This window comes from Megascapheus bottae, chromosome 18 (genome assembly GCF_031878675.1).
Source record: "Megascapheus bottae isolate mThoBot1 chromosome 18, mThoBot2.hap1, whole genome shotgun sequence".
NCBI classification, from domain to species: domain Eukaryota; kingdom Metazoa; phylum Chordata; class Mammalia; order Rodentia; family Geomyidae; genus Megascapheus; species Megascapheus bottae.
Window position 1 is genome coordinate 26,013,352 of NC_143526.1, and position 142,264 is coordinate 26,155,615.

General features: G+C 45.8%; 2 protein-coding genes across 5 annotated transcripts; one reads left to right on the forward strand and one right to left on the reverse strand.

Annotated features, from left to right (window-relative positions):
* Positions 1-32,494: 32,494 nt before the first annotated feature.
* Adra1d (adrenoceptor alpha 1D) lies at positions 32,495-51,687 on the forward strand. Its single transcript, XM_090352040.1, has 2 exons — positions 32,495-33,728; positions 51,068-51,687. Exons 1-2 carry the CDS (start codon positions 32,612-32,614, stop codon positions 51,685-51,687), a joined length of 1,737 nt encoding a protein of 578 aa, XP_090208166.1. The 5' UTR covers positions 32,495-32,611.
* A 19,677-nt stretch (positions 51,688-71,364) lies between these two features.
* On the reverse strand, positions 71,365-110,149 carry Smox (spermine oxidase). Of its 4 annotated transcripts, none has more exons than XM_090352041.1 (8): positions 110,011-110,149; positions 83,788-84,021; positions 81,883-82,109; positions 77,020-77,193; positions 76,074-76,860; positions 73,867-74,027; positions 72,159-72,248; positions 71,365-71,833 (listed from the first exon to the last, which is right to left on the reverse strand). In XM_090352041.1, the coding sequence occupies exons 2-8, from the start codon at positions 83,993-83,995 to the stop codon at positions 71,696-71,698; spliced, it is 1,785 nt and encodes a 594-aa protein (XP_090208167.1). In that variant the 5' UTR covers positions 83,996-84,021; positions 110,011-110,149; the 3' UTR covers positions 71,365-71,695. The 4 variants fall into 4 exon arrangements, with proteins under 4 accessions (XP_090208167.1, XP_090208168.1, XP_090208169.1 ...); XM_090352042.1 differs by lacking the exon at positions 110,011-110,149 and adding an exon at positions 101,735-101,944; XM_090352043.1 differs by lacking the exon at positions 110,011-110,149 and adding an exon at positions 85,376-85,461.
* Positions 110,150-142,264: the final 32,115 nt, after the last annotated feature.

The window sequence follows — 142,264 nt, forward strand, 5'->3', positions numbered from 1 at the left end:
ATTCCTCGGTACCACATACATAGAAAAAAGCCAGAAATGGTGCTGAGGCTCAAGTGGTAGAGCTCTAGCCTTGAGAAAGTCCAAGGACAGTGCTCAGGCCCTGAGCTCAAGCCCAGGACTGGCAAAAAAAAAAAAAAAGATTGTCTTCCTATCTTGCTGGCAAATCAAGCAATGTCTTGGGTCTAAATGCTTCTTCATTCAAGAAGGACGAGGCAGAAAGAAGAATTCAGAAGTCATTGCCAAGAGGGGAGACCAGAAATCAAACAGTGAGGCCCTGATGGTCGTTTCAGGCTAGACCCTGCCTGGTCTCTATCACCAACATCACCAACAGGAAATGCTTGCCTCAGCCCCATTGCCACTGCCCTGCGGAGTGGGCCTCCCTGGCATCGTTACCATTATCTGAGAGTTTCCTCATCTTCCTCCTTATTCCGTTCAACATCCTCAATAACGGTGGAAATGGCCTCACTCATCCCAGTCAGGGTCAGAGTTTAGCCGAGTGTTACCTCTACTGGTACACTTACCAGACCCTCTATTCACATACATTTGGTGACTCCAAAATGGCATACCTTATTATAAGGACACCTGCTCAGCTATGTTCATCTCTGCACTATTCACAATTGCCAGGCAATGGAAGCAATCCAGATGCCCTACTGCAGATGAATGGATACAGAAAATGTGGTATATATACACAATGGAATTCTACATAGCCAACAGACAAGATAAAATAATGGCATTCACAGGGAAGTGGATGAATCTAGAGCGAGTCATGTTGAGTGAGACAAGTCAAGACCAAAGGAACAAAAGGCACATGGTATCCTTAATATGTGGCTATTAGATCCAAAGAGTACAAGAGCAAGGACTCAATAACTGCATACCCAATGCTATGGACATGGTAATGGAAATACAAACATAACTATGTAGACAAAATGGCATACCTGGGTGGGGAGGAGGTATTCGTAAGTTTGTGTTCCCTACAAGGCACTGTCCTTGAGCTTTCTAAAGGATAGCACTCTATCACTTGAGCCACAGCACCACTTCTGGTTTTTTCTGTATGTGTGGTACCGAGGAATCGAACCCAGGGCTTCATGCATGCTAGGCAAGCACTCTACCACTAAGCCACACTACTGGCCCTAATCTTTACCTCCCTAATTTCCAGAAATATAAAGTAGTCAGACTTCAATATTCACTTGTAGACTTGAAGAGTAAATGAGAAGACACGGAAATCATATGGACCTTAATTTTGACTTCTATTTGCTCTGTTCACACGCTATAAACAAACCCATCCCATTTCCCCCACAAGCACTACTGTAGCTGTGATTCTCAGACCAGCCATACTGTGCCTTTGTTCTTTTCCCAAGGTAGTCCAGGCTCCGAGGAAGTGGTCAGTTCAAGGTAATGTCTGTATGGATTATTGGAAGAGAAAATACATCTATTGGGGTTACTTGAGGGGGGAAAGAAACACCAACAAGGCCGGAGATCAGACTAGATGCTAAAAATGAAGATGAGGAAGGGAGCCAGTTGACCAGAGGCAGCCACTGCTATAGACAGTGGGAGAGTCAAGAGAAGATCTGGGAACTGGGTGTGGTTACGCTCCTGTGATCCCAGTACTCAGGAGGCTGAGATAGGACTCTGAGCTTAACGCTATTCTGGGCTCTGGGAAGGAAGGAAGGAAGGAAGGAAGGAAGGAAGGAAGGAAGGAAGGGAGGGAGGGAGGGAGGGAGGGAGGGAGGGAGGGAGGGAAGGAGGGAGGGAGGGAGGGGGGAGGGAGAGAGGGAGGGAGGGAGGGAGGGATAAGAGGACAAGATAGGGGAAGACAGTGTTCAGTTTAGAAGGTCAGCAGTGTTCAGGAAGAAAATCCCAACAGATCAGCAGAAACACATGAACCTGTGAACAGTGAAATGCCCAGAACCAGACACATTGACTTGGATATATCAACTGCATTGAGATAAAAATTAAAGACATAAAATACTATCTATAGAAAATTTGGGAGCAATTATAAGGAGAAGGCAGACAAAAGAGAGTGGCTGGCCTACGGCTAGGCTGTGGGAACATTGTTTCCTATTGAGGAATGGGCCTGCAGGTGACAACTCCAGGAATAATAAGCCAGTATAGAAATACCATAGGAAAGCCTGAAGCCAGAGGAAAAGCAATCAGTAATATTGATCCTTTTTTATTTAAAATGTTTATATTTTATTCATCAAGGATTTGCGTATAAGTTTCCATCATTTTAAATTTCATGGAAGTGTTATTTATCTGGCGATACAGTATTGGATATGACTATGGGTTGTCTTCTAACTTCCTGGCAAAGCCTCAGGGTTTATCCTACAGAGGTGATTCCTAAACCTGTGTCCCCAGCCTCATGCTCATGACAGAGGGAACAGGAAAGACAGCCAGGAGCAAAAGAGAGCAAGATAGTACAAGAAGAAACCTTACTATTCACCACACAGACCAATGACTATAACCACAGTAATGGCACACTGTGTCATCCATATTTTCTACATTGCCCTTCATTTTCTCCCAACTCTTTCTTTTCAGTAGCTCCACCGCCTGTTGTTCCCTGGTGGAAAATGTCCATGTTTGGTGTCTGCCCAAAGGAGAATCTCTATGGAAAGTTTGAGAAAGATTCCCTTTGGCTGGGAATGTGAAAAAAAATCTGTGCCTTTCCCATTTGGAGGGGAAAAAAAAAAGAAGGAAAGAACATACTTGAGCTGTGGTTATTTTGGTCTCACATTCAGAAGGAAGGAGTGGCTTGGGACATTGCTCATTTGGTCTGGGTTCCTATCACTTGTTTGTAAAGGCAAATGGAAGGCACTAGGCAGAGGTAACACCCAGCCCCAGAACTTGCCAGTCTCTTCTCCACAATTTTCTCTTCTCTTTCTATTCTTTGATGCAGATATAGCTTACAACAATAAATGCAAAACTCAAGAATCTTATGATTTCTTCTTCAGTATATAACCATGTGACAGCTGCCCAAATCTAGATATGAACAAAATACGTACCCCGTCTAGCTAGCATTCACCCCTATATGCTAACAAAGTTCATTTGGCAGTCACGGTATGGGCATTCACCTTTGGCTCCTTTCATAGCATGTCTTTGGGATTCAACCATGCTACCATATATTACCTTCAGTCGGTGGACTGAAGCCACTTTTCTCACAAGTTGAAGGGTGAGAAATCTCAAAGAAAATGTCAAGATTGATCAAGGGTTGATTCTGCTAAGGACTCTCTCCTCACAAGAATGCTTTCTATGTCTTTACTTTGGGGTGTGTGTGTGTGTGTGTGTGTGTGTGTGTGTCTGTGTCTGTGTCTGTGTCTGTGTCTGTGTCTGTGTCTGTGTTTCCTTATTTCTATTCCTCTAAGGACACCAGTTATATTTTTAGGTTCTACTGTGAATATTTGGTTACCTCTTTCAAGACCTTATCTCTAAATGCAGTCATGTTTAGGACAGGTGTCGTGGCTTGTGTGACAGAATGCTTATTCTGTGTTCATTACCTAGTACAGCTAAATTTAAAAAGTCAGACTCTGAAGGACTATAGGTTAGGACTCTGATGTATGAATTTGAGAGGACACAACTGAGTATAATACATATAATTCCTATTCATTCTTTTTTAGTGCTGAATTGTATTCCACTGTATGACTCTAGCAAAAATCTATATGTTATGTTTCTTATGGATAGGTATTTGGATTATTTCCAATTTGGGACTATTACAAATATCATTGCTATCAACATCTACTCTGTGTTGATTTTATTTTTGTATTTTTACTTTTGTTAATATTGCTTGTTTGGGTTTGGCTTTTTTGTTGTTTTGTTTTGTTTCTGTTGGTTTGCTTTTGAGACAATCTTTCTAGATGGCACAAGCTGTCCTCAGACTTTCAGTCCTTCTGCCTCTGCTCCCTGAGTGCTGGGATTACACTTCACACCACCACACTCTCTGCAGTTCCTGTCGTCTAGTGCACACAAGTACCATGTTCACCCAGGAGTACAATTACTGTGCCACAAGCTGTGGGTGGGTTCTGCCAAATAGTCTTCCAGTGCAGCTGCACAGCACAGCTGTATGCTCCCACAAGCAAGAAACGAGAGCACTGATTTCTTAGTGCCCTTGCTAGCCATGGCTTTATCACTCTCTTTTATCTTATTTCATCTCAACAAATCTGAAAGTCAGACTGCAACAAGCCCGTCTGCAAAACCTACACTCCTAGGAACTGTGAAGAATATTTGAATATAAGCCCACAGGTGACCCTAATTTCCTTTGTGCTCAGAGCTCTGGCATCTTTGTCCACCCTCTTGCTTATTAGGGAGGAGAATCCTTACCCTGGGGTCTTCAAAGGAAGGTTCCAGAGGGGGAAGAGAGCAAAAGCAGGATGTTATTAGCCCCCTAGGGAATGATGACTACAAGTGTCTTCTGTCATAGAGAGCTTAGAAGAAACCTTGGAAGATTGTCCAATGTTTCCTGGATCACAGTCTGGCCAGCCTTTGGTGGGAGAGAATGAATGAGCCTTGGTATATACAAAAATCCTGGACCTCAGTATCATATATATATAGAAAAGCCAAAAATGGTGCTGTGGCTCAAGTGGTAGAGCACTAGCCTAGAAGAAAGCTCAAGGACAGTGCTCAGGCCCTGAGTTCAGGCCCAGGACTGGCTGAAAGAAAGAAAGAAAGAAAAAAGGGAAAAGAAAAGATCCTGTAGGCATAAAGGAATGTTTTATCTACAAATTATCACACACCTGAGTATAAAATGATGCTTAATTGCCTCAACAATAAACGAAGTTTAAATTGCCTCAGATAACAAGAAGGTAGCAAAGTTAGTAAGGACCTGTCTTTCTGGTCATTCCTTCTTGGACTATCATTTCTGGTTACAAGACATCTGCCTCTGCTCTGGGTGCCACATGCACATTCAAAGCAAGAAGAAAATGGAATGTGTAATACCAATAAACACACATCTCCTACATGTGTCTTTTATTTCATTGGTCAGAACTGTGTCACATGGTGCCAGTCCCCACCCAGTTACAAGGGTTTCTGGGAAATTCAGAATTGGCAAGAAGGGAAAAGATTTACTGATTACCGGGTGGTGCCTGTCTTAGCCAATGATTTGTCTTCAGAGGTTGGGCACATTGCCACCCTAAACGAGGTCCTCAATTGGGATTATGAGAGCTTACCCATGTTTTCTAAGAATAACAGTATATTAATGTAAGTCTAATTCTAAAAATAGTTTAGATGAGTAGATGAATGAACCATCAAACAGCCTAGAGGTATGGCCATCTGGTTGGCTTTATTGAGAGCCAAATATAGAAAGTAACTTGTTAGTGACCCCAGCTAGGAGAATTTAAAAGATTAGTTATAATAAAGGGTAGAATAACAATTCTCAAAATGGCACAGGGTCTCCTTTACCCTTCTAGATCATTCACAGAAGACTATCGACAAGGACCTAGAATTAAGCAACAATATAATCTTTCCTTCAAGGACTAGGAACTCAAGCTAGACCCAAATAGCTCTGTTGAGCACCTGTAGTGCTGACAGGCTCAGGTCTCCTGAGCCTCTTCAGGTTCTATTCAGTCCAGTCTAGTGACTGCCATTCACTATAAGAGAAAGAAGTGCTCTCATCAAATGCCCTAGAACAGGACATGATCTAAACTCTTGTTGGGGTCATACAATCTAACAAATCTCTTTACCTCAATGGGGCGGTGTGTAGTTTGGGTCTTAAATGCCTCTCAAGAGCCATGTGTTACAGGCTTGGCGCTCAGACTATGGCATTAATGGTAGGTGGACGCACCTTTATGTGGTGGGGAGAGAAGTGACACTGTGGCTCAAAGTGGTATAGCACTAGCCTTGAGCTGAAGAGCTCAAGGACAGTGACCAGGCCCAGGGTTCAAGCCCCACAACTCACAAAAAAAAAAAAAAAAGAAAGAAAAGAAAGGTGAGGAAAAAGAGTATTAGTGGGATTAGAGAACAAGTTCAAATGGTAGAGCTTTTGCTTAGGAAACTCAAGGCCCTAAGTTCAAACCCCAGTACTGATGGAAGGAAAGAAAAAAAAGGAGATAGCCTGGTGAAAGGTCATAAGCCACTGGGGACATTCTCTCAAGGGAGACTATGGTACATCCATATCTTCCTCTCCTCTCTCTTTTTTGCTTCTGGATATGAAGTGAGGGCTTTGCCAGATGCTTCATATCTTGTCACAGATCCAGACACAGTGGGCTAAACAACCACAGACTGAAACTTAACTGTGAATCCAAATGAACCATTTCTCTTTTCAAGTTGATTTTCTCGGGTATTTTATCATAGTACTGGGAAGTTGCATAATACAAGGGCTCTCACTTCCACTATTTGTAAGAATTGAATAAGTGGATCCACAGACTCAAAGGTCTTCCATCTCAACTCCAAACAAATGTCTTTCAGCACTACAGCATCTGTGGGATTCACTTTCAGAGATTCTGCTAAGAAGTGTTTTTGCTATATGGGGTCGAACAAATTATTTAACCCCTTTGTGTTCACTCAGTCATTTAGGAAACAGAAATAATAATACTTTTCAGAAGAGGAAGAGGTCACCTGGTTTCTACTCCTATGTGAAGTCCCAAGTAATCATAGTCTATTGTGAAAACTCATGGGGACTCCTTTGTCCTGCTTGCTCTACAGCTCCTGGCAGTGGCCCTTAGAGCCTTGGCTTCTTTCTGAAGCTCCTCCTTTCCTTTCTTCCACTCCACCTCTTTCCCAATCCCTGCTTCTCATCCTGACTTAAGGAATTTTCTTCTGCAGTGGCTCTTCAAATACCAATGCTGCTAAGCATCTAAAACCATACTCAATCTCACTCAAAGGGAGAGTACTGTAAATTTAAGCAAGGATAAATCATTTTTCACTCATGAGATTAGCAAAATATGAAGTGTTTGGCAAGTCTCTGGTCATTGATGTAGAAACAGGCACTCCCAGATGGGCACCGTGGGAGTAGAATTGGCCAGTTGTTCCCTTTGGGAGGATTCATGTAGGACAATTTGGTACAACCAAAAGTTTAAATGTCTGAGAAGATTCGATACAGCAGTTTAATTTACAAGATTTTGTTCTAGAGATAAAATTGATCTGACATCTGCCTAATGTCCATTCTTTCCCTTTCAACCAAGCCTGCTTTTGATAGAAGCAATGAGCCAAACTAAAAATCAGTTGATGTGGCTGCTGGATCTGGTGCAGCTATCTTGTGGCCATAAGAAAAGGGCATGTATCACTGAGTCACTAAACCAGTGCCAGTATTTGACTATCCCAGATTTCTAATTATATGAGAGAAAAATCTGTATTTTATTAAATCCTTATTATTTGAATTCTCTGATACATTCAGCCAAATTAATGCCTAAATAATGTTTGCATGTACAATTTTTTTTTCTTCTGACATATTGTTTACATGGGAAAAGCCTGTAATTCCAGTACTGGTGAGGATGAGGCAAGAGAAAGTTGAATTCAACATCAGTCTAGGCTACATAATGGAACCCTAACTCAAAAAAACCCAAAAAGGCAGAAAGAAAAGCCATAGAAATGTATTATATTCCTACTTATAGGGAACTAGTCTATAAAATTATAGATTATGCACATGATGGAATAGTATGCAATTATATAAAGGAGGTAGATGTTTTTCACACTAATATGAAGTGGCATCCCAGATGTCCCAGATGTTCAGTTACATTTTAAAAGACAGATGAAGAAAAGTAAACACTGTGTCCTAACATTTCCATAAAGTAGGATTTTTGTTGGGGGGGGTATTGTTTTTTGGTGGTGATGATGCTTGAATTCAAGGTCTGGGTGCTGTCTCTGAGTTCTTTCACTTGAGGCTAGCACTCAAACACTTTGAGCCACAGCTCCATTCCCTGTGTAAAGCTGTTTAGTAGATGCAGAATGTCTCCAGCAGTGGGTAGGGTTATCAGGATCAGAGGCGAGGGGAAACTGAGCTAATCAGTTTATACCATTGTGTTATTCAAATGCTAATCCTATGTGCCCTTTATCTCCCCCCCCCCCCAACCAAGGGTTTCTTGATTAGATTTGTGTACTGCATTATGAGGCAGACAGACAGACAGACAAGATTAGGACTCATTCCCCATTTTGAATGACTCCACTCCATTCCTAAGGATTAAAGGAACCAAACCAAACCTGAACGTACAGCCACGCACCCTCCAAAGAACATCTGACCATCCACTGACATAAGTACACTGAAGTCCCCCAGTCACCCAACTCAGTATGCCAACATGGCCAAGTCACAGCCTACTTCCTCCACCCCCATGTCCCTCCTCCATGTGCCAGCCGTCAGCCAGCGGTGCCCACTCAGTGGCCCGGCCATCTGTGAAAGGAGGAATTACTCCAAGTCCTGCTTTCTTCTTCCTGTCTCAAACTTTCCCCCACCTCCCATCTGGTATTCTCCATCTCCCTAGAGAGCCCACACTAGTCAGAATCTTCCAGAAGTCTAGGCAGATACTGTATCTGCAGTCCCCTGCCTTGCCCCTCTGTAGCTTGAGCCATGCTTGCCACCCACACTCACCTTCTTCCCTTCTAGGCCTAGAGTAGCTGCCATGCAAAACTCTTCCTACCCAAAGCAGGGTCACACAGTGATTGCCTAAGGAAAGGATCTCAGCTCAGCCCCCTGCCGTCTCCTAACCATGTCCTCATCTCCCCACACCCACCCTCCGGTCAACTTCCAGACCTTTGTCTTTCTCTGGCTTTTTGTTGTTGTTTTATTTGTTTTTGTACCAGTCCTGGGGCTTAATCTCAAGGCCTGGGTGCTGTCCCTTAGCTTTTTTTCTCAAAGCTAGCCCTCTACCTCTTAAGCCACAGCATCACATTCAACTTATTGATGAGTAAGAGTCTCACAGACTTCAGTGCCCAGGCTGGCTTTGAACCGTGATCCTCAGATCTCAGCCTCCTGAGTAGCTAGGATTACAGGTGTGAACCACCAACACCAAGCAGCAGCATTCTTGTTCCTAATGATAGCCACACCCCCAACTACTTTCTCTCAACTCAATATGGCCTCACAACACCAATGTCAGAGAATACTGAAATATGATCTTGTCATTTCATCTACCAAACAAAGAGGGAAAGAGGAATGGTGGGAGGAAGGGAACAAGGGAGAGGGAAAGGAGAGAGACAGAGGGAGAGAAGAGAGAAAGAAGGAGAGAGAGGAGAAGGAAGGAGGGACAAAAGGAATGGGGCAGAGGGGCAAGAGAGGAAGAAAGAGGAGAGAGAAAGAAAGAGAAAGGGAGAGAGACAGAGAAATAATGCAAAGCCTTCCTGGGAGATTATGTGCTTTGCTGCCTCTGGGCCTCTCTAAATCGGGTCCTGTTCCAACCTCATACCTCTGAGTCTTGGCTTTGGCTTCAGCCATATGAAGCCATGTATATTTTCTCGTAAGTGCCATTGCTTCCAATCTCTATGCCTGAACATACAAGCTAGTTTATGTGAAACACTACTTCCCACCTCGGGCTGTCACTCTCAGGCATACTGTTCAAACACAACTCAGGGAAATCTCCCTTCAAGAAGAACTAGTGACTCCCCAGCCTGACAGGGGCCTTACCCGTGGGTACCACCCTCCAGACTGTTAAAGTTCTTAGAAAAAAAGGATATATCCTTTGACGTGTATTCCTATAGCCTAGAAAAGTGCCTAATAGATGGGAAAGGCTTATTAATTTAACTTTTATTAACTCTCATAAGTATTTGTGGTTTTATTTTCCTTTTGAGGAAAAATTGATTTTAGAGAAAGTCTCGTGGACTTTTCTTCTTGGGCTGGCTTTGAACCATGATCCTCAGATCTCAGCCTTCTGAGTAACTAGGATTACAGATATGAGCCACCAGCACCAGGAAAAGTGTGGATTTTAATGAGAAGATCATATTGTGCAGACTGGCCTTCAACTTGGGATTCTTTTACCTCAATCTCTGGGATTGCATGCATGCAAGTGCCATCATTTCAGTTCGCAGTAAACGTTTAATGAGCAAATGAGTGACTAAAGGGGGCCAGGTAGAATAAAAGGAGATGTGTAAATTACCCAACACCGTGCAGGCACATGGTTGTTTGATCCATTCACGTTTTCTTTTCTTCTCTGCTCCTGTGACCCATTTCCCTAAGTCTTTCTGGCTCCTGGGTCCAGCAGGGTACCCCTGAGAGTAAAGCTGCAGGTGTTGTGGGCATTTTGTCTTAGCTGCCCACAGGGATCCCTTTCAGAGGGTACCCAAAAGGTCATAAAAACGACCCCATCTGCTCCCTCTACCACATAGCATCTGGCCCAACCCTGACTAACTCCACCTCCAGGAAGCAAAAAGTCACTCTGTTCAAGTCCATTTCTCCCTGCGGGGCCCTGACCACACAAAGCTGGAAGCTGGATCCTTGATCCTTACAGCCTCCAAGAGCTCAGAGCACTCATAGTTAACTCCCACCGCTGCTTCTCTCTAAATCCAAACTGTGACCAACGGAAAGAAAACAGGATTGCGGAGCACGAGGGCCTGCAAGCCATAGGAACAGGATGTCCTTTCCGCTGCTCTCCAACTCCACCGGGGGCTCGGCCCCAAAGAGGCTTTAATTGGTCAAACTATGTGGTTTTGAAAGAAAATGCCATAAAGTGAAATACGATTCACACTTGGCACAGCCGGGTGGGAGAAGGGGTTTTGTGAGGCCCCACAAAGAAGAAGTGGATCAAAGTGGGTTGAAGGTGGCAGGCAGAACTCCCATGGTCGTCGGGGGCACAAGGATAAACCTGGGGAACCCTGGACCCCTGCATCAGACTACAATGGCCAGTGCCACTTCACCCCAGTTTCACAGCTGGGTATCCAGTGATGAGCTCATACCAGCCTCTTGCACCCCGAAAGTGAGGAAAGGAAAGGAGGCCCAGGAGCTGGAGACCATGGCAGAGAAGGCCACGAGAGGAATCTGTGCCCACACAGAGGCGCCCAGACAAGAGCTACCCTGGCCTCATTGCTGACCTCTGTGCCATCTCTCCACCCCAGCACAGCATCCCAGCAGAGAGCACTGACAAACATCACCCAAAGGAAGATGGTAACTCCTCCTCTAGAGACAAGAGCTGCAGAGTTTGACCTGCTCCCCTCTGGTTCCTTTCAGAAGCTCCCTGGTAGACTCCTACCTTACCCACCTGGATCCTCCTCACCATCGCTGCTCGTTTGATCTGCCTCCTCACCTAGATGACCCAGAGGAGGGACACGACCATTTCCAGGGCTTGGGGGGGGGGTTGATAACAGAGGGAGGGTGGGAGGAGGAGGAGGGCAGGAAAGTGGGTAGCAGAGAGGTGGAGGAAGGGGGAGCTCCAAAGAAGCAGAAAGGAGCTAAATGAGGTGGAGGCCATATGTTCTTGATGGCAGTAATCTCTACATCTGCCTGGTTTTCTCCAACAGCCTAGCAATAGCGCGTGGGTGCAGAGGTGGGTGGCTGCATTGATTCAAGGCCAAACAATTTTTTAGGATGATCTGGGTAGAGGGGCAAAGAGGAGAAGGATTTTGTAGGCCCCTAACAGGGACTGAGACAGAAATATGTCTTTCCAGTGACTAAGGAAGGTAAGCAGAGGTATATTATCTCAAAGAAGGAGGTATTCCTTTACAAAGACATAAAGGTGAAATCCAGAGGGATGCGACATAGCTTTGTTTTTGGTGAAAAGAGACATATTACTCAAGGTGGAAAAGAAAGAGAGGAACGAATGTCCTTGGAAGAGCCTGATGTTATAAGAATGTGTGTTTGCAGAGGAATGGCACTCAGAAAGCGAGAGTGAGCATAGAAAGACCTGAGGGTAGACAGGTGGGTAGGAGGTGAGGGAAACAGGTCAGAGAGTCCCCAGAAAAGCTTTGCCCTTGGACACAGTCCACTTGAAGTTGAATGGACCAACATTCAGGACAAACAGCTTACAAGAATTCATAATGATCATCTTTGCAATTATTCTTGGGAGAAATGATCATTTGTCGCTTGAGTAAGTATGATCCCCTCTCATTAAGTAGAAATATGCAGGCTTCTTACTGGAAGATAGTGAAGAATTTCACATTTGTTACAGAGGAAGGGCTGCAGAGAGGGAGAGAAAGGCATTCAAGCATGGTGTTCTCTTTATCACAAGCCATAAATGCAAACTAGCATTATAAAAAGGAAGAGGAGGGAAAAAGGAGGAGGAGAAGAGGAGGAAGTCTAGAAACTGAAGGAAGATGAGAAAAAGAGGAAAGGGACAAAAGAGAAGGAGAGATGAATAGTAAGTGGAGAAAGAGGAAAAGCGAAAGACCACAACCTAATCAATCTACCTTTCTTGTACATCACAAAAACTCAAGATTCGCGGGATGAGAACAATTCAGAAAGGCTTCATGGAGGAGGCAGGATTTGACCAAGAAAGGTCCTCAGGAAGCATGTGTCTTGGACCAACAGCTTGGGCCAAGCTGAGGGAGCAGCTGTCCCTAGGAGGTTCCTGTAAAAACAACGTGCTTTACCTGAGGAATTGTTCTGTGATAGCAGTTTCTTCCATCTAGGAGCAAAGAGAACTGCATCCCAGGAAGAGGATGAAGGGCATAGATGCCCCTGAGGATGACACCGATAGAAATGGTGGATCAAGAACCCTAGATGCACCAATGTGTTTGGGATTAATGGAAGCTGTGAGTAAGGTTGGCAAGGCTAAGAGGGAACACTGAAGATCAAGTATGTCCACTTCACAGCCATGCCTTGGCACTGCCCCCAGGAGAGGAGGAAGCAAGTCTGTTAGCATATGGTCTCCCTGAATGTCCTAGGGCTGGCTCACATCTCATCAGGGTCTTAGTCTCAGGTTGAGGTCCAATGCCCTGGTGTTTGTTTTCCTCTTTGGAACCCTGTTCTCAACTAAGGCCCATTCACCCAAGCAAATGGGAACGGACTAATCCTGCTCCTCCTCCTCCCCCCCCCCTCCTCCTCCTCCTCCTCCTGGTCATAGACATGTCTCTCTGTCTCTGACTCTCTCATATTCCCTCTCCTCTCCTCTCCTCTGCTCTGCTCTGCTCTCCTCTCCTCCTCAGTGTAGGAAGAATCCTGGATGAAATGTCCAGGTCTGATCAGGACAAGCGAACATTCATCTCTAGGCCTCCACTGTTCTCCATCAGAACACTGGAAGCCATGATGCCAGTCTTGTCTTTCCTGGGGCGTGTTCGGATGAAACAAGGTAAACTTACGGGAAAGCTCTTTGGAAACTTTCAAATGTTGTGAAGGTTTATTTTCATTATTATTCATGTCTGATTTCGCCGCCTCTGTGGAGCCCCAGCTCCAGTTAATGCCTACACGATGCCAAAACAACCAGTCAAATCCATCAAAAAGTCACTCAATTGAATGGGAAAAAATGCAGGCAGCTCTGTTGCACATTGTCAAATAATAAAGCCATGGACAGATTACTGGTGTTTGTGAGAATATGCAGTGGGTTGTTCTAGGCACTGATTTGAGTTTTTTCCCTCTGTCTTTCACCTCCCATGAACCAGAATGGGGGGGAAAGGACAGTGGAAAAGTCAAGGCCTTCAATTTTTTCCCAGGCATGAACCTGGCCTCGAGATGACAGGCTTGAGGACAGGACGGAAAAACAGAAAATCTTGAAAGGGAAGGCCTATGTCTCTCTTGCCCCCTCTCTTGCCAGTAACTTGTCTTCTTTTGCTGAGGTCAACTTTTCCAGCTAAGATGCAACCTGAGAAGGTCCCCCCATGAGCTAGAGGGAAAGAAAGAATTACCTGGACAGACTATCAAGCCAGCAAATACAGCAAGACTCCCATCTTTGACCACTGATCCTGTAATCCAGAAGATGGGGACCAAAGCAGGAAGGGTTGACATCAGGGGACAGGGAAGATGCTGAGATAAGTATATGTTTGTAAAATATAAATGTCCCCAGAGGCTTCAGTGACAGGAGAGAAACTCAAGCCAGTTTGTCTTGATCCATGTGGGCAGTTCTGCTAAGCATTTGGCTGGAGGAAAAGATAGAATCTAATTTTTAAGAAGGTTGGCATCCATCCATGACTTTTATTTATGCAGGCCTCCCTAACACACCATTCTCATCAGGAGGTTTCTGGCTCTCATATGCAATTTCTGGATGCAAATGGGAATATATATGAGTGAAAAGCCACGTTGCAGCTTGACTTTGATTCTATCAGCTACCCAGTCCATCCTCAGCGTTTGTGCATTCTGAATCCCCTGCCTTCAGCAGGGGAGGTGAGGGGAAGGAGACAAAAAGAGCTTGTCAGGAAGGATAAGACCAACAAGTACTAGAAGGGCCAAACCAGGCCATGCTGTGGGTCAAAGGCCTTCAGAGTTGTATGCAGGCTCGAGCTATTTATTCCTGTGGGTGAGGTAGATCCTGAGATACCATTTAGAAACGAGACTTGGATAAACACCAAAGACTCTCTATCCAAATATGTGTTGTGATGATGGTTAGTGCCATGTTTGGTTTCGAAGGATGATTAATGTAGAAGAGATGGTCAGTGTTTCTCTTGTGACTTGCCCCGCCCCTGCCCCAGAACCAACCAATTCCATGCTTCTAACTGCTTGCACCTGTCACTCAAGCAGTCTTGATGATCTGATCTTTTTTTTTTCCCCTAGAACTTTATGTCTATCCTATTCTCTTAGAACCCCTGCCATGGAGCTCCCCGTCAGGGTGCTGTGGCCTTCTGTCTATGAGTAGAGGATAGGTTAGTACATAGAGGATAAAAGGTATGCTGATTTGCTCTAGCAGCAATGCAAATGGAATGGCTGTTTAGAAATCCCCAACTCCAACTCTCTCCCCCCCACCCCCTCCACCCCCGGGTAGAGTAACTATCTCCTGAGCTGTGCATGGATTAAATTTCAGTTGATACAGATAGAAGTAACTGACATGAACACACACTTTGATGGCCTAGCTGTCCTTCCCTGCCTCACTTCTCCACACTCACGCAATATTTCCAGGAATCCTATCTCAAATAAATGACTTGTGCTTGAACCTTGAATCTCAGGACAATTTGAGATAATACAGACATTTTACTATCCTTATGCATTTTTTTTTGCCAGTCCTGGGCTTGAGCTCACTGATCACTGTCCTTGGGCTTTCCTCAAGGCTAGTATTCTACCCTGAGCCACTGCACCACATCTGGCTTTTTCTATGTATGTGGTACCAAGGAATTGAACTGGGGTCTTCGTGCATGCTAGGCACGCACTCTTACCACTAGGACAAACTCCCAGCTATCCCTATGCATTTAATTCACTACTTTTTCCTAACAATTTCAACCTCCATGTGCACAGACACACACATACACATACACATTCATTTATAGAGCTAGTTCTTTATACTTATGTATTTAGTGACAAGGGCATATTTAGTGACAAACTTCTATATTGTTGGGAATAGTAACATTGCTGAAAAATAAGAACCTTCTCAACTTCTTCAAGCCTAAGGTTGCCCAAGAATGACAGAAACATATATAAACAACTGACAGTGCAACTTAAAACAGTTCCTGAGATCGGGTGCAGTGGTTCACACCTGTAATCCTAGCTACTCAGGAGGCTGAGATCTGAGGATTGGGGTTCAAAGCCAGCCCAGGCACTACAAAGCTCCTGAGACTCTTATCTCCAATGAACCCTAAAAAATCTGCAGTGGCACTGTAACTCAAGGGTAGGGTGATAACCTTGGGCTGAAGAGCTCAGGGACAGAGCCCAGGCACAGAGTCCAAGCTCTATGACCAAAGAAAGGGGAAAAAGGTTTCTAAGTTATTTGTCACAGCAATCAAAACTAACACTAGTTCTTGAAACACCAGATCTGTTTGAGTTTCTCTTCTCTTCTCCTTTAGCTAACAATGCTCCCAAGGTCATATTTCATACACTGGCATCTGGCAAATAACCTCAGATTATTACTACCTATTTTAAAGTTATCTCATTTTGATAGGTGTCACGAAAAGTCCACATGCCCATTTACTCTCTAATGTAGCAATCTCATATCTAGGAATCATTCCCAGTGCTGTACTAGAAAAAATAGAAGCCAGGACTGGGAGTTCAGCCTAGTGGTAGAGTGCTTGCCTAGCATGCATGAAGACCCAGGTTCGATTCCTCAGTACCACATATGCTGTGCTGTGGGGCTCAAGAGGTAGAGTGTTAGCTTTGAGAAAGTCCAAGGACAGTGCTCAGGCCCAGAGTTCAAGCCCCAGAACTGGCACCCCCCCACACAAAAAAAATAGAAGAAGCCAGATAAGGTCATACCATCACTGCAGAGGCTGAGGCAGGAGGAACACAAGTTTAAGACCTTATTGAACGACATAGCAAGGCCTAATTACAAACACACACACACACACACACACACACACACACACACACACACACACGTGTAAGAATAAAGCTACCTCATGAGAACATTATTTGCTATTTGTAACAGGGAAAGCAGACTGGAAGCATATGAAATACTCATCATACAGAATTATTAAACTAGTTACTATTGACAGTACTGTTAGTATGTGTGTGTACATTATTTTAAAATTTTTTCCAAAATATTTTTTATGTCAATTCTGGGGCTTGGCCTCAGGACTTGGGCACTGTCCTAGGGCTTTCTCAAAGCTAGCACTCTACCACTGAGCTGCAGCACCACTTCCAGATTTTTCTATCTATGTGGTACCAAGGAATTAAGCCCCAGGCTTCATGCATGCTAGGCAAGCACTAGACCACTAGGCCACAATCCCAACCCCCAAAATATGTTTTAAAAAGTAAGGCAGGGGAGGGAAATGGGGACCAAGACATGTGAAAGGGTATCAATGTATGGGAATTCATGCACCATCTATCTGGCAAGTATCATGTAACCCTTCTATTAATTACAATAAAAATATATGAAAAAAGTAAGGTATTAGACAATCTATATGGCAAACTACACACAGCAAAGGGAGATGAGTTTAAACAGTGATTTTTAAAATGGTTAACAATAAGAAAAAGAGAATGTGGGAAATGGAATGGAATTTTGGACTCATGTAAGAGTTCTATGTAATTAGGGACAACAAGAGAGATTTCTATATACAATTAAAAACCATTCAATGTTTAAAAAGCAAGATGTAAGATAATGTGTATGGAAAACTACACACAGTCAAAGAAGATGAGTCAAAACAGTTTTTTAATGGTTGACAATAAGAGAAAGGAGAGAATACAGGGGATGGAATGGAATTATGGGATTGTGTGTGTGTTCCATGTAATTTGAGGGTGGAAAGTGCTAGATACTAAACCCCGATCTTATATGCTCTCCCACTTAATCTACTTATACACTCAGCTCTTCTATGTAATTTTCAAAAAAATGAATAAGTTAATCCCAAAAGAAAGTAAGCACTATCTAAAAATAAAAAATAAAAAAAATCAGCTGAAATACATGACCCTATTGCGTGTCGAATTGGTGGAATAACCACAAAATGATAGTTGTTCTGAATGACTTGGTAACACATGTGTCTCTGACCAGTTAGGTCCTCAAGGACTAAGAAGAAATCTTAAACTGTACACAGTAGTCTTATTGTTGGCAACAATTTGTTTTGATTTCCTCTTGATTCCGTGACAAATTACTAACAACACAAATCTATCATCTTACAGTCCTAGAGGTCAGATGTTTGAAATGGGCCCCAGCAGGTAGAAATTAAGGTGTTAGTATAGTTCTGAGGCTCTGTGAGAGAATCCTGCCCCACCTCACCTCCGTGCACATCCCTTAACATGTTTTCTCTTTCATTTTTAAAGCCAGCAATGGGCAGCACAGATTCCCTACTGCCACCATCTCCCTCATTCTGACTCTTCAGCCTCTGGCTCAGTTTGTAGGTCTGGGATTATACTGGGTCTGTTTAGATTATCCTGGGCACTCTCCGAGTCTTAGGTCAACTGATTAGCAAACTTTCTTTTGTCTTCAATCTTAATTCCTCCTTGCTATTTTTTATTTCCAGTACTGGAGATGGAACCCAGGCCCTGGTACATGATAAGCAAGCACTCTATCCCTTCAGCTGTGCCCTAACTCTTTTTTGAAAAAATTGTTTTTGTATTTGAATTGTGAGATAATGTCTCATTAACTTTGCTAAAGCTAACCTCAAACTTGTGATCTTTCTGCCTTGCCTCCCAAGGCAATGCCTCTAGCATTTAACAAAATATAGTCACAGACCTTGGGGATAATTACATTTTTGAGTGAGCTCTTATTCTACCCACCATGGTTGGCATTATTACTGTCAGACAGACACAAACACACACACACACACACACACACACACACACACACACACACACAAATATACACATACATTAGAATAAAGCTAACAAGTAATTATATTAATGTTATAAAAGATAAACCTGATTTTAGCCTAATGATTATAGAGTCAAAGCTTTAAAATACTTTACTTGACTTGGAAATGCCACATTAAATGTATTAAATGTATTTATTTCTGTTCCAAATTGTACATATGTGATTTTTAACCCTCCTCTGCTGAAAAGATGTCTAGTAGGGTTGAATGTGTCATAGGTGTTTGAAAATACCTTTGTCAAGATTTAGTCTCCTTCCTCTGAACCTGAGAGGAGCCTCACTGCCTCTGTGAATAGTAAAGTGGGATATGGTAGAAGTTCTGCTTCATAACTTCTAAGACTAAGGTAAAAAATGTCATATAGATTCTCCCCGTTTCTCCTGAGACATGCACTCCAGATCCTTTAGTTGCCATATTAAGAAGTTCAGGAGTTCTGAGGGTGCCAGGGGAAAGAGCATGGAGGAGCCAGGAAGACAGCGATTAGATGCCCAAGGAACTTCCACCATTCCAACCCTCAGAAGCCTGAGCCATTCTAATCTATGCACTGAGCATATAGGTGAGAAAGCCCTTAAGAAGACCCCAGACCCAGCCACTAACTGTAACCCCCACAAGCCAGGGGGAAGTCCACACCAACTCCCAAATCATTAAGACATAATAATTATAACAAATAATAATAATGGTAATAACATGTTATTTTAAGCTTCAACCTTGGGGTAGTTTATTACCTAGCGATGGATAATCAAAACAGGCAATTTGCACTTGTATTATACCTTTTTTATAAAGCTAATCAAGACACTTTGGAGAAATATCTCAGTCCTGTCCTAAAGCAATATACATACATGCTGGTCCAAGGTCATTTTGTGTATGAGAACTTCAAGGTAAGAGATTACATAGGTATTACTTTAAAGAATTTTTATTATTAGGCAAAAAAGGCAATGATTTTAATGACTGTCATACCTAAACCATAGAAATCTATGAATATGTCAGAGGTTTTTTTAGGACTAATGGAATTAGATAAGGTAAAACCTTTATTCTGAAAACTGACACTGGAGAAAAAAAAAACCCTTGCATAAAGCTAGACCAATAAACCAGTGGGAAAGAATAGAGAGAAATAAGCCTTCACATATATGGTCAAATGATCTTTGATCAGAACCTGATACATGAAAACAAGCAGAAGTCCCATCCATGAAAGAGCAGAAAGAAAAATGTGGTGTACGCACTCAGTGGAATATTATTCAGCCTTTCGAAAGGAAGAAAACTTTGTCACATGCTACAACATGTCTGACCCTTGAAGACACTGTGCTAAATGAAACAAACCAATCAAAAAAGACAAAATCTGAAAGATTCTAGTCATCTGAAGTGTCTAATTCACAGAAATAGAAAGCCCAGTGGCAGCTACCAAAGGCAGGGACTAAGCAGAGATGAGAATGATTTTAGAAATGACGAAAACTTTCTGTAGGTGTGAGTGCACTTAAAACTACCAAACTATACACTAGAAATACTGATGACATTGTCCTCTGAATATGAAAATCTAAGTCTCCAACTAGTGGCACTATTTTGGGAGATTCTGTAACCTTTGGAGGTGAGGTCTAGCTAGAAAAGTATGTCACTTAGGGTAGGTTTTAAAGGATATCTTGCCCTTAGCTTCTTTTCTCCCTCTCCTCTCTTCCTCCTCCTTCTTCCTTTCTCTCTCCTTCTCTCTCCTTCATCTCCTTCTCCTTTCCTTCTCTTTTCTTCTCCCTTGCATTTTGTCTAAAATACAATGAAGAAACCCCTTCCTACCACACATTTCAGCCACCATGATGACCTTGAGGCCAAGTATTCATCAGCTGAACCCTCAAAAACCATGAGCCAAGATAAATGTGTCCTCCTTTAAAGTTTGTTCCAAAATAAGAGAAAGTCTGGATAAGTGGGACTGCATTAAACTGCAGAGCTTTTGTATGGCAAAGGACATAGCTAGTAAATTAATTAGGAAGCCTACAGAGGGAGAGAAGATCTTCACCAACCAAACAACAGACAAAGGCCTCATATCTAAAATATATCAACAGCTCAAAAAATTGAATCACTCCAAAACTAATCTCCAAAGAAACAACCATCCCATTAAAAAATGGGCCAAAGACTTAAAGAGAGTCTTCTCTGAAGAAGAAACAAAAATGGCCTATAGACACATGAAGAAATGCTCAACATCTCTGGTCATAAAAGAAATGCAAATCAAAACAACTCTAAGATTCCACCTCACTCCAGTTAGAATGGCCAGGATCAGGAAAACGAATAATAACAGATGCTGGAGAGGATGTGGCCAGGAGGGATCACTACTACACTGTTGGTGGGAGTGCAAACTCGTTCAACCACTATGGAAAGATGTATGGCAGTGCCTCAAAAGGCTAAACAAGAGCTCCCCTATGACCCAGCAATTCCACTACTTGGCATTTACCCAACCATCCAGAATCTAGGGCATACTAAATCCACTAGCACAACAATGTTCATTGCAGCATTATTCACCATAGCAAAGATATGGAACCAACCTAGATGTCCCTCAGTTGATGAGTGGATCGACAAGTTGTGGTATTTGTACACAATGGAATTCTATGCTGCTGTCAGAAAAAAACAACATCTCCCCGTTTGTTAGGAAATGGAAAGTCTTAGAAAAAATCATATTAAGTGAAGTAAGCCAGACTCAAAGGAACTTAGGCTCAATGGTTTCCCTCATTTGTCATAATCAGTAGAAACCTTGAGCTCTACTAGCAGAGATTTGCAATAGAGCAAAATCTTGATACATAAGGCCATATAGTATGAAGCTAATTGAAAAGACCTCCAGGATATTGAAACAAAAGCCATATAACAAATGACTGTTGTCCTTAATGTACTAGGTTATCTCTCATCTCTTTTGCTGTCCCTTGGTTATCTCATATTGTTACAGTATCTCACTTTGTTATCTGATATATTGGATTTATTTGTATTTGGTTATTTGAAATTGGATAGGGAAGGGGGGAAAACCAAGACGGGTGGGGGGGTGGAGGGGAAGGTAATGAGGACCAAGACATGTGAAAGGGTATCAATATATATGAATTAATGCACCTTCTATCTGGCAAATATCATGTAACCCTTTTATTAATTACAATAAAAAATATAAAAAATTCAAAAAAAATAAAGTTTGTTCCATTGGGTATTTGGCCACAGCAACAATAAAAGAAATAATACAGATGTTAACTTCCATGTTATATGATGTTACCACAACAAAAAGGAAAAAAAGCTTCTACTGTTCTTTTACTATATTATTTAGAATGATCAATGGCTCACTCCTATAATCCTAGCTACTCAAGACACTGAGATCTATAGATATGGTTCAAAGCCAGCCTGGGCAGGAAAGCCCATGAGACTCTATCTTCAATTAACCATTCAAAAACCAGAAATGGAGCTATGGCTCAACGTGATAGAATTCTAGCCTTGAGCAAAAAGAGCTCAGAAACAATACCTGGCTCTGATTTCAAGCCCCACAACTGAAAAAAAAAAATGATGTGGGAAATTTTTCTTCATAGAGCAATCACAGCTAATAGCTACACAAGAAGTAATAGATTTAGAAAATTAGAATTTGATATCCCATTATGTAAATATTTGTAATAAAAAGCCACTCTCACCATTCAGTGAAAGTTGTTGTGAAACTTTGTAATATATTGACCAGACTGGCAAATTCCTAAATCTACAACTTATTCTAGCATACAAAAAATTAGGACTAACAAAAGTCCTTATGTAAACATAAGAACTCCAGAGCCAATTTATGAAGTGTACTTGCTGAGGAAAAACAGAAAGGAAAGGGGGAAAAAAAGATGAGTCAAGAAATTCAAAAGGCTATGTCAACAGATCAAACAGTCTCCTGGGACTGAGACTACAGCTCCCTGGTGGTACACTTACCTAGTGTGCACAGGGCCTTAAGTTCAATTCTCCACAGCACAAACATGAAGTAGCATGCTGATGAGTGATGACAACAAAAAGTGTAAAGGGCGGACCTCTAAAATCTTCTGCATAAAAGTATGAGAAAGGTGCCAGGCATGAGTGGTTCATGTCTGTAATCCTAACAATACATCATGCCTTCTCAACATATTCTCCTTGAATCTCGGTGGATCAAGTTTATTATATCCCAAACATAACTCTTAATTTCCTACTGAAGCCTTTCATTCTCCCTGTCATTCTTTTTGTCAGTGAACAGCAGTCCCCACTATGCAGTCATTTCAGACCAAGAGCAGAAATCCAGGCCTTATCTTCGACATCTTTCTTCCCCTCAAACTCCTTCCACATCTAACCCTTGTCAGGTAATCTCCAAAAGACATCGCAAACCTGTCTACTTCTCTCCCGATCCAAGCCCTATCAGCTCCTGCCTAGATACACAAAAGCTCTACCTGCTCTTCAGTGATACCCCATCCCATCTAGAATTAAAGCCCAGGCTCTTGACCATGACCCACCCACCCTTCATGGTTTGGCCATTGTCCACTTCTTGGGTGCCTACATGAGCTCCTGTCTCACAGCCTGTATGTCCTCTCTTGGCTCTGTCTTGTCACTCCTATCTCAGCACAAACATCAACCCCAACCTCCAGACATTTCCTCTACACTCAATCAGAAGCTGCCTTCATATTGTACAATCCTGTTGGGTTTTCATCTCCCAGCTGAATCCATCTTGGTATTTCTGCATGAATACAAGAACTTCTCTGCTTCATTCACCACATCCCCCCTCTGCTGAGAAGATAGATGAGCAGTCATTGAGATAGGGATTATAAATGGCAGTTAGTCCTGCAGTCAAGCTTTCAAAGAGAAGGAAGTATATTAAATATCACAATAAAAAAAAACAAAGCCCCTAACTTTCTCTCATCTCCTCACACAACCATCAACCTGGGAGGCAGGCAACATCAGGGCATCTGGATTTCTGATACAATGGCAGAGGGCAGTTTGGCCTGTCAAAGGAGGCGATACTCCAAGCACCTTCCTGAGCAGGTGGCAGGATGAATGCTTTTATCACACAGCAGGGAGAGACTGCAGGCTATAATTTTACCCTGGGCCCCTGTTGTTGAAGACATGTCATTTCCTCTCAGCCTTAAAATATACCAAAAAGTACTCCCACAAGGGACCAAGTGCCTCTGAAGGAGGACCTTTAGTGACAAAGGAGATGTTCAGAAATTAGGAAGATTGTGTGACCTTAGATCAGAGCTGGTCAGATGGGGCTCATTGGATCAAAGGTACTGATCAGCTGTATTTTGGCAACTCAGAAAGAGACTTCTGGTCAATCCCCTTTCTCTGCTCTGCTCATTCACTTGCCCATGACCCAGCCTCTCTCATCTATGTACAACCCATATCTTATACTCCCAATTCACTCTCACCCTTACCTGAGCTTGGCCTTTTTTCTGGCATCAGATGAATTACTAATCCCAGCACACACAGTCTTGGTCTTGAATGTACATCTTATTTCCTTACCCAGATTGTGAGTTTTCTGGGGGCAAGATACCCGTGTCTCCTCAGAGACATTCAAATGGACAATGACCAGATTATAGGTGACCATAGAAATCTGGCCAACAGTCTGTAGTAACCAGCTCACAAATTCAAACCCCTAAGTAATCAACCCCAAATGATGAGGAATTGGTCAGTGATTTCCAGCTATCTGATTGTTGCTTTCTTTTAAATCAACTTGCAACTCAGATCCAACCAGAAAAGCCTAAATACACTCTCCACATCAGTCACTTGGGATGCTGCTTTTCTGATTAGCCCACCTACAGGATCTGCATGCCAGACAGAATCAGGCCTCCTTACCCCAACTCACTTGAAGCCTTCCCTTTTTAATTTTAGTATAGACAACCTTATAATTGAAAGGCAACCAATAATTTTTGCAATTTCCAGCCAATGTCAACAAGGCCTTAAGACTTCTTTCTCCTTGTACCACTGTTATTGTTATATAATAATATAATAGATACCATGAAATCTCAAGAGCCTGACACTATAAACAAGTCCAGTTTTCATTCATGTGTCTGCTGGTGGGTTGAGGTAGCTTTTTTCCATCTGTCTCATTCTGAGTTCTATGACAAAGATGGTAGGCTGGGATGTGATGTTTTCATGGTGATGACAGGAGTATAAGAGCACACACCTAACCACAAGCACATAAAAGTTCTACTTGCATCCCTTTGCAAGCATTCCATAGCCAAAGCCAATTGTATGGTCAAGTCCAATGTCAAGGGGCAGAGTTCATTCTTCCCACGATGAGGACATCAAAAGAACGTGGATGTATATAACTACTACAGAAGAATGAAATTTGGTGGCTAATAACTCAATCTTCATTCTCCATAGAAAGATCTTTGCCCAGACCACAACTGTTTACGGAAAATGTACAGACATAATATGCTACTATGTCCTCTTTGAGGCAAAAATGAAGCTTTCTAGAATCCAACTTCTCTGCTGAATCCCAGGCCCCTGATGAGGTCTGAATGGGATTAATTGAGCTCCAGGATTCAGGTTCTCTACCGAAAGGGCTTTCCAGAAAAGTCTGATGGCATACAGAGCTGAAAAGTTCTGGGCAAACCATTCCCATACAAGGGGTAGGGAGTGAACAACTCTGCTCCAGTTCCCTATGGTGACTTAGGAAAACTTGTACTAAGAGAATGATGTCAACTCCTGCCCTAGAGAGTCCAGTCACCCTGCAGAAAGGCTGGTACCCTAGGACGTCAGAGAAACACTTTAACAGCCAGAGACACGCAGAAGCAAACAGTCCTTCAAGAATCCATTTGTTGATTCACACTTCCACTATTGACTCAGCAAACATTCACTGAGCAATAACAGACCAGCACTACACTGTCTACCTACTGTGATCACACAATAACAAAAAAACACACGAAGTTTACTATCTCCAAGTATAATGGGTAAACAAACCAGAAGGCATTTTTCTACTGATGAATAAATCAAAGCCAATGGAAACCCAAAGGAGAGAAATGAGATTTTTGTCCCCACATGATGTGGGACTGGATTATTATCACCATTTAACAAATGGGAAAATGGGAGATTTTAGGGATTACATGATAAATTCACAGAGAACAGAGGAAAGGAGAATTGTGAGAACCCAAGGAATAACACATGGAGAACACTGAGGGAGGGAAAATTAGTTTCATTTCCTATTTTACTCTCCCCTGAGATCACTGGGATTTTTTTTTGTTTCCCTCATCCTACTATATCTCTAGGGAATTATTAACAAGGAAAGTCCTTCTTCCTTCACTGTCTTCTCCAGAGATTGAATCTTAGCTGAGGGGAGAAAGGAAATGGAAAATGGCTTCACGCCATCTTCCTGAACTAAAAGGTTGACATCCCAGCAGGAGCTGTCTCAGCCTCCCTAATTGGGAGTGGACTTGTGCAACCCAGCCTGTCCTCTTAAATGGATGGCCTATGCTGTTTTGTTAGGAAATCTTAATTAGCATTTGCTGTGTCATTTGGGGGTCAAAGTTAGCAAAGTGTACCCCTGGAACTTTCCTTTCTTTACCACAAAACATTCTTATGGAATATCTTCCTCATGTCTCCCAATTCCCCACTGCATAGCAAACAGACAGATCTCAGAAGAGATAGTCACTTTGTTTGTCACTTCTGTTAGAAGGGACAAGGGGATCTGGACAATAATCAGAAATACAATGATATATAAAATCAACAGACTCAGAGTATAGGAGTGAAATTTCCAGCACTAATAGAAGGTGAGACCCTCCTGTTGGTATAGAATGTATCCCATAGAAATTTCTTACTCTGGGGCCAGGAGCATGGCCTAATGGTAGAGTACTTACCTAGCATGCTCAAAGCCCTGGGTTCGATTTTTTGGTACCACATACACAGAAAGAAGCTGAAAATGGTGCTGTGGCTCAAGTGGTAGTGCTAGCCTTGAGAAAGCCCAAGGACAGTGCCAGGCCCTGAGTTCAAGCCCCAGGAATGGCAAAAATTTAAAAGAAGAAAGATATTTCTTACTCTGCATGAAGACTTTTTAAAATGCTAGCCACCCCCCACTGTCCCTGCCAAAGCCCTCTTTCATTCTACTGTATATTCCCAGAGTTGAGTGATCCAAGCCTGTTGCTGTCCCCAGCACATTCCCAATTTTATCCCTTTTGTATCAAAGTAGAGCTGGAATATATACACATTGGGCCCATACTAGAAGATATAGCCATATGAAGAGTCACAAAAGTATCCATTTGGCCTGAGTAGTGTGTTGGCTTGGGACTGAGAGTAATCAAACCATTCACATCCTATATCCATCAGGCATGGCCTAGGAACACATCCCCAAATCACGTTTTCCTGGGACTGGACTCTTGCTGTCCTGCTGCATAGACAGACTAGACTGTCACCAAATCCATTTTTCATTCCCAGGCACTTGATTAAAACACATTTCCCCCTTGCATCTAGGAGGAGACATGAGATTTAGTAGGGCTGGACAACTGTATGCTTCACCCTTAAAATATCCATATAGCCCTCGTCACTCTCCCTTTTTTCTGCAGGCACTGAGGTATATAATCCATAAGGGGTTCCCAAGGTTCTAGGGGATTCTAAGTCTCTAGGAAGTACTGAAGCCATACATTGAAAGAAAGAAACTGGATCCCTGAAGAGATTTGTTAGCAGAGCTAGTTCGGTCACATCCAATTTTGATTGAATGAGAAACTTTTATTGTGCCAATACCTCTGGATTTTAGGAGTTGCTTATTACATGTTTTAATATACCCCAACTAATCCCTGTCCTCAGAGTTTCCCACTCCAATGAGCCTTTCCAACATTGGCAATATTCTGCTCCCAATTTGATTTCTTCTGCTGAAGAAAACAAAAAGAAATAAAAGAATACATCTTTGGGAGCAGAAAACAGAGCTGTCACACAATGCAAGCTTCCCCCCTACAAGGGTTTCCAGATTTTGTTGAATAGAGATAGAATTCCACAGCCATCCTCTATCATTTCCACCTATAAGAGATATAGCCACTAATTTCCAACTCCATGAAGTTTAGGCAAATCAGTATAAGCAACAAATCACAGTTGGCCTCCTGTTTCTTTCAGTCTCTGTTGACATGGGGATGGAGCTAGGGACTCGGTACTGAGGGACTACTCAGCTTCTTCCTCCTGGAGAGGTAATATTCTTTCTCTAGATGCTCCATAGCTTAGGAATACTGGTAGAGAACTAGCACTAAACACCAAACTATGCTTTCCTGAGGGGGAGAGAAGTGGCACTAAACCCTTACCCCTTCACCCAGTGCCCTGTGAACCATAGTGGGGAAGAATGACATAATAAAGGGGACCAGAAAAGCTCAGGTCATAAGTCAGTCAAAGTTATGATCAGGGCAAAACCAGTGTGAGGGTCAGGCCATCGTAAAGCCAGGGTTAGCAATTCGTTTGCTGCTGAAGAGAATGTCCATGTTCTTCACAGGGCCTGATCCCAGGCAGTGGCAGCTTTCCAAGGATTTGTAATGACATGCGCAAAGCTGCACACTTCCAGCTCAGTGTTCAGCTTCCAGGGTGAAGAGGTCCTGAAAGAATTCCCCAAGAACTGGATTTTCTTTGAAGATTTCATGGAATGGAATCTCTAGAACACAGATGGCAATCTCAGAGAAACTGGTTCATCACAGTGAGGCAAACTTCTTAGTAGCATTTTCTGTTATTTACATGTGAATCCCCCAAAATGGCAAGGATTTGCTTTGTTCCATAATATCTTCCCAGTTCCCAGAACAGTCCCTGGCAAATGGCTGGTTCTGTATTACTCCCTATGAGTGAGTAATTCAGACTTTCCAGGATGGCTGATATTTTACTGGGGCCTTGACCTTGACCAATGAAATAAATCCCATTAATGGTATATGTCTGTCACAATGGCTTTCTCCATTAACCATGTCTTCCCACTCAGCATCCTGACTCTCAGGGCAAAGCAATCTGTACCATCTTTACAAGGGACTGGCATAGAATACCTCAATCCCTTCACCACTTCTTGTAGTGTTCTTTCAAGTCTGCTCTTTAGCAATCAGAGCCCAAGTATTTTAGTCTACATGTTAATGTATCAGTTGTGAATAAACAATTCTTTTTCTTTACTATCAATCTGAAAATGTCTCATAAGGGAGAAAAATAAATACATGTGCTTTATCCTCCATCTTAAACTGGGAGCCATGCCACAGGATCACAAGAACCCAAAAGCCAGAAGGGTTCCCAGAGGTCTTAGTCCAGCAGTTTGCCCACAGTGGTCTTGGATCTCAAGTGCCACGAGGGCCAAAAGGAGTCTGAGAGGGACAACCTCAAACTTTGTCCCCATGCTTCAATCTCTGTTCAGGTCCAATACTATTGGGCCCAGAGACTTGCATACAGTGAAGAACTGCAAAGCATAAACACCTGCTTCCTACCAAGAATACTGACCGTGTATTTGCTGTGTTTAGAAGTTACTTTGCCATTTGTGTCTCCACATGCACAGTTTTTATTGGTACCAAGGATTAAACTAAGGACTCAGCAATAATAGAGTTCAGTGGATCATGTTTGTTGGGATGGCACATCCCACCACTTGCTGAGGCCACAACTGGTTTTACCCACTCTTTATCCTCTATCTGTGATAAATAATTTAGCCAAGTTTATAAATCCAAGTGTAAGCATGCTTCACCTGAAGACACTGATGGATCATATAGTTGGCACTTTCAGAAAGCCCTCCAACATGTCTGCTAAGAAAGATGATCATCCTTTCACAGGCCAGGTCAAGTAAGGAATGATGGAGAATGGAAGACAATTCTTTTTTTTTTTTTTTTTTGGCCAGTCCAGGGCTTGAGCTCAGGGCCTGAGCACTGTCCTTGGACTTTCTCAAAGCTAACACTCTACCACTTGAGCCCCACAGCACCACTTCCGGCTTTTTTCTATGTATGTGGTACCTCAGAATCGAACCTGAGTCTTCATGCATGCTAGGCAAGCACTTTAACCACTAGGCCAAACTCCCGGCCCCTGGAAGACAATTCTTGATGAGAAGTGAATTAACTATACATATATATATATATATATATATATATATATATATAGTTTTGTTTGCTTGTGGTACTGGGAACCAAATGTAGGACCTTGCACATACTAAGAGAGCACTCTACTACAGAGCTACATTCTCTCATCCTTAAGTGCATTTTTACTTTTCCTGAAATCTACTTCCTCTCAGGAGCTTTTGATGATGACTAGAGGGGGACAAATTGGTGGGGGACAGATGGAAATGCATTGGGCATGTGAATCAGAGAGGAAAACTTCTAGCCATTTGGAGGGAGCATGTCCTTCTCCACAGTGTGCGCATATGAGAGTCTAGCACACAACCTCCTGAGAGCGTCATTTCAGGTGCTAAAGCCTCTGACTCATCCTCACTCATTTGTAGTCCAAATAAATCCCATGGTCACATGTAGTGCAGTCTCAGAGCAGTGATCACTTTAAAGGAACAACCACCTCATGATGCTTTCTGGAATCACCTCCCAAACTAGTTACCAACTACCGCCACCCCAATAATAGAGAAGAAAAAGAAGCCTCCATCCCCACAGGGACAAACATGCTAGAAAGTTAAAGAACCAGAAAGCCACTGGGTCTTAGTGCATGCTAGGCAAGCACTCTACCACTAGGCCAAACTCCTGGCCTTGACTTTAGACCCGGGTTCGATTCCTCAGTACCACATACATAGAAAAGGCTGGAAGTGGTCTATGGCTCAAGTGGTAGAGCTCTAACCTTGAGGAAAGCTCAAGGACAGTGCTCAGCCTGAGTTCAAGCCCCAGGACTGGCAAAAATAAAAATAAAAAAGAACCAGAGAGCCATCCAAGAAATAGTTTTGAAAGAGCCAATGATCACATTTAGAAAGACCCACTTGACAGACTTGAATGATCCAGACATGACCTCAGGTACATATTACAGACAGAAGAAATGGACTCACAATGGCAGGTAGGCAAAAGCAAGCAATAGACGAGAAACAGACTAGATCTGGGGAAGAGTTGATTTAAAGAAAGAATTTGGATTTCCACCTGTAGTGACCACCTGGATGAAAGTTCTGTTTTCACCAGGGAATAGAGAATGTAAAGGACTTGAATGTACAAGAAGAAGACTTTAATTTAGAACTTTAGGGCTTTCGTTTACAGCTCTAGAACTTCAAGGTTTCTCTGGCAGACCTGAGAACCATCTAGACTTGAAATTGTCCTCTTCCAAGCACCACATCTGCTGACTCTGTAGACAGAGGCAGGCACACATCTCTAGGTTACATCAGCCAAGCAGTCCCCACGCATTCCAGCGCTAGGTTGGTTTAACTATGATACTTATTCCTAGTCTTCAATGAGAACTGACCACACCCAGAACCAGATGAACTCCAGGGAATACCCCTCATCTCAACATTCTAAGAGGGAAGCTACTCATGGAAACTGGACCTGGCATCGGAACATCCCCAAATGGCAAGTTCCCTGGCAGCCCACTTTAGTGCCCTTCGTCCTGTCTGCTCAGAAAAGATGCCCAACCGTAGGATTCTGATTTGTTCCTGCAAATCTTTACAAACCATATTAAAGTCACGTCCATTCATTAAATTCATAGAGACAGGTAATAAGTCTATGGAAGATTTTGTAGGGAAGTTGCCGCCACTGAAAAGCTAATTCTATGCCCTCGTTCTAACAGCCACGAAAGAGAAAGGTTCAACACGATATACATTTTTCTCCTTTTTCTCAGGAGCAGCTTCTCATTTAGAACATCAAACATCCCGCCCCTGGGCCATCCACAGCCAGTAGACACAGCAACCAGGGCCTCCCCCCTCCTCCCACACTGGGTTATAAGCAGGACTTCAGCTCCCTGCTGTGACTCATCCTGCACCTTAGCAGTAGCTCTGTGCTCCCTGCAGTCCCTCATTCTCCATCACTCAGTCACCCGGATGTCCAGCTTAGTGGCTGCCACAGTATTTTTTTTTATGTTGGCTAAGTAAATGATCTTCCTTCCTAGTGTGTGGGGGAGATGTCTCCTCTGGATTCCTCCTCCTGTGTGTGTCCTCACTTCATACCAGAGGACGCCCTTCTCTGCCCTCTGTCCTCTGTCAACAGCCCCTGCCCTGCCAAGCCCTACTGTGCTTAGTAATGGGAGGGGGGGTCGCTCTTAAAGCGGGTTAATTCGTGTAACCCCCTTACTATGAGACAGATGCTACCCATACTCCTCATTACAGAGATGAAGAACTGAGGCACAGAGAGACCCAACCGCCAACAAGGGTGGAGCCCGGATAGTTGGAGCCAGACTTCTTTCCCTCCTCCCTCCCTGCCAAGTGACCTTTCCCACCCTCCAGCACTTGAGCCCTCCCTCCCTCCCCAGAATAAGGCTTGAGTATTTAGAGTAGCAATACGATGATTTATTCTGACATCTGATATGGAGTTGAGCAGCAGTGCACAAGTTGGTATTTTGTAGATTATTGTGGTGTGGATTGTATCCACACAGCCTGGTTCCTGCGTGTGTCCTACTCAGCTTCAGACCTGTAACAGAGTTCAGATCCCCTCGCGGGGGCTCCCTGCACCCCATCTCACTGGGCGGGGGGGGGGATGGAGACCCTGCCCAGTGGCCTGAGAGAATGGAGATGGGTCAGCCCCATCTAGGCAGCACCACCCCTCCCCGCCCCCCCCCCCGGAGGTGACCAGCCCCTGCTCTGCATCCTCCCGTCCGCAGTCCGCAGTTGCCCAACTCAGGCGGGAGCCTGCTGCTCTCTGGCGGCTGGAGCCGGGAGCCGGGGACCCTGGAATCGCACCTTCTAAACTCCAAGGCGCACCCAGAGAGTGACCTGAAGACCAGAGGGCGGGCGGGAGGAAGAGGGATGGCGCTGAGGGCAAAGGTGGGGGAAGGAGAGCGGGAGAGGAGCAGGAGGAAGCAGGGAGGGGACCGCGAGGACAGAGTGACCGTGGGCATCAGCTACGTGGAGGCATAAGGGGGCCCAAGACGGGTTGGTGCGCATTCCAGTCCCTGCCGTACAGTCGCTGGCCTCGGGTCCAGCGCCCCTTGTCCCCGGGATTGTGGCGCCCACCTTCCGGGGAGCCGGCCGCCCCCTCCTCCCTCCGCGCGCTGCCCCTCCTCCGTCCCGCCCCCCGCGCAGAGCTGGGAGCTCCGCAGTGGCCGCCGCCTGCACCGCCAGGTCCCGGAGCCGCCGCTCTGCCGGCTCGCCTGGCCACCCAGCTCCGGCAGCGGCGTGCCATCGCCGGCCCCGGGGGGCTTCGGTTCGGGGCTCCGTTCGGGGGGTGCCCCGCGACTACGTCCCCAGCTTCGCAGGTCCGCTGTCCGCGCCCCTGGAACTTGGGCAGGACCCCCCGAGGGGGCTCCCCGAGCCCGGCGGCTATGCCCGCTGGCCCCCTCCTCGCCGGCCGTTCGTCTTGCATCCCAGCCCGACCCCCGACGGCTACGACGTGTTGAGATGACTTTCCGAGACCTCCTGAGTGTCACTTTCGAGGGACCCCGCCCGGACAGCAGCGCCGCGGGCTCCAGCGCGAGCGGCAGCGGGGGCGGTGCGGGTGGCGCGGTCGCCCCGGAAGGCCCGGCGGTGGGCGGCGTGCCGGGGACCACGGGAGGCGGCGGCGGCAGCGTGGTGGGCTCGGGCAGCGGCGAGGACAACCAGAGCTCGGCTGCGGAGCCGGGGGGCTCGGGCCCGGGGGGCGAGGTGAATGGCACGGCGGCCGTCGGGGGGCTGGTGGTGAGCGCGCAGGGCGTGGGGGTGGGCGTGTTCCTGGCCGCTTTCATCCTCACCGCGGTGGTTGGCAACCTGCTGGTCATCCTCTCGGTGGCCTGCAATCGCCACCTGCAGACGGTCACCAACTATTTCATCGTGAACCTGGCGGTGGCCGATCTGCTGCTAAGCGCCACGGTGCTGCCCTTTTCGGCCACCATGGAGGTGTTGGGTTTCTGGGCCTTTGGCCGGGCCTTCTGCGACGTGTGGGCCGCGGTGGACGTGCTGTGCTGCACCGCCTCCATCCTCAGCCTCTGCACCATCTCCGTGGACCGCTACGTGGGCGTGCGCCACTCGCTCAAGTACCCAGCCATCATGACCGAGCGCAAGGCGGCCGCCATCCTGGCGCTGCTCTGGGTGGTGGCCCTCGTCGTCTCCGTGGGGCCGCTGCTGGGCTGGAAGGAGCCAGTGCCCCCCGACGAGCGCTTCTGTGGCATCACGGAGGAGGCCGGCTACGCCGTCTTCTCGTCCGTGTGTTCCTTCTACTTGCCCATGGCGGTCATCGTGGTCATGTATTGTCGCGTGTACGTGGTGGCGCGCAGCACCACGCGCAGCCTCGAAGCCGGGGTCAAGCGTGAGCGGGGCAAGGCCTCCGAGGTGGTGCTGCGCATCCACTGTCGTGGCGCGGCCACGGGCACCCCGGATGGGCCACCTGGGACGCGCAGCGCCAAGGGCCACACCTTCCGAAGCTCGCTCTCCGTGCGCCTGCTCAAGTTCTCCCGGGAGAAGAAGGCCGCCAAGACGTTAGCCATCGTGGTGGGTGTCTTCGTGCTCTGCTGGTTCCCCTTCTTCTTCGTCCTGCCACTGGGTGAGTGACACGCAGTACCCCCCCCCCACCTTCCCCACCGCCGCCATCCTCAGGAAAGGGAAACTTATGGCTGTGGCTTTCTGGTAGACTTAGATTGGCCTCCACTGACCTTGCACAAGGAAAAAGAGATAGTCCTTGGGTACTTGCAAGTTTTGCTTGTTACAGGATTCCAACTTTTCTGTTTGCCCCTTTTTGTTTCTATTACAAACCCTGGTTTATGTTCCCACACCCTGACTATAAATTCCATGGAAATCTGGGCACATATCTGCATATAGTGTGTGGCCAGCAAGTGTATGTGACTCCCTTACTTCTACCACCCCCAGAAGCAGGTGCACAGAGTGGGTGGGCCCACACATATTCATTCATTCGTGGGCAGCAAGCCCTGGCCACTCATGAACCTCGGCTAGAACACGATGTCACTACTTTTTCCAGTGTTCAGCCAGCTGGCCTCGCTGGGTATCTCATTCTGACATCTCCTCTTGAAGGGGCTGCAGGACAGGTGGGGGTGAGAAAGAAAGGCAAATTATGCCATGAGTAGTTGACATTGTTCTTCATCTATACATCTACTGGATCCTCTTAACTCTGCGTGGGAACTTTCCTATTTCTGGCACAAGTTGCCCTACAATCTGGAGAGGTAGGCAGCTGTTCTCAGAGCTTCCTCCCACCCCTTGTGGCCTCTCTTGGAAGCCCTGGTGTAAGGCCTAGGGCTGGACCAGCAGAGAGAGGCAAAGACAACAATGTCCCCGGGGATATTTGCCCTGAGTTATTTTCCCCATGGATGCAATTCAGATGGCCAGATTAAGGGCTTCCTCTGCCTCCCCCCAGCCCCTCCACCCCACACAACACCTGGCTCCTTGCACCTTGGGAGACTGAGTCAGGGCAGAGACAATGGCCTCCTTCCTACTACCTCTCCACACAGCTGCCACAGTGACCTTTATACATTATAAATTAAAGGTGTCAATCTCCTACTGCCCTGGGAAAGAAATCCAAATTCTACTGTGGCCTAAAGACAGTGGCCGTCAAATCTGTTATCATTAAAGCCAACAGGGGTTAGTGTGAGTGTCTACACTAGAGCCAGGCAGGAAGCATGGCAATCTCAGAGATACAGTCCCCCTCACAAAAAGGCCATGCTTTCACTCTGTCCTGCTCCTGCTCACTGCATATCCCACCTCCTCTGACTTTCTCTCAGCTCCTTGCCAAATCACCTCTAGGCCTTTTCCCTTTCTCTTCTCTATCTAAACTGCCCTCCGTCCCTGTTGGTCTATCCTTTACATCTTTGGTAAAAGGTCCTTTCTTCTTGGAGCTATGAGTCTCCATTGTGTCCTCCTTATTTTCTCCCCGGAAGCATAGGGGTCACCCCTTGTAACCAGTGTGTCACTTGGTTCGGTGTTTGAATCCCCCACTGGCCCTGAAGCTCTATGAATGCAGGGTCTCCTCAACTCTCTGTTACTGAAACCACAGCACTCAGCACAGTGCTGGCATACAAGATGCAATAGAACACTGCAGGGAGGGTCCAGGCTCTAGTGCCAGCCAGCCTGGGTTGAAATCCTAATTCTGCTTCTTACTAGCTAGCTGCATGACTTCAGGCAAAGGTTTTCACCTCTTTGTGCCCGTTTCTGTGTCCATAAATAGGGGTGGTGGTGGTGAAGGTGGCAATGCTGTCACATAGGGCTATTTGAGATCCAGAGAGTTACTGTGCAGAAATAAAATGGTGGTGTATGCAAGTGCTGTCTATATACAGTGTGTCCAAGCTCAGGTGAAGGAATGACTAAACCCCACTACTTGATAATCACCCAGCTAATCATTTACCCAACCAGCTGTGGGATGGGGTGAGTAGTGTCATGTACTTAGAGGAAGAGACAAAAAGTAGGGAGAAAGTGGCATATGCCCCCAGTCTAGAGACCTATTCTTTCACTCAAGGTTTAGCTCTCCCAGCTTGCTCTCATGCCCTTGCTCTGGCCTTGCCCACTTGTGCCCTATTTGTGGGTCCTCACTATCTCCCTGTGCCCTGGTACATATAAATTCCCATAGAGAATGTGCAGTCTGTCTATAAAATGCCATCTCTCTTTTTATTTTTTTTCTTTGAACTTCTTCTTAAAAATTTTTACTTACAGAGTAATGCAGAAATGAGGGGAAAATAATATAACAAGCACTCATGAACTCATAATCGCTCTTATTGAACAGATGTTAATGTTCTGCCATATTTGCCTTAGAGCCCTTCTTCTGGTTCCTCTCATGGAACTAGAGCACAGCTGCTGCTCAATGCCCTCCTCCCTTCTTCCTCTTCCTCCCCCTGCCTCCCCAGCAGTAAATCTGGCATTTATCACCTCCCCAGATTGGTTTCTACTCTCACCACAAACATCTGTATTCAGAACGAAGTATAGCATTGCGGCGTATAGCGCTTATAGCAACAGCACTTGCTATACATATCGCTGTTCCTTTTGCCTTTTCCACCCAGTATGCTGTCCTTGAGATATATCCAGAGTTGGGCCTCTAAGCCATCCTACATCTTGAGAGTGTCCCGTTGTGGCTGGAATGTTCATTTTTTTACCTTTCCTTTTACAAGCAAAAGTGCCAATGGCTACTACTGTTTTGTGAGGTCCAGGTCACTTGTCTCCATCTTCCTGAAAAACATCTCTAAATGTCCATGACCTTTGCCCCTCGCTGGCACACCCTGCTGTTTCTCAATCCTAACATCTTTACTGTTCTTTACATTTGCCATGGGGGCCCTAAAAGACATTGCACATCTTGCGCCAGGCAGGAATGCCATGATGTAGGCATAAATAAAGTTATCAAGCCGGACATTCAAGATGAATGCAGCAGCATTCAGGGATGCTGGTAGAGTAGAACTGAGTGAACTTGGCAATCATAAACAAACAGGACAGAGGCCAAGCAAGGAAACAGAATATTCCAATCTTCCTCATGTGTCTTGGAGGGCAAATAGGAGAGCAGAGGCTGCTGTGAGAACACAAGTGGCCTAGAAGGTGTGGAGGAGGAAAAGTGGGCGCCCCCCCCCCAAGCCCCAGCCTGGATGCCAGGCAGATGCCTTTGAAGGAACCAGGAACATTTTGAGCAGTAATCCTTGGTGGGGAATGTTGCCACGTCTTGGTAATGTCAGAAATGTGGTCTGGGGATAAAGGCTGCTGCAAGAAACTTGGATATAGGTGGTTTAAAATAGGATAGCTTTGCAGGCACTAGTGACCCACAGCTGTAATTCTACCTACTAGAGAGGCCGAGACTTACCTACTCCAGCCTGAGCAGGAAAGTCCATGAGATTCTCATCTCCAATTAACCATCAGAAAGAATACTGGAAGTGGAGCGTAGACTCAAAGTGGTAAAGCACTAGCCTTGAGCACAAAAGCTCAGGGACAGAACCTAGGCTTTGAGTTCAAGCCCCACCACTGACAAAAAAAAAAGGAAGGAAGAGCTTTTATAGGAGCCTTGGATACAGTCTCCCAGAAAGAGAGTAGGGAAAAGAGAAGAGAGGGCTAATGTGGAGTCTTGAGAGCATTTACCTGGAAAGAATCAGAGGAAGTAGAGAAGGAGGAATGGAAGGGAGAAGGGGTCACCTGCACAGGTGACCACATCAGACATAGCAAATACCAGAGATGGAGGGACTGGGAAAGCGGCAGTCTGTAGCTCATCATACTACAGACAGTGAAATGCAGGCACCCAGCAGGACCAGCACTTAGAGATCTGCCAAGCTGCCCACCCTGCCCTTGTGCTCACCTCCACACGCAAAGCCAAGTGGAGGCAATAACTGCACAGATTGTGGCTGGTAAGCATCAGGGATGGCAAGAATTCTGGGGCAGGAAAGGCCTTAAGTCTCAGAGATATATTGGCATGGTAGACCACGGACAGCACCTACAAACCCTGAAAGGTAGGCCAGGTCAAATAGTCTGTAAACCCTTCATTTAGGAGGTGGAGGCAAAGGGAGTGTGAATTAAGGTCAGCCTGGACTACATAGCTCAAAAAGAAAAAAACCTGAAGTACTGTTATTAGGCAACATCACCAATGGATGTTCTAAAATTGAGAGAATGCCTGGGGCACAGGCATCAGGAATCTAAAAGCCTAAAGAGAGGCCAGAGGGACTGAGCCCATTCCCTGCATTTCTGGATGCTCAATTTTCCCTCAAAAGGAGTAACTAGAGGGCATGTGTTCCCAGAGGCAAGCAGAAGGTCACACAATGGGAACCTTAGACATAATGATCTTCCATGCAACAGGGTGCTGATACCAGTGCTACTTTTGCACACCCGAAACAGCTCATGCTCTGGTGAGAGAATTCCCTGATGGCTGCAACTCAGTCTTCTCTACTAAAACCCAGCTGAACGTCTATTCCATGCACAGTGACCACATGGTCCTGTTTGCCAGGACAATCTCCCTTTGAGCCTGGTGGTCAGTGTGGCTATGAGTAAGTGCTCTCTACCTTTTATTGGCAAAGGCATTCCAGAAGAGTATACAGACACCAATCTGTGGGGCCTATGGAGGAGGGGTTCTTGGCAGGCCTGCTTAGGACAAACACGTGCCCTTGGCTTCAGCAAGCTGGCAGGGGGCTGGGTGCCATGGAAAATCACAGGAAGCTGTATAAATGATCCCAGCTTACAGGAAGCCTGGAGCCTTATGTCTGCAACAGCCCAAACCTGTAGTGTGGATGGAAGAGAGAGACAGCAATCAGAGCCAATGCTGGGACACCCCCCTCCCCGGCCCCGCAAGACACTCCTCTCCCCCAGGATAGGGCACAGCCAGTGTGGGGCTGGGCAGACTAGAACTGTATTCAATGAACACTGCCGCCCCTGAGATACTTGGTGCCTGAGTCCCCTCGCCTCCAGAGATTTGGGCCAGCTGCCTGGTACAGACAACCAGGTCACTTTCCCTACATGCCAAAGAGAAACAGAAGGGACAGGAAACCCCTGCTCCTGCTGAGCACCCATCTGTAGTAAGGCATTCTTCCTCCTGGGGACCCTCCACAGGCCACATTTCACCTTGGTGTCCTCATGGCAACAGCATCTTGCTACGTTTGGCTTTCAACTACCCAGCAAATGCCCAGTCAGGTCTAGAGGTGACCTCTGAGTCTGATAACCTCGACAACCACTGGCATATTCTCCAGGCTCCTCTTTGACTGGGCAGTTCACCAAGCATCCCTGGCCTCTGCAACTTTGCTTGATTTTTTGGTATGGGAATGAAATGCAGGGCTTTATTGTGCTAGACCAGTGCTCTACCACTAAGGTACAATCACTGCCCCCATCACTGACCTTTGGGTGTCATTACTCAAGCTATCCCCCAAGATTCAGAACCAGGGCCCTTCCTAATTCATCTCAAGGTATTTGAGCTGCCCAGAAGGTCTGATGTGAGAAGTCTTTGGACAGTCCATTCATTCTGCTACAACTACGAATGAGCCATACTTACCCCTCCCCCATTCTCCCCCTCCTCCCTCTCATCACCAGTCTGCCTCTGTAATACAGCACACCACAGTGACCACCCAGACATTCCCTACTGTCCTTGTCAGTATTTAATACATATCACAAACTGTGAGAACAAGAAGAACTTACTATGGAAGCAGAGAAGAATAGCCATGTTGTTGGCTGCTCCTGGTTTGGGAGAGCTGTAATGTGCAGTCTATAGAAAGACAGTCAAGAAATGAGAGCAGAGTCATTCCCATAAAGATAGGCAAAAAAAAAATGTATGTTCATAGGATGGACTACTGCACAGCAAGGAAAAGGAACACGCCACCAATATATGCCCTGCGCCTGAATTTCACAGATACTCTACTGAGAAGAATAAGCTAGAGTGGAAATTTTAAATGTATGTGCCATATGGTTCTTTGTATGCAAAGCTCAAAAACGGTAAAAACAGAAGAAAGACAAGACAATACAAATCAGGATAGCAGGCGTCTGTGGGGGGAGGGGTGTACCAACTGGAAGTGAGTGCTAAAACCTTCTATGTAGCTGTATCTTTCTCTGGGCCGAGATTACATTGATGTAATGGAAAATCCTCAGGCTATACACTATGTATATACCTATACACACCTATAAATATGACTGGATTTGTTTACTCACAGCAACAGAGGAGACAGGAGGGAGGGCTGAGAGGTGTGCTGAGAACCTGGTGTCTAAAGGGATGATAAGATGAGAAGAGTGACTTAAACAGGTATGTTTTAGCTGGCCCAGTTCCAGAGGGACTTGACTACAGAGAGTTACTCAGATCCTGCTAGAGTAGAGGCAGAGGAAGATGTGGCAGTTCTTATTAATGGCATGATTGTCCTTTGGCCCCAAAGCCTGCAGCCTACAGAAGACCTGGTGTTAAGTCTTTTGTCTGTGCCTGTATAGCACCCACCACATCAGAAGTGCTCAGTAAATCTGTGCAGAGAAAAGAAATGAGGGAACACAGCCTCCTCACATTCTGCCATTTCAACAACCTGTGTGACCAAGAAACAGCCCTTTATTTTGCCTTGCATTTCTTTTTATTGTAGTATCATAGTATTTTATCATTTGCTTTATCCATACTTAATGTGAGATTTACCATCTTTACAAGATTTTCATTTTTTTTTTTTTGCCAGTCCTGGGGCTTGAACTCAGGGCCTGAGCACTGTCCTTGAGCTTTCTTTCCTCTAGGCTAGCACTCTACCATTTGGGCCACAGCACCACTTCTGGCCTTTTCTATATATGTGGTTCTGAGGAATCGGACCCAGGTCTTCGTGCATGCTAGGCCAAACTCTCGGCCGCCACCTTTACAAAATTTTAAAAGTGTATACGATGCTGTTAACTAGGAGACAATGTTGTACAGCATCTCTAGAACTTAATTATATTACTGAACGGCAAAACAGTTTTAGCCACACCCATTGAGGAAGCAGCCACCATTCTATTCTGCTTTCCCAATCCTGTCAATCTTGAGTACTTTGCATAAGTGGAGTCATGCAGTATTTGGGTTATGACTTGCTGATTTTACTCAGTGTAACATCCTTTTGTTATTCTGACTAGTGATGGCTTAGAGGGTGACTTTCCATTTATGTGACCCCAGAACAATTATTTAAACATAACATCTAATGTTTACGAAATAACTGTTATGAATAGGCATGCGCCATGGTTCTTTGGTGGTGGGGTCAACTTTTTCATCATAAATCATTTCAAACACATGCATAGAGAGAATAGCATGATGAGCTCCTGTGGACCTATGGCCCATCTTCAACAGAAGGCTCACTTTCATTCATCTCAACCCCCACTCACATTCCCACCACTGGAGATCATTTGAGGAAACTTCCAGATACTCTGTTACTTCATCAGCAAAACTTTTAGTAGGTATTTCTAAGAGATGAGAATTTTGTAATGCTACAAGCCATTGTAACACATTAAAATAATTGAATAATATCATCAAATATCATCTTAGTATTGAAAGGCAGCCAATTGCTTTATAAACCTTTTGGTAGCTTAACTAAGGATTCAAAAGCAGATGCATACATTGCATGCATTTAGTTACTTGAGTTTCTTTAATTGATAGATCCAACTTGAAAAAAAAAAAAGATTACTTATCTCCAGGAGCATCCCAGAGTCTGGAATTTTCATCCTCATAGTGCCATTCCACATGGCCTTCTGTTAGAGCCTGTATTTCCTTTAACTTTGATAAGACTCAAGACTGTTTGAATAAGCAATTCTCTATTGTGACATGACTTCTCAGGCTTTTACCTGCTTACTTCAGGACTTTTATTTTCTGTAGTGAGTAGTGGGGCTTGAACTCGGTTTAAACACTATCCCTGAGCCACTTGTAGTTTCCTTTTCTTTACTTATTTTTCCAGCCCTGAGGCTTGAACTCAGGGCATAAGCGCTGTCCTTGGGTTTTCTCAAGGCTAGAGCTCTACCATGAGAGCCTCAGCACTACTTCTGGCTTTTTCTCTGTATGTTGTACTGAGGAATTAAACCTAGATCTTCATGCATTCTTTGCCAGCGCTCTACCACTAGGCTACATTCTAGGCCCACTTCCAGTTTTTCTGACGGATAATAGCAGATAAGAGTCCCACAGACTTGACTGCCCAGGTTAGCTTTGAACCATGACCCTTGGATCTCAGCTTCCTTAGTAGCAAGAAGTATAGGTATGAGCCACCTGTGTGTGGCTTTAGGAATTTACTGACCAGAGCCTAGATGTATAATTGCAACTTGAAGTGATGATTTTCTAGTCCTATCACTTCTCCTATTATTCATTGGAATTCCAATATGAACTCGCCACTATTCAGTTGAAATTGTGACTATTAGAAAGACAAGAGAGTTGGCTCAGTGTTCTTTATTTGCCAGAAGAGAAGTTGCTTCTCTAGCATCCTTTCTAAGAGTGACCAATGAAGTTGTTTTAGCACCATACTACTATCATGAGTTTTAGACATCTTTGCTATTCTAACACCTTCCTGACATTGCCATTTTTGGCTTGCCACTGGGCAGTCTTTCAAGTTGGCTCTGAGGTCTCTGGCATAATCCAGAGAATCTTGAGCATTTCCTTGCTTTCTGGTCTGATGGGACATTTCAGGTTCTACTTGTGGCTTTTTTTCTGCTCTGGATCTGGGACTAACTACTTCATTAAAATGCTCTGGTCCAATGTGATCTAAGATGCTCTGGAAAATGGCAGGTGAGAAAACACAGTCTGAACTCTAAGTTATCTGTTGGTATTGAGTTGGTCACTGGCCCAAGGGAAGAGCTAGGAAACTGATTTTTTTTTGTAAAGGAAAAATACACCCGTAATGGGGGTGAGCTTTTGTCCTTGGTCACAGATTCCTCCTTCCAATCCCTACTGAGATGGTTGCCCCAGGTAGTCAACCTTTGATCACTCTGCTTCATTCATTAAAGACCTGAGTGTTAGAAGTCATATGATTTATCCCCCATTTTCATCCCTGGCCTGGTCATCAGTGAAGCTGACCCTTGGTCTCCAGACTGCATGGCTCTTCCTCTCCTCCTCTTGTTCCTCCTCCCAGGTCCATGCCAGAGCTCACATGCCCACCATGATTTTCCTTCCCCCAGGACCTCAGTGCACCTCTGCACCTGAGTCCATCTTCTGTCATGCCTCAGCTCCCAGTGCACCGGCTCACTGATCCCAAGCCTTCACCTTGCTGTACCTGATCACCTACACCTGCCTTTCATGGCCAGCTAGTCCTATGACCCATTGCTTCAACCTCTGTTCAGCCTGGCCAGCTTTAACTCTCTCTGCATGCTTCTGTGAGCCCTAAACTCTGAACTGAGCCATAAGGGTTCCTCGTAGTATGGTGTGTTTAACGGTCAGCTCCAAAATGGGGCTGGTTTGTAGTTTGCCCATTTCCAGGATGTAAACAATCCTACCCTGTTCAACTTCAAACTATCAGGAAAGCATCAATGAGCTTGAAAACTGAATGACCAACTTCCATGAGCCAATGTACACCTTGGTCTAGCTGAGCATTTACTAAAGAAGAATCACACTTTCCAAGTCAGGCTTCTCCTAGGGGCGGCCCTCAGCGTCTCCCCCTAGAATTTCTAATGATTCCTATCAGCTCTGACTTTCTCAAAGCTCTTTCCTGCCCTACCCACTGTCTGCTACTCCTTTGCCCATAGACACAGCATATATACATATTTAGAACTTCTTTTGGTTCTTTCTTTTCTCTTTTTCCTTCTTGGATAAAGATGATTCTCCCCTCAGTCCAGTGTCCTCTTGGCCCTCACCCTCTCCTTACCTCCTCACTCTGATCCTTGTCCCCTTACTCCTACAGCAGACCCTTGGTACCAATGCACGTATGATTCTCTGTTCCTTGGACCTGTCACTCACCCTGTCTTCCCCATGTAGGCAGATGACATCTTTGTGCATCCTCTGGGCTCTAGGCCAAGAGCCTGAGCGTCAGCTTCCTTCCTCCTTCTTCATTCAAGGCATTCACTCCCACCTTCCGACCATCTCTTCAGGCTGTTTTAGCTTGCCCTTCCCACTGTCCCACCTGAGCTATTGATCAGTGAGCATACATGATGTACCAGCACTGTTTAGTCATCTAACAGAAACTGGTCCTGCCAAAAGTCCTGTGAGGTAACTGCAATCGGCTGCACAAATGAGAAAACTGATACAGAGAAACTGAATAATAGAATTCATCCTCTCCACACTCTTTCCTCCCTCCCCTCCCCCATCCCCAGCTCACTGGTGACTTCTTACTTGAGTCAGGACTGAAATGAGGCCAGGATTAAGGGTCAATCAGCAGTCATATTTTTAGTTTGGGGGGGTGGGGGTTGCCAGGTTCTGGAGCTTGAAATCAGGACCTAGGCACTGTCTTTGGGCTTTTTTAAGACTGGCGCTTTACTCCTTGTGCCACAGCACCACTTACAGCTTTTTCTATGTATGTGGTACCAAGGAATCAAACCCAGGGCTTTGTGCATACTAGACGACCACTCTACCACTCGGCCATATTCCTGGCCTCCATATTTTTAGTTTTAAATCTCATATTAGGACTCAGCCCCTGCACACATCCCTCAGCCTCAGATCTTATCCTTTATCTGAGCACTGTCATTGAACATGACTACTTTCTGCATGGCTTGATCCTCTTACAGACCCCAGTGAGACCCCAGACTCCTGTGTCTTGAAAGTCCCATCTCCAGCCTACATGAGCACTGCTCTGCCGTTTGTCCTATGGGGGAAAGGAAGACTTGCCTTTCCTCTTGGTGGAAAGGAGGGACACAGGACAATAGGAACCTGGCAGTGTCCAGGAACCTCAGTGCTGCCTCCCCTCCTACTGTAGCTGTTGCCGGAGGCCTTCTCTCCCAGGAGCCCTATATCACTGTGACTCGAGGCTAAGTGGCTCCTTCCTGGATTGGGGTCCTGCTTTGCCAAACAGGAGGGACATTGCGCAGAATCACAGTCCCAGACCATTCTGTGCTAAAACCACAGATTAAGACCCGGAAAGATCAATGAAGATAGGACAACAAAGAGAATGAAGGAATTAAAGAGAGATGGGAGGAGAGCTGGAGGTGTGGCTCCAGCACCTCCATCTTCATAGCAAGCACAAAGCCCTAGCTGCAAATCCCAATCAGGTTGAGAGGAAAAGGTCAGACCTAGTACCTGCCCTTCATAAGTGGAGCTTATTATGGCCTTTCTCCTCAACATGCTCACAGGCAGCCTCTGAGTTCTGAGAGCTGCCCCTCTCTATACACTCCTACAGCTGCAGAAGGGTGTCCATGAGGCCTCTGCCAGAACCACCTCAAGCAAGAAGACACTGTCCAGCATAGTGCAAGAAATCCAAGATATTAGGCTTTCTTCCTCTAGCTCCACAGTTCCCTCCATGTCCTCTCCAGCCATCTGCAAAGTGTTCTTAACTTTTCACTGCTCTTCTCTCCCCTTCTCTTTCGCAGCCATCTTGATTCTTGGCCCTCCAAGAACCAAGTATCTTGCTACCTCAGGACCCTTGCCGATGCCTATGCTTCCATCTGGAATGCTCTTTCTTCAGTGGATCCATGACTAGCTTACAGGGTCCTCAGGTCTCAGCTCCTCTGCGATGCTCTTCTGACCATTTCTAATGTCACAGTGAGGTGTGCAACGGGGCTGAGAGCCAGCCTCTCTTGGGAAGGGGCTTTGAGCTCCAGGGTCAGAGCTCCTAAGTGAGCAGCTAGAGAACTAGAGGACAGGGCAAAGTCTGGGAATTTTTTCTCATCTAACCTCATTGGTAGGAATATCTTGAGTATTGGAAGGATGAAGTCGTCTTAGCTCTTCTTTATCTTTCAGCCAGATGGGGTGGCAAACTGGGTATTATCGAGTCATTCGTGAGGGGCAGAGAGTGGAGAGGGTGGATGGGGTGAGCCTGTTTGTTTCATGGTTGCCTACAAGTTATGTGCAAGGCTGGCTGTGAATTCTGATGGTCTGCCAAGAACAAGTTCCCTTTTGGTGATGCCAAAAGAGGTCGTTAATCACAGCTTGCCTTTGGGGCTTCAAAGCTATCCTGCCTGAGCAGGGCCAGATAGGGTGGGGCCTGGAGAAAGCAGTAGGCCTCTGTGGCCTCTGCCCTCTTTATGACACCAGAGGTGAGATCAGTCACCCAGGAGAAGGAGAAAGGGCAGGGAAAGACTAGAAGAGCCGGAGCCCTGGACCCTGCTGTGATCAGAGCCCCTAAGCATGCTCAGGGAGAGACTGGATGGCTTACCTTATGGGATCTCACTGGATATACATCCAGAGAGATGCAGAGAGATGTGGGAGAGTAGAGAAGGGGATGTGGGGATGCTGGCAAGCAAGTATGTATGTCAGCCTATCAGAGAAGGAAGCAGAAGGGAGGAGGGCTGCAATTTGCTGTCAGAAAGGCAAAATGCAGGTGAAGAAGCACAAAGGGCAGGAAGTTGCAGTGGACTGTGGATAACACGTCTTAAGTGAAGAAGTGAAATGCTCAGGCTTGTTTGCAAAGAAGCCCCCGGGCGGGGGGTAGAAAACAGACCAATAGGGCTAGTAGACACTGTAAGTTCACAAAGATGGTAGCTTAGGCCAGGGTAGCAACAAAGAGATGTGGTCATTAGACGGGCTCAGGGAGTTGATGATGGTTGAAGACTAGAGTGTGATTAAAAGAGAAGAGGCTGTGAGTGTGCCAGGCACCCATTATGTGGCAAGAGAAGCAGGAAGCTGACAATTATAGTGTTTTGGGCCCTTGGAATGGAGTGTGATATGTTGTGAGTAGGAGTCAATTGCATTTGACTCTCTTGGGTCTGGAGAGGATGATGTAAGGAAGACTTCCAGAAGGAGGTGCCCTGGAGCTGCCACATTGTCACGTACAGAGGAAGGACATGCAAGATGTGCAAAATCCCAGAAGCACCTTGAGGAGCCCTGGCTGCCCAGGCGCCAAGAGAGTGGCCTTGGTCTTCAGTTCCCCATATGTCCATTGAGGCTTTTCTATTGTTGTCGTCCATGTATGTTGCTGTAACACAATAATGCTAGGTACTATGAAGAGAAAAAGACATTGATTTGACTCTAGTCTGCTGGCTAGAAACTCCAAACAGAATGATGCTGGGGTTTGTAAGGTCCCCTGACAGCAACACAATACAGAGGCAGTGGTTTGTGTAGAAGGACCAAGTGTGTGATAACAACTGACTTCTCAGAGGAGCAATTTCAGAAACCCAAACTTGAACCACTCCCACTAGACATCATTAATATGTCCACGAAAGCAGAGATGGTGACCTAATTACCTTCCACTAGACCCCGCCTCTTAAAACTTCCATAACTCTAGCTGGACACCAGTGCCTCTAATCCTAGCTACTCAGGAAGTTGAGATCTGAGGATTATGGTTCAAAGACAGCCTGAGAAAGATTCTTATCTTCAATTAACCAGCAAAAAGCCAGAAGTGGAACTATGGCTCAAGTGTTAGAGTACCAGCCTTAAGTGAGAAAGCATACAGGCCCTTAGTTCAAGCTCAGGACCGCCACCAAAAGAAAAAAGGAAAAAAAATTATAACCTCAACTCCACTACACTGAGGATCAAGTTTCTAGCACATGGATCTCTTGGGGGGGGGGCGGGGAGAATACAACAAATTATCCAAAACATGGCAACTGTGATGGAGCTGGCAGCTGTAACTTGGATCAACTCACAGAGGAAAAGCTGGTAAGCCTGTTCCTTGATTGCCCATCCTTCGTGGTTTTGGACAATGCCCCATTCCCAGTAGCCTGCAGTGGGAAGAGAAACATCCCTTCTACCCCAGAGATCTTTTCGAGGGCACGGGACCACTGAGTGTACTGAGAGGAGGCTGAGGTAGAGGCTGGGAAGCGGCAGTGTGAGCCTCTGACATGCCATCTGCAGGGAGAACGGGGTGGGGGGGGGGAGGAAGGTCTCTAGGGAGCTGCTGTGTGTGGCGTCTGGATCCCAAGGCACAGACATCTGTGTTTTCTGCACACAGTGAGTAGAGAACAGAGAAGGCATAGTATGGCAGAGGCTGTCAGCGCCCACTCATGTTCCCCGATCTTCAGAGCGCATAAGCCCACTTCTACCTAAGTGCCTGCCTGTGTCACTTTGCCCAAGGGCTTGCTCTTTGTTGCATCTCATGTAGCAAGTAGGAAATGAGAAAAAAATCAAATGAACCCCCAGAGGGAGCAGCAGCCCAATGACTGATGGAAATGGGTGTGTAAATACCTCACTCCCTCTCCCACTGCTAGAGTAACTCTGAGGTTCCTATTCTGCACAGTCACTCAGAGCCCTGTACTACCCCTCCCCCCGTTAAATCTCATTTATCTACATGGATAATTAACTTGATAGTGCATCTCTTACTGTCTCTTTCCCTTTGTCTTTTCCCTCCCACTCTGGATGGTCTTTCAAATTCATATGTGTATTTAAGTCCTTGTCCCAGTGCCTTCTGGGAAAGCCCAAAGTAAGATACATGCTTAAACAGGATACAGCAGGGAAATTTTGGAAGCTGGGAAGCTGCATTTGAATTCCATGTAAGGATTTCCCAGTTCACGGCAGACTTCTCATGGGGCAGTTGAGCAAAAATTAGAATATTGGGTTTTGTAAACACAAGACCCAGGGCTGTACTACAAAATGCCATGTTGCCCACCAGTCTCAAGCAAAACTCTGCTGGCAAGAGCACCCTTTGGCCAGCTCTGCACTCAACCACTGGAAAGCATAGTCTACTGATTTGTCATCCTGGGCTAAATATAAAACATCGTAGCCTGAGTCAGAAAGTTATTTTCAGCACTCACTCACCCTGACTGTGCAGCCATTGAGGGATGCTGATTTGAGTGCAGCCTTCCTGGATGCCGGGGTCCACCCTGATGACCCCCACATTCCAGGAACTGCCCAACCTCTGTCTTAGGGAAAATCAGCCTCTGTCTGCTTCTTCCATTCCTCCCCCCCACCCCCACCCCAGCCTACCACATCTCAGCAACTACTATTTCTGACTAAATTGGAAGACAAAAAAAAAAAATTCTCTCCAAGGGCTGTGGAAGAAGGAAAAAAAAGGGAAAAGGTGAATCAATACCAGATTCTAGGCTGTTTCTTGTACATGTTTAGTGTCTATATGTGGAATTGTAAATGTTAAGCAATGTCTCTATCCAGTAAGAAGCTACACCCCAGCCCAACCCTAATATTGCTAAGAGGTGGGCCTAGAAAGTTATGACTCTTTACAAAATTCCATCCAGAAAAAAAAAGTATTATTGTCTCTAATTCATTGAAAAGGAAAGTGAGATTGTTTTTTGGCAGTCCTGGGGCTTGAACTCAGGGTCTGAGCACTGTCCTTGGACTTTCTCAAGGCTAGAGCTCTACCATTTGAGCCACAGCCCTATTTGTGGCTTTTTCTATGTATGTGGTAACAAGGAATCAAACCCAGGTCTCCATGCATGCTAGGCAACCACTCTTACCTCTAGGCCAAACTCCCAGCCCAAGGAAAGTGAGATTTTTATTTTTTATTTTATTTATTTATTTATTTTGCCAGTCCTGGGCTTGAGCTCAGGGCCTGAGCACTGTCCTTGGACTTTCTCAAGGCTAGAACTCTACCACTTGAGCCTCAACACCACTTCCGGCTTTTTCTATATATGTAGTACCAAGGAATCGAACCTGGGTTTTTGTGCATGCTAGGCAAGCACTTTAACCACTAGGCCAAATTCCCGGCCCAGAAAGTGAGATTTTTAAATGACCAAATCGTTTGCTACAGAAGACAGTGTGGTGGGTGTCATGTGACCTTCTTCTCCTGCCACTGGGTCTCAGTACAAGGAAGTGATTCTACTTGGTGGATGGCAGCTGCACACAGAATCTGTAGGCCACAGAGTGGAGAATGGTGCCTCTGCCTACTCAGTAGGCACCCCTATTCATATCTGAGGGGGAGCAAGGGAGAGAGGGAAGGTTCCATCATTCATGACCAGCCAGCCCTTGCTTTCTCGGTCTCAGAGATAGCTACAGCCCATGTCCAGGGAGTCTCCTGGACCTCCCTACTGCTGCCAAGGACAAGGAAGATGAGACAGATGGATTGTGTCTTTAAACTTGGCTCAGGTGGTAGAGTGCCAGTCTTCAGCAAAAAAAAGCTAAGCTAGAGCTCAATGCCCTAAGTTCAAGCTCAGTATCAACACACACACACATACACACACACACACACACACACGAAAACACAAAACTTGGTACTCCTTTTTCAGAGACAAGCTACCTTCTGGCACAGCTCTCAATTCCCCATGTCAGCATCCCCACCTGCCTTGTACTCTGTCACTGAGCCATCCCAGAAGTGACCTCCGACCAGTTCCACGGGTGCTGCAGCCTGACAGCCACATGCATTGTATGTGTCCAGACTTACTCCAGGCCCTATCCCTCACCTGCTGAAAAAGATACATGGGTTCTAACCGTCACAAAAAAAAAAAAAAGCAGAACCTCCCAGCATTTAAGGCTCTCCATCTGTCTACAGAATACATCCCTCCCACCTCCTCCCCCACCCCACTCCATCCTTTAACTCCTCAGAGACAGCCCAAAGCTGTCTCAGCCTCAGACCCTCTCCTACCACGGCTCTCAGTAACGTTCACATTGCTATCTAGATAGTAAGTGCCATGTTTCATGGCTCCTCAAGAAGGAGAGCCCAGTGTGGTGGCCGGCATAGGTCAAGCTTGAATAACTTTGTGTGTGTGTGTGTGTGTGTGTGTTTGGGGAGAGAGTGCATGAGTGCCTGTACTGGGATTTGAACTTCAGTCCTTTAGCTCTCTTACTCAAGGCTGGTGCCTGAGTCTTGGTCAACTCTTAATTCTAGGGTTCCTACCCCCCATTTTGGGCTAGGGATTGCTTAGGTGTTTGGTGATGTCTATGCATTCTTTCCCAAAGAGATGCTTTTGAAAGTATAAAACCAAGTGTACACACACACACACACACACACACACACACACACACACACACACACACAGATTGCAAATGAAAAAGTTGTCAAAATATTTTTGCATGAAATTTGACTTTGGAAGAAATGTGTTTTCACATCGAGGCATTTAGCAAGCTCTCGCAGTGCATCCTATTGACGGAGTTCCAACCGTGGGGAACAAACATAAATGCGATTTCAAAACAGTCCACAGCAACCAAATGTGGTAGGGGGATCGGCGGGAACCGGCGATGTGACACCGGCTCTGGTCTGCACGAACAGCGAACAGCGATTTCTAATTCTTCTCTGGTTTGCAGTTTATACTCCTCCGAGGAGGAAATGTTGGATTTCAGGTGGAGATGAGTAAACATGACCTCTCCCCCTATCCAGGATCTCAGAGCACCTGATTTATACCAGGGATCCCTCGAGGAGCGACCCCTTGAGAATTCCTAACTCATGACTCAACCAGAGCTAGCCGGGGAGGGGTCGGGCAGCGCCCCGCCTCACCCCGCTTTCTGCTGTCTTCCCCAGCAGCTACCAGCATGGGTCTCTGTTCTTTTCCCCACAGGCTCCCTCTTCCCGCAGCTGAAGCCACCGGAGGGGGTCTTCAAGGTTATCTTCTGGCTGGGCTACTTCAACAGTTGTGTGAACCCGCTCATCTACCCCTGCTCCAGCCGCGAGTTCAAGCGCGCCTTCCTCCGCCTCCTGCGTTGCCAGTGTCGCCGACGTCGCCGTCGCCGACCCCTCTGGCGCGTCTACGGCCACCACTGGCGGGCCTCGACCAGCGGCCCCCACCCCGACTGCCTCCCCAGCCCGGGCGCCGCGCTCCCCGGGGCCCCCCTGGCCCTCACCGCGCCTCCGTCTCCCAGCTCGCCCGGGGCGCACGAGGTTCCAGCTCCCGTTTCCGGCCGTCGAAAAGCTCCCAGCGCCTTCCGCGAGTGGAGGCTGCTCGGGCCTCTGCGGAGACCCACCACCCAGCTGCGCGCCAAGGTCTCCAGCCTGTCGCACAAGCTCCGTGCCGGGGGCGCGCAGCGCGCAGAGCCCACGAGCGCCCTGCGCTCAGAGGTGGAGGCCGTGGCCCTTGGCGTTCCCCAAGATCTGGCCGACGGCGCCACCTGCCCGGCCTACGACCTGGCAGACCTGGCAGACCTGGCCGACTACAGCAACCTCCGGGAGACGGATATTTAAGGACTCCCAAGCTAGACTGGGGGCTATGCTGGGGTTGCGGGGGGTGGGGGAAGAGAAGAGGGGGGGGGCGTCGTGGGAGGACCCGTATGGATCGGGGACTGGGAAACTGATCAAAGTGGACGCTCAGTGGCATCGTTGGGCTGGACTTGGGGTCCAAACCCTTGAAGGGTAGAGGGCTCTTGGCACCCCCATGCGGGACAAAGGTACCCTGAACTCTTCTAAAGGGGAGCTGCATGACAGTGGGGCCATTTGCACCCAATCCTTGTTTGCGGAAACTGCCCTTCTGTCTCAAGTCCAAAGATGAGGCAGAAACCACGTCTGGCTGTCGCCCCCCAGTGAGGATGAGGGCTCTTCAGTGGACACAATTCCTCCTCCTCATTGCCAGCTCCAGGAACCCAAGGGGCCTGCCACCTCCTCCCACAAGCTTTGGTGGCAGATTGGATGAAGATCATACAAACCTGTCGTAGTTTGCCCTGAGCCCACCACCCCATCTGCACTTCTATACAGATTGGACCCACCCCTTCCTCAGGCCCTGTCCTTCCCTCCTTCCTTCCCCTTGAGGGCCTTACTGTTTACACTCTGTACATAGTTCATTGTGCCTGTGCCCTTCACTTCTTGCTGGGAATTCAAGCTGTCAATTGGGGAGAGCTTTATTTGTCATTTTGAAACGTATTTATTGGTAAGAGTACTTATATTTTGTCCATACTGTGCCAACTGTCCCTACTTAGCCTATAATACATAAAGATCCTTTTTTTTTCCTAAAATTCTTATAAATCCTTAAACCCACTGTAGGAGAGACTGGGTCTACATTCACCTTTCAATTTTAACTTAACAGTCTTATAAATGGATGGCTTACTGTTTTGGGGGTCTTTGAGCACATCAAAGGACTTGGGAGTTTTGATGGCTTTGTAATGTGTATGAATTATGTTGAGAACTACACACACACACGCGCGCGCACACACACACACACACACACACACACACACACACACACACACATTTATTAGCCTCCCCAGAAGCATCTCTAATGCTCAGTAACCACTTTGAGAAAGGTGGCTTCTGGTTAAGTGGGTGAAATATGCCATGAAAAGATAGGCCCAAATAGGCAGGATATTGAGATAATCCTAGGAGCTATGTTTTCTAGCATTGAGTAAACTCTCCTCTTTCCAAGGATTATAGGTTATTTAGTCTTCAGGTAGATTAATAGCACCCACACATGTCCAACCAGCCTAGGAGACATAACTATGGTCAGTGGGTCCTTGGAAGAAAAGCTTCTGAAAAAAACACTCTGAGGTGTCTGAATTATTCTGAAACTGGAAGAGCCAGTTGCTGGGGCCAGCACGAAGCAGTATCAGGGAGGTAAACAGAAAAGTCACAATAACAAGGTTCAAAAAAGGCAGCTAACCTGGGTGTACCGAGTTCAAGCCTGTAATCCTAGAAAGTCAGGAGGCTGAGATCTACGGATCAAGGTTTGAAGCCAGCTCAGTTAACCAGAAGCTAGACGTAGAGCTGTGGCTTCAGTGATAATGTGCCTGCCTTAAGCATAAAATCTAAAAAGCAAGAATGCCAGACCCTGAGTTCAAGTCCTAACACAGCCTGTGCACACATATGCTATTTATTCCACAGGGAGAATTTCTAAAAGGGAATTTTTATAGCTTTCCCCAGCCCTCCAGGCAAAATAAAACAGTTTAGAGGAAGTGCAATCTAAGGATGGGATACATTGTCTTCTCCCAGAGGTAGAAAGGATCCAGCTATGAAATCAGTGACCACTTGGCCTCCTAGACAGAGGTAAGTCAGACCTGTTTCAATAGCAGGCTTGGGTTTGAAGAAGGCTCTGAGCAAGATGCAAGGTGGCTTTCCCATGCCAGAGAATTTGAGTCCAAAGGAAGTTCACTGTGAAGCCAAGAGAAAAAGATGAGAGAAGGGGTCCTTCATCCGGAGAACACGGGGGTCCTCAGTGCCCAGTAGAAGTGGAAGCATGAGGTGCTGACAGCTTTACACCAGGCATTCATAATCAGCAAAACACATCGCAGTTTCAAGCCACAGTCCTATCTCTGTGGCACATACCCTGCACACAGCTGCCTCCTTCTGTATCCTCATATCAAGTACTGACCCAACAGAAGGTGTGGGGGTTACAGAGCCCACCTCCCTGAGAAGCCATGCTATAGCAGGGTAATCCAGAGACTTTGCTCTCCTAACTAATAAAGCACAGAGGCTAACCTTGCTCTTGGGCTATGATGGGGATGGGGGTGGGTGATAATCACCCAACGGTTGCAAGGATGAATGCAAGGAACCATAATAGTATTTCCAGACCAAAGAAGTTATTTGCGAGTTTTGGGAACACTTGGAAGAGGTGAATTCACTGCGCCATTTCCTGGGTCCTTAGCTTCACTCACTATTCTGCTTAGAGTGTCCTCAGGGTACCTCTAAAAAACTAGAGGGGGCCCGGGAGTTTGGCCTAGCGGTTAAAGTGCTTGACTAGCATGCACAAGGACCCGGGTTCGATTCCTCGGTATCCCACATACACAACCAAGCCGGAAGAGTGGCAGAGACGAGACTGCGACGGCGACAGAGAGCGAAGGAGGCGAGCTGAGCTGAAGTGAACAGAGCCCAACCGAGTGGTGGCCGGAGCGAGCGGGGCCGGAGCGAGCAGGACCGGAGCGAGCAGGACCGGAGCGTGTGGGAGCGAGCCGAGCCAGAGCCAGCGAGGCCGGAGCGAGCGGGGCCAGAGCGAGCGGGGCCAGAGCGAGAAGGGGCCAGAGCCAGGAGCAAGAGAGAGCTGGCCGGGCCGGAGCGAGCGGGGCCAGAGCAAGCCAGGGCCGGAGCGAGCCAGGAGCGTGCGGGAGCGACCCGGGCCGGAGCGAGCGGGGCCAGAGCAAGCCAGGAGCAGGGCCGGGAGCGACCCGGGCCGGAGCAAGCGGGGCCAGAGCGAGCGGGGCCTGAGCTAGAAAGAGGGCCTAGCCGGGCCGGAGCGAGCAGGGCCGGAGCGAGCGGGGCCAGAAAGAGAAAAGGGCCAAAAAAAAAACAAAACAAACTAGGGGCCATGATGTTCAGGGAGCAGGAATTCCCTTACAAGTTCTTCAAGAGATGGATGAGGTCAGAAAGCATCTGTGAGTGGGGAAGGAATGGTCTTGTGAGATATGACAGGGACAGAACAAGTTTCCAAGGTCCCTGGCAGTTGTCCAAAGACGCCTCCCTATCCTTAGAAAGCCTCATTCCTGCTCCCCAATGAAGGAACTCAGCTGTAGTCAGGCCAAGCCCCCCTCTCACCACCCACCTTGCTTCCCACACCCTTCCCAAGGCAGGCCTAGGACTGTCTTTGCAAGTCACCAAAGGCCCTCATTTACCAGCTCTGCCCTGTGTCTCTACTTCAGTCCAGGCAGTCATCCCTGCTTCCTGAGCTGTTTCTTTACTGCCTCTGAGCCACACTTCAGGGTCTCTTCTCCCCTGCTAAACTCTCTTCTCTCCCCTCCTCCCTTCCCCCATTCTAAAACACCCTGCCTGTTAATGTTCCCCAGCGCTTTAGTCCTCAACTCTCCACAGAATCTAATCCACTCCACATCATTTCAATGACCACTTGTCTATAAATGATTCTCAAGTGTCTGTCTCTAGCTCATGTGACCTCAGACACACCAAATACAAGCCCCAGCGCTGGCCTTGCCTTCTCCATTTCCCAACTTCCAGCATCTTCTCATCCTCCCTCAACCTCCTTCACAAGCTCCTCTGCCTGAACAGCATGCACCTTCCCCACTGCTCTTGTCTGGCCATCCTTGCTAGAAGCACTAGCAGCGTCCGCAGTGTAGATGAAGTGTGTCCCCCACAGAACACCTAGGTCCTGCACTTCTTTGGGACCCCAGCATTGGTGTCCTCTACTCCAAGTGGAGCCACACTCCCTCTACCAGCTCCTCACTGCCACCAATAGTCACCATTCCATTCCTGGTGCCGACAGGTCCTGGTGAAAGATCTGAGACTTCCATTGCCCTCCCCTCTGCCAGCTCTGACTCTGGAGCTGACCCCATCCTATTCTCATCCTGTTATATCCCTAGGGACTACATGGTCACCATCCACTTGGAAAGAATTTCCTCTTTTCATTTCTATTTTTTTTCCTTCCTTCTTGTGGCTTGAGGGAAACACAACAAAACCAGATGCTTATAAAGGCTAAACCAGTCTCGTAGCCATTCTGCTTAGAAGAAATCCCTGGGGAGCCAGCTGGACCTAGGTGGCATGGGAGTGTGAGTGAGGGTGGAAGGCCCTCAGGAAGAGGACTTGATGCTACTCACCTGAAGTCTGGATTGACCTGTCTTCCCTTCCTCCATCCCTTTTTGTGGGGAGCAGGGAAACAAAGAGATTATTGACCTCAATTTCCATTCTAAAATTGTTCTACACTTGGGAGGAACTAAGGGGAAACTAAACAATGCCTTTGGAATCTAGAAGAAATCCAGAAAATGGGGCCACAAAAGATTGATCAGAACCAGGAGCCAGAGGGAAGGCTGTACCAGAAATAATTGCAGGCATCTCAGCTGCAACCTATGAGTCAGTCATGTTGTGTTCACTTCTCTTTTTTTTTTTTTTGGCCAGTCCTGGGGCTTGAACTCAGGGCCTGAGCACTGTCCTCGGGATTTCTCAAGGTTAGAGCTCTACCACCTGAGCCACAGCACCACTTCCAGGTTTTTCTATGTATGTGGTACTGAAGAATCAAACCTAGTCTTCGTGCATGAGGCAAGCACAGTATCACTAGGCCAAACTCCTCGTCCTGTGTTCACTTATTTCGATCTTATGAGGAACCAGAGAATGAATTTCAGTTCCTCTTCCTGAGTGAGGGAATCCAAATGGTCCCATTCATCATTTGAGCCAAGCCGCAGAGGGCAGCCTACAAATTAACTAGTATGGGATCCAGTTTAACAGCAAGAACCAATAAAAGGGAATAGAATAATGATGTGCAAGAAAATAACTTTTCTGGGCATCAGAGTGCAAGGAGCAAATCTCTTAGAGAAGACTGACATATGTCAGATGACTGACATCTCCAATACAAATGGATTGCCCATACAACTAGCAAAAGGTCTCTCTCATCAAGCTAGGAGTCCCCGGGAATTCGATTTTTCGTGTAACAAATTACAAGGTAAATGGATTGCTGGAATTTCCAGGCTCTTTCTCTCTGCGTCATGACTTTTGCTCTGTAGGCTGTTGTCATTTTTGCAGCAAGATTACTGGCTCCATATACCATGCTGTTTTTCAAGACTAAGAAAGGAGAATGGTTTGCACAATAGCACCAGCCCCTTGTCACTGAGTTAACAAAAGCTTTCCTAGAACCATCCCTCCATCTGTACACCTCTACTTAAGGTCCTATTGGCCAGAACTGGGTCACATGACCACCTTACATGAGAGACTGGAAGAGCAGCCCAAATTAGCCCACCACACCTGATTTGGTATAGTCCACAGATGGTAATAATCTAATAAAAGTCAAAAGAACAGTATTTTCTGACATGGAAAAATTCTGTGAAAATAACTGCATAATAAGCTTCCATTTTGCCTCTTGGCCTACAGAACCTAAATTTTGCTATTTTTCTTTCCTATACAGGACAAGTCTGTCAGCCTTGGTTTTAGTACAAGCATTGTCAGTTGACTCTTGTTAACATACCGCTTTCCTGAATCTAAAATCAGAATTCTAGCATCAAGAAGTCTTAGAGACTAGATTTCAGGGAGGAAGCTCTCAGTATGTCATTAGTACTTTTCAAAAGTGTACCCAGTTGTTTCGTCTGCAAACAGCATAACCTAAGAGTGTTACCTCTCACCAGGCTTTGGCACAAGCCTCAGTTATTCTGGAAGCCCTCTGGCTCAAGGAGATCTTACCAGATGGACCAAATGTTTTGGATTTTGAAAGAGAAAGAGACACCAGGAAATATCTGGCCAGCTATATCCCAGAGCAGTATCACAACTATAGAAAATGGGTCTATAGACAAATCTCATATAAGTTGACACAAAACAGGCTAAGTCACTTAGAAGTGAAGCTGGTAAGCCCACGACCAACATGCTCCTTTTTTTTTTTTTTTTTCAGTCATGGGGCTTGAACTCTGGGCCTGGGCGTTGTCCCTGAGCTCTTCAGTTCAACGCTGCCACCTACCCCTTGAGCTTAGCCCCACTTCCCATTTTTCTTATGGTTAATTGGAGATAAGAGTCTCATGTTCTTTAGTGCCAGGGCTGGCTTTGAACCATGATCCTCTGATCTCAGCCTCCTGAGTAGCTAGCTGTAAGCCACTGTACCTGGCCAACATGCTCAATTTTATTTTTATTTTGTGCCAATGCTGAGACTTGAAGTCAGGGCCTGAGTACTGTCCTTGGGCTTTTATTTTGCTCAAACTTAGTACTCTACTACTGCAATCACAGCTCTATTTCTGGCTTTTGTTGGTTAATTGGAAATAACAGTTTCTTGGACTTTCCTGCCCAGGCTGACTTTGAACCACATTCATTAGCTTTCAGTCTCCTGAGTAGCCAGAATTAAAAGCATGAGCTACCAGCACCCATTCAACCAATATGCTATTTTTTTATTTTAAATTAATTTTAATATCCTCAAGACAGTAAACAAACTTGACAAGAAGTCTGTAATCCTAGCTACTCAGGAGGTTGAGATCTGAGGATTATGGTTAGAAGTCCGCCTGGGCAGGAAAGCTTCTGACACTCTTAGCTCCAATTAAGCTCAAATAATGTCTGGAAGTAGAGCTGTAGCACAAGTGGCCAAGCACTATCCTTGAGCAAATAGAAACTCTGAGTTCAAGCCCCAGGACAAGTACCAAAAAATAAAAGAAAGAAAAGAAAGTCACTCAGCTCAGAAGCATGGACAGAACCCTGGACCAGAGTCCCACCAGCTCTGTTTCTATCTCTCCATCCTCCTATGTAATTGGCTCATGGGTCATTTCTGGCCTTTCTGTCTTACACTATGCCTTTACAATCACTTTGCTTGTCTCTAACCCCCACCTTCTGGAGCCTTGTGGTCAACCTAATGGACAAGAATGCATTAAATGCCTGGGCATTTACAGATTAGGTACTTGCTGTCCCTCCAGCCCCAACTAAGACCCAGATATGCACACACAGATGGGACATAGGTACTTCTTAAAACTCTTTACCCTCCCGCTGATAATGAAAGCCAAAAGAGATCAAAGAACGAGGCACACATTCTATAACATTACCAAACACCTATCATATCCTTCATAGATAGGGATTCATCAGTACACATGAGGAAAAAAAAACCCTGCCTTCATGAGACATATTGGAATGGTAAATAATTATCAAGCAAAACACAGTTTACAGCAGGCCAGGAATTGATAAGCCAAAGTCATCCAACAGGAAACTCTGGAGGAAGGAAAATCACACGTTTCCACTAGAAGCCATAGCGCTATGGCAATATGAGAGAAGATGCCTGAAGAGACCGAAGTAGTGAGCCGTGAAAGTCCCGAGGGAGAAGCATTCATTCCAGGCAGACGGAACAGCAGGTGCCAGTTTACTCAGGACATGATCAAAGATCAGCAAGGAAGACAGTTACTGTGGCAAATGCAGCCCAGAGATGAGGGTAGCTTTAGCAGGGTGCTAGAGGGAAGGTGCTGAGCGCAGGTAGATTCTGGAACAGTTCCCTAGATGAAGCTAGCATGCCACGTTCCACGTTCCTCCTCAGCCTACCCTTCCCAAACTACCATCTAGATCTGCCTGACTTAGTAGGAATCGTTTACATCTCAGGGGAGACTTTTTTAAATCAAAGACAGACATTGAAAAGTTCTTTACAAGACTCTTCTCAGCTAGGTGCTGGTGGCTCATGCTTGTACTTCTAGCTACTCAGGAGGCTGAGATCTAAGAAGCACAGTTTGATGACAGCCCAGGCAGGAATGTCTATGAGACTTATCTCAAATTAACCACAAATTGGGGAGGGGGGGTGGAAGTAGAGCTGTGGCTCAAGTTGTAGAATGCTAGCCTTGAGCAAAAAAGTTCAGGGATAGTGCTCAGGCCCTGAGTTCAAGGCTCAGGAAAAAAAAAAAAGTCTTAAAATATCAATAAAGACCTAAGTGAGGATAACATTTCAAAACAGAACTGAAAAACATTTGCACACAGTAAGGATTTCAGAGCCAAGAAAATGGGGTGAAAAGATTTGGAGGCCCTTTACAGAGCTTACCCTTTGTATCAAAGACATCACTGGCCCAGGGTTAACAAGGAAAAGACCTGAAGTCTCACCACCACTCACCGGCTCCCCTCCCCACTTCTAGGAGTCTACTAGTCGTCCAACCTCCAACCACCACTCCACTGCCCATAAACTGCTTGCTGAGTGGACTAAGTCATGATCTCCTACCCTCCCAACCCCAAGACTTCATGCCCACTGCACTCTCCAGGTTTGAATTTGCAGTTCGAAAGGAAGATTCAAGTCTGACACTGTAGTTTTGAAACCGTTTGATCTAATGGGAGAGTGGCCAGCGGCTATGAATTTAACCAAGAATTCGTCAGCGAGGGTACAAGGTCATTCCTGAACCTAGTAGAAAAGAATCAAAAGAATGTCCCCTAGCTTCTGTTTCTACATTTCTTTGTCGATGATATGCACTTTCTAGGGCCCCAAGCCTTTGACCCCTTCCTCCTTTGCTGGGACTGGGCTACACTTGTTCCCAAATATCTTTCTTGAACTGGATGACTCTCCTAAAGAAATGTGTTTGTCAGTTATTAACACACTAATGCCTCAAAACAAGCCAACCCTAAATTTATAGTTTGCAATAGCAATCCCAGAGACTAAAGCCAAACAAGGATGTTATGAGAAAAATTAGGAAACACTGACATCCCTATCTTGCTGAAGAGTTTATGTGTTGGTGAACCCGGGTGGGAAAGCTGATTTACCTTCTTACCCCTAATCAGAGTGATTTTATGATCCATCCATTCCATTCCACATGCTAAGGTCACATGTGCACCATGAGGTAGTCATGTTTTCAACATGGCTACAAAGGAGAAGTAATCCAAATATCCAATAAAAATAGAGTAGATAGTACTGGTGATAATGCTTTCCAAGCATGGGCAAAGCCCTGGGTTTAAGCAAGGCTAAAAGAAAACAAAACCAAAAAAAAAAAAAAAAAGATTGTGTAAGAAAAAATATGTGTACGATGCATGAACTCCAACCACACACATGGATAAAATCTCATGCTTCATAAAAGAAGCCAAGCTCAGAAAAATACGTTCTCTATGGTTCTAATTATAGAAAGTTCCAGACCAGCAAGCAAATAAAAAACAATAGTATAAGAAGCCAAGTCCTTTGGGAAGGAGGGAGGAATTTGTGTTTGGAAAGTGCTATGATTTGAGTGTCTCCCAAAAGTTTGTGCTAATTCGTCTTAATTTGTCAATGTAAAAGTGTTTGGAGGTGAGTGGAGACTAGGTGTTGGGATTCAGGACATAGCCTTCATGAATGTTTGGTTAGTTTTTTGTTGTTTGGGGAGATGAGGGGTGTGTGTGTGTGTGTGTGTGTGTGTGTGTGTGTGTGTACTGTTAGCTGCTACTAGTACTAGGGCTGAGGTGCTATCCCTTAGCTTGAGCCACAGCTTTCCTTCTCTCAGTGATTGAGATAAGAATGTCATAGATTTTTCTGTCCCAGCTGGCTTTGAACCACGATTCTCAGAGCTCAATCTCCTGAGTAGCTATGATTACAGGCATGAGTCACCGTTGCCTAGCTGAGAGCAGGTTTTTATAAAGCATGTCCTCACTCCCAGGCCTCGTGGTCTCCCTCTTTTACATATATCCACTTGCAATCGCTTTCCACTAACCTTGAGCCAACACAATGCCTACATCAGAAGCTGAGCAGATGCTGGCATTTGATTTTGACCTTCTGAACCTCTAGAACAATAAGCCCAAAGAAACCTCTATGCTTTAGACACCACCCAGCCTTTGGGCTGGGCGAAAGTTAACTTAAGACAGGATGGTTCATGAGAGGAATTTGGCTAGTGCTGGCAATGTTTTCTTTCTTTGATTGGTGGTACAAATGTTGCATTCTAATAATTTAATCATCATACATGTGTGTTTTGAATACTTTAGGTGTGAAGCAGGCTTACTAAGTACTGGTTGGCCATTCTTTGAGACCCATGAGGCTGCACAGCCTTGTAGACAACAAGATACAGGAAGCGGGTTTATTGCTTACTGTTAGGCACCAAGAAGCTCAAGAGCCTCAATTCCCAAAGCTGGTGTCCACAGCTAGGGAAGCTTGTCCACGCTCCAGCTGTGCCATGCTAAGAGACTGTAGAGAGTAGCAGCCTCACCTGGTATGTTTTGGTTTTGTTTTCCATTTTTGTTTCGTTTTGTTGCCTTGAAGAGCAGACATCTTTTTTCCAAAGGGCTGAGAACAGGGCTCAGACTCTGACCTTGACCTTCTGATCTCAGGACACTGCATTTCCAGCACATTCAACCCTTGTTTTGAGGATCCAATCAAGAAAGGGAGGGGACAACTGGCTCAGTCAGAGTCACTCAGTGTACTGTCCTAGTCTCTGCCAGTAGTACTTCTGTATTAAGAATTGGGAAAGGGGAGGAATAAATCATCATACAAGAAGAAGAATTGAGCGGGGGAGGATAAAAGAGGCTCGAAGGGGACGTGAGTACGTGTTATATGCATGCATGAATATATCACATTAAACCCTCTATTTTGTCCAATTAATAGGTGCTAATAAAAAAAGGAGCATAAAACACAATGGGCCCTAATCAAACCTCTCTTTGATGACTCAGAAGTGAATCCCCATGTCTTACACGCACAGCTAAGCTTTTTATTTTTATTGAATTATGGTATTATAATAATCTGATAGTAGAGAATCTGTACTCATAGATAACTATCAAAAGACAAGTTTAAAGAAATAGAAATGATGATAAATGTTCCATAATGTTATTCCTGGTGCAGGCCTAACCTATAAAATTGTTTTATCTGTTCATCTCACTGGCCCACAACCATCTTCCTTAAAGAGAGAGATGAAATGCTTTGCTAAGATCCCCACTAGGGCAATGTAAACTTCATTTTGTCAAAGTATTCCTATTCTACCAAAATGCCTATGTGGTTCTTCAAAAGAAGAAAACAAGGGCTGGGAGCATGGCCTAGAGGTCGAGTGCTTTCCTAGCATGCATGAAGTCCTGGGTTCAATTCCTTGGTACCACATACACAGAAAAAGCCAGAAGTAGTGCTGTGGCTCAAGTGGTAGAGCACTAGCCTTGAGAAAGCTGAAGGATAGTGCCCGGGCCCTGAGGTCAAGCCCTGGAATTGGGAAAGAAAGAAAGAAAGAAAGAAAGAAAGAAAGAAAGAAAGAAAGAAAGAAAGAAAGAAAGAAGGAAGGAAGGAAGGAAGGAAGGAAGGAAAGAAAAGAAAGAAAGGAGAAAAAAGAAGGAAGGAAGGAAGGAAAGAGAAAAAAGAAGGAAGGAAGGAAAGAAGGACAACAGATAGCTGAGATAGAAAACCTACTGGTCAGAGCAATAACTATGCAAGGTTAGAAGTAGAACAAACCTAGACCCAAGTTTATCTTGTAACCTTGGACTCCTCCAAGGTTAGTTCCCTCATCCTGCATGAGGAGACCAATTTGGTGCTCACCAAGTTCACCTCTTTGGTTCCCTGATCCCTAGAATGAAGGTCACTCTATTAGGAAAGGCCACAAGTAGGCCCCAGCTGGAATCACTGAATAAGGCAGGAAGGGGTGGAAGCTGATTCAAATAGAGCTCTGGACATGGCTCAGGGCTTCCCGGTCAGCTTCCAGTGTACAGCCATTGTGAGAGTCATAGGCCAAAATCTGACCTGACTGTGTAAGCAAATCATGGGAAACTCTTGTTTGAAATGCAAGTTCTGGCTTTCAGCAGCACTGGAGTGGGCTCTGGGGTTCTGAATCTTTTAACCAGCTCCCAGGTGAAGTCCATGCTCCCACCAGCATGTTTTAAAGACCAACTTTAAATGAAAGACCTTCTAAGCCCTGGAACACCCTCCAGGCTGCGCAGAAGACCTAACACCTACTTGCAAAGGAACAAAGGTGAGCAGCTCCCTGGAAGAGCTGGGAGTTCTAAGAGGGGAAGGCAACCAGAGTGGGGAGTAAGGAAGTGACTGGTCCCAGTTCTACAAAAGGCTGGAATCACAGCTGAGAGTCACCCTTAGCAGGGGCAGTCAACACAAAGAGGCCCTGGGGTATGCATGATTTATCAGGGGATCTTGTGGCTATAGATTCTATTCAGGGTAGAGGAGAAGCCTAAGAGTCTGCATTTATAACAAGTTTCAGGAAATGCTGATGGCCCCTGGTCTAAAGGTCTGAACAACTGGGGTACAGGCAAAAAGCAAAGATGTTTCATTGGGAATTTATGAGGTGTGCCACAAAATGGAAGAGGGGGAAGAGAAAGAAGAGGAGGAAGGGGGTGGGAGAAAGCATGGTGTTCACTGCAAAAAAAAAATGATAAGAGGTCATGTTTGTAGCCTCTATGGAGTTCCAGAATGGGGGATGGGAAGTTAATGCAATGGGAAGTAGACAGGGTCTGGCAACTGTCCCTGCAATGTCCCCGAACTTCAACTCCTGGAGTCCTGGCAGTTGTGGCCTGGTTCTGGCTTCCTTCCCACAGTGGTCCCAAGCATACTCCAGGGATCCTTTGTTACAAATGAGGGTTTCAGCCCCTGCCCCTACCCCAGCAATCTACTGTAGTAAGATTCTGATTGCACAGGACAGGTCTTGAGCCAAGAGAGAACAAAAATGACCTAGCATCAACTCCTACAGGAAAAATAGAAAGAAATTTTTAATGAACAAAAAATGAAGTACCTCATCTTAGAGACCAAGAGATGTCTTTTTACTGTTAAGGGGAAAAAAAAAACTTGATGAGAAGGAAAGGAAAGGACAGGGCGAAGGAGGGCAAACGTGACCAAACATTTTAGGTACTTATGTGAAAATTGAAGTGAAGCTTGCTTAGATTGCTTTGGAAAGGGGTAGCGGATAAAGGAGAGTAATGGAAGGGATGAATCTGAACAAGATATGGCTTAGGTATATACAGACATGTCCTATATAACTAATTGATACTAAGCCTTAAAATGTAGGAAAGACTTTTAAAAAGAAAAGGCAATGACACTGTAGAATGTTACACTCTGATTTTATCCATTTATTCAATATTAACTAAAGGGAGATTCTGTGACCAAATATGGTTTGGTTGTCACATCATTTGTTTACATTTTAAAATGCTAAGAATCAGGAGCACAAATTCTTCAATGCAGTGAGGGTTGTGGTCACATATGGCCAGCAGATGGCAGAAGAGGACCTTATTCGGCCCACCACATCCATGCTGAACATGGGGCCTCCAACCCCAGCCAGGAGAAGAAAGCTAAGCAATCAATCTCTCCACCATCCCTCCTTTCCCTCTCCCTTCTCTTCCCCTTCCCCCTTCCTTTTTCCTTCTCCTCTCTTCTCCTTTTTCCCTTCCTCCCTCCTGAGGACAGCAAGGATACAGAAAGAGCAAGTGTAGAAAATTCTACTGTGAACAATGGAAAGTGAGTGATGAGAAAGACAAGAGTACCTTGAAATGTGAATGGGACCTGGCACTTGTGGCTCCTAGCTACTCAGGAAGCTGACACCTAGAGCATTGCAGCCCAAAGCTAGCCCTTGAGCGGGAATGGGGGGTGGGGGTTGTGAGACAGTCTCTATAACCAGCAAGACGTTGGACTGGAGGAAAGGCTCAATTGGTAGGGCACAGCTGATATCTCAAAGTCCTGTGTTCAAGCCTTAGTGCCAACACACACGAAGGAAGGAAGGAAGGAAGGAAGGAAGGAAGGAAGGAAGGAAGGAAGGAAGGAAGAAAGGAAGGAAGGAGGGAGGGAGGGAGGGAAGGAAAGAAGGAAGGAAGGAAGGAGGGAAGGAAGGAGGGAAGGAAGGAAGAAAGAAAGAAAGAAAGAAAGAAAGAAAGAAAGAAAGAGAGAAAGAAAGAAAGAAAGAAAGAGAGAAAGAAAGAAAGAAAGAGAGAAAGAAAGAAAGAAGGAAGGAAGGAAAGAAAGAGAAAGAAACCAGGGAGGAATACCGGTGGCTCATACCTGTCATCCTAGCTACTCAGGAAGCTGCAATCTGAGGATCGTGGTTCAAAGCCAGACAGGGCAGAAAAGATTCTGTGAGACTCTCCAATAAACTACTCAAAAAAAAAAAGCGGGGGTGGGGGAGATAGAGAAGAAAAGAAAAGTGGAAGTGATGCAGTGGATCCAGAAGTAGAGCGTTAGCCTTGAATACAAAGAGGCTCAGAGACAGCACCCAAGCCCTGAGTTCAAGCCCAAGGACAGGAAACACACACACACACACACACACACACACACACACACACACACACACACACACAAGATGTGATGGCCTGGTCTTAGCAAGATCTTAGCAAGGCCTGATTGCCCTGCACCACGCAGGCATAGCTTCAATAAACAGCCCAGCCAGTTATTGTAAGGAAAACTTTGCTTCCTCAAACTCTACCGTTAAATTGGTCAGACCCATTAATTAGAGAGGCGATTTTCAAGAACAGAGCCAGCAGCCCCCTCACTTTGCACATCATGGTAATATCCTTGAACACATCCCAACAAGCCCTAACAGATCCACAGTAGCTGCTATTGTTTGGAATGGGAATAACCCTAAAATGTTCATGTGTTAAAAAGACAGACAGACAGACTGGCTGAAGGACAAATGGAAGCACAGACAGACAGATAGACAGACAGCTGGACAGAGGGACAGATAGATGGAAGGACAGAAGGACAGACAGAGAGATAACTGGATGGGCAGACACACGGATAGAAGGACAGACAGACAGACAGATAGACAGATAGACCAAAGGACAGACAAATGGACTGAAGGAGAGACAGACGAATGGACAAATGGACAGACAGATGAACAGACGGATGGTCAGATGGACAGAAGGAGGGACGGACAGATGTATGGATGGACAGACAGCTGGACAGATGGATGGATGGACAGATGGACATTTGGACAGATAGATGGACTGAAGGATGGACATTCTGAAGGACAGATGGATGGACAGAAAGACAGCGATATGGACAAATGGACAGATGGAAGGACAGACAGACCAAAGGATGGACAGACAGATGGACGGATAGACGGATAGACAGATGGATGATGAACAGATGGACGGACGGACGGACAGATGGACTGAAGGAGGGATGGACAGATGGACAGATGCAAGGACGGATGGATGAACAGATGGATGGACAGATAGACAGATGGTCAGAAAGACAGACAGACAGACAGAGACATAAGGACTGAGAGACAAATGGATGGACAGACGAATGGACAGATGGATGAATGGACAGACTATCGGGTGGACAGAGAGACGGGCAGACAGATGGATGGACAGACAGATGGAAGCTCAGACAGACAAATGAATGGAAGGATGACAGACTGATGGATGGGCAGAAAGACAGACAGACGGATGAATAGACGGACAGACAGATGGATGGACCAATCGACGGGCCGACAGACAGGCCTATGGACAAATGGAAGCACAAACAGATGGATAGACAGATGGACGGATGGACAGACAGACCAACGACAGACAGAAACACAGATGGACGGATGAACAGACAGACCAATCGACTGATGGATGGATGGACAGACAGATGAATGGACAAACAGACAGAGAGATGGACAGACAGAGTGGGACAGACAGACAGCAGGACAGATGAACAGACAAATGGATGGACGGACGGACGGACGGACAGACGGACGGAAGCATAGGCAGACAGATGGATAGACAGACTGATGGAGGGATGAACAGGCAGACATATGGATGGATAGACACAAATACACATAGACGGATGGATGGATGGAAGATGGATAGACAGACAGATGGACGGCAGAAAGATGGACAGAAGGACAGACAGACATACTGACAGATGGATGGATGGACGGGAGCACAGACAGATGGACAGGTGGATGGATGGAAGGACTAACAAATGGACAGACAGACAGACAGACAGATGGACGAAGAGACGGACTGGACAGAAGCACAGGGGGCAGATGGACAGACAGATGGACGGAAGGACAGATGAATGGACATATGGATGGGCAGACAGATGAACGGACCGACAGAAGCACAGGCAGATAGATGGACAGATGGACGAACGGACAAACAGACAAGTGGACAGATGGATGAACAGAAGGACATATGGACAAATGAATGGTCAGATGGACAGATGAACGAAATGATGGACAGATGGACGGAAGCAGGGACAAATGGACGGACAGACTGACATACAGATGGACAGATAGACAAACATATGGACAGACAGACAGATGGATAGATGGATGGATGGACAGACAGATGGACAGATAAATGGAAGCACAGATAGATGGAAAGACAGAAGAAAGGACGGATGGACAGAGAGACAGACATAAGGATAGACAGACGGACAGATGGATGGATGGACAGATAGAAGGACAGACAAACAGATGGACGGATGGACAGATAGCTGGACGGACGTCACACAGACAGATGGAGAAATGGACATATGAACAGACGGACAGATGAATGGACAGACAGATGAATGGACAGAAACACAGACAGATGGACAGAGGACGAAAGAAGGGATGTACAGATGGACGGACAGAAAGAGAGACAAAGGGACATAGGCACACACAGATGAACAGACAGAAGCAGGGATGGCACCACAGAGAGACAGACTGACAGACACTAGGACCAACAGACAGAACAGACAGACAGATGGACAGAAGGACAGACAGACACTAGGAGGGACAGACAGATGGATGGAAGGACACATGGACAGACGGAAGGACAAATGGACAGACAGAAGGACAGAGGGACAGTGTCCGGCAGACTGATGGACAGACCAACAGATGGATGGATAGACAGATGGACAGATAGACAGATGGACTGTGGGTTTGAAACTATTTCATCTGTTTTGAATGTCTAAACCTGTTTAAACTGATTTGAACCAGTATGATCCAGTCTGACCCAGTGTAAACTGGTCTGAACTAGTATGAATCAGTTTCATCTGGTTTGAATGGTCTAAACCATTTTGATCCAGTTAGATCCGGTTTGAAGTGGTCTGAACCTGTTTGAACTAGTTTGTATGGTTTGATCCATTTTAATGAAGCGTTTTGAATGGTTTAAACTGTACTGACCCGGTTTGATACCATTTAATCCAGTTTGAACCAGTGTAAACCAATTTAATCCGGTTTTAACTGGTTTCAACTGCTTAGATCCAGGTGAAGATGTCTAAGCTGTTTTGAATCAGTTTGAAGCAGTCTAAACTGTTTTGAACTGGTTTGATCCAGTTTACGCTGGTCTGTACTGGCTTGAAATGGTTTCATCCTGTTTGAACCAGTCTAAACCGGTTTGATGCAGTTTAAACCTGTCTGAATCGGTTTGAATCAGTTTCATCCAGTTTGAGCCCGTCTAAGCCAGTCTGAACCATTTTGAGCCAGTTAGAACTGGTTTGAAGCGGTCTAAACAGGTGTGAAGCGGTTTCATCCAGTCTGAACTGGTTTGATCTGTCCTAGATAGGTTTGAACCGGTTTGATGTTTTGGATTTGATCCAGTTTGAACCTATTTGAGCCAATCTAATCTAATCAACTTTGAACTGGTTTGGTCCAGTCTCAACAAGATTGATCTGCTTGGTTTGATCTGGTTTGAACCGGTTTGATCCTGTTTGAATCAGTTTGAATCAGTTTGTTCCAGTTTGAACCAGTCTAAACCGGTTTGAACAGGTTTCAATCAGTCTAAGCCGGGCTGGTCCGATTTGAAACGATTTGGTCCAGTCTAAACTGGTTTGACCCAGAATAAGCCGGTTTGATTCAGTTTGAACCGTTCTAAACAAGTTTGAACCAAAATAAACCAGTTTGATCCTGTTTGAACTGGTCTAAACCAGTTTTATCCATTTTAAACCAGTTTGAGCAGGTCTAAACCAGTCTGGACTGGTTTGACCCAGATCGAACCAGACTAAACTAATTTGATCGGTTAAACCGGTTGGATCCTTTTTTGAACAGTATAAACCGATTTTATCCGATCCAATTTAGTCCAGTTTGATCCGGTCTGATCCAGTTTGAACCCATCTGCACCGGTTTAAACCAGTTTGATTCAGTCTAAACCAGATTGATCCAGTTCAAACTGGTCTGATCCGGCTTGAACCGGTATAAACCAGTTTGAACCGGTTTGATCCAGTCTGAACCCGTTCAAACCCGTTCAAACCAAATCAAACTGGTTGAGACTGGTTCAAACCTGCTCAGTGCCAAACTGGTTCAAACTGGTTCAAACCACTTCGGACTGGTTCAAACAGGCTCAAACAAGTTCAAACAGGATCAAAAAGGTTCAGACCAGTTCAAACCGGATCGAACCTGTTCAAACTGGTTTAGACTGGTTTGAACCAATTCTGACTTGGTTCAGACCGGTTTGAACCGGTTCAAACCCGTATCAAGCCTGATCAAACCGGCTCAAACCGGTTCCAACCGGATCAAACTCAAACCAGTTCAGGCCCGTTCAAACCGGATTAAAACTGTTCAACTGGCTTAAACCGGTTCAAATCGCATCAATCCCATTCAAACTCAAATCTCAAATCAGATAAAATCTGCTCAAACCTTTTCAAACTGGATCAAACCATTCCAAACCAGATCAAATGGTTCAGGCTCAAACAAGTTCAAACAGGATCAAACAGGTTCAGACCAGTTCAAACCGGATCGAACTTGTTCAAACTGGATCAAACTGGTTTGTGGTTCAAACTGGATCAGACCGGATCAAACCGGATCAAAGCAGTTTGAACTGGTTCGGACCAGTTCAAATCGGGCTCAAACAAACCGCTAATCTAGATCAAACCATTCAGACCAGTTCAGACCAGATTAAACCAGATAAGAGCGGTTCAAACTGGATTAAACTGGATTAAACCGGCTTAGACTGGTCTAAAACAGCTCTACAGATCAAATGTTCAGACTCAAAAGGGGCTCAAACCAGAGTAAACCCTTGAACCAGATTAAACCGGATTAAACCACCAGATTAAACCGGATCAAACCAGATCAAGCCAGTTTATACTGGTTCAAACCAGATCAAGCTGGTTCAATCCGGATCAAACTGGTTTACGCTGGCTCAAACTGACTTATGTGGGCTCAAACCAGTTCCAACCAGAGCAAGTCACCCGTTTAAACAAACTGGATCATACCGGTTTAAACTGGTTCAAACTGGTTCAGATCTGTGTGTGTGTGTGTGTGTGTGTGTGTGTGTGTGTGTGTGTGTGTGTGTATACTCTCGCATGTAGGACGTATGCGCAGGGTACATGTAAGCATACTTGAGATATTGTCCTGATGAAAAACACCTATCCTACCTACCTTTTCAGCTTCTCAATGCACACACCTGAGCCTGGTATGGAGCCACAACTCACTATCACTGCAACTGCCACCACAGAACTCAGCTTCATCCCACACATCATCATCGTCATCCAGTCAAGCTCTGATAGGGCCAGCAAGGGCCAGGGTACAAATCCAGGCCCATCCTGAAGAAGGAGGCACTGGACAGGGAAATTGGGTAAGAGGATATCCCTTTTAGTAAACACAGGCACCTTCCCTTCTGGAATCCACACACCCATACTCGAGATCATTAAATACACACACACACACACACACACACACACACACACACACACACCACATGCACACACAGAGAACCAGGGGAGACAGAAAAAAAAATCACCTCTTTTATTACCCCAAAGTGTGAAGTATTGAAGGCACTTGCAATAACAAGGAAGGACGGGGGAAGGGCCGAGGTCAGTGTCCCAGCACAGAGGTAAATCACATGGCTCCACCCAGTCACCACCTGGCCCAAAGGAAAGGAAAAGCTACAGGGCCCAATCTGAAACCAGCCAGTTATCTAGCTCTATAGAAGACAGATTGAAAAACACAAACAAAAACCATTCTACAGGTAATCAGGAGCACACAGGAGTAAGGGACAGGGGTTGGCAGTCACGAGTTAGTGGTTGTTTAAGGAACAGGAAGGCAGTGAGTAAGGACAGCCCTCAGGGACCTTGCTGGAAGAGGTCTCGATACATCTCGATGAGTCGAGCAGCCTCACGCTGGCCAGAGAGCAGAGCACCATGGGTGGTGGAGTAGTACTTGCGGTGGGTGGCCTCACCAGAAAACAGCACCTGCATGGGCTGGGCAATGGAGGAAGAGGTAAGACTGGGAGGAGTGTTGGAAACCAAAGAACTCCCTATCCACCCCTCTCTCTACACTGCAAGTCAGACAGGAGTGGGAAGGTATCTGAGGTGCAGGTATTGCTGCTTCCATAAACGAGGCCTGGTGTGCCTCTTAAGAGAATTCAGGGCCACTGTCCCTAAGACTTGACTTTTCTCATTTGTCAAATGAGTTTATACCACCTAATTGGAGGGTGGTTGTAAGGACTAAGTGAAATCATGTCCAAGCACTCAGAATCTGGAAGAACATCAGCACTCAATAGAGTTAGGTGGTAAGTTAACAAACCTTTATAGAGCCCCTACTAGATTCCAAGGACTGTTCTGGGCACTTGGATGATAAAAGGTGACGAGGCTGCTGCTTTGTGGAGTTTCCATGCTGGTGGGAAAGCCAGACACGAAACCCAATTACTCAACAACGTCATATGTGATGTGATTGGTGTTTGGGCAAGATGCTAAAAGCCCAGAAAGGGCACAGTTGTCTGGGGATCCCACAAGCTTCCCAGAGGACAAGACTTTGGGCAGGTTATCAGAAGCTGTTGGGTAAAAGAATACTCAAGCAGAATGAAAGGTAGGGGCCAAAATACACCACACAGGAGAAAGTGTCAGTTTGGGTACAGCCAGGGATCAACCTCAAAAAAAAGCAGGCTTGCATTTCAGGCTTCACCGTAGACTTCGTCTCACTGCCTTTGAAATGCATGTGTCAAGGCATTCCTTATGAAATGAAGAATTCCTAACCCAGGGTCTCACAAGCTCCCTGGGTGAGGATGTATTCCCACCAACAAGAAACTCACAGAGGTTGTTAAACAGAAGGATGTATGTGACAGAGCCTAAGCTTGCCTACTCCCACACTTACCTACTCTACTTTTACTTCTCACTAAGAAATCTCTGGTTTTTAACTGAGTTCAATGTAAAAAAACAACAAAACAAAAGATGTGGCCCAGGCTCTCCATCAACAAAGTGTAGTCATGTGACTGTGTTGTAGCCAATGAGCTTCAAGGCATCCTTGTTTGGAGACCTGTGTCCCAGCTACAAGGATTCCCTTGTTTTTCCTACCTGCTTTCTTTGCACTTTCTAGCCTAAGAAGGCATAAGAGCCAGACCCTCACAAAGTGACCCAAAAGATAGAAGCCAGGTGCTAATGATACCAGAGCCTGAACGCAGATGTTCTTTCTCCCGATGGAAGTAAATGCTGTCTTGTTTAAGCTACAGTGGTTTGGGTTTGCTTTGCTGTTTGTTACCTGCCCTTGTTCTCAGGCAGGACAAGTAAGAAGTTTGATTTTGGGGAAGATGGATGTGCCATCAGTGAGGACTTCTCTGAAGGCTTCTTTTTCCCTCTGAGGACAGCCTTGATTGTCTTCTTTTGCCAATTACGTCAAAGAATTGCTTTAAACACAATTGTGTTGGGCTTTTGACTTTATTATATGTATATGATTGGTAGAAGAAACTCAAAATCTACTTAATTGGAGCAAAAGCACATTTTGCTTTCAGGTTTATTAATATTTTTGTGTACAGATGGACCTAATTTTGGAGAAATACTCTGGATTTCATTTTCTAAAGCACCCTAGGAAAACTTGCCCATCGAATCAGTGCTGCTCTACAGAACATTCTAGCACACTGGAAATGCTGTAAGCCACAAGCCCCCTCCAATTATGAGTAGTGCAATGAAAGAACTTAATTTTTAATAGAATAATTTAAATTCTAATGAAGGAACCCACAAGAATTTAAACAAATGCTACCATGTTGGAAAGTGCAGCCTGGAATGGTTCCGTTTTCATCATCCCAAGAAGAAGCATAAAGTTTCTATGTGAATATACTTTTTCCTTCCAGATGTTAAGTGCTCATCTTGTTTTCCCTTTCATGATACATGCTACTCCACAGCTGTCACTCTAGCACCCTTGCATGAACACTGCCCACTCCTCCTCACCCTGGAGCAGTGACACTGAAAATACTCGCAGAGCCCTTCCAGGCTTCCCCTCACCTGACACCCCAACTCACCGCTGTCTTGGAGCTCTCTGTATAGGGCAGGGGTTTGGCCAGCTTCTCCACATCAGCCCCACTTGAGCCCACCTGCGTGTATGAATAAGAACCTCGGAAATAGGGGTTGCTGCCCCATGCCGAGCGCAGGATTCGCCGAGGTTTTGGAATACTGGGGTTCCCTGTTGGGGAATCAGAAGCGCCAAAGATGATCCTAGCTATTTGGGAAGTGGTGATCAGAAATATTGCAGTTCAATGGGCCAAGAGTTTGGCCTAGTAGTAGAGTGCTTGCCTAGCATGCACAAAGGCCCAGATTTGGTTCCTCAGTACCATTTACATAGAAAAAAGCTGGAAGAGGTGAAGCTCAAGTGGTAGAGCTCTAGCCTAGAGAAAGTCCAAGGACAGTGCTCAGGCTCTGAGCTCAAGCCCAGGACTGGCAAAAACAAACAAACAAACAAAAAAGAAAGAAAGATTGAAGTTCAAGGCTAGCCTGGGGCGGGAGGAGTTAGTGAGACCACCCCTTATTATTATCAACTAATAAGATAGTGGGTTTGGATTTTTGTCATTTTGTTTTTCTGGTTGTTTTGTTTTGTTTTGCCACTGGGCACTGTCCTTGGGCTTTCTCAAGGCTAGCCCTCTACCACTTGAGCCACAGCACCACTTCCGGCTTTTTCTGTGTATGTGGCACCAAGGAATTGAAGCCAGGTCTTCGTGCATGCTAGGGAAGCACTCTACTACTAGACAACTCTTCCAGGCTTTTTTTTTTTTTTTTTTTTTTTAAACCTAGTTGAGCAGAAGGCCATATGAGAATCTCAGTCTGAAGCCATGGGAAGAAAGAAGGGGGATGGAGGGGAGACTCTGTCTGAATGATAGCTAAACAAAAATGGCTAGAGACATACCTCAAATGCTATAGCATCTGCCAAACAAGCATAAGGCTTTAAGCCCATACCCAAATACTGTTAGAAAATAAAAAAGAAGCCAAGAAGATGAAAAATAAGAACAGTCCATACATTCCAAAATGGGCCCAAAACCAACATGGTGGATGAAGTAGAGTCTGGGGCTCAAGTTGTGTACCCACTCATTTGCCTGGCAATCCCCTGCAAAACAACTTCTTCTCTCCAGGCTTTAATTTTCTTATCTTAAGAATAATTACACAGTTGCTCCATGTCAGAGTGCTTGCCTAGCACATGTAGAACCTCAGCACTGCGGGTGTGGGGGGGAGGGAGGGAGGGCCAGAGCAGGGAATCACAGATAAAGGTTTCCCCTTCTAATATCAATGATCCTTGTAAAGCTGAAGAGTGGGTGGCAACTGCTCTTCATCTAAAAGACTGAGAAGCCTGAGCACTTCCTGTAACCCCAGCCACTCAGGAGGCTGAGATCTGAGAATCACTGTCTCAGAATAGTCTGTAAGATGGGTCTCCAGTGAATCACCAAAAATGTTTCTATGACATACAAACCGTTAGCCTAATTTTGATTAAGTTCTAAATACTAAGTCCCAGAGATTGTAATTAGAGATTCCCTCCTTGAACAATTGCTTGTTAAACTTGTCATTTAAAATATGATGTAAACATAAGCCACATAATGAATGATTGTTGTTCTTAAGGTACTATGTTATCTCTCATCACTTCTGCTGTCCCTTGGTTATCTCATATTGTTACACCATCTCACTTTGTTACCTGATATATTGGATATATTTGAATTTGGTTATCTGAAATTGGATAGGGAACGGGGGAAAACAAGATGAGGGGTGGCGGGGGGAGGGAAATGGGGACCAAGACATGTGAAAGGGTATCAATGTATGGGAATTAATGCACCATTTATCTGGCAAATATCATGTAACCCTTCTATTAATTACAATAAAAAATATATTTAAAAAAAAAGCCATTACTGGAGGTTTGGCTCAAGTGGTAGAGTGCCAGCCTTGAGGAGAAAAAGCTAAGGGACAGCACTGACTTTAAGCCCTGAGTTTAAGCCCCAGTGATGGCCAAAAAAAAAAAAAAAGGTTGACAACTGGTGATGATGACACCTTAGATAAGTTCGGTGTTTGCTGTGACCACTAGAGACCTGAGAGCCCATCACCGTGCAGTTATGCCCAGCTTCCAACAAGGGACCACCTCGACCCGTCAGGAAGCAGAGGCCACGCCTGGGGCCCAGCCCCCTGGACGTGGGGGGACCTTCACCCCGTGGGGTGTGAGGCAGGGGCAGGGCAAGCCGGGCCGGGGACGCACCTGTGAACTGACGAAGCATCTCGGTACAGATCTCGGCCACCGCCTCGTCGTCACACCTCTCCATGACCAGAGCCTCCTCCCCGCAGATCCAGCCACTCAGCACGTGGCCGTAGCGCTCGGGCGGGTACAGGACGTCGAACCCGCAGATCTTGCGGTACCAGAGCTCGGGTGGGTAGGTGAGCGTGCGGCTCTCCGCCTCGTCCTCCCACACGAACTGTAAACTGTTGCACTCGGGACCCCAGAAAGGCTCCTCAAACTCCAGGAAGATCTTGTCGGTGGTGCCGATGCCCAGACGATGGATGGCGGCCACCTTCTCCGCGGGCAGGCTGGGCTGGAAGAGGCTGGAGTACTGCCTCTTGAGGACGCCCAGGGACACCGTCACGATGACGTGGTCCGCCGGGATCACCTCGCAGTCCTCGCACTCCACGGCCACGGGCCACTGCCCCCCGTCGTCGTCGTCGTCGTCGTCGTCGTGGTCCCACGCGTCCCCGCGGGGACCCTCCCCGCTGCCCCCCTCCCCGCCGCAGTGATTATGATCACCCTTGCGGCGGCAGCGGGGCTCGATCTCGGGGCCCCGGGAAGGGGCGGAAGCCTGGTCCCAGTGGATGCATCGGACCGGTTTCCCCAGCTGGATGACATGGGCGGGGATGCCCTCGGCCAGCAGCTCCACCACCCGCATGAAGCCCGAGGGGATGATGTGGTGGGCGCCGGGGATCTCGGTCCACTCCCCGAAGGCGCTCAGGGACACCTCGTCGATGCTGTGGGAGCTGCTCTCACAGCTCTCCACCTGCGGAGAGCATCCAGAGAGAAGTCCCTTGATGCCAGGCACAGACAGGCCAGGGAATAAGAGCTCCGAGGAGCTCAGATCCCCAACCCTCACTCCCTCCCCGCCCCACACATCCCCCAGTATCAGTCCTCTTCTTGCTCTCCTCAGCAACCAAGATACCTTCAGGTACTGCTGGATCATAGCGAGTTTCAGGCGCTTGGTAGCCTCCGTGTCTTCAGGGTCGTCCCTGATTCGATTCCGCACCTCTTCCCGTGTGAACACTCCCACGCTATTCTGACTCTCAGCATTGACTGGTTTACCATGCCGGAAGAATTCCTGGGTCAAGTTATAGACCTGCCAGAGAGAGACCTCCGGAGACTAAAAACACGATACTTCCTTCCCACCCATCCACCTCAAAAGTCACCAGTTCCCAAGAGACCTCCTGGATGTTTTCTGAGCCCTTGGCCTCGACAAGAGGCCGAACAGTTTGGGGAGCCAGCTCCTCACCTTAGCACCAGCAAGGGAAGCAAGATAGGCCCAAGGCTCTCATCCCTGGGCCCTTGCTTAGAACAGATATCTGGTGCCTGTAGAGCCTGCAGGAAAGGAACCTGAGCTCTGGGCAGGTTTGTAAGAGCTGGGTCTCCCACTACAACAGCCAGTCTGCACACAGTCACTTTTTCCAATAACAATGTGCACAAACATTTCTCTGTCCCCCTCCTCCCCTGTCCCCCTTCACAAGGTATCTGCTCTGCTCTGCTCTCTCCCATGAGGAAAGTCTGCAGCTACAGCCTAGCTAGTGTTTGGAGGAAGGAAGCAGCAAAGGAGCCCTGAGATCTGACTCTTCAGACACTTTCCCAGGCTCTGCTCACCTTCACACAAAGCACCCCTTGGTTTTAGTCCTCAGATTCAGGTAAGGAGGAGGGGTGGCGGAAGGAGGGAATACCACAGAAGGGACCAGCTGGAGGAGACTGCAGCAAGCCAGGAAGTAAAAAGCAGTTTGCAGGCACGTCTCAGCCAGAGCTCCAACAACCCCCCACCCCATGTACAAAGAATGGTAATTGGGCTGAGATGTAGCTCAGCAGCCAAGTGCTTGCCTGGCAAGTGCAGCATCCTAGGTTCAATCCCAGTACCCCAAAAAAAAAAAAAAAAAAGATAACAAATTGTGGCAACCAGTTTGTTCCGTTTTTATCTGTTTTTATCTTTCTGTCTGGTATATAACCCAGTCAAACACTAGGCAGGTGGCTCATTCCTGGAGTAAACCCCAATATTCACACAACATGCATTTTTGATGGTGAGTCCATCCTGGAACAGGTTATAATGATAAGCAAGAAAGGTAAAGTTCCTAGGGGCCTGGAGCATAGCCTAGTGGTAGAGTGCTCACCTAGCATGCATGAAGCCCTGGGTTCAATTCCTTGGTACCACATACACAGAAAAAGTCAGAAGCATGCTGTGGCTCAAGTGGCAGAACACTAGCCTTGAGAAAAAAAAAGACAGAGTTCCTAGTCCCTGCCCACATGAAAAGTGAGGAGACATTCCAAAACAGCAGGAACTGTAATGGAAAGAACCCAGGCCACGAGACCAACCCAAACATCCCTGGATAGCTATGCCCTCGGGTGACAGTAGGGTGGAGGGTGGGGGGGCAGAGGGGAGGGAGAGACATGTTTCAGGAAACAGCATAGTCAAAGAATGAGAGAGCTACAGAGCCATAGAGACACAGAGACCAGACAGAGACAGAGACAGAGACAGAGGTAGAAGTGCATTCAGGAAACTTGAAGTGACTTTGTCTTGCTACTGGAGTCAGTAAGGAGAAAGTTGTAAGGAATGACTCTAGAGAAGCAGCCAGAGACTAGGGCAAAATGGACTGTATCATATCAAGGATTCTGAACTTTGTCCAGAAGGGTTAGAAGTAGGAAGGTAAACTGCCTCTCCCCCACTACACCACACACACACACACACACACACACACACACACACACACATACACACACATACATACACACACACACACACACACACACACTGATGCTGCCGTTCTCAAAACACTAACAAATAGGGGCGAGGAGTTTGGCCTAGCATGCATGATAGAAAAAAGCCAAAAGTGGTGCTATGGCTCAAGTGGTAGACTTCTGGCCTTGAGAAAGTCCAAGGACAGTGCTCAGGACTGGAAAAAAAATAAAAACTAACAAATAAGAGTTTATGACCAATCATCTATGGCAGAATTGATACGTCTTCCCTCCTAACATAAAGTTAGATTTGATCATCACGTGTTCATGGGAATGTCCTTGGATGCTATCCCACCATCCCAGGATAGGTCCTATGGTAATAGAGTACAGAACAGTCACACAGCCTGTGTATGTCACCCCACCCCAGCTCCACTGTTCCATTCCAGGAAAAGGCCTGCATATGAGATGGAAGCATGAATTAAGCATGCCTCTGCCGTCTAAATTATACAGAAGAAAATGATTTTAATTGTTCGTTTGTCTTCCTTACAGTCATGAGATGTTGGGTGTTTGGCCTTAACTAGAGTCCTCAGCAAATTCCTCAGGCACAGGACCACTGCCAAACACTCAGGCTCTCCACCCATTACCTCCTCCTCCCTAGCTTTTGCACCGCAGTGATAAGCAATATGGTAGCCTGACCTGAGCTCATGTGGACTGAAAGCCAAAACCCTCAGCTAAGGAGTAACCAATGCAGTCATCACTGACTCCGACAGGCTTAGCTGAACATATATTTGTTATATGGGTACAGCCTCCTCTCCCAGGGGAAATGACATCATCCTAGTGTGACTGATAGAGAGCAGGGTAGGGCTGGGACAGCTAGTACTATTTTGAGGTATTCTGCACTAGAATTGCTTATGTTTTCATCATAGAACTAGGCAGGAGTACATATCCATTTAAAAGATGAGGAAAGTAATGGGTAGAGATTGCTCAAGATTATAAACCTGGTTCCAAATCAAGAGTGGCTCCTTCAGAGACTAAACAGAATATGTACTGCACAGACACACTTGTTTCCTTAAACATGTAATACATTCCAGGCTAAGGAAATAGCTCAGTGTGCAAAGCACATGTGTGCGCGCGCGCACACACACACACACACACACACACACTATTCATACAAATATCCATTAAAAGCCATTATCTTTAGAAGCTACACATTTTTTATGAGACAACCCTTGAATGGTCTCATAATAAGTAATCTCCCGCATTGGTTAAGAGAAATCCTGACAAAAAGGAAATCCTGACTTCATGCTAACTCCTCTTCTTTCAGACCCAAAGCATCAGACCCACACACAGTGATATTCCACCTTATCAGTTCTGTTTTCTACCATTCATATGCTTGGCTTTCAAAAATCAAACTAACCTGCAGAAATGGATGATGGAACTTTTGAATAAGTCATGGACCCTTAGAGTCATTCTCAAGAAGCGACCATGCATAAAGCACTCGAAATAGCCTGGGAGTTAAAGATCAGGAAGGTCTGCTTTAAAGAATACTAGCTCCTCTCTGGTCACTAAAAATGCTATCTCTTCACACTTGAGTTGAAACACACAATATCATGGAACAGCACACAACATACTTTGTGAGAATATACACACAGAAAATACTGAATATGTCTATCTCTCATAGTACAGGAACTACCCCAAAGCAAGAGATTACAAAAATCTATAATAGGTGCCAGCTGGTCTGTCTTCTGACCTGGAGTAAAGAGTCACAACACTACAAATGACAGGCTATCAGAAATCAAGGTCTACACATTACCTTGCTTGTTCAGTGCAGTTCACAGCACCACTGAAAGATACTAAAAATATTAACAATTTTTTAAAAACATAAACAACTGAAAGATATATGACATTGCTACTTCTAACACTAGACTGAGGTGCTAGCCAATATAATAAAGTAAGGAAAATAAATGAGTTTAGGCTATGTATCCAATATAGTAACTAGATACCTGTAGCAATTTAAAATTAAATATTCAGTTCTTCAGTCTCACTAGTTACATTTCAGGTGTTCAAAAGCTACAAACAGCTAATAACTACCAAACAAGATGGTGAGGGTCCGAAAAATACAAAAGTTCTACAGAATAATGCTGGTGATCTAAGGATTAGAAAGGAAAAAGACAAAATGCTGACTGTTTTTATACAAAACTAAACACATAAAATTCTAAAAGTATTAGAATATAAACTAATAATCAACAGATTTATTGGAGTTAAAATAATCTACTAAATAAATTAAAGTAATATGTAAAACTAGTTTTATTGTTATAAAACAGAACAATTAGAAAACAAATTTTTCAAAATACTATATTATTCAGCTGTGCTCACACCTGTAATACTAGTTACTCAAGAAACCGAGATCTGAGGAACAGGGTTCAAGGCCAGCCCAGGCAGAAAAGTCTCCATGAGACTCTTATCTCCAATTAACCATTCAAAAATGAGAAGTGGAGTTGTGACTCAAAGTGGTAAAGTATTAGCTTTAAGCAAAAGAGCTCAACGACAGCATCCAGACCCTGAGTTCAAACCTTACAATAGACAGAAAAAATTATCATTCATAAAAGAATCCAAAAAAGGGGGCCGGGAGTTTGGCCTAGTGGTTAAAGTGCTTGCCTAGCATGCATGGAGACCCGGGTTTGATTCCTTGGTACCACATACATAGAAAAGTCAGAAGTGGTGCTGAGGCTCAAGTGGTAGAGCTCTAGCCTTGAGAAAGTCCAAGGACAGTGCTCAGGCCCTGAGCTCAAGCCCAGGACTGGCAAAAAAAAAAAAGAATCCAAAAAAGAACCCCATAACAATCATAATTGCTATGTTAGTTACCTAGTAATAAATCAAATAAAGGATGTCTGAGGCATTTGGGAGAGGGGAGTATGAAATCACATATTTCGATACTGTCTTGCTTATTAATTTCTCTCCATTCATTATTTTCATTTCATTCTGAAACTGCCCAGCCTTTTCCAAATGCAAGGTCTTGAGAAGGTACAGAGACATGACCAGAATCCTAGAGGAGCGCAGGAGGTCTCCCAAAGCTTCCCATGCCAAGCTCATCCCTCACCTCGTTGTATAAATCGCTGAATTCCTCAACCACATCCTTGGGGATCCTGTGGCCATGGTTGGTAAGATAACAGGCCACACCATTCTTGGAGTAGAGGCTGATTCGGCCCACACTGCGTTCTCCATCAGTTGTCTCTTCCAAGAGGCCATTGGCTTCTGCTAGATGATATATAGGATTCCCATGGGAGCCATGGATCCACGTGGCTCCCAGCTCAAAGGTGGCGTGTCCTGATGGTGACAACAACAGGCCCTTTAGAGGGGCAGGGACTTCTTCAGAAAGAGCCAGAATACTGCCTCCCCTTTTTTCCTCCATGAGCACCCTCCCATTCCCCACTACCCACAGGAACCAGCTTAGATGCCCCCTTTGGAAAAGAACCAAAATCATGAGGAAAAAGCTCAAGACATTCAAGCATTGAGAAGCCTCAACCAGAATGACTTTAGGCGGTGCCCTAGCGTTAGTTGGCCTTACTGGACCACTTAGAAGGCTCTCATTTTCCAGTCCCACCTTCTTCCAAGGGACCTTTAGATACCAGATCCCTTCTCCTGCCTCCCCACTTGGGAAGAACAGGGGGGAGGGGGAAGAAGGGCACGCCTGGGTGACAGCAGTCACAGATAAGCACCAGGTCTTCATCTGGCCTTACTCCAACTCCTCACCACTGACATGGCTCCCACCTGAGGTCTTCTCTCAAGTAGAAAATGGCCCATCTCAATACCATCTAGGACAGGAGAGTGAGCACACATTTTCCTGTTTAGAAGATTCCTTCCCCAAAGCTGTTGAAAAGAGATCTCAGGGTAATGTCAAACCATCTGATCTTTTCACAGAGAGCAGAATCCTGAGTCTGTCTGGGGCAGGAGAACATTCCTGGGTCCAAGCTGGGACAGGCTAGAGAATTGTTTTAGTCTCTCCATCCCCAGCTAAGGTATCAGATCTCTGCCTCTGTCTGGAACTTCAGTTGCCTCTTCTATTTTTCTGTTTTTGTGCTGGTTCTGGGGCTTGAACTCAGTGCCTGGGTGCTGCTTCTGGGAGTTATTATTTTGTTCAAAGCTAGCACTCTACACTTGAACCACTATTCCACTTCCAGCTTTTTGGTGGTTAATTGGAGATAAGAGTCTCCCAGATTTTTCTTTCTGGGGTGTCTTTGAATCACAGTCCTCAGATCTCTGCCTCTTGTGTAGCTAGGAATACAGGCACAAGCTACTGGAACCCAACTAGTTTCCTCTTTGATGCTATGAGAACTTGATACATTCATTTCCTCCCTTGTATGCCAATCCCAAAACCTACAAGGAGGTTTCAAATTTCTTTCTACCTCTTGAACCTAAGCTCCTCTTGCCCTAAGGATGGATCTTGGATCACAATAATTCACATTTAAAAGTTAATAACTCAGGGGCCAAAAGTTTGGCCTAGTGGTACAGAGCTTGCCTAGCATGCACGAAGACCCGGGTTTGATTCCTCGGTACCACATACACAGAAAAGCCAGAACTGGTGCTGTGGCTCAAGTGGGAGAGCACTAACCTTGCAGAAAGCCCAAGGACAGTGCTCAGGCCCTGAGTTCAGTCCCCAGGACTGGCAAAAAAAAAAAAGTTAATAACTCATAAGAATGTACTCTTCTTGTGACATAGCAGTGGCCCACAATGCCAGGGGACCTGGTTTCTGGATGCCTTCTCCCTTAAATATCATGCATCAAGCCTACATTCTCAATTTTAAAAACATCAGAGTCCTACCGTGTCTAGCTCACAGGATTGTTACAAGGGTCAAAGAAAATGTCTGGAAAATATCCACACAGGTTGTATAATGGAATGTTTATCTAGGGGAAAAGGAGCTAAAATACTTCAGGCAAGACCAGGACATTAGATGATTAAAAAAAAAAATGACCTAGGAAGGTGGCTGGGCTACGTTAACACTTACCAAGTTTCACACTCTGCACGCGGCCTCCAATGTGGCTGGAAGCCTCGAGCACAGTGACATCTGTGAAGCCCTGCTCCAAAAGTGCTTTGGCTGCAGCCAGGCCAGCCAAGCCAGCGCCGATCACCACCACACGAGGCTGTCCCCTTCTCCGCAGGCCACGACTGAGAGACTCATCCGCACTGTCCACACTGGATTCACAACTTTGCATGCCGTCCCCACTCACCTCCTAAGAACCTGCGAGGAAAGAGGTCTCATGGGTCACCTGCCCTAAGGGACACCCACTAAAGATCTTCCCTTTCCCTCCTCAAGGACCAACTCAGAAAAAGCCCCCTCCAGAAGACGAAGGAAGGGAGAGACAAGAAGAAGGCAAAGGAGGGGGTTGACAGGAGGGCAGCGAAAAGAAAAGAGAATGGGCGGAAGGGAAAGAAGAGGAGAGGGAGGGAGGAAGGGAGGAATCTTTGATCCCCATAAGTAGACGGAAGTTAGAGCTTATGTAATCCACCTGCCTCGCCTCCACACCCATTAGTCACCATCTCTTCCCTGTCCACAGATCCCCAAGTGGAGACAAAATGGGACTAGAGAGATGACCAGGAAGGTCAAAGTCAGGGGGCAAAAATGACCTTGATATTGCTGATTCCAAACTAGGTCAACCCTGCATGGCTGCTATTGTCCAGTACGTGTGACCCCCAGAACACTCACCCTTACCCCGGGGGATTCATGATACCTGCACATACACTCCAGACACTGCTCTCCTCCCCTGTCTGGCTCTTCCCTGGAACTCTCCTCTGTCCCTTGTCCTCTTTCTCTTCTCCTCTGGCTTTCGGTTTGTCTTTCACAGCCTCAGTGAAGTAGCAATTTGGTGGGAAGAATCAAGTACCACCCTCCCCCAACACAGAAAGTGCCACGAAGCTGATGTCCAACAATCCTCTGCTATTCTGGGTAGCTTGCCCTCCCCACCCGGCCACCCAGCCCCTCATTTACCACAAAGTAGCAAGGAGCCCAGGAAACACTGGACCATGAGGACCTGTGGCACCAGAGGCCAGACATAAAATTGACAGTTATACAATGCCAGCTTGTTCAGAGACGCCAGGCTAGGAGAGCTGATGCTGGAGCCAAAGGGGTGCCTGGCTCTGGCCTCATAGCTAAAAGATGCTGTCTCTGCAGTCCCAAAATGATCGGGAGGGTTTGGAGGTATCTAGGAACCATCTTGTGGGGCATTCTGATCTTGTTTCTGTTCCTTTCCTGACCCAAGCTGAGGTCTAAGTAGTAGAAGCTGTGAAATCAACAGCACTCAAGAACTAAGCAAGAGAACAAATACAGCTGGACAGAAACTGCTGGGCAACAGCCAGGGGGACAAACGGAAACTTGTCACCTGCACCTAAGAGCTGCGCATTACTTTCCCAGATATGACAATACACACCTGAGAACATGCCCCTTCTTACTAATTCCAGTCACCATACCCATCCCCCCCCAAAATAGAACAATGCAAAGGTCCAAACTAACATACGTGTAGTGTATCCAGGCAATGGAATATTCCTGACCAATAAATAGAACTAAACTGCTAATGTTTTCAACAGCACAGATTTACCTCAAAGCCATGATGGTGAGTGAGCAAGGGTCAAAGAGTAAAGACTGTATGACTCCATTTACACGAAGCCAGAAGTCCTGCAGAAGAGGGGGGTACTGAGGTCAGAAGGGAGCTCTCTGCGGGGAGGAAACAGACATCATGATGCTAGTAGTGGTTAGACAATGTACAGAAACATTCACTGATGTGTAAATTTAAGATCTGTGTGATCCAATGGAGATCTGATGGCTCGTGCTGGTAATCCTAGCTACTCAAGAAGCTGAGATCTCCATTACAGTTCTAAGCCAACCCAGATGGGAAAGTCTACGAGACTCTTATCTCCAGCAAAAGGCCAGAAGTAAAGCTACGACTAAGTAGTAGAACACCAACCTTGAGAGAAAGAAAAGAGAAAAGCCAAGTGAGAGTGTGGGGTCCTCAGTTCAAGCTCCACTACCAACACAACAAGACAAAAACAACAACAACAAAAGGACGTGCAATTCACTGAATAAACATGCCTTTGCTTCATTATCAAGAAGTGTATGCCTGCCTTGCAATCCAGCTATTCGTGAACTGGAGCCTGGAACAGCAAGCACCTTCCTGCTCCACACACACCAGGGCTAACCACGACAGGAATGTTCATGTCACTTAGGACAATGTCCTCTGATAGCAATTCATCATAGATATCACAGGTATAGATAGCAAAAAGAGGACTCAGGCCCAGAAGTTGCTCCCGGCATCTACTCCACGCCTCCCTACAATGCATGGCCGCTCCGTACCTCTAATTCTCCAACTTTGAACTCAACCTTTCCCCAGAAGGCCAGAAGGTGGCGCCCAAGGCCCAGAAGACTTCCTAGACAGTGTCTCAGATGGCAGAGGGAGGGGGTACCAGTTTTCCCAGTGGATGAAGCTACAGGTGGGCTGAGACCCTTTTCAGTTCCCTTCTCTTCCATCTCGCCCACCCCCATCCCCAGATGCTAGCTTCAATTTCCTCCCAGGAGCATGCAAGCCAGAGCTGGCTGGAGTTCTTCCTCCTTCCCTTACCCTCCCCTCTTCCCTCACCCAGGTTCTTCCTGAAGACTAAATTTAGAGGTGAGGATGTGGCTGCCTGCACGACTCACGGCGGCAAGAAGCAATAAAGAGGCTAGGTCAGTGATGATGCCACCGGATATGTGCCAGCCAAGCTCTGACGCTGCATCAGGTTTGTAAACACATGCTGCTGAGGGCCTGTGCCAGCTGTGATGAGGCGGCTCTATTGCCTCAAGCTAACCCCACCCCTAACAACTTCATTTATGAGCTGCAGACTTATGGGTGGAATCACATCTTGAAAAGCTGCTGTAGGGTATGGGGTGTAATAAGAACTCAACTAGCATCCAGCTTCTCACAGAAGCCCCTAGGATTCCTGGGGCATGGCCTCAGAAAATCATGGTACTGAATGAGGGAGCTATGGATAGGGTAAGATGTCTTGCTGCCAACTACCTGACAAGGCCTCCCCTAAGTATGGTTCATTTGTCTTCATCACACTATGTGACAGATGATCCATATTTTTCAAAGCCTCATGCAAGAAATGTCATTTTCCACTGCTTTTGGAAGAGGGTTCTGGAATGGACCATGGGAAATACTGGGGGTACTCTGGTTTGGGGATCAAGGCAAGATCTCCAGCTCCCAACACCAGACTTTGAAGTTAAATGAACAACACACATGGGGTACCAGCTGGAGGAAGTGTTCCAGATAAATAGGGGCCACATGAGTCCCCTGTGCCCAAAACTCTCACAGCTAACCTGACCCTCCATAGGACTTGTCACAAGCCAGCCTCATACATTCCCAGTGCTCCCAAGAAGCCAGACCAACCCACACACATGCCCAGCAGAGGGTAGAGAGGGGTCAACCCATGGCCTCCTTATCAACCCCCAACAGTGAATACATCCTGAGAGACAACAGAAAAGAGAAGAAATAGCCAGGAGAGCTTTGGGCACTCTGTAATCTCCAACAAGGAGGTTAGTTTGTATCATCTTTTTCCTTTGGGGGGTTTTATTTTTACTGTTGTTTGGAGCTTTTGTTATTATTTATTATGAGAAGCTGCCTTATTAAGAAAGAATCTATTAAATGGTCCTTGGTGCCTGACCGTGCTTTGCTTGCCTTGGGGAAATAAATAAATAAATAACCACCCCCTCCTTGATCTGTATGCACAAGAGAAACAGGACACCCTGTACTTTTTGCCCAGATAAAGGAGAAAAGAAAGAAGTACTGGCTCAGCCAGGCAGGGGAAAGAGGGGGGTACAGGGAGAGGCCCAGGGCAATACACTTGCCTTCTTGCTCCATAGCAAAATGGGGGTGGGAGCTTGGGGCTTCCTGCCCAGTGTTTGTGCCAGGGTTTCCTATGTCCCCAAGCACACCAAACTACAGCAGCTTCAAGAAATTAGGCCAGCCAGAGTATGAGTTAGATACCCCACTGCCATTTTCATGGCCCACATGCCTCAGCCTCCCCCTGCTGGCCTGGGCCAGTACCAACCCAGCTAAATAGATCCAAGAAGCCAAATTGGAAGGAAGAAGGCAGCAGAAGAAAGGGCACAAGAGTTGGTATTTTCTTTTTCTTTTCTGATTCATGGCAGGTCACCAAATAACTGGAGGCTGAAGCAGGACGATCTTAAGTTCAAGTCCAGCCTCTACTCCCTAGTAAGACCATATCTAAAAAATTTTTTAGGAAAAAACATCCAGGCACCAGTGGTTCACTCCTGTAATCCTAGCTACTCAGGAGGCTGAGAGCTGAGGATCCAGATTCAAAGTCAGCTCCAGCATCAAAGTCTGTGAGACTTAATCTCCAATTAGTCACCAAAAAGCCAGAAGTAAAGGCATGGTTCAAGAGGTAGAGTGTCAATCTTGAGCAAAAAGCTAAGAAGTAGCACCCAGTCTCTGAGTTCAAGCCCCAATATTATGGTGCTCATGCACACATGTGCACACACACAAATACAGACAGACAGACAGACAGACAGACAGACAAAAATGATAGCTGGGTGTTAGTGGCTCATGCCTGTAATCCTAGCTACATGATAGTCTAAAATTTGAGGATCACAGTTAGATACCAACCCAGGCAGAAAAGTCCATAAGACTCTTATCTCTAATTAACCAGCAAAAAATTGGAAGTGGAGTTGTGACTCAAGAAGAAGAGTGTCAGCCTTGAGCAAAATAGAAGACTTGGTGAAACTAGGGTGGTAAGCAATATTGACTATCACTTTCTCTAATGTCATTGTGTCACCTTCAGAATTACCCTCCCCCAACAGCTGTCTCCTAATGGCCAAAGCCTGGAGACATGTTTTAGTCCTAGTCCCTAGCACCTGACCCTGCAGAACCCCTCTTGGAAATGTCCAGAACTAAAGAAGGGCACCACACATCTTATACCAGAATACCATCTTATATCAGAATACCATCTTATATCAGAATACCAGTGTGCTGTTCTAAGGCCCAAAGCTGAAGGTACCCCTATTATTCTCATCATGTGTACAGCCTGAATCACAGTCACCTTCACCCCTCCCACCAGTCAAAGAGGCTGCCCCTGGGCTCCATACCATACAGGCCCCCTTGTCAGGGTGCTGTGACTGCCTGTTTGTGTGAGTTTGGAGCCACATTACTAGGCCTGTCCCATTACTGTTTCCCAAAGCAGCAGTCAGTTTGAACTGAGTTTCTCACACTACTTAAGCACTGTCATTGTCCTTTCTTGGCCACAGGGCCACCTGGTGTGTGTGGAGGGGGTGGGGGGGTGGAGGCTGCCTAAAGTCACTACAGGCTCCAGACTGAGCAGTCATTCCATGAGTCACAGCCGGAGGGCCCAGCTCTGTGTGGTACCCCTTTTCCCTCTTCCAACACTTCATCTCTAACTGTATCTATGCAAATAAACAAACTATGTCAAGAGCTCACCTTCCACGTGCCTACACATTTATCCTGAAAGAGACACAATTTTGAACTCTTTTGAATATGGATCACTCCCAAGAGTGACTGTGGCCGGTCACCTCACAGTGAAAAGTCCCCAAGGCAATCAGTCCCTCTGCTCTCCTCACTGCCCTTGTGGAGTCCAGGACTGTGCCAACTAAGACTGTAAAACTGACCAACCCTACCAACCCATAGCCTTCTCCTTTAAATCCTGTGCTTGTTCAGGGGAGACATGTCCAGAATTTCAGGGTGCCCTAGGAAGCAGGAGACACATCACCTGTACCTTCCCCAAGCCAACTCCAGGGGACTTCATGCCTCTCCTCTTCCCTCAACTAGTAGATCAGTGCCTGGAGAACCCACTGTCTCATTAGGGATCCAGACCGGCAGCAAGGGAAAGGAGTAGAAGTTAGGGGCGCTGCTCGGGGGAACATCTTTGGACTGCTCTGCAGGTCTGCGGAGGGATTTGGATTCCCGTGGCCCCCCAGACAATGCAATTATTCTTCCAATGTAAAAAACACCCAGAAATCCCAGACCAGCTGCATTGCACAGTAGCTCACACAAAGGGGCTCTGTGTCTCACACAAGGCTCCACCCACCTTCCACCCCAGGGCGGGGCCAGGCCCCAAAGCTTCCCAACCAAAGCCTCCCCAGGCTACATCACCCAAGCCAGCAGGAAATAGAAGGTGCAGGCTTGCTGAACCACGAGGGGCCACTTCTGGTGGGGTGGGAGGACTGGAGGCTTGGGGCACAGAGCAGGAAACAGGAGAACAAGGGAGAGAACACACCGCTCAGCTATGTAGCCGAGCCTCCTGTTTGCTTACTAGGTAACCTCTAGACCAGTAGCAGCCACTGGAGGGTTCCCCTTCCTATAAGAAGAATATCCCATTCATGATCTGAGTTCAGAACCCAGGGTGAATCTTAGCCCTGCACTAGATCTTGACCTTGAAACCCTCAGACATCTACAATCTGTATTTGACTGAGTCCCAACCTAACACTGACTCAGCCTACCCAGCATTGAAGAAGAAGAGGCATCAGAGAATGTGGGCCATTAGCCAAGTCCACGTTCATGAGAAGGAAATGGTGACCAGGAGTGTCCTCACGTCCTCACAAGCCAACAGGGAAGGGCCCTGTCTTCCTGCATGGCACCTGGGCTGCTCTCCAAACACAATTTTTGCTTTCCTCCAACCCTTCCTCAAAAATGTAAAGTCCCTAACAGCCCAACTTGAAAAGGCTTTGTAAGCCTTTTGGGGAAGGAGAGAGGGGGGTGTGAAGGCCCTTTAGGAAGACCTGTGTGTCCAGGACAGTGACAGCCCTCGACACTCAGTTGGGGGGAAGAGGAGACAGAGTGAAACGCACCACTTCCATAATACTAGCAGCAGAAGGGGGAGGCAAATTTGGGACAGGTGAACACCATAATCCTTAGATACTGCAAGGCAGGACAGACCTGTGAACAATGCACGTTAATTACTGCAGACCCCCACACCCCAAAGGCATAAACATGACCATCCTCCCCAATGTTTACCTCCATTCAAGCCCATGAGATTTCCCTAACTGGAAGTCTAGTGGGAGTGTGGAGGAAGGGGAATAAAGTGTTTTAAAAGAAACCAGGTATCTGGTAAATAAGGTCTACCTTCAGGGTTGGCTTTACTCAGAAAGGATTAAGATGATTGTTCTCATCTCCCACACAGGAAAATTAATGCACAAGTGCTAATAGACTCTCTAAAGGACACACTGAGAACCAACACCTGGTAGCTCACACCTATAATTCTCAGGAGACTGAGATCTAAGTTCAGAACCAGCCTAAGCAAATAAATCTGTGAGCTTCTTAATCCCAATTAACCAGCAAAAAGCTGCAACTGACAGTATGGCTCAAGTAGTAGCCAACAGTGAGCTAGTCGAGTGAGAGCACAAAGCCCTGAGTTCAAGCTCTAGTACCAGCATGGACACACAGGAAGGAGGGAAGGAGGGAAGTGAGAAAAAGAGAGAAGGAGGGGGAGGGAAAGAAGGGAAGAAAATTCGGACAGAGGGATAAGGAAGAAAGGAAAGAAGGAAGGGAGAGAAGGAAGGAAGGAAGGAGGGAGGGAGGGAGGGAGTGAGGGAGGGAGAGAAGAGGAAAGGACTGTCATCAGTGACTAAGAAACTAGTAAAAAAGATGGATCAAAACAGCACCCAGGTGGCAGTTCACACACTGCTCCCCCATAACCATATCTGATCCTAGTAGCTTTACCCCAAGCCCACCCTTTAGATCTCATCTTCAGCAAAGATTAGTAATCAAGGCTATTTCACCTTCCCTAAGCCTTTCCAACTCTGAGCCAGCCAGCCAGCTCTCCTTCCATCTCCTCTCCAGGCCCAGGTGTCCTGCTCACACCCCATACCCTGGTTTCCAGACTCCGTGTGTTTGTGTGCAAATGTCCTGGCTGCCAGGAAGTGTTCTCTCCACAAACAGGATCTGTGATGCACTCAGCTCCCACACCTTCCAGAGGCAGGCAAGTTCCATGCCTTCTCAGCTCTCAGGGGATTGATGCAGTGACTAAGCCATTCCTGGGTGGCCTCCAAGATGAAAGGCTCACACATTAGGCCCTGCTACTCACTATATGTGAGTCCACTGACAGCTGTACATCAATCTCCCCACCCAAAAGATGGGGACAATCACTACAATTCTGTCTGAGTAAAAACAGCCCTAACCCTAGACTTTATCTACCAGATCCTGTGTCTCTATCAGAGCTCCCTTTCTTTTAGGCCCCTTGGCCTGGATTCCCTCCTTCTGAGAAGAACCTGACACCTCAACCCTGAATCCTCCTCCAGGAAGACATCAACCATGAAATGTAAAAGAAATCACAGCTGATTTCTTTTACACATGATCATGATCACATCAGTCAAGACTGGCCTTGGTGACAACAGGCCAGGCCACAGGCAACAAAGAACAATAGAAGACAAGAGTTCTATTCCCCTAGGAAGAAGATGTGACAGGACTGAAACTCAAGAGAGGAGTAAAGAGCCTCAATACCAGAGTACAAGCTCTGCTGTGAAGTATCTAAATCACCACAGCTGCCTGGCAACCTCAAGTAGAGAAATCTCCCTTATACATACACAATTACCAAAAACAAAACAAAATACACATTTCCCTTGATAGTTCTGAAAACTTCTGCAAGTTCCCTAACTAGTCCTCTAAAGAAGAAACATCTTATTACACCAGGTTTTCATGAGGCTGAATACCAGCTCTAATACTAGCAGCTTGAATTTCTGACATTTACCAAATGGATGACTGGAACTCTAGTCTCCTCATCAGTCAAATGGGTAGAGTGTGACAAGGCATGCAGACGGTCTTTCCCAGAGCTGCATAAGTAGCAGCAATGGTTCTTACATTTTCCCACAGGGCCCTCATCTGCATGCTAGTATAAGTTACCACAGGGAAGAAAGAGCCTCATAACTACATGAGTGAGAGCTAAGTCCAGTCCTAGAGAAGCCATAGACCCTCCTCTCTGAGTGAATCTAGAGTACCAGCCAGCCTCTAAAAGCCACCTTACTCCACAGAGACACTGCTGTGGTATAATGGCAGTAAAGGAGAAACTTACTCCCTTAGGATTAGGAGAGAGGGGTCTGCCCAATATCCCACTTGCTGCGGGTACTTGGACCTACCACGCACGAGTTGTGAGGTCTAACTTGTGAGGCTGCTTCCAAGGTGACCTTCAATGATGCTTGTCTCCTCTTGCAGGCCCTGTCCCAAGATAGTCTGAATGGCTCCAAAGACATTGCAGAAAAGATAGGATGGGATTTCTCAGACTACATTTTATTGGGGAGGGAGGGCTTTTGGTTGAGGGGGCAGTACTTCTTTTGTTTTTGTACTGGGCTTTGTGCTTTCTAAATCGGTGCTCTTACCACTGAGCCATGCCTCCAAGCCCAGATTTTGCTGGTTATCTTTTGAGATAAGATTTCATTTCCTCGGGTGGGGAGTGTAGGGGGGAGGGAAATGGGTACCAAGACATGTGAAAGGGTATCAATGTATGTAAATGAATGCACCTTCTATTTGGCAAATATCATGTAACCCTTTTACTAATTACAATAAGAAAAAAAAAGATTTCATTTCCTGCAGGGCACACTGTCCAAAATAGAAATGTACTTGCTCCTTACCAGTGGTTTCCCCCTGTAATCCTAGCTACTCTGGAGGCTGAGATCTGAGGATCAAGGTTCAAATCCAGCCTGAGGACAAAAGAACCTGAAATTGTCTCCAATTAATCTCTGGAAAATGAGGAGTGAGGCTTGGCTCAAGGGTAGGGTGGTAGCCTAGAGCTGAAGAGCTCAGGGACAGTGCCCAGGCCTAGATCAAGCCCCATGACCCACAAAAAAAAAATTCATTTCCTGTCCTAGCACATGCCTAGACATCATCTATCCATGTTTAGCTTCTCCTCTAGCTGAGATACCAGGGGCACCACTGTCTCCTGTCTCCAACTATCCATTGAAAAGGGTTTTCAAGAACTTTTTCTGCTCAGCTGGCCTCAACCTGTGATCCTCCCAAAGTCAGCCTCCCGAGTAGCTAGGCTAACAGACATGAGCCACTGGTGCCGGGCTGACATTAGGATTATAAAGACAAGGGAGCTTCTTCTGCCTTGCTCTGCTGGAGAGCTCATTGTCAGGAAAGTCAGTCATGAGGACGCTTGAAAGACACCATGAAGAAGCCACACAGCATGGAACCTCCAGCCCCACACCAGAGACCAAACTATCTTGCCAAGCAAGACTTGAATGGCCATAAAAGCACATCCAGAGCCTTCTGTGGCAGCAGCCTGGGGTGAGGAGCGGGGGAGGAAGAGGGCTGAACTAGAACCTCTTTGCTAAACTAACCCAAATTCCTGACCTACAGCAGTGAGGATAGTAAACATTTATCGCTGTTTGAAGCTACTAGCTTAGGGTAATGTTACTCAGCCACAGGTTAGTAATAGTCTACAACTCTCTCCCCATAGACTCTCAAAGTGGAGCTCCCCAGTTGACCCATCTGTCCCACTCAGGGTCTCAGCCTTTTCACAAACTTAACACGTAGAAAGTAGTCATAAAGACTGGAGAGCCCCACAGCTTACAAAGCTCAGGGACAGAACCTTCTTACCAGTCAGTACGTTATACTTACTTGCCTGGGGGCTTTTTAAAATTAAAATATAACTTTATTGTTATTATATTTATTGTTATAACTTCATTGTGTTGTACAGAGGGTTACCATTTCATAAGTCAGGTAATGAGTACATTTCTTTTCTTTCTTTCTTTCTTTTTCTTTTTTTGTCAGTCACAGGGCCTGAACTCCAGGCTTGGGTGCTGTCCCTGAGCTCTGTCTGTTCAAAGCTAGAGTTCTACAGCTTTGAACCACAGCACTACTTCTGGTTTTCTTGTGATGAACTGGAGATAAAAAGAGTCACAGACACTTTCTGCCCAGCCTCGCTTCAAACTGTGATCCTCAGATCTCAACCTCCTGAGTAGCTAGGATTACAGGGGGAAACCACTGGTAAGGAGCAAGTACATTTCTATTTTGGACAGTGTTACTACCTTTCATCTTCCCCAAGTCTCCCCCTCCCATCCCTGCTCACAAGTTACATAGTTTGTTTTCTACACTGTATACAGAATAGCATGGTTTCGTTTGTTCAACCTTCCTCCCTCCCTTCCTGTACCCGCCTCCTTTGCCCCCTAAAAAGGAAAAAATAACCTCAAAAGAAAAAGCAAACACAACCAACATTTTTCAGGGACAACCCACAACCACATCAGGTCATTGAGATGAGATTCCTTGAGGTCTCATCCAAACATGAATATTATCTGAGGGCCTGGTGAGATGCTAACACATAGCCAAGAGTACCTAGACAGAGTACAAATACAAGTTCCAGACCAGTGCAGGAGAAGAGGATGCTAAGAGAACAAACCATGAGGCCAGACAGTCCTTCAGCCTGGGCAGCTGGGGTCTCTATTTGTACTGCTGCTATCTGGATCCCAAAGCCCTCTGCATCCCAGAGCTAAGATGGACCTCAGGTCAGACAGGGGTCCTTGCCAACCTTAGCTCAGACATCACCACATGCAACTATGTCTTCTTTTCCATCTCTCTCCATAGAGTCAAGGGTCCTGACCCAGCATCTGCGCAGTGACCCTCTCCCTAACACCAGATGTCCTAAGGTACAGGGATGGAGTCTAGCTCTTGAGGAATCTGGGGAAGTCAACTTTCTACTGTGAGATGAGAATTGTGTAGCTCAAGTAGTAAAATGTCTGACAGCCCAAAGTTCTGAATTCAAACCTCAGTACTTCTGAGAGGCAGAGGCAGAGGCAGAGGCAGAGAGAAACAGAGACAGAGACAGAGAGGAGAGAGAAATGGGAATTGCCATCACATCTACTCTGGCCTCAGCAATCCTGGGCTTTCCTCAGAAGTCCTCAATGAGGTATCTCTATGCTGATGTTGTCTGCTCCAGGGCTCTACCTTTATATCACTGTTTCTGCCTCTGGGACAGTCACAGACAGATTGGGGGTGCAAGGCTATCATCCTGTGGGTTCACAGTCAAGTGATATATGGTTGTGATGGGGGAATTAGGGAGAGGATGTGAAAAGGCCTCCAGTGTTGGCTGTGGTGAGTTAGATTTCCAGGAGAGAGAAGCTAACTAGGGATGGCAGGAGGCTGATAAAAGCCATTGCTTATAAAACCAGATCTCAGTAGGAAAGGACTCTGCTGTCCATTTTACTGCCCACCTGGAACACTGTTGGCTAGGCCTTGAAAGGAAGATCCCTGACCTTTCCTCTGTAGCTGTAACAGCAGCCTGGGAATAGGGAGTCTGTGTCCCAGAGCCTTCGCCAGCCACACCAAGCCTCCCCTTGGAGGTACAGAAGATATACCCAGAGCTCTCCACCAGTTACCCTGGGAAGCCCTGATGGTGCAACATTCAGGGGAGCCACAGAGCAGGGGAAATATTTTTTTTTCCTTTCATTCATTCAAAAAGGGTGAGCACTACGGGTGTAGCAGACACTCAGAAACAGCCAACAGCCAGCAGCCCTGACAGGTCAGGTTGACAAGTGCCACAAAGAGGGTGGAGAAGCAGGAAAGACCTCTGCTGAGTGACGCTGTCTGGCCAGGAGGAAGTGAGAATGTTATGCAGACCTCTTAGGGACTTGCTGAGTGGCAGGATGTGGGATTGAGAGCAACACCCGGCCAGGATGACTTAAATGACCAGTCGTGACACAGCTGGCCCGGATCCAGAATAGTTCTGTGTCAACTGCCTAGCTCCCTTGCTCCTCACAACATGTCTGGGGGATGAAAAAGGAAACCCAAAGACATTTTGATATGGGCCCTGCAGGTGGACGGGGGGAAGCCTGGTTCCTGAGCCTGGAGACGATTGACAGAGCTGAGCAATCTTCCTCAGGTTGTCATCTGCTGTGGGGCCCTACATTCCCCTGATGCAGCCAAACCAGGGACAACCAGCACTGGGCATCACCTGCAGGCACAGCTTGACCTCATCCCTGATGTTAGTCAGCATCTCCAGCACTGCTTGTGCACTGCCTGGCACTGCTGCAGCCTGTATGTAATACTGAGGTCAGCACTTCCCAACTCCTTCAAAACTACTCCTAAGAACGAAGACTGTAAGAGTGGCTCAGGATGCACACAGCCCCCTAGCAGCCCCTCACGACTCTGGGGACTCCAGTTCCCAGGTGTGTGGGGGAGGTGGGTGTTGCCTGTTAAACCTATCCTCTTTCCTGAGCCACAGCCCCACCCTCACCCCACTCTGCCTGGCCCAGAACTTGTGATCCTCATCTACAAAGAGACCCCACAGGCAGCAGAGCTATCTAAGATTTGCTGGATGGAGGAAGCACTTAAAATAAGGAGATCCTCTTTGACCAAAAATCCTCCTCCAGTAAAACTACCTCTCTAGAGTTCCCACACAATGCTACTCATCACAGGGCCGAGACAGCGCACACAACCTCAACAGGACAAAAGGAAAACCTCTCCCCAGAATCCCTCCTGCAAATGAACCCCAGAACAAGGAAGGATCTACAGTGTGTGTCCTACAGCAGGCCTTCTGGGCTTTCCCTTCACTCTATCATGGCATGCTCACAAGTACTCCGTCAGCATCACAGGGAAATAAGTGGAATAAGCTCGGAGGCTTGCAGATAGGAGAGGTAGGCCACTCCAAGAGACAGAAAGGACAGGGCAGGGTTCCATTCTGCCCAGACCTAGCAGGATTATCAGACACCTACTATGAGAGACAAAAAGGGCTTCTTCCCTGGTCTTCATATACTCACAATACACATTCTGTGCCAGGAACTCTGGGCTGGCAGGAACCATCTCAAAGTCTGGCGGTTCACCCTAACTACACTTGCCAACACACAGGGGTGCCACCAGGGGAGGCCACCTGCCCTCTAATGCCTATAGGCTGCAGGCCACCCTCATCTCCCTGCCCCCCTCAGGACTGGCTTAGGCTTGCCAGGCACACACTGTGCCAGGCCACAACCCTTCGCCTTTGATTTCCTCCTCCATAAATAGGGTCAGGGATGTACTGTCACTGCTTTGGCCAGCCAAAAGAGAAATTCAAAGGGCAAGTCATTTGTGATCCCCTCCACCCAGTCACCTCCTCTCTCACTGGCCTGGACTTGTCCACCCTCACCTAACAAGTTGACAGGACCAGACCCAAAGGCTTCTCCATAACCGGCTGTGGGCTGGTGATTTAATCCATGCAAAACCTAAGGGAGAGGGGCTGGGAATTTGGTCTAGTGGTAAGAGTGCTTGCCTAGCATGCACGAAGCCCCCAGTTCAATTCCTCAGTACTACATACAAGGAAAAAAGCTGGAAGAGATGGTGTGGCTCGAGTGTTAAGAGTTGAGAAAGCCCAAGGACAGTGCTCAGGCCCTGAGTTCAGTCCCCACGACTGGCAAAAAAATTTAAAAAAAAAATAAAATACCTAAGGGAGGTAAAACACCAAGTTTGGACAGTGAACAAATTCTTCAAGTCCTTTTGTTAACTTCAAAGAGAGACTAACTCATCAGCTTTTCTTCTCAATTTTTTTTTTTTTTTTTGGTTAGTCATGGGGTTTGAACTCAGGGCCTGGGCACTGTCCCTGACCTTTTTCCACTCTACTACTTTGAGCCACAGCATCACTTCCAGTTTTCTGGTAGATAATTGGAGGTAAGAGTCTCACAGACTTTCCTGCTTAGGCTGGCTTCAAACCATGACCCTCAGATCTCAGCGTCCTGAATCGCTAGGATCACAAGTTTGAGTCACCAACACTCAGCCTAACCAGCTTTTGACATTAAAAAAAAAATCTACCGTTGACATTCTAACATTCTTATCACTATTTTCCACTGAGCATGGCTAAGCACTGGTCAGTGGACTATTTCAGTTAATCCACATGTCAATACCACCTGCTTCAGAGGAGGAAACTGAGGTTCAGACAGGTTCCGCCACCTGCCATGTGACATAACACATTCCAAAAGTTCCACTGAATAAGATACTCAGTGAAGCCTCAGGACTCATTGTTGTTGAAAACCAACAAAAGAGTCAAGCTCATTGAGTTACTCTTTAAACAACCAACCTTTTCAGATTAACTCACCAAGCTTTGCATTGCATATAATTTCTAATATAATTTTTCCACAAGCAAGGAGAAAACTTTTTCCTAAGAATGTTTGTCCATAAGTAGTCCTGGGGTGTCTCCTGCTTGAGTCATGCTAAAGTCTAGCTGTTGCAACCCTTCACCCCAGGATCTGGGGACAGGCAGCTAGACTGGCTGAGGTCAGAGTAGGGGACAGTTCAAAGTTTGAGGACAGGCTCAGAGGAGACTATTAAGGAAAGAGAAGATATTAGGCTTGGTAGATGTCCAAGAACCTAGATTTGGCCCTCATCCTTCCATTTACTGGCTTTGCCAGTGTCTCCATCAGTGAAATGGGCTGTACGTAGCCCAGGCCTCTGGGGCTGGGAGTGGAGATGCCAAGAGACCAGGAACTGTGTACCCACCAGGACCTGGCACAAGGCTGACAGTGGATGGCTAGGTTCTCTGTTCTGTCTTTTCTTAATAATTCAGCACATTTCCAAGTGCTGTCCCTACTATTAAATCACATCAGTCTTAATGGTTGCCCTAAGAGCGATCAGATCTGGACTGCAGGGCAAGGAAGCCACAGTCCCCCATCTACCCAACCAACTCACCCAGCAACTGCTTCAACCCAGTGCTCTCTCAGCCTCCAACCCCTACCTCTAGACTTAGACAGAGTCCTGGGCAGAGAGCCCTGGGCTCATAGCTCCCACCTAGGTGAGGAAGAACCAACAAAGGGCAAAGGAGGACAAGCAAGAGCTGGGCGGGGAACCCACTGAGCATCCTCTCCCAGAGCCTCTCTGAGGGTGGGGCACTGTCACTCACACCAGCCTGTCAGCACCTGACATTACACCATCCCAGCTCCTCCACCCATTCTGTTTGAGATGCCACACCCCATCCCCTACCTGAGCGTCTCAACAGAGTTCTCACATAGCAGAAGATCCAGATACACAGGGACAACACAGGGGAGTCCTCAAGCACTGTCCCCAGAAGGAAGGAGAAGAAGGGAGACTAGAAGCCTGGAGCTCACCCTCCTTCCCTCCCCCCTACATACAGAGTCACATTTCTTGGGAAAATGACTGAGAATCTGAGGGTCATCACCCTCCCCACACTTGGGAGCTGGGAAGGACACAGCACCTGGCATTCTGCACTCCCATATTCTTACATCCCTGGACCCAAGCCATGCATGTTTCCCTCTAAGCACCATTCTGATCATGCTAAAAAAGAAAAAAACAAAAACGAAAACTCGATGGCTCCCCAGAGCCTAAAGAATCAAGGCAGGTCCTGTCATCTCCCCTTCAGGCCCCTGGTCTGTTTCTCTCCTGTCTCTCTCATTTTTTTTCTTGAGACAAGCTCTTCTGTGTAGTCTAAGCTCCTCTGAAACCAGAGAACCTGTTGATTTGCCTTCCCTGGTGCTGGAATTACAGGTGAGTCCCACCATGGCTAGCTTACCCATTGATTTCTTCCATATATTCACCTGTCCCTCCACTCACAGTACCCTTCTGACTGTTCGAATGTAAGCTGCTCGAGCGTAAGTGGGCTCATACCTGTAATCCTAGCTACTCAGGAGGTTGAGATCTGAAAATCAGAGTTCAAAGTCAGCCCAGGCAGGGTTAGTCTCTAACTAACCATCAAAGAAGCCAGAAGTGGAGCCATGACTCAAGTGGCCAACCTTAAACACAAAAGCTCAAGGACAGGAATGAGACCTTGATTTCAAGCGCCAAGACCAGCACACGCACACGCACACGCACACACACACACATGCACAAAAGCACCTGCCCTACAAAGTTACGAGTACCTATCCTACCAAGTCAGCATTTCCAAAGAAGCCATCCTTTTTTCTTCTTTCCTTTCTTCCCTGGTGTCTTAGGACCTGCTTAGCACTCAGCTCGGTGGTCTCTCAAATAGCAGCCTCCTTCCTCATCAGCTCTTTCCAATGGCTACTGGCCTGCTCAGTGGAATATTTATAAAGAAGTCCTTGGAAAAGAGGCCCATAGTCACCAGTTTGGGAAACACAAAATGTTTCTTTTCTATAAGACTTGAGAGAATTTTAAATTTCCATAAATACATTGTGAATGTCCCACAGGGTGGTAGAGTGGATTTGCCATTTCTATTCCTATTTATCTCTCAAAACAGTGAGGTTAGCCAGGTGTCCAGGTTTTTTTCTTTGCTTGTTTGTGTTTGTTTGTTTACAGGCTCACTCCCATAATCCTAACTACGCAAGACATTGAGATCTGAAGATCACTGTTCAAAGCCAGCCTGGGAAGGAAGGCTGGTGAGATACTTATCTAATTAACCACCCAAAAGGCCAGAAGTGGAACTATGGCTCAAGGGGTAGAGCACTAAATGAAGGGCAGCCCCTAAGCCCTAGAACTGGCACATACAAACACACACACACACACACACACACACACACACACACACACACACACCATAATATTGCCAAGAATACTCTTTGAAAGTGTTCTTCCCTTCCCCAACTCAGGACAACCTGGCACAAAGAAAGAGACCCAAGACAGGTAAGATAGAGAATCATGTCCTGGCTCTCCTCTGTAGATGAGAGGGCTCAATCTGCAACTCAACTAACCCCCATCCCGCCAGCCCCTCTGCACAATGCCTTCCCCAACCTCAACCAGAACCTAGTAGTAGAACTCAACTGACCAAACGTTTACCCAGAGCTATGCAGAGAGCCTATGGGAAAGCCCAAAGCAGGCTAGATGGTTTATCCTCGCAAACTGTTCACTCTGTCTTCAGCATACAAGTTTTAATATTAATCCCCCCCCAAAAAAATGTATTAAGCCTGGCACTCTTAAAAAATCCACTACCTCACCTAACAAACCCTGTGACAATCCCTTGGGTGGGAGGGAGATACAGAACCTCTCAGTTTACACACAAGGCAACTAAGACCAAAGAGAACAGACACTTGCCTGTAATGGCTCCGTCAGGGGCAAAGCAGAGAGAAGCATCCAGGCCCTCTGACTCCCAGGGGGAGTCAGCCAGAGTGGGAAAAGACCCAGACGGATGAGGTTCATGTAACCATCCGTGTCAGCAATATGGACTCCCATGAGCCACGGCAGGGAACAGTTCCCAGTAGAGCGTGGAGGGCTTGTCAGAGATGTCACAGCTGGAGCTGGAGCTAGAACCAGCTGTTTCCCCAATCTCCAGTCCCTCCCTGACTGGAAGAAGGGTGCTTACCCCAGATTGGCTGCCTGCAGAGCCAGGCTCAGCTGCAGACAGAGATAAGATGCCCAGCGTGTTGCCTGCCATGTCACCCTGCCCATGGCACAGTCCCTCTACACATCCTCTTGTGGACTTAGACGCTCCTTGAAGTCAAGGACCCTAGAAATCAGGCCTGTGAACCCAGACTGAGACTTGAGCCCCTAGCAGCCCCTCTTCCAGCCTCACCTCCCAGCAGGATGACTCCTGCGCCTCCCTCCTCTGTAGTATTCATCTCTATTCTGCCCCACCCCCACCCCATTCCCACAGACAGCTTTCTACCCCTCTCTCCTTTAGAGGCCAAGATAACTCCCTTTACCTGTTCCAGGTCTCACTTGAACTGCCCCTGAACCCAGCTCCAGAGCATGATCTATGAGCCAGTATCCCTTCCCTGCTCATGACTTCAGAAATGGAGAATCCCAGGCCTCACCCCAAACCTCCTAAATCCAACAGAACCTCCCTGCACTTGAACAAGCAGCCCAGATGAAACACTAGAGCTCAAGTGTGTGAGTCCATCTTATGGGTCACTGTCCCTAGACCCTTAGATGGCTCCCAGGGAGCCGAATGCATATCCAGACTCAGCAGCTCTGCAGCCAAGGCTTTTCTCAGCCTATCTTTACTCCCACTTCTCCAGGCCAGGGCTTTCCATTCACCATGAGAATGCCCTCCCTCTGTCCAATGTCAGGACAGAGTACTACCTGTCAAAGCCCCACCTCTAGACTCTGAACTACACCTCATTACATCTCACCTGGCATGGTTCTTATTTCTTGGAGAGTGAAGTCTCTGTTGCCTCAAGCACCAAGGCTGGATCACAAGAGCTGCCAAGTATGGATGACAGATACTGAGGCCCAGTGTCCAGCCATCTACCTTGAGCTCTAACCTACCTACCACAGGTTCTACTGCAGCCTGCAATTTAACTCAGACGACCAAGACTTAGATGCTAACAACAGGCTTCCTCACAACCATAGAGCCTGCACTGTTTGTCCCATGCCTCACTTTCCCCACATGCAAAGGATAATGTCTATTACTCCTGCCTCCCTAAACTCTAGGGTTCTGTATTCGGAACAAACAGATCCCATCCCTGTATGGCAGCAAACATTTCTTCAGCTAGCCAACCAGGTCATCTACCAGAGGTATCCTCACCCCTAACATGGAAAGCAACCTGCTCCCTCCTTCCTGGCCTACGTTCTGGAACTGGAATCCCTGGAAAAGACCTTAGTTTTATGCTGGCCTTCACAGTCCCAGGAACAAAGAAGTGAAATCTCTCATTCCATTTTACAAACAGATAAAAAGAGGTATAGACAAAGCCAATAGTGAAGTGGATTAAAAGTGGATTCAATCATTTCTGGCTCCTACATTTCCATTCCTCCAGCTCTACTCCCAAGGCCAACCTGGAAGCTCTACCTCAAAGCATTCTAGATAGAATGGGAAACACGCCAGATTGTCTGCAGAGCCACTACCTACCCATCTCTCCAAGATGCTAAGGCTTCGAGAGGCAACTATAGGAGGAAATGCTAAAGCTAGAAAGGGGAACATTCTAAGGGGGTTTGTACCCCAGCAAAATCACAATGCTCGTGATACTCAAACCTGGTCTGGGTCCACAGCCCCTATTAGAAGAAAAGCAGGGCATGAAGCAAAAACAACTCAGCCACCCCTCCACACAAGGACCACTTCCTACCTTAGAGATGTGACTCCTCTCATACCTTCTGAGCCAAGCCAGGCAGCTCTGAGAAGCAGTGAACACCCCCCTTCTCCCATTTAAAAAAAAAAAAAACAAAACCCTCAGAGAAGGAAGCAAGAAGGGTCACAGTGGTCTGGAGTCAAGAGCCAGGAAACCTGGGTTACAACCTTACTCTGTCACTAGTAACTGTATGGCTGGGCTTAAGCATGCATTTTCTGGAAGAAAGACCCTATAAGCTGTCCAAAGAACTGAAAGAGTTAATATGTGCAGTCCTTACAACAATGTCTGGCACTCAGTGAATAACCCAGGGCTTTGCCCCAGCCTCATAGCCTCTGCCAGATGTCTCCTACTCAGCATGCCCTTCGCTCACCGCCTTTCCTACACATGCCAGCCTGACCCCAGATCTGGACTAGCAGCTCTTAAAGCCAGCATTTAACTCATGAAGTGGCCTCAAGCCTTGCCCTCGTTCCCTATGAGGGCCTTTCCCTCTCCTTAATCTAAACTTCTCTCACTCTCAGCTCTCTGTGATTCAGCCCTGAAATGCTCCTGAGAGCAAAGAGGAAAGCTGTGGATAGAAAAACTAGGTCCAGGGCTTGGAATATGGCTTAGTGGTAGAGTGCTTGCCTAGCATGCATAAAGCCCTGGGTTTGATTCCTCAGTACCACATAAACAGAAAAGGCCGGAAGTGGGGCTGTAGTTCAAGTGGTAGAGAGCTAGCCCTGAGCAAAAATAGCTCAGGGACAGTGTCCAGGCTCTGAGTACAAGGCCAAAAAAAAATCCTGAGTCCATCTACCATAGATAGCCGCATAGCCTCCCATTCTCACTTGCTTCTTCCTCTCCAACTCCCTGCCCCTAGAACCAGACACTCAGCAGCCACCCAAGAGAATAGGCTGAAATAAGTCTTACATTTTTCCCTATTTCCTGAATTAAAGATATTCCCACCTACTTAACACACCACACATACACACACACACACACACACACACACACATACTGGACACACAGATGGCTCTCAAGCTACCCCTTCTTCACTTCCCTTTCTCAAATCTCACTTAGTCTCTTAGGTTTTTAAAACTATTTGCACACTGCTTTTGTGGAAAGAAAATAAAATCCTCAGAGCCACCAGATGGTTCTAGGAATCTTATACTAATTGCAATAGCTCTCTCTTTCTGCTCATTTCAGTCTTCTTTGTACCTGGGTCAAGATTTCCTGAGCACAGGTTATGGATCAGGCACTAGGCTAGATGTCCCAGATAGAGGTGGATTTTTCAGGCAGGGTTGTAGCCCTTAAAAAGCTAAAGTCAGGGCCAGGAGTTTGGCCTAGTAGTAGAGTGCTTGCTTTGCATGCACAAAGCCCTGGGCTGGATTCCTCGGTACCATATACAGAGAAAAAGCCAGAAGTGTGGGGCCGGGAGTTTGGCCTAGTGGTAGGGTGCTTGCTTAGCATGCACGAAGCCCTTGGCTGGATTTCTCAGTACCACATATATAGAAAAGCCAGAACTGGTGCTGTGGCTCAAGTGGTAGAGCACTAGCCTTGAGGAAAGCCCAGGGACAGGGCTCAGGCCCTAGGTTCAGTCCCCAGGACTGGCAAAAAAAAAAAAAAAAAGAAAAAGAAAAAGCCAGAAGTGGTGCTGTTGCTCAAGTGGTAAAGTGCCAGCCTTGAGAAAGCCCAAGGACAGTGCTCAGGCCCTGCATTCAGGCCCTAGGACTGGCAAAGAAAGGAAGGGAGGGAGTGGGGAGGGAGGGAGCAGCTAAAGTCACAATGACTGTAATAAATGGTATAGAGCCTGGTTCTGGTGGCTCATGCCTGTAATCCTAGCAAGGCTGGAAGGATCAAGGCTTGAGTCCAGCCTAGGCACAGAAGTTCTCAAGACTTATTTCTTAACCAAGAGTGGGGCTGTCATTGCAAGCTTAATGGGACAGGAACTGGGACATTTATCTTGAAAATAGGAAAAAGACCAGTACTGAAGGCATAGCTCAGCAAGAACTCCCGCCTAGCAACTGTGAGGCTCTAGGTCAAGCAAGAGAGCACCAAGCCCTGAGTTCAAACCCCAGAAAAGGATATAAATAAACACAATAACAATGGAAAGGAAATAACCACCTGAGTCTCTGGACCCCTGTTTAAAGAAAGTAGTCAGACATCCGTGCCCCAATGTCTCACACCAGCAGTCCTAACTATCCAGGAGACTGAGATCTGAGAATCTTGGTTTGAAGCTAGCCTGAGCAGGAAGGTCCATGCAACTCTTTGCTTCAATTAACCACCAAAAAAGCCAGAAGTGGAGATTTTGGGGGGGAGGGAAGGAGGGAGGGAGGAAGGGAGGAAAGAAGGGAGGGAGGAAGGAAGGGAAAGAGAGAGAGAAGGAGGGAGAGAGGGACAGACAGAAAGAGAGAAGCTGGACATGGTGGCTCACGTCTGTAATCCTAGCTACTCAGGAGGCTGAGATCTGAGGATCAAGGTTGAAAGCCAGCCCAGGCAAGAACAACTTAAGACTCTTATCTCCAATTAACCTGTAGAAATTGGGAAGTGGGGCTTGGCTCAAGGGTAGGATGAAGAGCTCAGGGACAGCACCCAGGCCGAGTCCAAGCCCCATGTCCCACCAAAAGAAAAGAAAGAGAGAAGGAGGGAAGGAAGAAAAGAAGGGAGGGGGAAGGAAGGGGGAGGGAGGTGGAAGAGGAAGAGGTGGGAAGGGAAGAGATGGGAAGGGAAGAGAAAGAAAACAAGCATGCAAGCAAGTCTCTGTGATGACTTTCAGGAGAGAAGGTATCACCTAGCTATACTAGGAAAGCATCTGAGGAAGGTTTTGTTCTGTTACTGTGCTTGAACTCAGGACCTAGGTGTTGTCCTTTCGTTTTTTCGCTCAAGGCTGGCAATCTACCACTTGAGCCATACCTCTACCACTTGAGTCCCACAGGTCCTTCCAAGCTGGCTTCGAACAAGCATCCTCAGATCTCAGCATCCTGAGTAGCTAGGATTACAGATGTGAGCCACCAGTACCTGGCTGAGGAAGGTATAAAAGAAATAAGTTGCCGGGCACGATGGCACAGGCCTATTAATCCTAGCTACACAGTAGGCTGAGAGCTGAGGATCAAGGTTCAAAACCAGCCCAGGCAGTAAAGACTGTGAGACTCATCTCCAATTAACCACTAGAAAACTGGAAGTGGTGCTGTGGCTCAAGGAGTAGGGTAGTAGCCTTGAGCTGAAGAGTTCAGGGACAGTACCCAGGCCCAGAGGTCAAGCCCCATAACCTACTGAAAAAAAGAAAAGAAAAGAAAAAAAGTTGAGATCTGAAAAATAAGGAACACTGGAAAGAACAATGAAAAGAAAAAGAAAAAACTTCCAGACAGAGAAGACAGCAAAACAAAGAATTAATGAGCCATAAAAATAGATTTATGGTGGTCCAGAGCAGAAGTGACTTGGATGGGTTTATCAGGGAGAATACACAGAAGACAGTGGTTGAAGATAAGGCTGACAAGATCAACAGTGGCCAGATTGTGAAGAATATGATAGGCCAACCAAAACACGTCATAGTTTTATTCAAGAAAATATCAAGAGTTATAGCAGAGAAGATGATCTGACCAAAATGTTCTAGATATTCTTACAGCTCTGTGAAAATGGAGCAGAGAAAGGCAAGAACAAGCCTAGGAAGGGCTACTTCAGCATTCTGGCAAGACTGGCAAGACTTCAAAAATGCCTTGGCACAAGGCAGTAGTACCTGGGGCAGTAGCTTTGGGCTGTAACAACACAATCAGAGCACGGAAAAACTTGAGATTGATTGTGTACAAAGAACCAAAAGACCTTGCACTTAGACTGGCTTAGGGAAGGCAGCAGGAAGAAGTGAAGGCCACTGGTTGCCTGTCTACAAAGGTAAGTGCTTATGAGCCACACTGAAAGAGCAAAAGTTGGGGAGGATCCGGTCTGGGCAGTGTCGTCAGGGCTCAGCTCCGTCCACACAGCTTCTCATCAGCCAGCACATACATCATCAGAAGGGTAGTTAGGTAGAACGGCCAGGCTGAAGATTAGAAAACAACAACAACAAAAAACTTGCTACTTAAAAATGTAAGCATGAAAACATGTAAACGTTGTGTGTTTATTTCTGGTTTTTAAAATCAATAAGAATAGAGACTGGGGGAGGCAGGCCTAATAGAAGGAAGGGAATCAAGAGAGAGGAGGGGATTGAGGACAGAGTCCTGGGGTGCATGGAAAAAGAAGGCAAGGAAGCTAGAAAAGGAAGGAAACAAACAAAAAAAAAGGGGGGGGAGCCAAGGAAGGCTATTGGTTCTAGAAAGACAATGTTTTTGACTTTTGTTTTCTGTTTTTATTGAGGGTGCGTGCGTGTGTGTGTGTGTGTGTGTGCGTGTGTGTGTGTGTGTATGTGTGTGTGTGTGTGTGTGTACATGCACACACATGTGCACCAGTCAGGGCCTTTTTGCTCAAGGTTAGTGCTCTATCACTTGAGCCACAGCTCCACTTCCAGCTTTTGGGTGGTTAATTGGAGAAAAGAGTCTTACTGACTCTCCTACCCAGGCTGGATTTGAATTTCAGTCCTCAGATCTTAGCCTCTTGAGTAGTTAGGATTACAGACATGAGCCATTGTCACCCAGCAAAGGGCAGCTTTGATTGCTTGTGTGTGTGTGTGTGTGTGTGTGTGTGTGTGTGTGTGTGTGCCTGCATGCGTGCTGTGACTTGAACTCAGGGCCTGGGTGCTATTCCTTAGCTTTTTCCCTCAAGGTTATCACTCTGCCACTAGAGTCCCAGCTCTTCTCCCAGCTTATGGATCATTAACTGGAGAGATAAGAACCTCAGGGGCTTTCTTACCCAGGTTATCTTTGAATCATAATCCCCCCTATCTCAGCCTTCTGAGTAACTAGAAATATAGACATATGCCACCAGTACCCAGCTAGAAGGACAGTTTTGAATAAATCACGGGAGGCAGGCAAAGGTCTGATAACTGGGGTACAAACCAGTGGACACCCCAACTGGGTGTTGCAGGGAAGTGGTGGAGCTGAAGCCAGGTCAAGTGGGCTGTAGCTCAAACCACAAGCCTGAAAGAAGCAGGAAGAGACACGTTGAGTGTAAACAGCTCTCCAAGATCCATTGTGAAAAATGGGTCCCTAACTGCATTAAGTGAAGGATCAAGGCAAAAGCAGAGCTATAAAATGGGAGGGGGAGGTAAAGCCTGTTCTTACACTGTGGGGAATGATTCAAGGGACGCTCCTTCTAACTAAGAGATGGAAAGGAGGTAAGGACAGGATGGGGTACAGGGAGATGGCAGGAAGTGGGATACTTCCCACCCCTTCTAGCCTACCCTCCCCCCACCAGCAAGAAAGAAGGGGTACAAGCAGCAGAATTCGAATGTATAGGCCTACCTAGCACTCACTTTCAGATAAACGCCCTCCATCTGTGTCATTGACCCCCAGCACCTGCTGCTTGCTCCACCCCCCGCCACGAGTGCTGTGGCCCCCTCCAAGCAGGGTCTTCCAACAACCTGTGGGTCTATCTCACTTGTTCATCTCCTTCTGCCTTTCCCCCTCCGGGTACCAGCTGCCCCTGAGAGGGTCCTGGGGGAAAGGGAGGGGGAAATCCCACAGCTCCTCTGCAGCAGCCCCACCCCCACAAAGAAAGTGGCTTTCCTCGATGCCCCCTGCTCCTCCAAAGTGAGCATTCGAACACACCCTACCCCCCCACCACCTTGCCAGCCTGGCTCATGCCAAAGAGGTGGGGGGAACCGCCCGAGAGCCCCTGGTTGGCCCTTACGAGAACGCTGCCTCCTATTCTGATCCAGACCATCCCGACTCCTGGGGTCTGGAGAGAGGGCAGTCCGCCTTCCCTCGAGCCCTGGTGGTCTGGAAGCCTTGGGATCCTTCTCGGTCCTCCCCAGTGCCCACCCGCCGGGCCGCTCCAGTGGCCGGGCGACGGCGCCCGGCTTTGTCTGCGTCCTCGGAGCGCCTCTGCGGAGTGCTCCAGGAGCTCCCTCCCCGGCAATCCGGGGGTCCTGCCTGTGCCCCTCACCCACCACGCCTGGCTCCAGTCGTGAAGCCCCCACCCCGAGGTCGCCCCTCCACTTTCTCCTTATCTGAGCCAGGGGGGTGCGGTGCCCGCCGCTCCCCGCCAGCCTCCCAGAACGCAGAGCACCCCCAGTCTTCCCCGCCTGAGCGCCCCGCTGGCAGCCGGAGACCGAAGTCAACAGAGCCTCCGTGGTAGGGGGCGCGCTGCGGGGCCCCTCGCCCTCCTGCGGTGGCCGCAGCCCCTGCCTGAGCCCGGGCTAGGCTGGGGAGCCCGGGCGCGGAGCCGGCGCGCGCGCCCTACCTTTCCCTGCGGAGCCGGGGAAGTGATCTCGGGCGCGCGGCCTCGGCCTCCTCCGCCAGCCGCCTGGCTTCCTCCTCCAGCCGCCGCCGGGACCGTAGGGGCCCTAGCCAGCCGCCGCGGCCTGTGTGGGGCCCCGCTCCGCCTCGCGTCCCCGACCCACCCCGCCCGGTCGACTCCGGCCCTGCCCTCGGCTCCGCCTCCGGCTCGCCGCGCTCCACCTTCGGCCCGCCCCGGAGAGGCGGGGACGCCCGAGGCCACGGAGCCCCAGCACCGGAGACCTCGAGCCTCGGAACTCACCCCATCCCCGGCCCCGAGCCGTCCGCCGCCGGCCGCCCGCGCGCCCTCTGGGGCTCCCATCTCCTTCCTCCCGCTGAGCGTCGATGTACTCATCTCCAGAGCAAATGTAGCAGACCAGCGCTGCCCGCCCTACGTGGGGAGTAATGCACAGCCCGGGTTTCAAGGCGAGCAGCAGATCCTTAAGGCCGGCCTCAGTTTACCCAAGGAGTTGGGAACTGTCCTTTGGAAAAGAAGGGACCCCCCCCCCACGTCCTTTGCCTCCGCCAGGTCTCAATTGGAAAGCCTAAGGGCCAGACTCAGAAGGCCATCTCGACTCTTACCAGCCATCCTGCCCTGCCCACTGCCTCGGACCCCCAGCTCATCAGTCTCAAATCTAGAATCTCAGGGAAGGGAACAAGTGGCACTCCCGTCTCGGCCTGCCCCTCACAGGCCAGGGAGAGCCCCAGTGACTTTTAAAAGAAAGCATATTTCTCTGGTACAACCCTGATTCAATCAAAGCTAATGAAGCTAATGTAAGACACATTTTTTTTCTTTAAAAAGAAAAAGTCACGTTCGTTTAGATATTATTTGTTTATTCCTGTTCTATTTGATCTTCCACAAGCACTGCTTCCTCTAGTCGGGTTTTCATATTCCCTAACTCACGCGGTTACCTCTAATTCAGTTTCATTCAATTTAAACCCTGGGGTACTTCTGGGCTGATGCTCAGTTCAGGAGGTACAAACCTCTCCCCTAAGCTGTCTCTAAGCCTGGGGGAGATCTCAACATATCCTAAGACCCCTAGGCTCCAGTGCACAGCGAACAGTCAGCATGGCTGACATGATAATGCCTCCTATAGAGGCTTCTCTCCTCCTCCAAGCTGGAGGATTGACACTCAGAGGCCAGTCTGACTGCTTAGAACTGGTATCTCAAAGCCCAGGATGGAGCAATGTAGCTCACTGGTGGAATACTTCCCTAGCATTCTACAAGGCTCTCCTCTAATCCCCAGCACAAAAGTCAATCAATAAATACAAACTGGAAAAAGTCACACGGTAGAGGTGGTCGTGCAGAAACAGGGTCTGGTGCTCTCTGCAAGAAGGAATTGCTTAGCAAGTCGTCTCTAAGTCATTTCGCCAGAGAGACAAGTGGATTCAGATAAAGTTTCTTCTCAGGAGGCAAGACTTTGTCTTGGCTCCATCTAAGAGCCCCCTTCTCCTCACCCCTGACCACAAGCCCCCATCTGCCCTTGGGGTTATAGTTCCCCTGTCACAGAAGAGAAGAATATTGATGAATGGCTTTCAAGACTGGATCTGGTGTTGAACTTGGCCCTCCACAGAACCTAAACTCTTTTGTGCTTCATTTTGTTCCTCTGTAAAATGGGTTTAATAAAGAGCACCTATGTCAGGAGCTGTTGCATTCAATAAAAATACTCATAATATGAACTTGATGGATTACAAGTGATAGGAAACTACTCAAATTGACTTTGTGTACGCAAACAAGAAATGTATAGACTCATACAAAACATTCCAGTGTTGTGACAGATGGAGGAATCCAGACACTCAAGAAGTATCAAGACTGGTCTTCCTTCTTCCCATCTCTCATCTCAACTCAAGTTTCCTACCAGCAGCTCTAAGCTTCCTCCTCACAGTCCAAATCTTCATTTCTTTGAGGAAAAAAAAAAGGCTGAAATTACACCTACTTGTCTCTGATTCATCCCCAGAATTTGTATCTATCTCTTAAGATAATTGATAATTTCCCTGTCCACACTCTGGGAAATGAAATTGCTGTGTTGTAAGGAAGTCTAGACCCGTCCATCCCCAAACCAAACTCTGAGGTAATGATATTGGTGTAGAATATTTGGCTATCGCTAGAGTCAATTCCATCTAAACTAAACCGAGAGAGACTTGGGACTGTGTTTACGATCAGAAAGTTAATGGACCTAGAGCAGTGTGCCAAACATGAAGTAAGTTCCCCCCTCCAACCCACCCACCTCAAATCCTGGCCATTGTTAAAGAACCTCAATAGGTAGCAAGAGTGCTTTCTAAAGTTTAAGAAACTTTTCCTTTTTCTTCTATACTTATTCACTTGCTTATCTATTGCTTTTTATCACATAGGATCTCTTGTTTTTGCCCAGGGCCAACTTCAAACTGAGATTCTCCTACCTATGGCTGAGATTAGAGGCAGGAGAGACCATACTCAGCTGTTTGGGGAAGTTTGAGAGTCATCAATCTTTCTCCCAACACCCATTCCAAAGGCAGGAACTCCTTTTCCTAGTCTCCTTTGATGCAGAAGTATGGGAACCACCCAAGCCTTATCAATGAGATTTACATTGTTGAAAATGTGTACTCGTAAATGAGTAATGTGAGGAGCCAGCCTATCAACTAGAATCCATTCAGGAAGAGGATATCAGGGATGGAACTTTGTACTAGGTACCTAGCAAATACTCCATCGCAGAGGAGTCCTTGTCAAACAAACGAAAATGTATGTTTCAATTGTTTATTGTTATATAACAAACCACTCTCCACACTTAGTGACTTAAATGACTTTTCCTTTCTCACAGTTCCTTGGGTTGACAGGACTCAGCTGGATGGTTCTTCTGTTCCATCTGAGACTGGTTAAGGACATGAGAAGGAAACTTGGCTGGGATCCCTAAGACCTCGCCAGCAGGATCGTCCAGACCTAGGATAGTCTAAACTCCTCACTTGGTTTCCCAGAGTGTAAAACCAGAAGTCATCCATCAATAATCTTAAGACCTGCCAAATCAAGATTTCTACCACATTCAAGGGCTAAAGTCACAACCAGCCAAGATTCCAGAAGTTCACCTCCTCAGAAAAACAGTAGAGTTGTATCCTTTCCAAAAATTTTGTTGTTTCTGAAACCACAGATTTGATGACTTAACCAGCAGAAACTTACTATCTCATAGGTTCCATGGGTAAGTCCAAGGTCAAGGTGTCATCCAGGTTGGTGCTTTCTAGGAAAAAGTATCTGTGCTGTGCCTCTCTCCTAGCTTCCTGATGAGCTGCTGGCTATCTTGAGTGTCCCTTGGCTTACAGATGGTCTTACTGTGGTCTCTGTTGTCATCTTCACCTGAATTCTCCCTGTGTGGGTCTGTATCTCTTAAGTATTCTCTTCTTATAAGGAAAACAGCCTCCATGAATGATGGATAAAATAAAATCACTTTCATGTTATCTCTGTAAAGAATCTCTCTCCAAATAAGACCAGACCAAAGATACCAGGGATTAGGATTCTAGCATCTTTGGGGTGTAAACATAATTCAAACCAAAACAAATGTCCACATAGGAATGGAAGGCATCCTTAGCAGCCATCTTTGTGGATAACCTACTATAAAGCAGAACCCCCCAGGAAATCTCTTTCTTTTTTTTCTTAATATTTTTTAAATGCTTACATTTTTTTACATGTTTACAAAGGGGTTTTAATTCAACATGTTGGTTTATGAGTACCATGCATCTTGATCAATGTCACCCCTTCCGTTGTTCTTCCTCATCTCTCCCAACCCCACCCAATCCCTCAAATTAAATGAAATACCGTGACCATATTCACCCATCCATTTTCCTCATCATTAGTCTGTACCCCACTTTGACCTCCCCTACCCCTGACAAAATATGTTTCAGCTTCCTGGCGTTTATTTTGTTAAACCTTAGGTTTGGTGTTCAAAGGAGAGTTACACCATTGGAATTCTCCCTCAACTATATCAAACTTTACTCAATTTTTGTGTATATTTGTTTGTGTATGATCCTGTATATGATTTCATATGATTATAATTTAAACTTAACTTCCACATGTGAGCAGGAAAAAAAAATACAAAATGTGTCCTTTGTCTCTCTGAGGCTGACTTATTTTGCTTCATGTAATTTCTTCCAGGTCCATCCATTTCCCTGCAAATAAAATAATATTCATCCTGATGGATGAGTAAAATTTTATCACATAATTATATATATATATATATATATATATAATTCTTTATTGCCAGTCCCAGGGCTTGACTCAGGGCCTGAGCACTATCCTTGAGCTTTCTCAAGGCTAGAGCTCTACCATTTGAGCCACAGCACCATTTCCAGCTTTTTTTCTATGTATGTGGTACTGAGGAATCGAACCTGGGTCTTCATGCATTTCATGCATGCTAGGCAAGCACTCTACCATTAAGCCAAACTCCCAGCCCCATTTATCTATCTATCTATGTATCTATCTATCTCTCTATATATATATTGATTACACAAATATATATAATTTTATATATAGAATATACAATAGTATATATAAGTATTTCAATTCTATTATATAGTATATATACATAAATGTACACATATACTTATAGTATGTATACATACATAAATCTATCACATTTTCTTGATCTATACATATATTGTAGAACATCCAGGCTGTTTCTATAGCTTGGTTATGATGAATAATGTAGCAAAGGGCATGGTGTGCAAGTGTCTTTACTATATCCTGTCTTCTTTGTCTTTGAAAACAGATTTCTAGGAAAAGCAAATTCAATATGGGGCCTAGAACTGCAAACCCTCTTTGTCACCTGTTTTTCTCTCCACCAAAAGAGGCATGGGATGGATTCTTCCTCCCACAAGCATCCAAAGTGATATCAGATTTCACCTGCATGCTCAGTGTGGCTCAGTCCCCAAGGCCAGATGCTTGAAGAGCTCAAAATAGTCAGCAGAACCTCCAATAACTCATTGAGATCATCGAAACTTCTTCACCCAGACTTTTTGCTTATGATTTTTCTTCATTCGCTAGATTTTGACATCTTTGTGATGACGGGGGCTCTTCCAAAAGGTCACAGACAAGCACCTTGAAAGCAGAGCACATTTTTGCCTTAGGTTCCTCCATTTCAATCCCCAAGACACACCCAGCTGTCCTACCACAGACCCATGAACTTCCCCACTCCACCACCACCCCAACTTGAATAGCAGCCACTGAACAGAAAACCATGAAAAGCCAACTAAGAAGGGTGCCTCACATCACGGTCAGGACAGGTTCCATCAGGAGAGGTGGGGCTGAACAGAAATGTGAGGAGAGCACTTGTTCCTCGGGCCCCTTGACCTCTTTGGACCTAAATCCTTCGTGTAAAACAGGAGCATGGAAAGTGGTGCCTTCTAAAATTACCCTACCCACACACAGCCCCTCTCACTTCCAAGGATGGGCCTCTGGCCCTCTGAGGAACTGTGCATCGTACACCAGCTTCCCTTGGGAGGTCCTCTCTGGGCCCTGGGTTTTACCTGGCATGCTGGACCATTGACACACAACACCACACAGGAAGCAGCCTAGACCCAGCTGACTGTCCCAGACAATCCCAGAGCACAGCCAGCTTTAGTGAAGCAAACTGACCTGGTCTATGGTTGCAGATCTGTGTGTCAGCAGCCTGACCCCAGCAAACTCTGGTGGTCCGAGGCAGACAAGCTTGCTAACCACAAGCTACCGTGCCAGTGACAAGTAAACAGGATGAACCGATGCCTGTCTCCCTAAGCAGATGCCACAACACCATCTAAACAGGAAAGGAAGCCTTCAGCCCACACAAGGACTGCCTTCAATGTTCTGTGATGTAAGAGACAGGGGAGCAAGAGAGAAAAGTGAGGGGGCAAGAATAAATAAAGAACGAAAACCATGAGTCAGAAAGACAGCAAAGGAGAGACAGACCAAAGAAAGCCAGACACAACAGTGAGAAGACAGTAGTGAAATGAAGGCTTTAGGAGGCTGTATTTCTATTAAGTGCTCTCCAAAAGGGCCCCCAGTTACCTCATTTGCCAAGCTTCTGTGTGTCCCACTGATCATACCAGCTTCGCCACTGGTCAGTCCTCCTTACATCTGACCTCTAGCCCTAGCCCTCTAGTTTCTCCCTTCCCCTTGTCTCATGGAGAACCCCTCCCTACCCTCAATCTTCTGCCACCTTCCACCAGGCCCTACTCAGGATACAGCTTGTCCTAAATACCTCAAAGATAAAACCACTCCCAGAAAGCCTTCCTGTTGCACAGATATAAAAGTTCAAAAGTCTATCTCTAGCCAGGCTTCTCCCCAGAAAGCTAAGTTCATCTTTGCTCCTTTCATGTTGCTACCGAATCTGCTACCATTGCAGGTTCAGCGATTTCCCCATTTTCACTGGAGACACTGAACAGTCTGTTGGTTCACCCAAGGCTTCCAGCAAATAAGGAACAAATTTAGCCTTCTGACTTTTAGCTTGCCAACTCCCATCCTCTCTCCTGCCTGCCCTCCACAGGGCTGATCTTTCTTGATTTGCCTCCAATGGTCTTGGTGATCATCTTGCCTTGATAGGAGCACCCCAGGCTGGTGACTCAGATAGGAGGAGGCTGGGGGGTGTCAACATCCTGGGAGGAACTCTTAGCCATGAACAGACCATCAACTGAGTCACTGGGAGATTCTGGAGGTTGGGAGAGGCTGACTCATCCTTGTCTTTATTTCAGCTGAGAAGGCAAAGGCCCCACACATAGAATGGCCAGCTAGACCATCAAGATTTCCCAATTCAACTGAAAGCTAGAATTAAACCATGTAGAAAGATGGACCAAACCTCAGGAAGGTCCTTGTGACAATCTTAAGAGAAGTAACCTGGAAAATAAAGGAGAGTCCAGGAATCTCTGGAAGTACTTAAGGTAAAAGCAAAGATCAAGACACACATAATTCGATCTTCAAATTCAGACTCAAAACCAGATATATAGATACATTTGAAAAGTGTTGTCTGCCTTGAAAAATACTCTTCAACTAGAAAGATTCTGTTCCATGGGAGATAGTAATGAGAGGATTACAGTTCGAGGACAGCCTGGGCAACAAGAACTTTCTATAAAGAAAATGAACCAATTTGATACTCAAGGTCATTGACACAATCTTGGAGATATACATATAACTACATAGACATAAAAATCTATGATGGGCAAGTTGGGCACAGTGGCTCACACCTGTAATCCTAGCTACTCAAGAGACTGAGATCTGAGGATCAAGGTTCAAAGCCAGCCGGACACAAAAGGACCTGAGACTCTTATCTCCAATTAAACTCTAGAAAATGGGAAGTGGGGCTTGGCTCAAGGGTAGGACGGTAGCCTCAAGCTGAAGAGCTTAGGGACAGCACCCAGGCCAAGTTCAAGCCCAAAGACACCCCCCCAAAAAATCTATGATGGGATATATACTCTATAGACATAATGTTATATTATATAGATAGGTATCTATGACACACAAACGCTGCTTAATTTTAATTATGTTCTAAAATTTATATGCCAGTGATTGCATGTAGAGATTCCTTTCTTGAATACTTGTTTGTTAAAAATGACATTTGAAATATGATATAAAAGAATCAATGAAATCTGTAATAAAAAATAAATAAACCAGGGCAGGGAGCATAGTGGTAGAGTGCCCCCCCAGCATGCACAAAGCCCCGGGTTCAATTTCTCTGTGGCTCAAGTGGCAAAGCTAGCCTTGAGCAAAAAGTGTCTAAGGACAGTGCCCAGGCACTGAGTTCAAGCCGGAGGACTGGCAAAAAGAAAGAGAGAGAGAGAGAGAGAGAGAGAGAGAGAGAGAGAGAGAGAGAGAGAGAGAGAGAGAGAGAGAGAGAGAGAAAGAGAGAGAGAGAGAGAGAGAGAACAGGCAGGGAGGATTAAGCCTCTAATTCTAGCTACTTAATAGTGGAGATAGGAGAATTAATATCTGATTAATATCTGAGGTCAGCACAGGGGAAAAGCAAGTGATTCTATCTGAAAAACATGGGGGAGGGCACATGGCTCAAGTGTTAGAGCACTTGCTACCAATGAGTTCAAACCCTAGTACTATCAAAAATAAAAAGTACTACAAAAAAAATAGCTGGGCCTCATGCCTGTGATCCTAGCTACTCAGGAGGCTGAGATCTGGGGATCAAGGCCAAAGCCAGCCCAGGCACTAAAATCCATGAGACTCATATCTCCAATTAGCCACCAGAAAACTAGAAGTGGCACTGTAGCCAAAGAGAGAGAGAGTGCCTTTGCATGGCACTTCATTCTTGACAGTTGCTATGATTTGCTTATGGTATGTCTTGACATGTCTCAAGAGAGAGGACATCTTGGGAACTTAGCCCACTAGAAACTTCATTCTAGAAGAACTGCAGCCATGATTAGCTATACTTGTACATGAAACCATCCACATGCCTTTGACTCTTTCCCTCTGCCTCTCTCACTTTCAGAATCACCCCAGAGAACTTGTGAGACACCCCTCTGATAACCTGGTCTCACTCCCAAAGTTTCTGATTCTGTAAGTCAGGACAGGGCCCTGCAGTTTGCATTTCTGAGTTCCCAGGAACTGACCCACAGATAGAGACAGACCCAACACCTGTGCTCTGTGTGCATCCTAAAGAATTCACAGAAGGGGTGCTACAGAGGAAACTGCTTTATATTTTAGTTGCAATGCTCCCCACAGTCCTCTCTTCCTGCCTACTGCCTTCCCCTGGGGGTTGTCTCTTCTCTCTCTGAGACCCACTTGCACTTTCTAAAGCATTTTTAAACCCCTAACAACTACTGTATATGTTCAGCCCAGCTGCAGACCTGACTTTATACCTTATTGAGGAAATCAAAGCCATTATCTTCCCACTAGCAGCTCTTCAGCCTTACCCATCTTTGGCCACAGTCTCTCCTGGGAAATGAAATACCCTGCTCCCGGTAAAGACTACCCACCCCACATATGTTCTCCTTCTTTAGGTTTTCTTCTCTGCTGCTTCTTTCATTATTCCATTCCCGTAGCAAAAACATGATTTTGAGACAACAGCCTCAAACTCATGATCCTCTTGCCTCACCTTTCCAAGTATTTGGATTACAGGCCTATATCATGTATATTTCCAGTCTCTCTCATCTAAAAGTAACCAAGGGCTGGGCACTGGTGGCTCACATCTGTAATCCTAGCTATTCAGGAGGCTGAGATGTGAAGATCACTGTTTGAAGCCAGCCTAGGAAGAAAAGTCTGTGGGGCTCGTGTCTTCAGTTAACCACCAAAAAGCCAGAAGTAGAGCTGTGGCTCAAATGGTATAGGTCAAGCCTTGAGTAAAGAAAGCACAGGGACAGTGCCCAGGCCCTGAGTTCAAGCCCCAGGACTGGAACAAAAAAAAAAAAAGGGGGGGGAATGGAGGTATAGCTCAGTGGCAGAGCACTTGTCTAGCATGCACAAGGTCCTTCTTCCCCAGTATTACAAAAAGTAAGTAAATAAAAATAACCAAGCCCACCCTCAACTTCTGTATCTGCCTCCAGCTGCCACATTCAACCTCAGCTCATATTGACGAGAAAGGCTTAAGTGCTGGGGGAGTTCCTGGCACCAACTCCTTTCTCACCCACTTCAGTCTGGCTTCCTCTGCAACAAGCCCTCTGCTGAAAGTCTAACCATCCAGTGGTCCTCAGCTCATTCTGTCCCTCAGAAAAGTTATATATGCTGAGCCCTAACCACTGGCTTCACTGGGCAGACTTCCCACCCTCTGGGCGTGAGCCTGCATGCCCCAGCCTTCCCCCTACCTCCCTAGATACTCACTGTGGCACTGGAAGAAGGCTAAGTACGTAATGACCACCTCCCCTTTCCAGCACTCTCTCTGCTGTTCTTGTGGCTCTGACATGGCATCTGCTAAGTCTGACATCCGCAGCCTGGAGCACTGCCTTGATCCAGTTCCTCCTGAGTGTCTCACACTTGGACAGCTCAAGATCACACTCTTGACTTCCCAGCCTAATCTGTGTGCTGAGGGAGGGAGGCTAAAACATATATACATGCATGCGTGCAGGAATACATATAGATACATGCACGCATACATATATGTCACCATTTTAACTGTTTTAAGTATACAACTGACTGGCCTTAATTATATTCAGAATTTGTGCAATGTGCTTCATCATTCCAGACTAAACTCTATACCCATTAAACACTAAAGCCCCACTCTCCAAATCCCTGGCCTCTGGTAAACATGTTCCTGATTTCTGTCTCTATGAACCTAACTAGGTGGGCACCTCCTATAAACAGAACCAAGTGATTTGTGTGTGTGTGTGTGTGTGTGTGTGTGTGTGTGTGTGTGTGTGTGTGCATGTGTGTGCCTGATTTTTACTTCCTTCAACGTGTTTTCCCCCTATCTCTTCAGCAAAGAGAGTTGGGATAGGCTGGTAGCTCCAAAGTTTCTGAGCCGTTGTTCTTCAACTTTTTTTTTCAGGCATTCGTTTTTGTTCTTTAAAATATTTTGATAGAGAAAATTAAAATAAAGTCATCAAGGAAGCCATAACCCCATGCTTCCAATTCTTAGATTGAATCTTTGCTAACATTTTACATCATTTCTTTTGTCCTTATATGTATATTTGTGTGTATATCTACTAGGGCTTGAACCTGAGGCCTGGTTGCTGTCACTTAGCTTTGTTGCTCAAAGCTAGTACTCTATCACTTGAGCCACAGCTCTACTTCCACTTCTTGGTGGTTAATGGGAGATAAGAGTCTCACAGACTTTTCTGCCAGGGTTGGCTTCAAACCTTCAATCCTCAGATCTCAGTCTCCCCTAGTATCTAGGTATGAGCTGCCAGCACCCAGCTTTCATAATCTTTAAATTATTTTCTGTTAGAATATAAACTTTCTGAAGTGCTCACAGGTCCTCTTGTGCCCCCATCATAAATCTGAGAGGATATGTGATATGGAGAAGAAAGAGGGTACATATGTTCATCTGACCCAGTTCTTGATAAAGTAGGTAGAAAATTCATGAGCTAAGAGGAAGAAACGAGCTAGATGGAATGGTGCTGGGAATTTGACTCAACAACCACCAAGGAGATGTATGTGGTGTGAGGTAGGGGAGTGGATGTGAGTGTGGGGGTGTGGGAGAGTGTGATGAGCAGTGTTCATTTCCACGTCACAAAGAGCAGGCTAGCCAACAACAACAAAAAGACCCTGAGGACTTCTCTTCTTATTATTAACCTATAACTTACATCCAGTCACACTCACCCTTCCCAGTGTGCAACACTACAAGTCCTGACACATCTTACTACGTCGTTACTACCACAGTCAATATACAAAACCATTTCATCATCCTGAAGGATTCTCCCCTGCCCCCCGCCTTTATAATCAACCCTTCCTCCTCCCACGGTCTCTGGAAACCACAGGTCTGTTTCCCATCCATGCATCTTTGCCTCTCCCAGAAGAAATGGGGCCAAACAGTATGCAGCCTCTGGAGTCTGGCCTCTTTCCCTCGGCACAATGCATTTGTGATTCATTCCTGTTGATGTTGCCCATATTAGCAAGTTATACTCTTTTTTTTTTTTTTTCTTTTTGCCAGTCCTGGGCTTGATCTCAAGGCTTTCCTCAAGGCTAGAGCTCTATCACTTGATCCACTTCCAGCTTTTCTATGTATTTGGTACCAAGGAATCAAATTCGGGTCTTCTTGCATGCTAGGTAAGCCCTACCCCTTGAGCCACACCACAACTTCCAACTTATACCTTTTAAACTCTGGAGTGGTACGCCATTCTTTCGATATAGTACAGTTTACTCATTCACAACTGAAGAGCGTTTAGGAGTTTCCTGCTTCCAAAGATTTTGAATGAAAATTGCTATGAAACTTACATATGGATTTATATGTAAACTGAACGTTTTTGTTTCACTTAGATAAATACTAGAAGATTAGATTGTCCGGTCACAAAGTTGTCACACGGTAGGTGCTACTGTTATTTTGGAATTCCAAAATGACAAATAATGCCTACCACACTATCCTATGCCTTATTACCTGCAAATCTTTTTTCTCTGTTTTTAGCAAATTTTCTTAATCCTTTGCCTCTTTTTAATTCAATTGTTTGTCTACTTATCATCAAATTTTGAGAGTTCTCATATATATATGAGTTTTAAAAACAATAAAATGATTCTATCACCAAACACTGGTGGCTTAGGCCTTACACAGGCTTAGCTACAGGAAGCTGAGATCTGAGGATTACAATTTGAAGCCAGCCTGAGCAAGAAAGTCTATGAGACTCTTATCACCAATTAACCAGCAAAAGGCCAAAAGTGGAGTTGTAATTAGATAGTAGAGCGCCAACCCTCCAAAGAAAGCCAATAGTAGAGCTCTGGCTCAAGTGAAAGAGCATTATCCTTAAGCAAAAGAAGCTCAGGGACAGCTATCAGGCCCTGAGTTCAAGTCCTGGGACTGGCATTAAAAAATATTTTTAGTAGGGCCTGGTGGCTCACACCTGTAGTCCTAGCTACTCAGGAGGCTGAGATCTGAGAATCTGGGTTCAAAGCCAGCCCAGGCACTAAAGTCCATGAGTCTCTTATCTCCAGTTAATCACTAAAAAGCCACAAGTGGCACTGTGGCTCAAGGTGTAGGGTGGTGGTAGCCTTGAGCTCAAGAGCTCAGGGACAATGCCCAGGCCCAGAGTCCAAGTCCCACTACAGACAAAAAAAAAAAAAAACAAAAAAAAAAGATTTTATCATGTGTTTCCTTCAAGTCATATTTTCTCACTTTGGTTTCTATTACATATTTCAAAATAAAGACAGTTTTAGGCTTCTGATGTTAAGATCATTTTTTTCTCAATCCCCTAAAGTATTTTGTACAGTAGTTTTATTTCTACCACAGAAGCTTCTAAAATTTGGGCAAGTGGTTAAGTAAAAAAAAAAAAGAAGAAGAAAGAAAGAAAGAAGGGAAGGAAGGAAGGAACGAAGGTAGGCAAGGTCTGGAGCCAGGAAGTAAATAAATAGAAAAAGAATAGAAAAAGATAGTTTTTCGTAAGCCTGCCTGCTCTCTCTCTCTCTCTCTCTCTCTCTCTCTCTCTCTCTCTCTCTCTCTCTCTCTCTCTCTCTCTCTCTCTCTTCTTTGCAGTTCAGCTCCTCCATTTGGATTTATTTATATGCCAGATATTATATTTTATAAAAATGCCTGTATCTTACCTCATTTGGTTGGATCTCAAAATCAATGGATTTTTCACCAACACATTAAGAGGATCATTCCCAGATTAGTAAAAGTAATCTGTCCACCACTGGCTGCTCTTAACAAATGATGAACTGGAGTGAAACAAAATAACAGACAAATCCATGATTTTAGTATAAATTTTGGTGGATGTTTTTCTATTTGGGACAGGTCTCATATGTAAATCAGGCTGATCAAACTCTAAATCCTCCTACCTCAGCCTTCTAAATACTGGGATTTTTGACGTGTACCTACACAGTTGGCTTAGTGAAATTTTTTAATATATTTTTTATTGTAATTACTAGAAGGGTTACATGATATTTGCCAGATAAATGGTGCCTTCATTCCCACACATTGATACCCTTTCCATGTCATGGTCCCCATTTCCCTTCCCCCCTCCCCTACCCCTCATCTTGTTTTCCCCCGTTCCCTATCCAATTTCAGATAATCAAATACAAATATATCCGATATATCAGGTAACAAAGTGAGGTAGTGTAACAATATGAGATAACCAAGGGACAGTAGAAGTGATGAGAGATAACATAGTACCTTAAGAACAACAATCATTCATTATGTGGCTTATGTTTACATCATATTTTAAATGACAAGTTTAACAAACAATTGTTCAAGGAGGGAATCTCTAATTACAATCTCTGGGACTTAGTCTTTAGAACTTAATCAAAATTAGGCTAAGGGTTTGTATGTCATAGAAACATATCAGTTTATGAAATAAAACATCATAATTATAGAGTCATAAGTTTTTTTGTCTATATAGTTATGTTTGTATTTCCATTACCATGTCCATAGCTTTGGGTATGCAGTTATTGAGTCCTCGCTCTTATACACTTTGGATTTAATAACCGCATATTAAGGATACCATGTGCCTTTTGTTCCTTAGGTCTTGACTTGTCTCACTCAGCATGATTCGCTCTAGATTCATCCACTTCCCTGCGAATGCCATTATTTTATCTTGTCTGTTGGCTATGTAGAATTCCATTGTGTGTACATACCACATTTTCTGTATCCATTCATCTGCAGTAGGGCATCTGGGTTGTTTCCATTGCCTGGCTATTGTAACTAGTGCAGAGATGAACATAGCTGAGCAGGTGTCTTTATAATATCCTGGGTCATGCTGTTCAGGATAGATGCCCAGAAATGGTATGGCGGGATCATAGGGAAGGTCTATTTTCAGTTCTTTAAGGAACCTCCACACTGCTTTCCAGAGTGGCTGAACTAGTTTACAATCCCACCAGCAGTGCAGTAGGGTTCCTTTTTCTCCACAACCCCGCATTAGTGAATTTTTTTTAACAAACTTCTTTTTGTAACTGAGAAATAAAATAGATTAAGCCCTTTTAAAGAATATAGATGATCTGTTCAATTAAGTTAATAGGCTTGACTGGAAAGACATTTGTAGAATTTTGCATCCATGAAAAGGAAAAGGTGGCACCATTTGCCTCAAGTTCACATTTAATATTTACCAAAAGTCAATTAAATGACAGACCATAGTATTACCTAACCAACAGTAGCAAGGATTCAGCATCATCAATATTCTCTTAGATAAAATAATGGAATTTCTGGGCACACTGGCTGATGCCTGCAATCCCAGCCATTCAGAAGGCTGAGCTCTTCAGGATGACATGTCAAGTAGGAAAGTCCTCAATCTCCAATTAACTAGCAAAATTCTGGACTGGGTGTATGGCTCAAGTAGTAGGGTACCAACCATAAGCAAGAAAGCCTACCAAGAGTACAAAGCTTGAACTTAGGTTCAAGCCTCAGTACTAACACACACACACACACACAATTTATTATAAATCTACCAAGAAGTATCTAAAAACTTCCACATTTATAAATTATTCGAAAATATATTTCTAAGTCTAACAGAGATTAAAAAGAATAAAACCACATAAACTCATAAAATATTAAAATTATGAAATTATTAAAAAAAAAACTTGTATCTGACTAGATGCAGCAACTTCATTACTGGTGCCTCAATCCCTTTGGTGGTTTGAAATACCCATCCCCCGGCTTCCATGAGTATTTAATGCTAGGAGCTTACAGCTGTCCCTACCCCAGAGCTTTGACCTTAGTTGATAGAGCCATGTTAGAAATTAAATGAATATAAAATATACAAGAAAGAAGGCAGAATATGAAACATGAGTAATATAGAATAGTAGAAAAGTTCAGAAAGATGAACTGTAAGAAACTATAAATACTGTGAATAACATTTTACTGCTAACCTTTAAAATGTAGATTTAAGAAAGATAATTTCCAGGAAAATACATCCAACTAAAAATGACTCAAGATCAGAACAGAAAAGCTAAATAATTTTGTAATCATGGGAAATTTAACAAGGAGCTTAACGTTCTACCCAATTTAAAAAAATAGGGTCTGATCGTTTTATAGGTAGTTTCTTCAAAGCATTTAAAGAGCAGCTTATTCCAATCTCTTACAAATTGTTCCAGAAATAAGAAGGTAGCATTCCCTAAATCATTTTATGAGGCTAGAAAAATCTTGATACCAAAACCGAACAAGAACATAGTAAGAGAGAAAAGTCATGGACCATTATCACTTATAAACATGAGTACATGGGCCAGGAGTTTGGCCTAGTGGTTAAAGTGCTTGCCTAGCATGCATGAAGACCTGGGTTCGATTCCTTGGTACCACATACATAGAAAAAAGCCGGAAGTGGTGCTGAGGCTCAAGTGGTAGAGCTCTAGCCTTGAGAAAGTCCAAGGACAGTGCTTAGGCCCTGAGCCCAAGCCCAGGACTGACAAAAAAAAAAAAAAAAAAAAAAAACATGAGTACAAACATTCAGAAGAAAATTCTACATACTGACTCAAATGATGCACCAAAAGATGGGTACAAATTAGTAATCTTTCTAACAGTCCACTCCTTTGGCCATTAGTCAATATGCCTGTGTACCTTATTTTTTAAAAAAAATGGCTTTGAAAAAAGAAAAACATCACTAGAAAGAGATGAGATTAGGACTTTGAGCCAAAAGGGGACACTTTTTCAAGTCTTACAAGAAGGATCTTGACTGCATACCTGATTACTAGCCAAGGCCAAAACACAGGTGTTACCTTCACAGCCAATTCAGTTATTTCCATATATCCTCAAGGAAATTAATTAAGTTAAATAAGGGACAAGGTCACAAAGGATAATGATTGCAAGTTTATGGTTTTTAAGTTTTAGAAATGTTTAAAGCTTTAGAAAACAAAGAAGATAATCTCTGGGTGAGGCTCCTTGACCATCAAATTGCTTGTGAACACATACATCTGCATAAAGGTCTAAAGGAGCTGGATTACTTTTTTAAAAAATACTCTCTAGGTCTTGTCCTCAGCTCTGTCCCTCAGACTTTGTGCCAGCTGTGGACATTATCCTGGATCCAGAGAACACACACTTCAATACCACCACCACCACCTCCTTCCCCCCCCCCCCGCCCCTCCCTCCAAGTGACAAATGACAAGGTTAATGAAGAAATGAGCAGAAACAAATGGATTGATCATGGAAATCCCTCCGCCATCAGAGCAGGAAATGTCACAGTTCCTGTCCACCCAGTGGGATGTGATAAATAGCTGTGGACCACTGATTGTTGTGTAGGCTTCCAGGCTTCCATTCATCAAATGAGAATTATTTTTGGTTCTTGTAACCTTGTTTTCACTGCAGTACTGCACAGAGTTCCCTGTGTGGGGCCATCAAAGGTTCCAAAGCATCTCCCTCCTGTGGCCTAAGAGCACTTCCTCTTGGCACTGGCACTGAGGCTGGGATGGGACCACCTGTTCTTTTGGGCTCTCCACTGAAATCAAGACACAAACAGTTCTGATTTTAATGTCCTGTCATGGTAGAGGGTGGCAACCCAGCGGAAGCCTTCAAACCTCGGGGATATATATATATTTTTTTAACTGTGAACATAAAACTAAATTAAGCATTTCCTCTGTGGGTGAGAATGTTTAGAGGGGACCACTTAATTCCAACTCCTTTTCATGAATGAAAAAATAAATAAATAATAAAATGCTCTCACCACCAACATCCTTCAAGCTCGGAAATTCCACAATTAACACAACTCCCAAATCCCACTTCCTGCTGCAGAAGGAAGAATGGGTTCCTGTCCAGATATTCTGAGCCTCGCCTTGGCTGGCTTCCTTGGATGGGGTGTTTATTTGGCTAAGTACATTGCTCCTCCACCCCTGTGTCCATCACAAGCTTTCCTCTTTCCTAGCTGGATAAGAAGGGCCAATGGAAAGTGGCAGCCTCCATGTAAAAGGGCTCTCCCTTCATCTATCCATCCATCCATCCATCCATCCATCAGTGTCAACTCCTTCCTAATGCTTATGGAGCAGACCCTGAGTAGTATCCCTCAGCTTTGTTTTGTGTTTACCACACACCATTGCTTTGGCCATTTATTATTATTTTTTTTATTTATTTAAGTCAGTTGTAGAGCTTGAACTCAGGGCTCTGTCCCTGAGCTCTTTTGCTCAAAGCTAGTACTCTACTATTGGAGCCACAGCTCCACTTCTAGTTTTCTAGTGGTTAAATGGAGATTAAAAGTCCCACAGACTTTCCCGCCCAGGCTATCTTTGAACCACATCCTTAGATCTCAACCTCCTGAGAGGCTAAGATTACAGGTGTGATCCACCAGCTCCTGGCATTAACTATTCTTAATGACGTTGTTTGTCCTCAGTGGACCTTTGTACATCTTCCTCTGACTTACTCTTCTGGGAACCATTTGTCTCACTGACCATTTCCTCCTTCCTTAGAATGTACTTAGTTTCTTTGGCACCAACGCTTGCCTTTCCTCTCACCTCTCTGGATAGTCTTCTTGATCTCTTTCTTCCATACCACTCATAAATATGCTAGCTCCTCAGAATTTGGGTCTCAGTCTACTTTTCTTAGGCCATGCTCTTATCTAGGGGTGATTTCATTTGTATTTGCCTTTTGGAGGCAATGGGATGCAAACCTACCATCTTCTGTCTCTAAGAGTCCCCTGACCTTTCATATAAACCCCACCCACCAGATGTCTCTCTTTGGATGAGCTTCAAACACTTCAAACCCCTTGAGTGAAAGGAAGCCAGTTTCCCCATCAGCCCATAAAAACCCAGTTTCTTATTTTAAAATCACCTGACTCCACAAAGACACTAATATCAAGCCAGAAACTTGGACACTTCACTACACAGGATGTCTTGACCCCCTGCTGGCACTCCTTCCTCGGTCCATAGCTAAACCCAGACAACCTTCCTGGTTGTCTACGTGAGTGTGAACTAGCTCCTGGGTGCCCGAAGTCATTCCGGCACAGTCCCTGGGCCCTCACCTCTATCCTCAATCTGTTCTCCTCTCAGTACATTAGTCATTCAAAAAAAAGAAAGCACCAGTCTTTTCTATCCTGAGAATCAGATCCTGAGACACCATCCACCAACCCTCATCACCACTGCCCCTGCCCCTCCTATGTCTCCTATGTATCTTGCCTGTCTCAGCTCAGATTTCACCCACCTCTCTGAAACACTTTCTCTAACCACCTTCACCTTTTGGAGATCTCCCACCTCCACCTTAACCACCACCAAATCCTGGGGACAGGAAATGCTGCATGAAGATTCAACTAACAAACAGGGTATTATTGATCTCAAGGAAGGCTTTGTGAAGAAAGTAGAGCTTGTAACAGACCCTAAATCTAAGGATGATCTAGGGAGGGGAAGCAGCTCAGAGAAACAGCCTATGAAGGGACTTGGACTTGACTATGACAGCCTGGGTAAGGAAGAAGACTACTTGGGGCCAAGGTCAGGTTTAGCCCAACAGAGTGGAAGTCCTTATCCTGGCCAGGAGAAATTACTATCACAAATCAGATCAAGGTTTAAGGAGAGCCATACCATGAAGGTTGCCTCTTCTGGTGACTAGCAAGCCCACTTCTTGGAATCTACCCTAGAGCTACACCTCCACAAACACAAAGGAGCAAGGGATTTTATTGCAGAATTGTGTGCAATAGCAACAGAGCAACTGATAGGAAACAACTCACATGTCTGTCTATAATGGGCTGGGAGAATAATTGCTATCTACACAGCTGTAGAAGAATAAGGATGGCATTTGATGATATGGAACAAATTCTAGGAAGCAAGTGAAAAATGCCAAGTGTAATTAGTATGTACAATATGTTTCCCATGGTATCAAAATAAAAGCTAAAACCCAGTGCAGTGGCTCATGCCTGAAATCCTAGCTACTCAGGAGGCTGAGATCTGAGGATCAAGGTTTAAAGCTAGCCTGGGCAATACGAAGCCAGAGACTCTTATCCGGGACTGTGGCTCAAGGATAGGGTGGTAGCGTTCAGCTGAAGAGCTCTGGGACAGCATCCAGGCCAGAGTTCAAGCCCCAGGACCCAAAAAGTAAAATAAGATAAAATAAAAGATAGTAAGATAAATAGAGAGGGTGAGATACAGATCTGGAAAGCCAGAGGGTTATTTCTGCATAAACACCAGAAAGTAACATTAGAAGAAAACCAAACAATAACAATAGGGTCAGTAGGACAATCATTTAGAGGAGAGGGATAGAAACCAGATTTCACAGAGTGCTCCAAGCACTCACTTTGCGCAAAGCATGTTGCTAAGCTCCAGCAGCTCATGCCTGTAATCCTAGCTAGTGGTTCAAAGCCAGTCCAGGTAGGGAAGACTGTGAGACTCATCTCCACGTAACCACCAAAATAAGCTAGACATGAAGCTGTGGCTGAAGTGGTAGAGCATTAGCTTAGAGCTAAAATCTTCAGGAAGAGTGCTTGTACCCTGAGTTCAAACTCTAATACTGGCACAAAACCAAAACCAAAACAGCACTCACTTTGAAATCTTGAAGATGTTTTGTTCATTCAAAAACTAAACTAAAAAGAAAAATAAATATATCTATCTATCAGGTTAGGAACACTACTTAGAAAAAAAGTATTTCAAATTTACTTTGAACCATAGTATGTTAGTTATGTATCTATAGTAGGATATAATCCTAAGATGAATATATAAAGATATCTTAATTTTCATTCAAGAAGTTTACTAATAAGCTATTTTTATTTCTATTTTACGATAAACAATTGCTGCTGATATGGACTCAGAAACCCATACTCCACACTGAAGACCTCAAAAGCAAAGTTTCTCTGCCCTTCTCCTTCCCTCCCACCTCTTTCTCAAAAGCAAGCCAGAAAGACTGGATTCCTTCCTCAAGTCAGGTGATAGAAACCAGAATTCCCTTTCCCAAAACTCAGCTATACAACTTTAACCTTTTCCACATTTATAGAACTAAAGCTCCAAACCCCAGAGGGGTCAGATTCCACATCTGAAAGGAAGAAATGCTACACTTGAGAGCTCGGGGAAGACCTGCACAGATAGGCCTCTCTGGCTCCCTAATCAGCCTGTGTCTAAGAACTTAAATCCTTTTTGTCTAGCCCATTTTTGCACAGATACCTCTACATCATAAAACCTCAGCATCAAAATCCACAGCTCGGGGCCAGGAGTTTGGCCTAGTGGTAGAGTGCTTGCCTAGCATGCATGAACACCTGGGTTCAATTCCTCAATACCACATGCATAGAAAAAAGCCAGACGTGGTGCTGTGGCTCAAGTGGTAGAGCTTTAGCCTTGAGAAAATCCAAGGTTGGTGCTCAAGCCCTAAGCTCAAGTCCAGGACTGGCAAAAAATAAATAAATAAATAAAATAAAAATAAGTAACTTCTTAAAAAAAAATCCACAGTTCACTCTGGGTCTCTGAGTCTTAGTGTCCCAAATCTCCTGTGTTACCTAGACTATTCTCAGATAAATGAGTTGTGCTTATCTCTTGTTATGGCTTTTGTCCCCCTTCCGACCTCTACTCTAGGTCCAATCTCTCCATTTTCAGAGAAATGAGGTATGTTTTTGAAAATCTGGATAGCTTTTGCCTTTGAACCTTGCAATATTAACTCTGAATAAGATATATATCGGTATGGAGCCAGCATATTTTCTTTTGTTTTTAATTAACACAAAATTAATGATGCATATTTATGAGATACAGTGTGATGTTCCCATACATATGTACACTGTGCAGCCAAAGCACCTACCATCACATATTGTTCATTTCTCTGCTGTTGAGAGCACATGCCAAATCCTCCCTTCCTGCCAAGAGCTTGTGGCTCATCCCTGCAATCCTAGCTACTTAGGAGGCTGAGATCAGAAGATTGTGGTTCAGAACCAGCCCCAGCAGAGAAATCTGTGAGCTTTTTATCTTCTAATTAACCAGCAAGAAGCTGGAGATAAAAGTATAGCTTCACAGAGGGCCCTTAGTTCAAGTCCCAGTATTGGCACACCAAGTATATATATTTTGTCTTCTAACAATTTTGAAATATTCCATGCATTATTAACCATAGTCAGGCCACCATGCAAGGGAACACCGGAATCAGGATTTCCAAAGAGGGAGGGAGGGAGGGAGGGAGGGAGGGAGGGAGGGAGGGAGGGAGAGAGAGAGAGAGAGAGAGAGAGAGAGAGAGAGAGAGAGAGAGAGAGAGAGAGAGAGAGAGAGAGAGAGAGAGGAAGAAGAGAAGAGAAGAGGAGAGGAAGAAGAAGAAGAAGAAGAAGAAGAAGAAGAAGAAGAAGAAGAAGAAGAAGAAGAAGAAGAAGAAGCAGAAGCAGCAGCAGCAGCAGCAGCTCAAAGACAGTGCCCAGTCCCTGAATTCAAATCCAAGGAAATGGCAAAAATTAAAATAAAAAAGATCCATGGAAAGGCTTTATGTATTTATTTTTTTTGCCAGTCTTGGGCCTTGAACTCAGGCCTGTGCACTGTCCTTGGCTTCCTTGAGGCTAGAGCTTTACCACTTGAGCCACAGCACCATTTCTGGCTTTTTACTATATATGTGGTACTAAGAAATCAAACCCAGGTCTTCGTGCATGCTAGGCAAGCACTCTACCACTAGGCTAAACTCCCAGCCCCGAGAGGCTTTATTTTTACCACCTGGCACAAGTTCAGAGGCTAATAAACATTAGCTATGATTATTACCACTGTAAGAGTCCATTAAGCCTCACCATTGGTATGTGAGAGCATCTCAGGACAGGAAAAAACATACTGCTATTCTCTAAGATTTGTATGTCCAACTACCTATGAGCCTCTTAGACATCTCAAGCTTATCTTGTCCAAAACAAAGTTCTTGATTTCCTTCCTTTCCACTCCAACCTATCCCTTAGTTTTCCTAAGTCACCTGTAATTGCTTTGTAATCAAATATTTCCCCTCCACATCCAGAATATGTAAAAGTATAATCTTCATGTCTAAAATCTAGCTTAAGTTTAATCCCTTTCCAACCACATAGTCAACATTCTGGTCCATGTGACTATAATTTTTATATGGACATCTCCATCCAAAGCATCCTGACATATGTCTTTCCTTCAACCTTTGTTGCCATCAAATCCATCTTCTAAACTTATAAATTGGAGCCTGTGCTTTCTCTCTTTCAATTCAGTCCAACTGTTACAAGATTTGGCCTGGGCACTGTGCCCAACCTCTTCAGCTCAAGGATACTGCCTTACCCCTTGAGCCACATCACCCCTTCTGGTTTTCTGGTGGTTAACTGGAGATAAGAGTCTCATCGACTTTAGTGCCCAGGCCAGCTTTCAACTGCGATCCTCAGATCACAGCCTCCTGAGTAGCTAGGGTTACAGGCATGAGCCACTGCACCCAGCTTAACATTATTTTTTTAACATCATGTTTCAAATGTCAAGTTTAACAAGCAATTATTCAAGAATGGAAGCTCTATATGCAATCACTGGCACATAAATTTAAGGACAAAATTAAAATTAGGCTGAGAGTTTGTATACCTAGACATACATAGTTTGTATGTCATATCAATGTATATATCAATATGTCTATAGAATAAATATTCCATCATAGATTTATATGTCTGTATAGTTATATTTATACCTCCAAGTTCATGTCAATGACCTTGAGTACCCGAGTATTGAATCATTGTTCTTGAACTGTTTGGATCTAATATCCACACATCAAGGAGAATTATGCAACTTTTGTTCCTTTGGTCTTGGCTCATCTCACCCAACATGATTTGCTCAAGTTTCATCCACTTCCCAGCAAATGCCATTATTTTATCTGGTCTGGTGGCTATGTAGAATTCCATTGTATATATGTACCACTTTTTTTGTATCCACTCATCTGTAGTTGGGCATCTGGGTTGTTTCCTTCACTTGACTATTGTGAATAGTGCAGCGATGAACATGGCTGTGCAGGTGTCCTTAGCATATCCTGGGTTATGATGCTCAGGGTGGATGCCTAGGAGTGGTTTAGCTGGGTCTTAGAGAAGGTCTATTTTTAGTTGTTTTTGAGGAACCTACAAACTGCTTTCAAGAGTGGGTTGTACTAGTTTACATTCCCACCAGCAGTGAGGTAAGGTTCCTCTTTCTCCACATCCCTGCCAGCATTTGTTGTTGTCTGAGTTCAGAATATTGACCTTTCTGATTGAGGTAAGATGGTATCTTAGGGTTGTTTTTATTTGCATTTCCTTTATGAGCATAGATGATGAGCATTTTCTCTTATGTTTCTTTACCATTTTTACCTCTTCCTCTGATAAGTCTCTCTTTAGTTCCCTTGCCCATTTAGCGATTGGTTTGTTGAGTTTGGGAGAGATTGATTTCTTGAGTTCCCTGTAGATGTTAGATAGGTTTTGTCTTTTGGGTTTTGTTTTGCTTTGTTTTGAGTGGTCAATTGGAGATAAGAATCTCACAGGGACTTGCCTGCCAGGGCTGGCTTCAAACCAGGATCCTCAGACCTCAGCCTCCTGAATAGCTAGGATTACTGGTAGGAGCATGTATTTACTTTTTAAGAGAAGAAGCATTGATTTGAACTCACCAGTGTAATTATTAATAAGCAACCCATTGTTATTTGTAGAAGTATCTGGGATAAATTAAGTGATCATTTACTCAAATATTTATTGTTTATGTATATATGTCAAACCTATAACACACAACCAGATTTCAGAAATACAAAAATCCTGAATAAAGTATCTGTCTTGCAAGGAAAAAGAAAGTCTGGGGGGAGAGAGAAAGAACACCAGAGCTCCTTCCTCTTTTCTAACTGTAACTGGGTTACCATTAAACCAGTCTCTCCTTGTCCCCTCTCCTACTCTGTAACTACTGCTTTTTTGGCTGTTGTTTTCTTTTATTAATTCACCTTTCCACTGATGGGCACATAATTGACTTTACCTCTTGGTGAATCTAAAGTCTCAGAAGTCAGCTTGCTGAGTCTGAAAATCCCTGTGCTGCATCCCTACGTTTACAAAAATCTGTTAAGTTTCTCTTCCCCTGATGCTGTACCGTTTCCCCAGTGTGATGTACAAATTCTCACCCCGATTACAACAGTCTGGTTATATTCCTTCTCAGAACAAGGCTCTACTACCCACAATTCCCATAGCTCATGTAACTGTAACACCTCCTTCTCAGAACTGACTCTACATCAAATTCCCACAGTCCTCCTAATGTGAACACGTGACTGTGCACGTGACCTATGTGACTGCCCCCTAAATTTTTGTTCTACTTTCCACCCACACCTGTCCACTGCTGCTGTCTCCATTCCTGCGTGGAGTAGTCCAGCAGATATGTCCCCCAATAAAGCCTCGAGCCCAATTGATCACTCACCTCTCAATTCTTACAGTGAAGTCTTGTAATAGTGGCAGAACCTAGGGTACAGATTCCTCTTTCACATAACATCTCCTTTAGCTACTTTAAACTCATTATTTTTGTTTTTTGGGGTTTTTTGGGGGGTCATGGGGCTTGAATTCGGCCTGGGGGCTGTCCCTGAGCAATTCAGCTCAAGGCTACCACCCTATCCCTGGGCCTGGGCACTGTCCCTCAGCTCTTCTACTCCAGGCTACTGCCCTACCCTTGAGCCAAACCCCACTTCCCATTTTCTAGAGGTTAATTGGAAATAGGAGTCTCAGATTCTTTTGTGCCTGGGCTGGCTTTGAACTTTGAACCTCAAATCTCAGCCTCCTATGTAGCTGGGATTACAGGCTTGAGCCACTGCGCCTGGCTAAACTCATTGTTTTTAAAAATGTATTTCCTAACATTACTCAAAGAAAGGACCCAAGAACACTCTCCCCGCTACCCCCCCCCCCCACACACCCAAAGGTATTCAGTATCTCTAGCTAGCAACCAAACTCTGCTTTCCAAATTCCATTCTGCACTAAAAAGAACCAGAGCACCCGGAAGAAATGGCTGCTTCCAGGAACACAGAATGAGCCTAGAGCTTCGTGTTCCAGAAAGCAAGGGAGTGTCCAGATTGAACTGGGTCATGTTAAAAGGATATATGATCCAGCATAAGGGGCTCCCACACACTAAAGCTAAGGTACTCTGCATATTAAAAAGATCTATGATTGTAACTGATTACATATAACATACTGAATGCTACAGTATGCTGTATTGTGTCATATGTAACCATAGAAACATAATGATATTCTCAAACCACCATCTATAATGCCCGACATGATCATTGGGTTAGCTCAGGAACACAGAGAGAGGAGAAAATACGTTGAAGGTTGGCATGAGTAAGAAATGTATTTATTTGGGGTGCTATTAGGTATTGAATTCAATGCCTTGCCCTTGCCTGACAGGTGCTCTACCACTTGAGCCACATGCTCTGGCCGGGAAAGTGGCAAATTTACCAGTTGCCATCAAAACTCCCACTCACAGTTGTAAAGAGGAAATTTGCTTCTTACCTGAGAGATCACCAGCTTCTCCACCTGATTAAAGGTGGTAAACCGATCTGCCACTGTGGTCTCCAGTGCAGATTTCAATGATGTGCAAGGCTGGGAGGTAATAAAAGCTCTAAATGCTGGGGAGGATCACAGTTCAAAGCCAGCTTGGGCGAAAAAGTCCATGAGACTCTTATCTCTAATTAACCACCAGAAAACTGGGAGTGGCATTGTGGCTCAAGGGGTAGGGTGATAGCCTTGAGCTGAAGAGCTTAGGGACAATACCCAGGCCCAGAGTTCAAGCCCCACTGACAGGAGTCGGAAAAAAAAAAAAACTTTAAATGTAATTTCCAGCTTACAAAAATCTCAAAGAGAAGAACAAATAAAACTGTCACAAGGAAACAGATTAACAGATTAGTCCAGACTGCAAGATAATCTACCAGAAATGATGAGGACATTTCAAAAAGTTCATGCCATCGGGGAAGAAAGCAGATGAATGTCCTAGATCAAATGAGATTAAAACAGGGTGTGGTGGCTCATGGCTGTAATCCTAGCTACTCAGGAAGCTGAGATCTGAGGATCTCAGTTCAAAGCCAGCCCAGGCACTCAAGTCCAGAGACTCTTATCTCCAATTAACCACCAGAAGAACTAGAAAGGGTGCTGTGACCCCAAGGGTAGGGTGGTAGCCTTGAGCTGAAGAGCTCAGGCCCAGAGTTCAAGCCCCATGACCAGCCAAATAAAAAAAAGATTAAAAGCCAGCTTTGGTGGCTCATCCCTACAGTCCCAGCACTTGGGAGGTAGAGACAAGAGAATCTCAAATTTGAGGCCAGCTGGGCTTAAAAAATAAAAAGTGTGCTGGGAGCAGTGGCTCACGCCTGTAATCCTAGCTACTCAGGAGGCTGAGATCTAAGGATCATGCTTTGAAGCCAGCCTGGGCAGAAAAGTCCCTGTGAGACTCTTACCTCCAATAAATTATTCAAAAGAGCTGGAAGTAGCACTGTGGCTCAAGTGGTAGAGCAGTAACCTTGAGCACAAAACAGCTCAGGAACAATGCCTAGGCTCTGAGTGCAAGCCCCAGGACTGGCAAACAAAATAATAATAATAATAATAATAATAATAATAATAATAATAATTAAATACAATTAAAAGTGTTTAATATACATACATGCACACATATAAAATAAAGAACATGAAAGCCAGATACCTGGCTTCTGCCTGTAATCCTATTCAACATGCTAAGATATAGAGGATCACAGCTCAAAGCCATCCTATGCAAAAAAAAACACAAAAGTCTGTGAACACTATCTCTCAAATAACCAGCAAAATAGAAGGACTGGAGACATGGCCCAAGTGCTAGAGCACCAGTCAAGCAGGTATGAGACCCTGAGTTCAAACCCTAGTACCTATAAAGAAGGAAAGAAGGAAGAAGGAAGGGAGAGTGGGAGGAAGGGAAGGAGAGAGGGGTAGACAGCTGTAAAGACCAGCAATTTTGAACCTGGGCGGGAAGCATACTGAACAGGGTGCCAGCGTTCCATCTTTTCTTATGGAAGAAAGGTTGTCCACACAGATATGAGGAGTGGAAACTTTCCTGTGTTGAGAGAGTAGGCGGAAGCTGATCCTCAAGGGCTCCCTGTAGTGTGTTGGTGATTATTCTTAACATTTCCTTTCTTTTACTGACACCTTTCTCCCCCCCTCCCCCTCCTCTCTCTCCTTTCAGAAAGTTTCCAAAATACTGATGAAGCAGGCCATAAATGCCAATCTCCCACCATCCCAGCCCCAGGGAAAGACTGCCTGCTACAAAGGTGTCCCTGTGTTCAAATCCAGGACTTTTAAAGTTGTCATTTAACTGGGTCTCCCTCCAGCCTCACAAGCTTCAGGGTATGTCTGGGGGCCTAGTCACCCAGGTCTTGCCATTCTTGCAGAACCCCATGGCTTGGAGGTGCTAATGCCAAGTGCAGGGTGGATCTCAGATAGGTCATCTCACTGTCCTGGCCAATGCTACAGACTTTCCTATTCCAGCTGGCTTTGAACTGGGATCCTCAGATCTCACCCTCCTGAGCAGCTAGGATTATAGATGTGATCCACTGGCTTCTAGCTTCTTTATTCTCTCTCTTTCTTTCCTCCTCCTTGTCCTCCTCCTCCTCCTTGTTCTCTCCTTCTTCAGTGCTACTGGAGTTTATACTCAGAGCCTTATAGCGAGGCAGACAGTCTACCACTTGAGTGATTTCCCCCTCTATCCCTTTGTTTTTGGTTATTTTTCAGATAGAATTCCATGCTTTTTTCCCCGGGGCCAATTTTGGACCACAATCCTCCTCTCAATCCCTCCTTCATAAGTGGTATTATAGGCACACATCACCACTCTTGCATTATTTGTTGAGGTAAGTTTCCACTAACTTTCACCTTAGCTGACCTCACACTTCAGTCCTCCCAAACTCTGACTCCAGCGTAACTAGAATAAGCTTGCGACACTATACCAATCTCTTCCTTTTTTCTATTGAGGACAAAAGAAAGGCCAAAATACATCTTTTCCTTTCTCCCATCTTAGAAGAAAAGATAGGTTGACAGTATTTTTTTTTATTTTCCTAGGCTCATTATGATATGTATCTCTGTGAGGTCTTGACAAAGGTAGAAGAGCTGAGAAGAAATGACCTGAACACAGCCGGAGGCCACCAGGGTCAGTGACTCAAGGCCTCTACCTTTCCAACCAGCCTATAGGAAAGAGATTCAAGTTCAGACATTTACCAGCCTGCCATGCAAGCTGCAAAGCCAGCCTGAATTTTATACAAACAACTGTCTTTCTTGCTTTGCACTAGGGTTCTGAAGTTGAGTAAAGAAGACATTTTGTCATAGTGTCCTTGATGTTTCTGAGTAGCTCGGGGCTCTTCATTGGGTCAAAGTATCTGACAAACTGAGGCCCAGTTAGGCTGAGGGCTGAGGCTGCGGGCACAGCCAGCCTGTGCAGATGTTCAAGGGCTCACACCAGGTTTTATACCTTCACCATGTGGAAATCCTTCTGAATTTTCTGAACAAGAAATCCTGCATAGCCATCTCATACAGAGCTCTGTAATCAGGTCCTAATTGCAACAGAATAACTTTTTCCCAAGCCAGTCACTGGAGGAGAGCAGTGCTTGAGCCCTGAGGCACCATGCAGGGCAGGCAGCATGACACCTGTCATTGAGAGAGGAGTGGAAGAGAGCTCACACATCAGAGAGATAAAAGAGTGCTTCCTGTGGGCAGGCAGGCTCTGCTCCTTGCAGATCATGAAGTTCAAGGTCAAAGTAGCCCACAGAAGAGTCGGAGAAGGGGTATCATATGTGAGAAGCAATGCACCCACTACCTGAAGAATGTAACTGTAACCCTTCTATACATTAATAAAGTCATGTTGAGTGAGATAAGACCAAAGGAATAAAAGGAGCATGGTCTCCTTGATATGTGGATATTAGATCCAAACAGTACAAGAGTGATGACACAATATTTGGGTATCCAAGGTAATTGACATAGTCTTGGAGATAGAAACATAACTACATAGACATAAAAATCTATGACGGGATATATACTCTATAGACAAAATGTTATATCAATTGATATGTATCTATGACATGCAAACTATGTGCCAGTGATTGCACATAGAGACTCCCTTCTTGAATACTTGTTTGTTAAACATGACTTTTGAAATATGATGTAAAAATCAGTGTTAATAAAATATTTCAAAAAATATAGAAAAAGAAGAAGAAAGAGCCGGGACCTAATAGGAATTCTGGGAGCCCTATGCCATTTGTCTCCCCTCCAAGGGCAATGGATGATGTCTGGCTCTATAGTCTTGGGGACTGTGTCATCTCCAAGTCTCTGTCCTTTAACAGTCAAGGCTCCCAGAGCCTAGGAAGACCCAGTGTCCTTCTGAAAAGTAAGGGAGAGTTGGCAGTCCCAGCTACCCAGTGTCTTCTTACTTGTTCTGAGAATCTGGTATCTGAAAGGAGGTGGGCAAGGGTCAGCCTGGGGCCCTGAAGGTAGAGGTCAAGAGTGGGAGGGCAGGGGCCATCAGGCTCCTGGGATAGCCTAGGTCTGCCTTTATCTACTCTCCAGTATTCCTGGGATGGCCCTGACTTGTGAGAAGATGGGTCACAGAGGTAGCAAGTTCTGGGTCACCCCAACAACACAATCCGGGGCCTTAACAAGGCCTTTCCTACACCCTGAAGCAAGCACTGGCCTCCCTCAGCCCTGGCTGTACAGAGTGTCAGAGCAGAACCAAGGTCCTGGGGAGCGCCACACGGCCCAGCAGCAGGAAGTCACATGGGTGGATGGCAGGCAGGTGAAACAGCACCACCTACGCCCATAAAGAAGGGTGCCTGGATGCGGGCTTTATGCGGCGCCCTGCAGTGTTCATGGGGAAGACCCTTAGGCACTTACTGTTTGCAAAACTCTGGGCTCAAGTCCATTTCTTTATATCTGAGAAAGAAGTACCTATATTGAAAGGCACAAATATAACTGCTGTGTGTGTGTGTGTGTGTGTGTGTGTGTGTGTGTGTGTGTGTGTGTGTGTGTGTTGGTACTAGTGCTTGAACTTAAGGCCTGGATGCTGGTCCTTAGCTATTTCATTCAAGGCTGGTGCTTTACCATTTGAGCTACAGTTCTACTTCCAGCTTTTTTTTGCAAGTCCTGGGCCTTGAACTCAGAGCCTGAGCACTATCCTTGGGCTTTCTCAAGGCTAGAGCTCTACCACTTGAGCCACAGCACCACTTCCAGCTTTTTCTATGCATGTGGCACCGAGGAATTGCATCTGGGTCTGCGTGCATGCCAGGCAAGCACTCTACCACTAGGCCACAGTCCTGGCCCTACTTCCAGCTTTTTGCTGGTTAGTTGGAGGTAAGAGTTTCTTAGATTTGTCTGCCCTGGCTGGTTTCTAACCTTATTCCTCAGATCTCAGCCTCCTGAATATCCAGGAATGCAAATGTGAGCCACTAGCACCTGGATAATTCATGGTTTGGGCAGATATGCCATAAATTCTTCACCTATTTGAAGAATATTTCTTGTCAATGCAAGAAATATTTGTGCTCCCCTTGATGTATTTAATTGTCACTTTTTATTAGTTGTAGAAATCATGGGATTCATAACATTCTCATACATACCAGCCTGCTTTGTGATCCAATCAGATGCCCCCTCTCATAGGTGTGCGTGAAGAGACACACTTCCCAGGGCTCAGCCTCTCCCCAGGTCTTTTTTTTCCTTTTTTAATCTAGATTCCTCATAGGAGAGAAAGCAAACCACACTGTCTTTCTGAGTCAGGCTCATTTCTCTTAACCTGATGATCTCCAGTTCTGTCCATTTCCTACTCCTGACAGAATCTTGAACGTATTCATGGCTGTATAAAACTCCACGAGCTCTCTTTGTACATAAGGTGTCTTTTTGTGTGTGTGGAGGGTGGGGGGAGGTGGTCATGGGGCTTTAACTCTGGGCCTGGGCATTGTCCCTGAGATCTTCAGCTCAAGGCTATTGCCCTTTCCCTTGAGCCACACCCTCACTTTCCCTTTTCTAGTGACTAATCGGAGATAAGAGACTCATAGCCTTTAGTGCCCAGGCTGGCTTTGAACCTCGATCCTCAGATCTCAGTCTCCTGAGTAACTAGGATTACAGGGGTGAGCCATGGCGCCCAGCTTCTAGATCTCTTTAATAATCCTTGAGGGAAACCTTAATAGCTTCCCCTTCATGGATAAGGAAACTAATGAGGCTCAAAATGATGTGCCTTGCCCAAATTATACCCAGATGGTATGATTTCAGCAGAACTGAAATTCTAACCTAGGTTGATTTGACTTCAGGAGAGTGGAGGCAAAAATAATTAGGACCAGTAAGATGTAGCTGGCAGGAGACCTCTCTGCAAATGAAAGACCTTGCATGCCATATAGAGCCTCTGGAAAAGTCTGAGGCAGTAGCAAATTCTGAAGGTTTGAGGGTTTCAAGGTGTGTGGACACAGGTGTAGAGGACTGAGAGACAATCAGAGGTAGGAAGGGCAGGCAATTCTGAGTACTTTCCAGCAGCCTGTGGCTGCTTTGCTATCCTGTGCTGCCCCCAAGTGGTCATGCATCAGAACTGATTTCTTATCTAAGGACCTATTACCCTTTGCTTCTGCTGTAGGAAGTCACACAACTGCTGTGACTTTGTGAGTCTGGAAGAGCCTCCAGAATTTCCTTTCCTAACCTGCCCCCTGGTGACCACATTTTGAGAACTACAGGCTTAGTTGTTCAAAGGGCCTATGCAAAGAATTGGAAGATTTGACTGGCTATGGTGTTGTTGGCCTCCAAAGCTGCCAGTGAATACATTTCTGCTATTATACAGCATTATTCCCCAATAATGAGAGATTAAGACAAGTAATGCTGCCAATCTGTCTAACATAAGGCAG

Excerpts from the sequence above, each read along its gene's own strand:
- Adra1d (XM_090352040.1), top strand. The coding sequence starts at position 32,612 with ATGACTTTCCGAGACCTCCTGAGTGTCACTTTCGAGGGACCCCGCCCG. Across the intron at positions 33,729-51,067 it reads CTTCTTCGTCCTGCCACTGG|GCTCCCTCTTCCCGCAGCTG; the intron begins GTGAGTGACACG and ends TTTTCCCCACAG.
- Smox (XM_090352041.1), bottom strand. The coding sequence starts at position 83,995 with ATGCAAAGTTGTGAATCCAGTGTGGACAGTGCGGATGAGTCTCTCAGT. Across the intron at positions 74,028-76,073 it reads GATGCTTCGTCAGTTCACAG|GGAACCCCAGTATTCCAAAA; the intron begins GTGCGTCCCCGG and ends ATTCCCCAACAG. Across the intron at positions 71,834-72,158 it reads CTAGTAGGGGCTCTATAAAG|CCCATGCAGGTGCTGTTTTC; the intron begins GTTTGTTAACTT and ends TCCATTGCCCAG.